This window comes from Patiria miniata, unplaced genomic scaffold, assembly GCF_015706575.1.
Source record: "Patiria miniata isolate m_02_andy unplaced genomic scaffold, ASM1570657v1 HiC_scaffold_22, whole genome shotgun sequence".
Lineage (NCBI taxonomy): Eukaryota > Metazoa > Echinodermata > Asteroidea > Valvatida > Asterinidae > Patiria > Patiria miniata.
Genome location: NW_024037061.1, coordinates 4,263,111 through 4,407,289, shown reverse-complemented (window position 1 = coordinate 4,407,289; position 144,179 = coordinate 4,263,111). Strand labels below are relative to the sequence as shown.

The following is a 144,179-nucleotide window of genomic DNA, read 5'->3' as shown; positions in this document are numbered from 1 at the left end:
GGCGTTATCAAAAAGCACTTACAGCAGTAGAAGGCACAGGCACTGAACCATATACCAGTCAACCTAATGGGACGTAAGCGATCACGTGACCTGCATACAGGCTCCAGTGGAGGACGTGGCTAATCTTGTAAGGTCAAGAGCAAGATCCACCAGGGCCAAGTGGCTTTTTACCGCACCATCGGATTTCCGCAGGCGAGGACAATCGGGGGGGGGGGGGGAGAGGTGGGCATAGAGGGGTTGTTTGTAATTCCTTCCAGGCTGTTTGAAATTCACGGCTGGGAGGCCAGGGGTGGATGGATGTTCCATTTAAAGGGTGCATCATGAAGAGCAATCTAGAGGGAGGCAAAAGTGTACCCAAAAAACAATTCCCGGAGCGAACGTATAGTGGTCGTTGACTCGGCTTAAATCATCTTAGAGGGAAGAAAATGTTGGTGTTGTCGGTATGATAGAAATAATAAAATAATAATAATAATAACAGGTTCTTATATAGCGCTTTTAACTAAGATCAAAGCGCTTTACATTATTATTACCCCTAATCATTGGGCCAATTAAACATTCCATATACCATCTCAGCTCCCTGGGGAGTATACAGCTCGATGCTGCCTGTTAGGCGCAAGGAAGCTAATTCAATCACAATAACCATCACTGCCCTCATAGGTACCCATTTACTCCTGGGTGGGGAGAAGCAATGAGTGACAAAGTGCCTTGCTCAAGGGCACACGCACCATGACCCCGCCAGGACTCGAACCCACGACCTGCAGCTTTACCCACAGACCACGAATCAGTGCCCTCCACATTGCAATCACCTTATCAAATGCAATCACCTTATCAATTCCTTTTTTAATTTTAAAGGGAATGTACAACATTTGTTTTTGCTGCAATTTTCAGAAATAAATGGATTTGGAGGATTGGTTTGTTATAGAAAATATTGTTAGACTGACTTAATTCACGTTCTGGGCTTGTAGATGCTGGAAAAACCAAGAAAATCCATCATATTCTTGTAGTCTGGTTACCTGACCCCACTTAAGATGAAACGGAGCAATTAATACACTTTGGGGAATATTGTAAGGTCAGAGAATAAGTCTAGCAGGCTTGTACCCCTTCACAGGTGTGTAATCAATTGCAAAGAAAAGTCAATATAACTAAATATGCAAAAATAGGAACAGTTTTTGAAAAAAAACCAGTTTTCTCCAACGCTGGTCGGCCGACTAGCGTTGGAAAAATACAGTTTTTCTTGAAAATGTCGGCACACCAGGAGCCACGATTTTAAAGGATGCTTTAGACTGTCATTCCCTAACAATTCAGTAAGGTATTACGTGATAATTTGATCATTTCGTTCTTTGATGTTTGCAAATGTTGTATCTTCCCTTTAAGCACACAATAAAATCACCAAACTTAAATACGCCCTCTTTCCATAAGGGCGTTTCAGTCCGTTTCCTTTTAACAATTCAACATTTAAGATGAAAAAAATAAATCTTGGAGTGCCGGTACATTGCCAAATATATTGTTTTTTTTTACCAAGCTGAATAAACACGCACTAAAACAAAAATGAAACAAAGTAAGGCAGGACACCTCATTCACACCCGATACATCACAAGAAATCGATTTTTTTTTTAAATTTTAAATTTCTTTTTGTTCTGGAACTGAAGTCAGCGTACATGACCGGACCTGCCAATTGTCAATTTCAAATCAGTACGATGAGCGCATTTCCTTTTTAAATGGATTCCCGAGTGTCCTCCCATTGTAATTCCGAGTTAAAAATCAATGAAAGTTTCCCTGAACGGCAGTTTTCTTGAAGAAAAAAGTCTAACAAGGGGAGACATCATCCGTTTCCCCGGAGCCAAACCACTCTTCTCATTTACAACGCATTTCCTAAAGCTCCGAGTCAAATGTTCTCCCGTGAGATGAATTGTCCGTCGCCACGAGTTTCCACGGTGCATTGGGGATCGCTTAGGCGCCATTGCCGCCTTTGCCATTTGGACCCCTCGTGTAGCCGATGAACAGTCGGTCTTCAGTCACCTTTTGCACTCTTAGAGAGACAGAGGCATTCTCTGAATTCGTGAGTCTCGTACACTTGTTCGCTTCGTCTCTTTGTTTTATGGCAGACTTTGATAATGCGTTCAATAAGAAAATTCTGAATGCGTTAAGCAGTGAGTCCGCAAAGACACATCGACCATCGTAACGATTCAAAAACGATATTTGCTAATAACTATTGCAGCTTACAATTGTAACCGTCAGTTTCTTTATATTAAAGGGACGCTGGGTCCTTGAACAGCCCAATTGGGCTACAAAACGCGCTTTGAACAAGATGATGTTAATCTGAAAGAACATTTAAAAGTAGGATATAAATAAACATCGATCCACACAACTATCCTTTCAATTAGAGTCCACTTTTGCGACTCCAAAAATTCGAGCTGTTTGGATGCTGGTTGTGATTCCATCCGTAAAGTGTTCGCCTTTTGCGGACCGTGTAGGAAACCATATTTTGTGCGTTGGTGATTGGTCACCGCGCCCTGTTCGCGAGCACGGTGCTGTGTGAAAACGACAGGAAAAGCGTATTCGTACCTGTCGTGTCCGATGTAAACAACTGACGTTTTTTTCGTCTTTTCTCGGGAACGGTAAGACAATCCCTGGTTTCCTTTGAACCAGATGTTTGAAATAGGACAAGTAAACGATCCAAAAAAAGGAAATTTTCGGGGATTTCAGTACCTAGTGCCCCTTTAAGGTATCGATGATTTTAAAACAAAAAAACACCATTCTCAAATGTTGCTTTTAAGTTCGGTTACACTTTGTCTCAGCCCTGTCAGTATTCATAGCAAGATTGCACGGGATTTTGAGTTCAAAACTCAAAACTAGAATATATACCCGGCACGCTAAAGTACCTTTTTATGTAGCATTAAAACACTGGCTGAATTCTTCTAAATTTCCCAAGTGTATCTGATATGGTTTTATTTTTGCAAGCTCTGAGCATGCATATTTCATCGGGAAATGAACTCGACTCGAGCGGTCCCAAAACGAGAAGCCCCAGCAAACACTACAGTTGATGGCGTTATACTGAACTGTATTCTGCGAAAGGAACACCCACGGACGTAGGAAATAACGCAATATAAACACTTCGTAGCATTATGACAACACTTGTGTTGTGCTAAACACCTCGGTGTGTAGAGTTGGAGGGCTCTCTGGTAATTATGTTTTCATTCACTCTGATATACCGTCATAGAAAACAACTTTTTTGTTGAAAAATATCGCTTAAAAATACCAAACATCTCAATACGCACTTGGCATCATTTAAAGGGAATATACATCATTTGCTTTTGCTGTAATTTTCATAAATGGATGGAATTGGGGGGTTGGAAATATATAGCAAATATAGTTACACTGACTTTTTTGAGGTTTTGTGTTTGAAAATGCTATAAAAACCAAGAAAAACGATCATTTTCCTGTAGTCTGGTTCCCTGACTCCACATAAGAAGAAACAGAGCCTTTAACATACATTGGGGAATTGTAAGGTCAGGGAACCAGTCTAGCTGGCTCGTACCCGTTCATAGGTTTGTAATCGATTGCAAACAAGTGTGATGGTCAATTGGGGCCAGTATTTGAAAAAAAGCCAGTTGTTTCCAACGCTGATCGGCCGATCAGCGTTGGAAATTGATACAAAAATACCACTTTTCTTGAAAATGACAGTATACCAGGTGCCATGATTTTACAGGATGCTTTACACTGTCATTCACTAACAGTCCAGCAAGGTATTTCAAAATGATTTGGTAGTTTTATTTTTTGATGTTTGCAAATGTTGTATTTTCCCTTTAATTTAGCCATCTATATACGAATGCAACTGCAATTTGTTTTTTCTTCAGTTTTTTGCGACCAACCGACCAACCGACTTTCGAGAACCATCGAAATAAAAAGGGACGCTCGACTCGTGAATTTGATGAGGCGAAGTTAACATTTTGAGCCGCAACAGAAATCACCTTCTCGGTATACAGACATCAACGGCGTCAACGCAATACGAGCTGAAGCTGGCAACTATACACCAAAAAAGAATGGTGATAAACAATTCCAAATTAATAAGTCCCAAATTGGCTTCTTCAGTCCGCTGATTTCTGCTAGCGGTTAATATTAGAATGCAAACCCCAAGTGACCCATGCGGGATATCGTCCATGCGCTCGCGCTCGTAGCCTGCAGACTTAATAATAACCAGTCCAAATTACAGTCATTACATGCAGTACTTCGACTAGTACAACCCCAGACTTGCAATTTGAGCCTCAGGTAAAAGAGACCATTCATTCACACGATACTCAAGTTTTAATTGCGTTGATAATGACCATCTCCTTCACCGTACTGACCTGCAGAGTAGCTGCAACTCTTGAGAGTGGCCACAGTCAGGGATCCACACTAGAATTGAGTGGAGAATTAGATAGAGGAAGATCTCAGATTCGCTCAGTGTAATCGAGAAGGGTGAATGGGGATTAGTATAGGCCATTGATTGAGTAGATATTCGGTTCAATGCACTGGGCAGTAGGTGTGGATCGCTTTATTAGATATAGACTGGGCGATATTTCAAAAAAGGGCTCATTTAGGGCAAGGAGAGGCATTTTCGAGTAGAAGTAGGTAGCATAGCTATTTCACCTAATTTCGGGGTGCTGAATCCGAAAATGATGGTTACCAAGCTGGATTTTTAGGGGAAATATGCCTAATTTGCATAAATCTTTAATACCTGTCGTGTAATATATTTGTTCCTATATTTGGGTATATTTTTTATTATTAAATTTTTTGAAAAGTTTGTTTTGGTGATTCTACTTACACTTCCTGACTTAAATAACATTTTCTTCAAGTAGTCTTGCCAAACCTCAGTATTGATGAGCTTCAAATTCACAAAGTTACTTACAAGCACAGTAACCCTAACGTTTTGTATCATAATGTTATCTCTGTTCACATGATTTTCCCATTAGGATTTTATTATGGTAAATGTACCAGGAAGCAACATGGTGAATTTGAAGCTCATCGATACTAAGGTTTGGCAAGACTACTTGATGATATCTGGAGACAAGGTAAATGTGCGCAACTTTAGGGTGTAATAGTAGCCATTTTGGATTGTTACTATGTCCTCATAATCATTCAGTCACTTATTTGCTTAAGAAAATGTTATTGAAGTCAGAGGGTGTAAGTTGAATCACCAAAATAAACTTTTCAAAAAATGAAATAATAAAAAATATACCATAATATGGAAACAAATATATTACACGACAGGTATTAAAGATTTATGCAAATTAGGCATATTTCCACTAAAGATCAAGCTTGGTAATAGGCCATCAGCCTCGGTCCAAAATTTTGGCCACCGGCATCAAATGAGGGGAATAATCGTCATAGCGATTTTTGGCAAGGTAAACAATTCCAGAGTTGGAAAATATGTGATAGCATTGCATCGGTGGCAGCTTTTTGGGTGTTATCGCCTTTTTTTCAAAATGTCCATCAAAATGCTTGTTACCACTCTAGGGGCGGTATACCTTGCGCATGCGCACTATAATCATTTATGCCCTGATTTGATACTGGCCAAACCCCCAGGCTGATGGCCTATAACCATCATTTTCGGATTCAGCACCCAGAAGTAGGTAAAATAGCTACGTTACCAACTTCTACTCGAAAATCCCTCTTCATGTAATGATTTTTGAAATATCGCCTAATAGGTTAATCACGTCATTGGTAGGTGCAGATTAAAAGTTGTCTGGCGGTGGTTCCACTCCCACCTCTGCCGTGTTCAGTCGGAACATCCGATTTGCTGTCTATAAATTGTCCCAAAACACAGTTTCATTCACGGGGGTGCCTTTTGTGGCTAGGAGGTCAGTTGATTTACCATTTTCGCGTGGAGAGGACACATAATTGGCTAATTTGTTCGGATAATGTGGGGAAAATACACACATTAAATACAATTTTGTTTTTAAAGAAAATTCACGAAAAATAGTTAAAAATACAAATATCATTCATCAAACCGAAGCCTCGGCGAGGGTGCAGTATGAGTGATACACAAAATATTATTTCAAGTGAGAGAACGCGGAAATAAATCTCCGAATCCGGAAAGCTGAAAACCATCAAACCCGACCGTGAACATTTTCTATCTCATAGACCTTGAATGAAATGGCACTCCAAAACCATCTCAATTGAGTGGATTTTTTGGTTAAGAAAAATATGATCGGTAAAAAAGTATCGAAGTTTACCTTGTGCAGGGATTAGGTTTTCATGCATCTGAAAGGATTTCCTATTTGCGGAAGGTCAAGCGAAATCTTAAGAAGGTTTTATGGAATGGACATTTTGCCGCCACTTGAACCGCCGCATGTTACTTGCCATTTATTGCAGGGCAGTCTCAAGACTATTGTAAACAGTCTGCTATTGATGCTAATGCAAAATTTGATGTCTACAGCACACGTGTGATGAATCTTTTGTATAAGTGTTGTTCGACTACAAAGTTGAAGATATCTGTTTTTTGCTGAACAGTGGTGGTGGCCAGTCAAATAGCAAAATTTGAAGACAGTCGATAATCATTTTAATTTTAGCTAATTAATTACACATGTTATTAATGAGATAAAATGTTTCATTATATAATAACGAGGATCTTACAGGTTATACTGCAAAAGTGGTGTTATTCCTTTGACTGAAATATTTGTTTGACAACACAGTAGAGATTGGGTTGCCCCACTCTGATATGTTACTTTCGTTCTACATTTTACGAAGAGTCTTCGATTTTCTCTTTAATCAGCAGACCTTGCTAGCTGCAGAGCCATCAGCACTCGTAAATCTCGTCTAAGGAACTACAGTTAGGAACTACAGAAAAGCGGGGCCGGATAAATCAGCGGCTACATCTAAACAAATACATGTATTCACGTGAGACTACATTTTGTGTGTGTGTTTTTGTCATGCTGTTGAGGGTGTTTATTTACATGTAAATGTGTTATGAAATTTACATTTATTTTTTTTGTACCTATTTCGTGTTATTTTACCAGGATAGCCGCATCAATTGTCAATGAACTGTTTTCCCTGGGGGCCTAGGAACATAAATGTGATATGAAATGTACACGTAAATGTGTTATGAAATAAAGACATAGTCTCTTCTTGTTTGTATGTTAAATGTGTTCGAGTGTGATATTGGTTCGTGGACTCCTTCCTTCCACTAATTTACCAGCACATGAAAGCTAATGCCGCAAAAAGTTCAAATTTCGATTTTCAATCAAGTCAGTTTATTTTTTCCACAGGCAATAAACAACATCAACAGCATGAAAACACACAAACAAAATGAAGTCTCACACGAATATTTGTTTAGATATGGCCGCCGATTTGTCCGGGCCCACTTACTTAGACACACTGTATGTAGAATAGAATTTCAATCTCTGGATGCTTGTGATCACATTTTGATTCAGATTCGAGAGATATGATCCTAAGGGACTTTCCCCCTAAAGCTATACTTCGATGAAATGAACTTCATCATTTTTATACATGTGTCCCACAGCGACAATAGCGATCGTGAAGAATGACACTCCAAAGCAAAACTTCGAGAAAAACAACAAAAAAAACGAGCGCGATAACTATTTAAACAAAGCTGTTTTTCCCATTTCGAAATTCAAATCAATTTTCTTCGTTCAATTCATCGAGCAGACGCCCGTGAAAATCGTCGGGATTCCACGGGAATTCAACTCGTCTCTCAATCAACGCGACTCAAGTTTCATAAGCTTTTTGTCCAAGGAGATTCCACGCGGAGATAATGAAGGATTTGGAGAATATTATTCCAGTTATTTAAGGTGTGTCTTATCAGAATAAATGCCGCTAGGAATATATACATAAAGCCATTTTGTCACTATTATGTGTTTACATGGTATTTGCATTAAATAATGGAGGAGCTTACTATAACATTAATGGAACGTATCAAAAGATTACGACAAGGAATGTTTTCGCAAGATGATTGCGCCTTAGACAGAACCCCGTAGCGCCGAACCTCAAAAGGAATAAATTGATGACAGTTAATCTCCTGAAGCCGTTGGAACGTTTTCATAAGATTGTCATTAGAGCGGAACGCGCTAGAGGGGTTGTCGGGGGTTTTGTCAAACATGCTTCGTTCTGTTCGCCGGCTTTGCGAGATCTTTTGAACACTTTTGAAAAGAAAGAAACTTGAAAGTGTACTGTTTATTTTTCTAACTCTGTTTTCATGAAAGTGATTGTCATTTTGCCGCCAGCCAAAAACAGAAAAGAAAAAAAAAACCAAATGCATTGAAATTCACAGTTAAAAAAAAAAAATTCTAGCAGACTGAAATAGAAATGACTGAACATAATTAGTTCTTACAGCCTTAACCAAAACGAACCAAGATAACTAAAACCATAAGGTCAATAAATAAACATGTAGGCCTATGCACTGTCGAGTCTGCAACAAATCCAATGACGAGTATTTTGTTCAATATATCACTTACCAAGAGCATCACTTGCTGCATGTGTAGAATGCTCGTCCTACTTGACATTAAATTATCAATCTGCAACGACCCGCCTCGCTTCTCGTTAAGATATGAAAACAAATGCATCACGTGACTGGCGTGAATGACCGCGGAGATCGTAATCCAGACTTACGGTCGTATATCCAGGCGTCTCCCCTGGCTATTTGGTTAGGTCGGATTTCCAATTAGCACCAGCTTCTTCCATCGATAATGTTCGCGCTGTTCGCTTGGATTACGTCTGATGGGCCGAAGCCATTACATATACACGGCACTATAGACACTGTAGTACCCTTTTTTTGCCCGAGCACACTCGAGTATTTTTGTTCCTGACGGATTTTTTGTTATTTTTGTTTTTGTTTTTGAAGTCTTTGCGAAGTAGGAAATAGCACGGAAAGATAAACGGATGGCCTTTGGGAAAACGTAAAACGTGAAACGAAGCACCGACTTCGACACCGACAAAAGCGCGAACGATTTTGGAATTGTATACTATATACGGGTGATTAGTTCACAATAAAAAGATCCAATATTTTAGATCCGAAGGGCAAAAGGGTGGATGCAAGAGAGCTTGATATAATCCACCTGCCAATACTTGACGCTCGTTCCCAGCGCCCTATCCAAGGGCGATAGCGAACTCTATTTCTTTCTGCTCCAACCTCGTCCCCAGGGCTTACTTTAGTTTCAGCCTTGTTTCCAATAAGCCCTGGATAGGAACCTTTCTTCCTGTATCCTTATTCGATACAGAAATTGGCAAGAAATGGATTTATATCGTGTACTTGGTGTTGTTATTTCCAACGAGCATTGCGTGCTTTCACGTTCATTGTAATTATTTCATCCACACGTTCTTAAAAATATCCCTCTCCTTTCCAATGTACTCATATTTATATGGAATGTGATACTGCATTACTGGCTGGATAAGATTGTATGATTTTAAGTTTGAAAAAAAAATCGTGTTTTCGTTACTCACGCTGCGACAAATTGATTCTGTTTTTTACACCAGACACCGCATGTAAAACAAACCAGCTAACGTAAAGCACGAGCAGGCACCAGACTATTCCACATTTTGCATACGTATCCAAACTTTTTGGATACGCAAGATCCAATACCAGGGTGAGAGAGCAGGTAGTGGTGGGAGCTTACTGCTCGACACCCTGGGAACGAGGTTGTTTGAGCTCTTATTGGATGGATTCTGTATACACACGTTGGTGCCGGTGTCACATGAAAATCCGACTCCTATGAAAATCAGACCCCTTTTCCCCATTATTGGTTAATCCCTCGCACGTGACAGGTCACTCTCCCGAAACGATCCTAAAAATAGCATAGTATCGTACTCACGCGTGCGCAGTACTACCAATGAGTCCACATTTCATGGAGTCGGATATTCACGCTACACCTACCGGGTCAAAACACGTGTGCGTACGGAATGTAAATGCAAAATTGATTTACAGTTAGCTACCAATATAGTGCTTTTCGATGTTTACGTTTCCTTTACAAAATGTTGTCAAAAGAATCGGCGGTCCTCAGCATCCAATGATGTACAGGGTGAGTCAAAAAAGAAGCGGAACCCAAACCCCCAAAATTATATTTCATACTTAAAAAAATATGTAGCTCCAAAAATAATAATGACTGGAAAAGCCCATTTCATAAGCAACGTTTAGTTGAAAAAAATACTGAAATTGCTCCATCCGTTCAAAGAATATCACCATATAAACGCAATGACCCTAGGCCTAATCCTGTTTCGTCCACACAAAAAAGCAATTTATTAGGTATTCTGACTGTTTGGAACACCAAAAAAAATAACACGGAACACTTGTTTCAACAACTGTAGTACACAATATCTTTATTAACAACCCTGGTTAGGTAAACAATATGATTCATAAAATCCACTTTTTTTTAAAAGACGGGCTTTCAAAAGGACTTTGTTGAATATTTTTTTTTACTTTTAAACTGATGTTTTATCGCTTGTACTGTTTGAAGACAATTGTGACGACGATTCTTGAAATCGCACTTTTGGACGAAGGAGGTTTTAGGGTCATTGTGTTTAAATGATGATATTTTCTGAAAGGATTGAGCAATTTCAGTATTTTTTCATCTAGAAATTGGCTTTCCAGTCATTATTATTTTGGGGGTTTGGGTTCCACATGTTTGGACTCACCCTGTAGTTTAATAAACACGAGCAAGAATCGTCAATATAACGAATCCAATCACGTGATCTCTAATACTTGTGTCAGTTTTGCGTTTTAAAAGCCTCCAAGGCTAGAACGCTTTTCAAACTGGGGGCATCACCAAAAAGCGGCACTTGCTCAGTAAAAGGCATCTTCCATCGGTGCAGCAGTGTATCCAGCATTTTTCTTTTTTTGGGGGGGGGGGGCGGTTGAAGGGGTACCCGTGCTGAAATGTCGACACGTTTTTTTTCCATCGGACTCCTGGCCTCCGTAAAATCACTATGTGCCCATTTTCAGGGCGCATTGCAAGGGTTTTAGTGAGGCTTGGTTTTCATATTCCTCGTTCATATCAGAACTCTCTTTACCATTTTGGGAAATGGTTACTGAAAACAAATTATCCGAAGTTTTAGGCCCAGTTTTGTTTTCATCTCAAGGGGGCACATTTATGTCCGCAAGAGGGGCACTTGGGTAAATATGGGGGGCAGGTTCCCACGTCCCCCCCCCCCCTTCACCACCCCCGGTTCCGCCGCCCCTGGCTCAGGGTTCCCTTTTTAATAAACAATATTGCGATTATTTTCAAACAAAAATAGCAGGCTAAATCCCCCTGCTTTCATTGAGACCGTAAGGTCTGGTTCACGACTTTATTCGCCACCCGAGGAAACACGTATCTCAATTCCAAATATTTAGGTCACATTCAATTTATATCACCGACATTACCACGATACACAAAACAATTGCGCGGTGCCCTGCACTTCAGATCCTCGCAAATCCTCCAGCTTGCATCCAATCTTCTGAAATTGCCTGCAGTGGACAGAAAGATTCTCTCCTAGCTATTATCGTTTGGTTATCGTTTACTTTATATACTGTGTTTTATGGAGTGCTTGATAGCAAAGAACCTGGGAGAAGTCAAGTGGGCACGAGGTCTCAGTTTCTCTTGTAGAATTCTATTTTTAGGAAGCGCTGTAGTCCAGTAGGAGCCACCGGTTTACCCATATGCTTTCAATTTTGCATAAAACTTATAATCCTTTCAGTGCTATCTTATTGTTACGCGCGTTACAGATGATCACTGCTGATTTTGTATTCTGTATGCCATATGTCAACATGTTTTTCATTACGTGTATTCAGCGAACAAATTAGGAGGCAGTGGTCGGTTTCAGAATCCACATACGCAAATAAAACCTGGAATCTATCCGAGAATCGCTATTGAAAAAGTGAGTGTATTTTTTAGGAAAGAGAAATTCAAAGGTCGTATTAAGTAAAAGAGGTTTATAAACTTGTAGTGCACGTGCCATTTGCCTCCGCCAGGGGGTTCTGCATGCTTGGCCAATTTGAAACCTAGCTTTCGTCAATTGGCCATGAATTATTCGCAATGAACCTTCAGGAAAAATCCAGGGTTTCATCGTCTCGTTCGATATCGTCACTTTGTAAAACCTACAAGTAACTGACCTTTCAGTAACTCATCATGAGCCATAGGGCAGTGCACCCGATGCTAAGGCCGGGATCTTCAGGATGTAGCTCACGAACTTAGCTCTAAGACACCGCTTATATCCTCGACTCCTGGTAAATCGAAACTCTGCAGATGATATCCGGCATCGTCATATCAAAACACGACCCGGCGCCCGAGGAACTCAATTCTTTTTTCCCACTACCATGGGATCAGAGCATCCTTTTAATAATTCGGTTCCTTCGGGGTAGCGTCAAGGTACCAGCTGCTCACAAAACCAGATTCCAAGAATCTTTGTTTGTACTCTTAATCTTCAGGAGGAGTATGTTTACAGTTTCTTCTCGCTACCAAGTTATGGTAGAACAGTCTATCAAAGACTGTTGTGTTGTATGTGATGTATACGCGGGAACTGCGTATAATGGAATGTAACTTTAACCAATTATATAATGAAAATCTAATGAACGGACGTTAATTTAATATAGGTTTTCCCGGCCAATTTCCTAAAATGTTCATTTACTTCTGAAAATCGGTCATTTCTTTTCATCTGAAATTGTGAGTCGCTCTGAACACGCGTTTCATTTCCGCTACCAGAGCATTCGATTCCATTTCAGTTCAATCAATTAAGTGATTGTTGTGGGCAGCACCTTTCGGTTCATGTCCATTCAGATTCGTTTACAAGACTTCTTTTTCACTTTTAGAGGGCGATTTAAAACATTCACCATTCTATTTCACTTTTAGTTTAATGCCATCGGCACCAAATACAATTAGGGGTTTCTTTTTCATGAACCGTCAATCAAATTAGCTGTACCTGAATTCAATTTAGAAAAGGTGTTTGCGTAAATGAATGCACAGGTAACGTAATTGGCCGTCTGTTTCTCAAAACAGAATGCACGGACAATGAAAACGATTGAACCTTCGTTGCATTGAAATGGGATTAAAGACGTGCATTCAAATTCAGACGAAAATGAATGACCGAGTTTCAGAAGTGAATGAACATGTCAGGAAATTGGCCGGGAAAAGCTATAATAATTTCCGTTCAGTTTATATATTTTTCCACTTATTCAATTTCAAATTAATTAATGACATGAGATACCAAAATAAGTGTTGGAGGCCTCCGAAGGATAACATGTAAACCGGAGGTCCCATAAATAGTCTTGTGCAGGTGCACGCATTGAAATTACATTTGCAGAAATAAAGACGATCAATCGTCCACACAGTTGATAAACATATATTAAGCGTTACACAAAAAGAGACATCAGACGAACAAGGGCGGATCCAGAACACAAATTTGTGGGGGCCCAAAGAAAAGTTTCCCCCAAAAAAAGTGGGTCGAAAATTTTCCTGTATGGGGTTTGATCTGAGGCAATTTCTGACCACTTTGACCATTTTTGGGGGGCAAAAGATGGTGGTGTACGTCACCTTAAACCAAAATTGAGCTAATTTTTCTGGGGGGGGGGGCATGGCCCCCGTTGCCCCCCCCCCCCGCCCCCTTGCATCCGCCCTTTGAACACAACAATACACTATGAAGAGGTTGGCAGTACAAATCGACAATTAAAAGTATGAATAAATATAAAAAGTGATTACAAAAGTAAAAAAAAAAAAAAATTATTTAAATGCATAAACTAGTCTTGACAGTATTTTCCCAGAAGTTTAATTTCTTTTCTTGAAAACCAGGAGGCTATAAGCCTTTAAAAATTATTAATTACAGAATTCCCGAACTTGGGACCCCCCCCAAAAAAAAAATGGTTTAGAATAGAAAGAAGATTTACAAAGGTGTACGAAGGAATATGAAATTCATCAAGAGATCTGGTATATGATTAGAAAATGGGCAAAAATGAACTAGTAAAGTGCCTTCACTGTGGTTACTGCAGTAAAACCAAATGACGTCATTTTACATGTCGGCCAACCAATATTCCCGCAAAATTTTGGAAAATCGGCATATGAAAATTATGGGCGAGAATGTGCCCCCTCCCCCGGTCCCAAGAAGACCCGAAATACCCCGGTACTGATAGACGGTTCAAGAAACAAGACATAATTATTGTAAATATGGCCCCGGGGTAATCCTATTTTAAACTTTTGTGCCAAGGTGAGACTTAATTAGCAGGTGTAATACCCAGGTGACAGGGAGTATGGGGTATAAAGCGGACTGTCCGCAGGCCCCCTGGGACCAACGACACAACCTTTAACATTTCGCCAAGAAGAGGGTTCTTTTTGTGTCAGAGCCGCCCCGACTACCGATTCGTCTCAGTGTAGATGTTTATGCGCACGGGGAATTCTGGAACGACGTTCCAGTCTAAGGGCAAGTCAACACGCCTCTGAAAGGTCGTTGTCGGATACCTAATGCTATTTCCACGAGCTGTTTCAACAACTGAACAAGCCGACAACCATACAGGTGCATACACTGCACAGGATTTCATCGCAATATGACACTCCCTTGATGTGATTATACGCCAAGCCAAAATTCTCCAGCCGCTAATAGTAACCGTGGCGTATAGTGAGTCTATCGCGCCAAGTGAGTACTGACAACAATATTCATCCGCTCACGTCACCTTTGTCAACTGCAGAATTGTAATTTCGACCGCTCCCTATGAATGCGTAATTACCACGTTCCGCGAGCAGGTGCCTGGCCTTAACAACGTCACAGTGACGTCAGCAACCGATAGCCATGGTTTCATGCGTTCCTCCTTTGATGTACCGACTTCAATCACGCTGGCTCACCAAATCTATCCCTGTGGATTGACTGTTCTTTTATATTGTTGATCCACTCGGGAGTGCTTGAGAGCAAAGCTATGCCGTCGCTCGACAGAGGAGTTACAGTAATCTCTGGCGATTGTGTGGTATAAAGACGCTTCCTTAACGGAAGGCTGCTCAGGAGAGATGGAGGAACCGCAAACACTCTCGGTAGCAAGCCGCAACCAGCCTCCCACTCCTCTGCCAAACATGACTTTTGACATTCACCTTAGATTTAAGTAAGGGTTTTCGAAATATGTGCTCTGTGCGCTAACTGGGAGGGCGCTCAATTACCACATCCGAGAGCCCACAGACATGGACGGGACACACTGCGCGCTACTGGTTCGCGCGCGTCACTTACGCAAAGTAATGTGCCGAAAGCATTCATCTCCATTATGACAGAAAGCCATAGAGAAAGCGTGATGCCATCTGTCTTTGTTCTGGTTCTCACGCTGGTCAGCGCGTTGATGTTAACACACACTTAAAGAGGTTGTGGAATGCTGAAAGTCGTTTTGTTTATTATATCTTTTTTATTGAAGAGTAGACCCATATATATCATAATGACAAAGTCCCATTCTTTTGTAATGTGCGTTTATATGTTTATAAAACTGAAATTCATCGAGTAATTTGTTGGTCGGTGAGCGCATAATTGAAATCAACAGTCGTCGGGTTCTTCGTAAAATGAGAAAAATCGTGACGTAATAAACAGGACTCGTTTATACTACGCTGCATCGGGAGTCCTGTTTATTACGTCACGATTTACTATGTTTTGCTTGCTGCCCCCAACGACGACCTTTACACAAATTGCACGTTCGGGTCGAAACAGGACCTGAAAAACAGCTCTCAAAAGTACCTTTTGTACTCATTTCATGACAGACACAATAGTCGTTTTTATTTCATCACACCTTAGGCTGCATATACCCAAAAAATGATGACAATGTCTTCGAGCATTCCACAACCTCTTTAACCGCGGAAGGCCTACTCTATCCATAGATATAGAATAAAACGACTAGATCGGCAGTGCGTACAGACGCGTTCTGCCGTGGAGGGCGCCATTTTTCAGCTTATGGGGCACTGATGATTTATGATTACCATACGTTTGTAGGCAAAGGTGTATTTTATGCCCGTAAAAGTAATATTTTTGGGCCTGTATTAGTTATGCCCCTAATAAAATTCAAAATGGATTATCAAACTAAATATTGATTTCGAAGTTTGATCCATTTTTTTCTGGTATAATGATTATTCGTTTCAAAAAGCTGGTGCGCGTTGCTAAAAAAAACACTTGCATCCAAGCTATTTGCCTTGCAAATTAACAGTGTGCATGTATAGGCCCTTTAGCCCTCATCAAATTTCAAAATTTTCAATGCAAACCTTGAAAATACATCTTTGTGTCACATTTAACCTTATTTTCAAGTTTTATTTTTCCATTTTGAAGGGTGTTTTGGTACCTTCTCCGTTTTATGCTAATGTAAGTTCCATATCCATGAGCAAAACTTGGATGTCATTCCGGGCAATGTAATGTTTTCTTTGGTGATTCTTTGTTGTGTCAGAACATGTCAGTAAGCCAATGAGCAACCCTTTCTCACAAATGTTTCAATTAGCAAATTCTGGGTGAATAATTTGAAAGAAAACCCCTAAACTAAACACTGTGTCTTCCTGAAATGCCATCACAGCAACAGCGCGCTCAGTATCCGGAAAGCATGGAAACTTTTAAATGTTTAAAGAAGTGCACTGCAATACGATTAACAAAAAAAGGATGTCAAAATAATGTTTAGTTTTCATAATTTCAGAGTAGTAGAAGGTTGCACAAAATGTATTCCTGAGAAAAATTCATTGCACGGACCCATCAATTAAGAAAGAGAGGTGAGCATTTACGGATTGAAGACATCAGATATGATTTACGCCGAGATAATTCAGAATTTTACATGCAGGAAGTCTTAAAACATGCTTGACAAAATGTGAAATATGTTTGCCCATCAATGAAAAGGAATGCCCGATAACCTTTTACTAAATACTACTGGTTCAGACGAAATTGAATGAACAACGCGATATTTTCAATGTGAAGCTAAAAGGCGATAGATTGCTCGGATAGTGAAATTGAATGATTGTTTTTGATTGTCGAACGACGATCTGCGTGATCTTTCAATTTCAATCTGAATTGAATGAGCCAGGCGTTAAATTTAATGAAAACTTGGTGAAATTGGCCGGGAAAACCAATATTAATGTGAAACGTACTCCAAGTAAATTATTCTTAATCTACATATTGCATAATTTTAATATCAAATTATTGAAAAGGGAATTTAAAGTCGTTTACTACATTCCATGTTTTCTTATTATTGTTAAAGCATGTTTATTTTGAAATTTTAGCAACGCGCACCGGCATTTGAAACGTTAACGTTTGTTGTATGGCTAAGGTGGAGAAAAGAGATTGAATTTAATTGTATTTTTTTTTATGTCATACTCGAAAATATAGCACGAAAAATGTATCTTTAACAAATGTTTTCATATTCAATTTAATGTGAATATGCATGGAAACCATTTTGGAAATGTTAGCGCGTCGCCCCACGCACTACTGCGCGTAGAGCGTCGATGACGGAATTTTGTGCACACTGGCGCGTCTGCACGCGCTGCCGATCTATTCATCTTTAAAATGTTAAAAGTTGTGATTTTGAAGAATCAATTCTTTCAAACACAACGTTTGGACGTTGTGTTAATTAACAAAGATTTTTATTAAATGTACGTACCCCTTTCGTGCCTTTACAACCACAGATACAGGGGTTTTTTTAGCGAAAAACGCGGCTGACATAATCCATATCGTACAGGCATCGCGACTTTTGAATCCAATTTTTTTTTTCGTACGTGACGTTACGTGCAAAGCACGCGAGCGCATTATGGGCGCGCCCGGCGTGCAATCTTCGAAATGCGCGCGCAGTTCGCTGTGAGTAGCCATTCAGCGTCATTTACGTCATCATCACAGCAAGGGGTTATTGTAAGGAACGAGCACGCGCCCCTGGAGTCGAGGCTGGTTCATAAGTGACTTCGTCATACACGCGCACGGCACCACTGATGTGACAAGCGCCCATTGGATAAACACTCAAGTTGCGTTATTTTCCGGTTCCATTGGTGTAATGCTACACCGTGTATAGCATGGTTAAGTTGAGATGACGTCACACTTACAAACCGGATAACGTATTATGTCACTTCAAGTGGTCTCCCCAGCTCTCCATTTAAGCTTACCGTTGAGGGGGCTACTTGTGCACGGAGCTCATAGGCTTCGTCTCTGACTTCTGATTCATCTCTGACGTCAAATCATTTAGAAGAAATCAATTGAAAAAGCCTCAACTTAGGTGTCATATAATAGGCACTGACGTGCCTTAGCATAACATGGACTTTACCCGGAGTCCCTGGGCCTAAAGTCTCTTGAAGCCATAAGCCAGAGACAATTGAAACCGATCTTTCGAAAATACCCATAATCAAATTACAACAGCGATCATATCACAGTCCCGTGACCAAAACAGTCACGTAGAAGGTAAGGCTCATTCAAGCATGATTTCTTCATCCATTCTCTTACCTAATTATAACCGCATCAATGACGTTGACAACGTATCAGCAGTGAGCGCGACATTTCTGGTCATGCTGTATGAATCAGGGTATTCAATATAGATAGGAATTTAGAGCAAACAGCTTAGTATGGTGGCCTTGATGGGTCGTAATCCTCGTGAAGTGATTCCACAATTTCTAGAGAAAAAAAACTAAACTTTTACACATTGTAACCAATTGAAAAAGTAAGAAATCAGCGAAAGTTCCAAGCTAATGAAAACATCCAAAATAAGTTCACTCTACACGTCTGCCTGGTTGCAGTTAGACAGATTGAATTCGTCACTGTTTGGAGATAAACAAGTGAAATTCCTCCATGATCAGCCTACTATCTGAGTGTTTGTGAACATAATTTCATGATGTGTAGCACCAAGGACGTAGTATTCACAAGTGACTGCTATCCCAAGCCGGTCGTACTTGTTTTCAGCTCTCCGCTCATAACTTTTCCTTTTTAGGTCAGTACCCTCCAAGACGACAATTTCATTTAGTAAGCACGTGGGGATACTTCACCAAGAGCAATTCACATCTTTGCAATCTCCCTCAGCCGAGTCATTTCCACTTTTGATCAAGGAGAAAGCTCTGATATTCAGCCATCCTCTAACCCAACCCCTCAGTTCCCACGAGACATCATCTGCCGATGGCAGCCAACAGGAAATGGTAACTAGAAAAATATTTTCCCGTTTCCATTTTCCCCCCACTGTGTGTGTAGTCTAGGGATCTCTTAGCTGGACCTCGAGATACGGAGCAATTGGACAGAGTGATAAGATAGACTCTCCCTGGAGAACCTCCCTGATGTTTTGAAGAAGTACGTGAACTGCATTAAACAAGATGTACTCTGACTCGAACTTGGCTTGATACGTAATTTGCTTTTATTTCAACACACCTATGACACGAAATGACATTTCCCAGTAATGTTTGTGTCAAGAGAGTTTGCAACATGACCTCTAGCTGTTTTGAATGACATCACCAGGGATAATAGCTACCATGACATCGCGTCTGAACTTCAACAGAGAAACTTCAACAGAGAATAGAGAGGAACATAATGTTCAGGGGAAGGGATCGACATGGAGGCAGGGCGCGCCGGGCGCCGTCATATTTATAGGGTGCTACTTTACTGAGAGTATGATGTGTAAGCCAGGTGAAGCAGGGCGTGCAATGGAAAGAATCCAGGACCCGAATTGGCCAAAAAGATCAGGTATATAGAGCTTGGAAGGGCGTGGCCGGTGGAAGGGGCGGGGTATCGATAATCCAGGCAACTTTTGGTTGGGCAACTGGCAGGATAAAGACTTATCAAATGACCAATAACAAGCCTTTGCTTAGGTGGCACCACGCAGGTGTACGCGCGCACTCAGTGCTTCCTCGACCAATGGGGCTTTCATTTTTCACGCGCGCATCGAAAACAGGTGAGATGCGCGCATGAGCATGGAGCCATCTCAGTAATGGCACGGACCTTTCTTTCGTTTGTAAACATTGAGCGCAAGTTTATATGGGCTGACACAAGGGCTTACATTAAAGCCGTGGTTGGCAACAGATTTTGCCCAAAATGTTCATTAACACCCACATTGTGTATTAAAGAAAGAGGAATTTGTATCAAGTCTCTGGCAGCATTTGTTGGTTATTTTGTATATGCACCAATCCAATCATAGTATAGAAACAATCTTTATTCTTTCAACGTTAGACCTTCCGTAGTTTGCCATCTCATGGTTGGAAAAAAACTGCCAACCACGGGTTGGTAAATTAAGGTCAATGGCATAAGGTATTGGTCATCAGTGAACTTGTATATTACGGGAGATCAGCCTCCCCCCCCCCCCCATCCCGTTCCCTAAGGCCACTCCCTCCCGTCACACCCGCCAAAGTTTGCCTGTTCATGACATGGAAGATAAGAGAGAAAAAGAAAAAGTCACTTTCATAACAGAATCTGAAGAAATAGGGCAGCTTCATTCAAGACCCCAGTGTCCGCGTCTTGGGACAAATAATGAAGATGATGAAGACACATATACAACAAAAGTGAAGTATACTCTCGGTCAGTGCTCTTTAGTAGTCTGGTGAACGGCTGCTCTTTTCAAGTGGCACTGACTGCAAAATATACTGCTCTTTGAGAGGACAATGCAAGCGTGTAATTATACACTCTGTTATTCGTTGCCATGCTCATTGTGCGTGACACAAAGATAGGAATCCATGGCGACACTACTTGATTGTATGAAGTGCTAAATTGAATGGGCCATCATTGGCGTCTCGTCCAAGAGTTTTTGCCCGAGAGCATTGGTTGCTGTTTTTTTGTTTTTTGTTTTAACAAGAATGCCCTGGGCTGAGTTGACGTCATTCGACATAGACAGAATAGACAAATTTGTGATTGGAGCCTGTAGATAAAGAATTTGAAATCAACTTAGACTTGGGCAACGCGAATGGCACCTAAATTAAATAACGCGACAACAAACCATTCCAAAGTCCTTTAACATGCGAATCCCTTCAATTCAGCATGCGAACTGTGTTTGTTTGTTTGTCGGGTTGCTTGGTGAGCCGGTTAATTGTTGGGTTGTATGTTTGTTTCTTCACGTATTTTTTTTTTGTCAGTGAACCTAATTATGATAAAGAAGGGTTCTAATTAATTTACTTTGCCAAACATACAGCAACAATCCCAGCCAAAACGGTTGGGACACAACCTCGTCCCCAGTGCTTACTTTATTTCCAACCGCGTTTCCAATAGTGAACCCTGGATAGGAAACTTTCTTCCTGTATCCTGATTGGATACCGCAATTGGCTAATTATGGATTTTTATCGTGTACTTGGTGCTATTATATTCACAACGTGCAGTACGTGTTTTCGCGATCATTCGTCCACGCCTTCTCGAAAATACTAATTTCCTTTCCAATTTGCTCATATTAATATGAAATATGATACTGCATGTTGTCTCGATAAGATCGTAACCGTTTGATTTCAAAAATCGTGTTTTCGTAACTCACGCCGTGCTCTCGCTGCTACGAATTGACCGTGTTTTTACCCCAGACACCGCATACAAAAACAAACGCTAATGTGTAACGCATATCCAGGCACCAGACTGTTCCTCATTTGCATACGTGTGCAAAAATCTTGCACATGCAAATGATCCAATACCAGGGTGAGAGAGCAGGTAGTAGTGGGCGCGTACTGCTCGACACCCTGGGGACGAGGTTGGTTGGGACACTTCCTGAGCCTGCCACGGTCACCCACTCCCCCGCTCCACCGGTCAATGTTGTTCTCTCCAGCTGATGGAGCACACACCGCGCAATGAGAGACAACATTGAGTGGGGGCCGGGGGGTTGGGGACAGAGAGTACCGTTTAGTTATTTCTTGTAGTGCAAATCCGCAATTCCAGCTATAATTGAAACAGGCACCGAACTGGGAACTATTTTAGCACAAGAGGGCGCTGGCATATTGTAATGGTTTCCCCCAACCTCGTCCCTAGGGTGTCGAGCAGTACGCGCGCCCACCACTACCTGTTATTGGATCAATTGCATGTGCAAGATTTTTGAACACGTATGTACGCAGGGACATTATTACCATGAATGTCCAGTTCATGAATGCTGAGCAGTTCGATAGCTCAACTGGTACGGGTTGTGATTTTGTACCGCGAGGGATCCTCGCGGGGTAGGTTCGACATAATCATCCTTGAGCCAAAAAAAAATATATTTGGTCTTTGGTCAGACCAAAGTTCCCGAATGGACGCGGCCACGCGGCTGGTTTTTTTTTTTTTTTTTTGCTTTTTTCCCCCTTTTTCTTCAAGCTTGGATTGTACAGACAAGGTGGGGTACTATTTTGCTTTTTTGGTTTCCTCATGTACATTGGTGTCCTCCATAATTTGCCTTGGTGCTTTCGATCATTTGCCTTGGTGCAATTTCCCATTCCTTGGTGCTCTTCGGTAAAAACATTGAGGAGGTGCGGAAATAGAGGGCGCTGTTGGAGCTACCGCGGAACATTTTGGAAAAAAAAAGATCGACGCGCATGATTAAAATCGACGCGCGCGCTGACCAGAGACCGACTTATTTTTTTTTTGGCTTTACCCAATTTTTTTTTTCTTTCTAATCTCAGGCTTTGGAGGAAGTTTTTTAAAAGGGAAATAAAGTCTGAATTTTATCACGTTCACATTTTTTTCTTTTAATTTTATATTTTTTCTCACGTTTTAAGAGAGGTTTAAGTCAAAAACGTCATAGCGTACACAACATGCGGATGTCGTTTAGGGGAAAATATCCCGGCAATGCAATCAATAAGGACTCTAGCAGCGATTACTTCAAAAGGTTACTTTAAAAAGTATAAACTTTCCTGAAGTTGCTTAAATTTGGAAACCACCTTTAAGTTTTTTTGCATGGAAAAAAATTGCATTTTAATTTATTATTAATAATGAATAAATTATTTGATAACCCGGATTGCTCATACCATGAACAGAATATATGATCCTCTTCAATTTTTCGCTGTACACTTAAAAAAAAACCATACATTCTTAAAAAGAGAACAATAAAGTCATTAATAATTCATTTAGCAATTAAGTAGAAAAATGTTTACTTAAAATTACATTGTTAACATTACCACCCTTGTCTTTGAATCCTGTATTGACATGTTTAGTTCCTGAACAGTAAGTTCATTCGCATAATTGATGGCACAGTAATCACTCCTTCAGAATTTGCTAGGGACCTTGGAGTTACAGTAGACAACACCCTGAATGTGAAACGTCACATTCGCAACTCCTGTCGAGCAGCTGCCTTTGGAATCCACAAAATTGGGAAACTCAGAAAGTGCCTCAACCAAAGTTCCACCGAGCGTCTAGTGAATGCTTTTGTTACGTCCCACCTGGATTACTGTAATAGTTTGTTAATAAATTCACCCATTTCCCATTTGTCGGCACTTCAACATATCCAGAACACAGCAGCTCGTCTCATCACGCGCACAAGGAAAAATGAACACATAACCCCAATCCTTCGTGCCCTACACTGGCTCCCCATTTCACAACGCATCCAGTTCAAGATCCTCCTCCTCACTTACAAGGCTCGGAACGGACTAGCACCCTCATACATCAAGGAACTCATCACACCCAAACTGCAAACCTCTTCCATCCATCTCCGCTCATCATCCACAGCACACTTGCAACTTGCTCCTGGTCCCTGTACCCATACTCGATACGGTGATCGAGCCTTCTCCGTCTGTGCTCCCAAACTTTGGAACAATCTCCCCATCGTCATACGGGATTCCCAAACTCTGGACATTTTCAAAACCAGATTGAAAACACACCTATTTAACTCCGAGTCAACGTAGACACACTTGACACTTCTTTAGTTGTTACTACATTGTATTACATGTTTTGTTAATACCTGTATATTTTGGTACTATATACTTACGTATGTTTACTTTTTGTAAAGCGCTTAGAAACACTGCGTATTAAGCGCTATATAAATGTAAATATTATTATTATTATTATTATTATAAAACTGTCAAAACAGTTTTAGGCACTTTTAGGCATTCCCCACGAAGCACGTGAGTGGTGCTATTAATCAGAGAATAAACTACTTTTAAAATGTGTTGTTACATAATCTCCATGATTTTACTGGCCGAAGAAAAAAATAATTTAGCGGCTTTACACAACTAAGTTTAAGTGCATGAAGCTCTACCATGAACTCTGAGCAAGTACTTCCTGTTTCACTTTTTCAGCGGACTGTCCTATCTTCCCCAATGATCTCAATGTATCTTCCCTGATGCGATCCTTGACACTACCGACATCATGTACACCGGATATGCCCAGGCGCGGTTCACCGGGGAGGGGGGTGGTTGGAGTTGAAGGGCTGAGGGGGGGGGGGGCTTTAGTTTACCTCCCTTAACTTTTGTTTAGCCCCCCCCAAAAAAAAAATCCCATTAATTTGAAAACAAAAATGAAATGGCAGTAACAAATGTTAGAAGGTGACGTCACATGCGAACGGTTTCTCCCCGCCCCAAAAAGATATAGTCTTGAGAAGGGTCATTTGTAGGATTTTATCAGCGCTCCCTATTGAAAATATGCTACAAGCCCCCCCTCCCCCCCCCCCCCCCCCCCCGCCCTATTGATTTTCGGAGGCCTAAGTGTCCGGAAAACTTAAAACCGGTCCGCGTATCAGCACGCCTCCGGCTCTCTGCAAACTTTTTTGGATCCACCCCTGTTAGCCGCCTAAAATAAAGGCTCTAGAACCGCGCCTGGATTATGCCTGTGCTATGCTAGTTTAGAGGCTAGACGTTGTTACTGTTTGCACGCGATAGCCCGCCGCGCCGCCGCGATAACCGGCCGCCCCACGAGGGCGCTATCACGACCAACCAATACCGCCCACGATCGACGAACCGTACCCGTCAGAACAACGTCTAGATCGCTTGCTAAAATCTCCCCCTAAAAAATGGGGGAAATTAGTGCGCATGCGCGACTTCTGCAGGCAATTATGGTCCATTTTCAGTCCTACACATACTACACACAACAAAAGAGCTGACCAGTGAAATTGCACAAAAGTCTTGCTGCAGCTTTTGACCTAAATTGAAGGAATTTGAGAATTTGCTTCGGAACTACTATACTATATATGATTTTTTGTTTTAATTGCGCGCTGCATATAATTATTAGGCCAAATTATACAACTAATAGCAAGTGATCTAGACGTCATGTTCTGACTAAAGGGTGCACGCCTGTAAATAAGCCAAAAATCCGTCCGCCGAGCTCATGAATAAAAGTTATACCCTCAAAGTATTCTATATTAGAGAGTTTTGAGAGCAAAATTGGAGAATTGAAGAGATATGGTAATGAACCTCTGGCCCGGACTTGGGGCTTCCAATTCGGAGCATTTTGGATGCTATTGTGCTCGCAAGTGGCGCTATTTTGCCATGTTGTGGAGGGATCGTTTTTCAAGATGGCTACTTTTCCGCTTTGGGGAAAATAGGGTTCGTCTTCTTTGGGTGCGAATATCTCGAAAAGTCAATGGTCAACCCACCCAAAAAATGAGAAGAAAATGAAAGATAACACATTGATCATCATTTTTCTGTGCAGCTTGAATACCTGTGAGAGTTCTGAGTATTTTTAAAAGAATTTTGAAGTATGCGCATTTAGCACAAGTGTCTATGGGATTTGTTTTGCAGGGTTGCACCCTGACGGGTTCGTGGGCGATATTGGTTGGTCGTGATAGCGCCCTCGCGCGGCGGCCGGTTTATTGCCGCGCGGCGGGCTATACGCTATCGCGTACAAACAATAACAACGTATAGCCTCTAGACTAGTGCTATGCCCGTTGCCGTCTTTTCGGCTTCAAAATGGGAAAAAGTCCAAGAACCTGTCTGGCAACCTCGTTCCAACTTTCCAAGGGTGTCCAGCCGTACGCGCCCAGCACTGCCCGCTCTCTCATTTGCCTATCCCACATTTTTGGACATAAAAATAAGGAATAGTTTAGTGTCTGCCTGTGCTTTACACCAGCGTTTGGTTTTGTATGTGGTATCTGGGGTAAAAACAGAATCAATAGACGATTATCATGTTGCAACCATCTTGATTTTTTCCCATTCAAATCAACGTAAACAAAGCGAGGCTGGAAGGAAAAATAGTCCGGTTCCTCTTTGCACAAAAAACGTTATCATTCAATACTGTTATTGGATACAGGGAACATGACTCTAAGGCAGCATTATAAAGGTCTATTCGGATCGTCGCGGCGTGAGTTACGAAAACACGATTTTTTTTTCAAAGCTAATATGTTACAATCTTATCCAGCCAATATGCAGTATCACATTTCATATCAATTATGAGCAAATTGGAAAGGAAAGGAATATTTTAAGAAGATGTGGATGGATGGAATAATTATAATTAACGTGAAAACAATGCACGTTGGAAATAACTGCCAAATTCAACACCCACATGCACCATTTACATGACAATATAAATCCATTATTAGCAATTGCGGTATCGAATCAGGATACAGGAAGAACATTTCCTATCCAGGGCACTATTGGAAACGAGGTTAAAAATAAAGTAAGCCCTGGGGACGAGGTTGCCTGTCTGGAAACCCCCACAGTAAGGTTAGTCTGGTTCCCAGACCAAAAGATTCTGACTATTTCTGATGAATCTGAGGTCAGATAACCGCTATAGTATATATACAATATATATATACGTCACGTGACTAAAACGGGAGGAATGCCATCTTTTGCCGAAGTTTGCCGAATTCATTTCGTAGACAATCGGATTGCATCCGGGTAATTTGACGACTGCTACGCCTACAGGGCTTTTCCAAAACTTGGTGTTGTCTTAATCGGCTCCGCTATGTGCTTTTTTGGGTGCCTAACTTTGTAGAAAGTGCTATGGGTGCCTAACTTTTGTAAAAAATCACGAAAACAAGCAGCAGTCAACACAGCAATTAATCACGGCAACTCACATGCATGTCGCGTGCTCGAAACAGCTGATAGTCTGCAAGTTCGCTGCGTTTTACGTTTGAAACGCGTATACCGCACGCACAAAGTCATAGCACCCTCCCTGTGGGATATCATGTTACAGGGAGTGTGCTATGACTGTTTATAAACTAAACACGTGATCGCTCTAGGCCAATGAAAATACAGTATTCAAGACAGAGGTATAACAACACTGTTTGTTTAGTCTGGTTCCCAGACCAAAAGATTCCGCCTATTCCTGATGAATCTTAGGTCAGGTAGCCACCGGTAATACATTGTATTACAATTTACATCACGTGACTAAACTGGGAGGAATTCCTCCTTTTTCCGAAAATTTTCGAAGATTGCCGAATTCGTTTCGTCGACAATGGGATAGTATTTCCGAGTATGATATAGGTTTAATTAACTGCTAATTGCTTATTAAAATGTTTGTAAATGAGTTGATAATTAATATTCATTGCTTTCATTTAGAAAACTTGAAATCCAACGACGATTTTGTGCATCAAAATATACTCGGATCGAATGGGCGAACTCTTTGCTGCGTCATGTACAATTTTGAATTTGACGACCGTTACCGAGATTTTCCAAAACTCGGTCTTCATTCGGCTCCACCTGCTAACAGTGCTATTTGGGTGCCTAAATTTGGAGATTCCAGATCAACATTAGTCAATGTTATCTTACAGAAACATCAAACTGTATTTGATAAAGCGAAATCGGAAACGAAGCCGAGCTTTGAAAAGGGCCGTCAATGTCGTCATGTTTACTGATTTTTAGTTTATGTTTATGTTTATTTTTAGTTTATTTTAAAATCCTAAAAATTTCAGACGCTTGGGATCTATTACCATAAAACAATTGTTGCCTGCCGTGATTGGGGTCCATGGGTTTTGTACACCCTCGGGTGCAAATGGCACCTTCGGCTTCGCCTCGAGTGCTTGCACCCTCGGGTGTTCAAAACACCATGGACCCCATCACAACAGGCCCCATTACAAAGATTTGAGGCTTTGCATGGTGGAGATACTAAATAATGAAAGGTTTGCGGAAACACCATGTGCGAATAATTGCTCAACAAAGAGAATGGTTCTGAAAAGAACCAGAGGTATAAACTCGACGTTCCGGTCAGTATGCTCTGACCGTTGAGTTTATACCTCTGGTTCTTTTCAGAACCATTCTTTTTGTTGAGAAATTATTCGCACGTGGTGTTTCCGCAAACCTTTCATTATCTAATGTATGAAGCAAGTGATTTTATTTTAAAATGTGGTCGGAACATTGAAAACTATAGTGATAAAGCGAATTCGGAAACGAAGCCGAGCTTTGAAAAAAGGCCGTCAATTTCGTCATGTTTATTTTTAGCCGCGGTTACTGCCTGACCTACTAGTACTAGACGTGAGCGTCGGGAATAATTGTTAAGTCTGGGAACCAGACTATTTAACAGCAAGGTGTAGGGTAAAGAAATGACACAATAGAGGCCGCGCCCACGCGACCCCGCACATTGGACCTCTTGATTTACGTGTACGTATACATACTATGTACATGTACATTGTACAACGTAACACAATGGTGTAGGCTATAAAAAGCTATTACTCCGTTAGGCCAAAAAAAAAAGTCTCCGGTTTCTGGTATGCGCGCGCGTCGCCGTAGCCATGCGCGTCGGCAAAATGAATTTTTTTTTTTTTTAATGAAAGATGATGTCCCAAAACCGCCAAACTCACTGGTTTGACTGGAATACTGCTGCTGCACAATTTTAACGTGTTTTTAGATTGGGTTATGGTCGAGAATAAGCTTTATGTGGCCTCTCTGGACTCCCATATATTTGGCACTAAGCTTAGTCGGACACCATTTGCAGTCATCAGCACACATTTGAAGCAAAAAAGTCAGGTAAAAAAAAAAAAAGCCGCGTCGCCGCATCACTTTTTGGGCAAGCTCCATACCAGAAACCGGAGAATTTTTTTTTTTGGCCTTAAAAATAGTTTTTGGATTTCCCAGGAATGATGAAGCGCATGCAATGCAATGCATTATGACAACAATAATGGTTGGGGACGGGTCGGCAGTGGGATCACCGTCGTCTTGTATTCATTTTCAAATTTATAAAGAGACTGCTTCGTGCAATATTGTCAATTACTTCGGAGGTAAGTAAAGACAATTATTTTAAGACAGGGTCGTAGCCAGCCTAGAGGAAGGGAAGGGTCGTTTTAACCATAAAGGGGACATTTTCAATTTTAAATAATAAACGGTTGTTGATTACGCACAAATGTCAATCGCGATGAAAAAGTGGACCTATGTGTTTTTCGGGGGTTGTTGTAGAAGGGGTGGTAAAGTCCAATGTCAAAATTTGAAGACGCCCATCTGGGAAGTGGTTAACACCATCAATACAAGACTTTTGACACCAAAACTAATGCTGTATCTCTTACATAAATGACGATGTGGTATGATCAAAATAAACTTGGGATGTGTTGGCTGACTTTCAGCAAAACTGTGTGTTAAATTTGCGGGATGCATAAATATAATGGAGGTGATGCGCAGGCGCGGTTCTACGGGGGGGGGGGGGGGGGGGGGGGGGACGCCTAGGGGGCTTTACCTCCCCCCCCCCAATTTTGTTTTGTCTCGCCCCCCCCCCCAAATAAAATCCATAAAAAAATGCACTAGCAAAGTGTAAGAATTTGACGTACATGGGAACGGTCTCCCCCTAAATCAGAAGGGTGCATTTCAGGGTGACCGTAACGTCATGGACAAATTCTGCTAAATGCAATTCAAAAATCTGTCAGATTCATCAAAAATCTGCCAAATTCCCCAGAATTACTGGAAATATACTACAAACACCTATAATCACATGAAGATGTTGTAGTATTGCCTTAATTAAGGTTCAAATTACTTTATAAACAATCTGTAGTAACATAAAGATGTTAAAAAAATTGCGTGAATTTCAGGCTAAACGCGGTTGCGTCAAGACCAAGGCCGGTTCCCAGTGAACCTCAGTACCTAGACCAGGCAACCTGTCCCATTATGCAAGGGTTTGTTTGAAAAGATTGAAGCGTTTTTAAACAAATATCAAATTTGTTGTTTTTCTGTCAAATATCCATGTTTGTAGAATTCTGCCAGAAATCTGCCAAAAAATCCATTCTGTCAAATTTTCTGTCGAACTCGTTTTTTTTTACAAAAAAAAATCTGTAAAAGTTAGCCGAAAATCGGCTAAAACGGTCACCCTGGTGCATTTGTACACTTTTAGTTGTACGATTGTAGGGTTTTATCAGCGTTCCCCATTCGCTCGTACCCCCGCCCTGCAACTAAACAGGGCGCTGGGAAGGGCAGATGAGCTTCACAGAATCTTGTGAAGGAAGTGGGTATGGCATTCTGGGTAATTTATCATGACCTATGTATAAAGCATCTGGCTGCAGCTGTAGACTGCTGTTAGCCAATGCGTGCAAATTCTATCCGAAAAGTTTGCCATAGAAATGCATACACACCATACCGGATGTGATTTCTTTTTCATTGCGGACCATGTGGACACATTTTGAGCGTCGAATGATATACATTTCGACCCTACGTGAAATCGAAACGGAGCCTGAGCAACTGGCTGGAGTTGAAAATTTACAAAACAGATAAGTTTTACAGACTTGCCTACATTATTGTGCTTTTTCAACCAAAAAACAGGGCGCCGCATTTATGAATGACAATAAAAGAGTGACGAATGAATCAGTCTTAACGGCCGTTTCAAACCTTGCAGGGTCGCGGCCGTGACGCCCTGCCAGTCACAGGTCACGCAAAATCTATCCGATCAGAGCGTTGATTCGTCAGCCCTTCCCAGCGTCCTGTTTGCAGGGCGGGGGTACGGGCGAACGCTCCTATGTATGACACGAACCGCCCCCCCCCCCCCCCCCCCCCCCCCCCACCACGTATTGATTTTCAGAGGCCTAAGTGTCCGGAGAAAATAACCAGTCTACATTTCAGCACGCTTCCCTGGAAAAAATCTGGATTCACCTTGCTAGCCCCCCTCCCCACCCCCCCACCCCAATATATTGGCTCTAGAACCGCGCCTGGTGATGCGTACTACGGTACTCTCTACCCATACCGCCCGGCAGATCCGTCCCTATTAATCAACGGCTATTATTTCCGTAATGCACGGATGTCACAAATGACTATACACTGCGTTTATAAATTTATTTGATGTCCCACCTTATTACAAAATTCCGACATTGTAAAAAACACGATCCGTTATAAAAAATTAAAAAAACTCTGAAGCCTTATTGTGTTGTCCACGTAGTGTAACAATAAATGGTACAATAATATTATATCTCCCCTCCCCAGATACATCTAAACCATGGCAGAGGCTGCAACCAGAAACACGCTGGGTCAAATCAGCCGGGACCATCTGGAGTGCCCGATTTGCTGTTGTCGATTCGCCAATCCTAAAATACTGGACTGCTTGCATAGCTTCTGCCTTGGCTGCCTTGACGAGCTTCTCAACAGACAAAAAACAAAGACTGACGGGATATCTTGCCCGGTTTGCAGGCAGGTGACGGCCATTCCAGACACAGGTCTGCAAGGTCTGATGAATAGCTTCGTTTTGAGCTCCCTTGTAGATGAATTCAATAAGCAAGAGCTGTTACTTGGAGGCACATCAGCGCCCACTTCAAGGTGCGAAGATTGTGAGGAAGGCCTGGAAGCATTCGCACGATGTCAAGATTGTGATGAAAATATCTGCAAGATTTGCCATGACGCTCATCGCCGATCCAAGCGCACCAAATATCACCGGATCGTCACAGTCGAAGATCTGAACCGAAAAGGAATCATCAGGCCCACGGAAAGTGATGGTATCGTACCCAATTGCCGGATCCATGTTAGTTATGAATTGTGTTTTTACTGTAAAACTTGCGAGATGATGATCTGTGCAAGATGCGCTGCGATTGATCACCGAACAGCTGAACATGAATACACGGACATTTCTTGCGTCGTACGTTCATTTCGTCACGATGTCGAGGAGGGTTTGAAGGTTGTTGAACGAGACATCAAGGAACTCAAAGCCAAGGAGAAGTCGCTTGAGAACTCAAAATGTCGATTAAGTATCATGGTGGCTCAGACTTGCCAGGACGTTTCTGACAAAGAAGAACAAGAAGTTGCCAAAATCAGACTCAAGTCCCGTCATCTTAGAGAAAAAGTGGCAAACATCGGTCAAGAGCGAAATCAAAAGTTTGAGGAAGAACTCAAAAGCAACCGTGACAAGATGAACAGGGCAGAACGTGTCGTTGCGTCTATCAACAATCTAATGTATCAAGCTGACGACTTCGAGATGTTGGAACTAAAGCCAAAGGTGATGCACAACTTAGATTACTGGAAACTCCGGAATGAAGATGCATACAGTGTTGATCGTGGCATGTCATTCATTGGGGTCAAATGTCATGACATCGTAGGGGAAACAGATCTCGGCGAGATACTTCTTGAAGAGAAATGGCAGTCGACAAAAGAAATCATGTGTAACTTTACAATGGCAACTGATGTAGCTTGCATGGGCGATGGGAAATTTGCAGTTACAGATTTAGACAAAAAAGAGGTAACAATGTTGACCTCAGCTGGAGAACAAATAGTAACCTCACCGGTCAAAGTTGGAGATAAACGACTGGAAAAACCATTCGGAGTTACAGTGACCTGTGATGACCTACTTTGGGTTACAGATACAAACCAAGTGAAGGTGTTAAGCGGTGACCTACAAATGATTCGTCAGTTCACACCGTCGCAGGAAGACACCGAGGGGCGATTGGCAAGTCAACTTGTTGGCATCTGTGCTGACAAGAACAAGGTAGCCGTAGTAGACAGGGGAGAAAGGCAATATCTCTCCACAAGTTAGATGGCTCTCTGATTACAACCATTTTCAATGAAATGGTGGATGCATTTGTCGCGATGAGCAAAGACAAAATCATCTTCACAAACAACACGCACAGTAAACTGCTGTGCGTAGATTTCGAGGGCAATGAAGTATTCAGTACCGATACTGTCAATGGCAATAGCGTACGATTGCACCCCTGTGGTGTATGCTGTGATGAGGCTGGCGAAATCTACGTTTCTACTCAAAGTGACAAAACAGCAAGCTCTGAGGTGCACCATTACGATTCCTACGGGGTGTACCAGGGGTGTGTGGTTCGTGGACTGGACCACCCCTTCGGCATTGTGTTTACCCCGGGGGGTTGTCTCGCTGTAGCAGATGTGTTCTGTGTTAAGATCCTTCGGAAGTTTTAAAATACGTGAAAACTGACTAGATAAAACCAAACTGAACACGGACTCTTCGGATTGGTAGTACTCTTGATAAAAGGGGACATCCCCGAGTCCTAGATGCCAAGGGTACTTTTGATACGTGATAATGGTGGATCTGTTTTATTCTGGACGTCTGACCTCTTATCCGTTGCTGAAAACGGTTGGGTCAGGATATGGGTCATTTAAACTAGGTCCGGCAGCTATGGCACAGCTCATCATATGATATTTTGTGTTTGTGCGATTAAAAGAGTGTTAACCCATGGTCATTGCCACGTCACAAGAACATTTGTCATCATTAACATAATGTTGTAGAAGGTTCCCCAAATATTTTCATTCTCTTTGTAATGCTGCATGTGTAAAGTCAAACTAAAAGTGATAATATTGGTGTTTCTTAAATGGTTTCATAATTGAATATCAATTGGATCTTGAGAGGAGAAATATAGTAATCTAAGGGAGAAAAATAAAATAACTTTTATGGTCTGTACCATCCATTTTCTCGCTGGATCAAATTGAAACAGTCTCATGAAAATATTTCCAAAAATTTAAAATTTCTTGGGGGGGGGGGGGGGGCTGGGCTGGTACCATCTGTCGATGGGGGCGCTGTTCAAAACCGACAATTAAGCACACAAAGGGCCAATACATGTACATGTATGGTGCTTTTTCAGGGTGATACATGTGCGAAATTATGAAAAGGCAGAGGCCACAAAAAAGGGCACCACTTCTTTTTGGAAAAGGGCACTTGTTCAGAAAATAATATTTACAAATTACCCGTTACAAATTATTGGGGGTAAGCCCGTTGAAAAAAGGGCATTTGAATGGAAAAAGGCAGTCTTTACAAAATATTGGGGGGGGGGGGTGGTAAATACCCCCCTCCCCCCGCAGGCTACGCTTATGCATTTGTACAAAACGTGATAAAAATCTGTGAAAGAAACTGTGGTATGCCAACATTACATTTTGGGATCAGTTTTCCCTTTACATGTATATATGTCAAATTACAGAATCCCTGTGGTTGGTGGAATGTAAGCTTTTAATTGCAGTGTATATTTGGGGTTCCACCTCTCCCAGATTGGATTTCTATAAGGTGTGTTTCGGGGTGGGTTTTTGTTTTGCAATGCATGTAATTAAATAGAACTAAAGATGTGACTTAGTGTTAATTTTGTAAAAGTTTTAGCTTATATTTTGAGATCCATTTCAGCGTTCAGCCATTTAGCACATGCCCATTATGTCTACAGACGGGCGGGCATCATTGACATGAAAATCAACAATTTTCGTTGGTCGTTTGGGAAAATTTGTAAATGGATTTAGCTTTTGTTTAGATGTGTAAACGTCACATCCTTTTATATAACATTCAACTTAAAGGGAATATACATCATTTGCTTTTGCTGTAATTTTTAGAAATGGATGGAATTGGGGGGTTGGAAATATATAGCAAATATAGTTACACTGACTTTTTTGAGGTTTGGGGTTCGAAAATGCTATAAAAACCAAGAAAAACGATCATTTTCCTGTAGTCTGGTTCCCTGACTCATACATTGGGGAATTGTAAGGTCAGGGAACCAGTCTAGCTGGCTCGTACCCGTTCATAGGTTTGTAATCGATTGCAAACAAGTGCAATGGTCAATTGGGGCCAGTATTTGAAAAAAAGCCATATACATGTATATAATTATTTTAGTGGGGATGATCAGCTAATGTAGTCTTGGTAAAGACTTTTTACTCCCTGCTGCGGGTTTAAAGTTGCGGCGGCGGTGGAGGTCTCTACCAGATGGATCAAATCCAGTCTTGGCAATATTGGCAGTGCTACCCAGGAAATTCCCAGCATGCCTCACACGCATGCATCAGCTTGAATACAGCGCGCGTGAAGTACGCTCAGAATTTTCCTGGGTAGCGCTGCCAATCTTGCCAAAAATGGATTTGATTAATTTTGTTGAGAAACCTGGCTTGTCATCGACCAGCTGTAAAGGGAATACAAAAAAATAAGTCTTGGACCGAGACTACGATTAAAATTTGTTGCATAAAAGCTTGAACATTTTAGACCATATTTCTCCTATATTAAATTACCATGTGTAAATTAAAATTGTGCAAAATTGAATCATGCAATGAATCCTGTGAGTTTTCTTTTAGTCCCTTGAGTTTTGATGGTTTTTGAACATTCAGCATGGCTTATGGAAGAAGTCTACACAATGCACTGTGAATTTATTTCAACCCAGGTGAATTTGTCCATGGATGTACATGATTTCGACTATTTCACTTCATCTCTGCATACACTCAAGACTGAACCATTCTTTACTCGGTTTGATACACCACCAAAATAAATACCCGTCATCTGTTTGGTTGGTCATTGATCATGTATCATCAACTTACAAAACTGTATTCGTCCCAACCTATGGCCCCGCAAAAACAAAGTTCCATTGTGGTCACGCTAATTACCAATCAGATGACCAGAATTAATTCAGACATTGCATAAAACAAAATAATGAATCCTCAAATTCATGCAATGGAAAATAATAAACTTGGTGACAGATGGAATATTCCATTTCACTCCGCAAAGAATGGACCATTCCATCTGTCACCTCATGATATTCTTACCATTGCACTCATAAACATTCATTACTTGTATAATACATACCACACAGTTAATTTATCCAGACACAACAAATAAAACAAAACAACGACGTATTACATTTTTCTTCCGATATCTTTAATGTATTATCAGCTTTTTCGAAAACCAAAAAACAATTGAGAATCCTGATGACTGCCTTATGCAACTTTCAAACACAAGATTTAATCTTGGGAGTAATTTTTGACTTAAGACGACTTCCACTAATAGTGTAGGGACGTGGGTTGAATATGTCGACTTGTTGGTTGTTTATCTGTAGCCATACTGACGGATGATCTTCTGGTAGGGGGCCACCTTGGTCTTCACATTCCGGGCTGCTTTGCGACGAAGTGACTGCAGAGAAGACAAAACAGGTTTTGTTAATATAATGTGATTTGGGGAATTAATCGGAAATCTCCATATTTTTTTGAACATTAAATGTTTGCCCATTATAAACAAATTCAAATCTTGACAGCTTTTAGGTTACATCGGAGGTCAATCCTGTCAATTCAGGCGATTCACAATGCCGTGCGCCACCAAGAGTTTGCCACGGAGAGTTCATTTTCCCAGTGCATTGTGGGAGATGGTCGACAAATTCACAGCACGGGACATTTGAAATTGTTCGTTTTTCCGGTCAGTCGTTTCGTAAGCGTATGATTCGAGTATCTGTTTGCCCTTTTCTTTGCTCTTTATCAATACCTTGTTTTTTGTAAGGTGTCAGAGAACGCTATGCCCCAATCTACCACAAATTAGCTCAAGTTGTCCACTGACACTCATTCAAATGGGCCATGTTTTGTCGACAGTAAACTTGAAAAAATGGACTATCCATGGCAAACTCTTGGTGGCGCACTGCATTGCGAATCGCCCGAATTAATCTTTGCAATAAATGTTCAGACTCCTGAATCTGCCCGCAGTTGGACCTGCGATTCGCTTTCCCCTGCGACAGAACAATCGGCATTTTCGTGCTCAGGTCACAAGCAGCATCTGAGCACAGAATAAGCATAACCAGGCTTGCGTCACTCAACAACGTGACAATGAATCACAATACAACTAGATGATCCAGACGTGCACACTACATCGTAACTTAACATAGGTGGACTGTTTGGGTTAAGCGTTCCGTCGCATCACATAAGTTCAAATTATTTTACCCCACAAAATAGACATTTGGAACCTGTGTGCAAAGGTGGTGCCTCAGAATTGACTAGTCTTCTCACTGAACATCAAACAATGTAGGTTAAGTGAATCGTCAACATCATTGGCAGCACAAATGCACACTTCTTAGAAAGAAAACAGTTGGCACTGTTGCCTAAGAACTCTCCATGTACGTGTTGAGTGTAGAAATTCAGAAATCATGCTCTGTTCACAAAACTGAAACACTGTCCAGACTCGAATAACTGTGATTGAGCCTTCCGTCTACCGGTCAAGATTCATGCCTACTACTAGTCCCTCAGAAGTTGTTCTGTGCACAAGTGTAAAAATACACATTTCTATGATTTGAGTCCCAACTCTCTGGCTCTGACCGGGGAAACTAAATGCAGATTTCTCAGAGAATTTAATTAAAAGTGGAACAAAAGAACCAAGTCAATGAACTTTTTTAAAAATCAACTTTACATTCAGAGAGAACATCTCATTTAGAGGTCATCTCATCTATTGGTATTCACAGTTTTAAAGTTGCGCTCTCTGTGTTCTTCAACAACCACTTCTTTTTCCATTTTGGATGTCTGCAACCCTCTGAAAAAAAAACCCCAGATCTGCTTTGTGAGCAGACTGGCTCCCGGTCCGTACATTATCGATACTGATTTTAGGGCAGGAACCAGCCTACCCCGCGAGAACGGAAATATTGTCTGTCAGCAAATAATTCGAAATAATTGTAAAGTAATGATTCAATAACTTAACACTGGCCAATTTGTTTCAGTCGATGTCTCAACAACAAAAAAATGATTAACTTTTGTAGTGCAAGAAAAATTAACAATTTAGAAAGGGAATTGATTTTTCGGGATGAAACTCAAAAATAGCATGGAGAATGCAACTTTATTTCCAGATGAGATTTGAAGGTTTGCATGGTGGAAAGATACTAAGACAAGAAAAGTTTGCGGCAGCACCATGTGAATAAATCTCTCTTGTGAGTGTGTGTGGTTCTGAGTTTTCTATAATTGTGATTCCAAATTCTGCATTTGTTGTCTTACCAGCGCACTTCTCTTGACCTTCCAACGTTCCCAGGAGCGAGCCTTGCGTTTCTCTTCCAGACTCTCAATGATGTCCTTGTACTTCCAGCCCACCTCATGAGCCAGGCGACCCAGATTGCAGAACTGTCAACGACACAGAAAAAAGAGACATTTTGCTCTGCTTATTTCGCCTTCAAATCAGTTCCAAAATATGCCTTTTGTTTAAATAGTTGGCTTTTCTAATTACAAACTTAAAAGGTATATTAGTCTCACTAACTGGGGTGCTAGAACTCCTTTTTTGACAATTAGGGTGTTGGTCTGTCGTACTAGCGTCCCACTAAGGAAGTATTGTCAATGTTACAATTTCAAAGTTCACCACAAAAAACACGCAAATTACTTGACAAAAATACCATTTAGAGCGGTACAAGAGTACAGTCGTAGGTGCATCCCCTGATCTACATGCGGAGTTTGTTTTTTGACACAGGTCACGGTCGTGTCCCGGCCCCTGCTTCACGTACGTGTTTGTATGTACATGGTGTACGTCCATACTACCATAGACATGCGTTAGTAGATCACAGCCATAACGTTATTGAATGATCGCTGTATGATGTCTGTGCTATAGTGGTTGAATTTCACGGATTTGCAACCCCAAAAATAATCCTGAGTATCACTGAAGCCCCATTACTTTGTCTTTGACATGCGGAGATGCCAGTAGGTGCTTTCAAAGGTATTTTTGTCAAGTATTTTGCGTGATTTTTGTGGTGAACTTTGAAATTGTAACATTGACAACACTTCCTAAGTGGGACGCTAGTACGACAGACCAACATCCCAAATGTCAAAAAAGGAGTTCTAGCGCCCCGGTTCGTGGGACTAAAGATATATATACATTTGTTTTTGCCGTTTTGTGTCTCAGATGGTGGTACATGTGAGGTTTGATCTCACGGCTAAGCAGCTCAAAGAACTGTGGGATCACTGCATCATCACAGACAATTGACAAAAACGCAGATAAATAATTAACCCCAACTGCTTAGGCCCCTTTTGCTAGGATCCATCCTCAATCCTACAAAAAAAATCCTCCAACTGCCTCAATGTTAAAAAGGTGCCATGATTTCACAGGACGATTGAGACTATTGTTTACTTAAAGTCAAGTAAGGTATTTCATAATAATTTGGTAGGTTTGTTCATGGACATTTGAAAATGTTGTATATAACCATTTAAGTTGCAAGCACCATATGTTCTACTGCTTTTAATAGTGAGCAAAAAACACCACACGTTAAAGATATAGTCCATCATTTGTAATTTGTGCATTTTGTTCGTTTGAAGCAACAAAAGTGTTCAAAATCTAATGAAGGATACTGAACAACCTGATGAAGTTTTAGCTCAGCTTCAGCTGAATATTCCGAGAAAAACAGCATTCTAGGATCTCAATTTCAAATCAAAAGTTGCTGAATCATGTTTTGAATTGTTTTGAATTGCAGCTATACGCGATGTCGCGCACTGATCCGACGAATTATAGCAAACGCGCGCGCATGTGCGTCATGCCAATGCTTTCGCGCGCTTCGCCGAATAACAAACCGAACTACTAATTTAAATTTCCTACGGTTCGTCTTAAGACGCACTGTTGGAAAGGCCTTCTTTCGTTGATTACTTCAAAATGACAGCTTGCCAGAAAGAATAATTTCACAGGGAGTTTAGTCCACTTACTATCTTTCAACCAAGTATGTTTTTCAACAATAATTACGCCAGTTACTTTTCGGATAGCTGCAAATGATGGACTATAGCTTTAACACTGATGGGATTCGAACCCACAACCTCTTCTTTAATTGTGAAGACCTCTTAACCACTCTTCCACTGAGTTTGTCGGTTTTAGCTGGCTGGTTCAAATGATTACAGGATCATATTGAGCATGGGGTTGTGGGTTCCAATCCTTAAAAAGTAAATCTAAACATTTTCCACCAAGTTTTTGGAAAAATTTTGATTGAATCAAGAACTTGACCTTCAAATCTAAAAATTAAAGTGAAGATATGACTTGAGATTCAATCTAGACGGTTTAGAAGGAACAATGACAAGTCAGTCGGTAACTTACATCTCTGTTCTGCTTGAGACGCACAGATCGCAGGGCAGGGGGAGCAACAAAGCGCTTCTTCTGCAAGAGGAACAACGACGAGTGTTATCACTCAAGTAAATCCACTGTAAAATTGCATTTTTCTTGATGAAGCATATTTCTGAAAGTGACTTTACCCTAACCCCAATCGGGTATTCTTGGGGCAACTGTGGGCTGTGTTGTAATTGCCTTTGGCACTATGAGCAGTAACCATGCTAAATGCAACAAGATGCAACAAAGCACGGGAAGTCGAGTTGACTGCTAAATGCAACAGTATGCAACAACTTTTCACCTGTGTTGCTTTCTGTTGCATTCAGCATGGTTAGGGAAACCAGTGCATACCAGCCTTGGCACCCAGCAGTTACCCTGCTAAATGCAACCAAATGGAACAGTGGATTCTGAATATATCAGCCTTGGCACTATGAGCAGTTACCTTGCTAAATGCAACAAGATGCAACAAAGCACAGGAAGTCGAGTTGGCTGCTAAAATGCAACAGTATGCAACAACTTTTCACCTTTGTTGCTTTCTGTTGAATTTAGTAGGGTTACTGCTGCTAAATGCAACAGTGTGCAACAACTTTTCACCTTTGTTGCTTTCTGTTGAATTTAGTAGGGTTACTGCTGCTAAATGCAACAGTATGCGACAACTTTTCACCTTTGTTGCTTTCTGTTGCATTTAGTAGGGTTAGGGTTGAGGATACCCAGCTCCACCTAAAATTGGTTAGAGAAATGATTCTTGTCCGTTTCCAACAGATCCCTCTCATAGACAGCCATCTTGGTAGGCTAATTACAACTGCGTATTCAACGCCATCAGGTACGTGTACGCACAGTAGGCAAATTATTGTTCCATACACACAACCGTGTTGCTTGAAATTCCTTCGAAATACGGCACAGCCGATGCAAGTCATGACAATGGGACACCCAAAATGCCAATGCACGTGACAATCTGTAGGCAGTGACATCATTTGAGACGGGTCTAGTGTCTATTTCGTCACCGTTTTCACGAAGAGGCGAATTTAGTATTTCACTGTCTGAACGAACATTCGAGATAATCACATTTTAAGTTGGTCCTTTTTTCATTTGACAATTTGAAACTTAAGGATGCATAACTTTAAGAAAAATAGGCGATTAGTTTTGCAGAATTAATCAATTAAGAGAAGTGGCTGTACGTGAAAACGCAAAAAAAAGACCAATTAAAAAATTCACCCCTAGTGAAAACGCTAAAGTGACTACGCGCAGATTTCGCCCTTCTGCGGTCTGAGTCAATGCATTTTTTGTACAGTACATGCAGATTCTGCCCCACTGCGCATGCGCCTTAAAATTCGCCCCTTCGTGAAAACGTTTATTTCACGCGCATGAAATTCGCCCTTTCGTGATATACACGCCAATGTATTTATTTACTGAAAATGTATTGATACATAGAGTGCGGAAATTCGCCCCTTCGTGAAAACGCAAAACGGCACTTTTGGCAAATTCGCCCATTCGTTAATTAGGTTAATGAAGATTTTAATCAATTTTTCGAAAATGTAGCCTTACCAGGTGGTAGACATTGATACATTTATTCATTTTCACCAAAAAAACACCAAATTTCGAAAAACAGACGATTGTCTTCTTCAACTGAACCCCCACAAAATAGAAATATGGATCATATGTCAGGTTTGATATGGAACATGTGCATAGGTGGTGCCTCAGAATTGGTTATTCTTCTCACCGAACATCAAACAATGTAGGTTAAGTGTATATAGTCAACATCATCGGCAGCACAAATGCACACTTCTTTGGCAGTAAACAGTTTGAATGCAATTCATCATTTAGCATGTTTAGAAGTTCACCACTGATTCATGTATGTGTATTAGTGAAAACATTTCCAACCCATTTAACTTTGGCCCAATTTCAAGGGCGGTGTTGACCACCACATTCTGGGCTTTTGATCACCATTCTGTGCCGACAGTGCCAGCAAAGCATACCTTGTCGTAAGGAGGGGGCACGCCTTCAAACACCTTCAGTCTGTTCAGGGCCCCCTTGCCTCGGGCACGCTTGTGGGGCAACATACCTAAGGGATTAACGGGTACGTCAAGTGGATTAACAGGTGTATGGGTCTTGTAGAAATAATTGGTTCCACTTTTACAATCTGTGACTTTGTACAATAAGACGATCGGTTTTTTTGTGTGCTAAATATTAGGCAGCTTAAAAGTGTCCAGGAACTTAAGAGGACGGCAAATTTTCTGTCTCAGATGGTGGTACATGTGAGGTTTGATCTCACGGCTAAGCAGCTCAAAGAACTGTGGGATCACTGTATCATCATAGACAGATTGCAAACAGCAGATAAATACTTAACCCCATCCCCCTAGGCCCCTTTTGCTAGGATCCATCCTCAATCCTACAAAAATCCTCCAACTGCCTCCATGTGAAAATTGCATACAGCCTCTATCCTCAAAAATCATACATTAACTTCTTGAATTTGTTCAGTGGAGGGAGGACCATAGCCTCAATCCTTCAAATTCCTCCAACAATCACTGTAATATACTGAGGCAGTGGGGACGATATTCAGTAAAATGTAGGTCTCAATTCTGCATAGCTGAAAATAAACAATGCAGGGTACAGCTTAAGACCTCAACACAATGCATCTGTCAAAATTAACGGCACTAGTGAGACAAACAGTCCCGATCTTCCAAAATCCTAAAAAAAACCAGCCTTGTTGATTTTGGATGTTGGAGGATGGATAGGATTAAGTCATTGCTATCTTGCTGCTAAATATGTGCAGGGCTTATGAACAAATCCAGAAGAGAGGACGAAGAGGACAAACAAGGAGTCAAATTGTTGCTGCAGTTCTTACCTCGGATGACTCTCCAGAAGATACGGCTGGGTGATCTGAGATGGTAAGGACCTCGGCTAGGCTTGGTGTTGGTCCTCTTGCGCAAGAACTGCAAGTACTTCACTGCAAAAACAAAATCAATCAATTTTGTTACTTAGAATTACGTGTGCCATGCAGATACTTGAATCTATAAATTAAAGGACTGTATACAGTATACTCCAGCTAAACCGGCACTCGCAGGACCCCAGAATTGGTGACGACTTAAGCGAATGCCGATATCTTTTTGTAAGTTGTCTTTTTGCCAACTTACATGAATGGTCTTTTGCACACATGATTCATTGCACTAATTGGCTTCGATTTACCCTGGATTATCTCCTTAATGCTAGAGTTGAATCCAGCAAATTAATCCTCGAATTGTATCATCACGATTGGGGTACTGATAGTGGAGACCACGATGTACATGCACAGTAACGAATTAAATGCGTGCGTGGTCCGCTATATACCACGCACGCATTGACTGCAGCAGTAGTCATTCAATAAGACGACCCCCAAAATGGACAGAGCGCATGCGCACAGCCTAGAGGGGGTACTGGTATTGATATGCTCACGATGCATATGCGATGTGTGCAGTATCTAGTAGGACACTCTTTTTCGACACCAATGCATGCAGCGATCACGGGCCGTGCGAAACCACTTTTCACTGGACACTTTGCCAACCGCAGTACAGGAAGTCGATGCCAATCCGTGATTTGTTGAATGCCGACTTACACAAAGGATTTTGTAATGCTTTTTATGGAAAGGGGACCGAGAGTAACACGACGACTTGAGCGAAATGGCGACTTATAAAAGCCGACTTAGAAATAAAAAAATTTAATGGAAATGCATTACGGACAATCGGGACTTTAATCAGACGGCCGACTTGAGCGATTTGACGAGTTGTACGATATCAATTTAGCCGGAGTTTACTGTCCTTGAATCTATAAATTAAGGGACTGTATATTTTCTGTCTCAGATGGTGGTACATGTGAGGTATGATCTCACAGCTGAGTTGCTCGAAGAAATGTGGGATCACTGTATCATCATAGACAGATTACAAGATTACTGTTTAAGTTTCTTGAACAGTGCAACTTCATGCAGAAAACCACACAATTCAACAGCTTTTAAATGTCATTGGATGAACTTACGCTTGTTTCGGTAGAAACTGCCAGAGATGTTGATGTCTTCACATCGCACCACCACAATCTTTTGACCTGGTTGGGGGTAAACATTAAAAACCTTTGCTCAACAAGGAACACAACATCGCATTTGACAAGCCCTGTCCACACTTTCAATTTTATCCGCATAATTGTAAAGATTTTTGTAATACAGAAAATAGCTGGAATGTCATCACAAAAATGAACTGGCAACACTCCAAAGGGTGGATTCGCAATACAGCAACAATTCTGAACAGTACTTGGTACTTGGTTGGTTCTTCTCCTAAAGACTTCCACGAGGGAGTATAACTAGGAGGCCAGAAACACCGGGGCAAACCCCTTCTCTTAGCGATAAGTGTTACTGGGTTCTTTTACGTGCGTTAGGCCTTTACACACGGGACCTCCGGCTTAACGTCCCATCCGAAGGACGAAGCAATAATGGTTAAGTGCCTTGCTTAAGGGCACAAGTGTCCGGGCCCGGGCTCGAACCCACACCACTGTTGCCTCTGAAACACCAGAGCATAAGTCCAATGCTCTTAACCGCTAGGCCATGACACTCCACTCCACAGTAGCAGATGAAGCAGCATAAAAAGTATTTTCCATGCAAATATTACTTATATGAATCAGCATACAAGTTTTCTGTCTCAGATAGTTTAGAATGTGGTATCGATCTCATTGTTGAGTAACTCGACAAAGCGTGGACACTTTATCATCACAGACAGATCAATCAGATATATTTCACAATCAATCCTACAGTAAAACTAGACACGGTGAACTACGTCGTCATTCTTTATTGCTTCAATTTACTGAACAACTTGACTACACTTTATCTATGAGCATGCTTAGTGCATACAATTTTTACCATCATCAAAAAATGCTTACTTAAAGAATATGAATTATGAGAGGGTGAAATCATGGCCAGCAACCAAACATACGCTGCAAATGCGTTGTTTTAATTCCATGTGAATTCTCCAAAATTGATACTCAATTGATTTTCCGTTGTGTCAAAGCAGGGATTGTGTCTAGTTTTACCCTACGGGCATTCGGAGTTTACCTTGGAGCAGGTTCTTGGCCACCAACGAGGCCAAGCGGCCCTGGAGGTGACCCCTCCCGTCGATAATCAAGGTCTGCAAAGACAACAATAAAGAACACCAAAATTTTATTTTCAAACAAATGGACGATATAACCTAATCTAATGATCAACATAGACGAATTCTTGAAAGAAGACCATCCGCGTGGCAGAGCTCGTTGGCTCTGTGCGTGCTCTGCTCCACTTTGTTGGCTCCGCTTCGTGTCCTGATTACCACATGTGCACCTAGTCCCATAAATGTGACGGTAATACTGGACTACCTCCGTATTAACCGTCACACGTCCCACCTGTGGTCTGAGCGCGGAAAGTCTGTTGCTAGGGGAGCCGAACAGCAATTTGAAATCGCAATTATTTTGTCACTTAATACTCACACAATGCCGTCTACAACTGCTTAATATCAACAAAACGTGAAATTCGGCACCTTCAGAGGTCTAGTTATCTTGTAATTTCGAGTTGAATTCAGACGACTTTTGCAGCCATTGTTCATGAAAGCGTCGTGTTGCATGACGTCATGGGTTGTGATAATCGCGCCCTCACTAGCTTGCATCAAATTTTGACAATGTGCATTGGTACGGCTGTTGCCTGTTCATTCAGTTTTGGTCAAAAGTGCATGTATGCGGGCGCACTTTTGACCAAAACCATGAAAACTGAATGACAGGCAACAATTTATGGGACCAATGTGCACCTTGACTCAAGTCTACGTGACTAACAGCAGACACGATCCAGCATGCGCTTGATCTTTTTCGATGTTGGAATTTAGATACGCAAACATGTGCAAACAAATCTGGAAATTACATGAAAAATAGACGACTGAAAAAGGCGGGGACTTCTTTTCATTAAGAGTGTGCAGTGTTCTCCAACTTTGAAAATTAAAGGTTGGCGCTGGGTCGGCGGGGACTCCTGCGAGCGCGGAGAAAATTTTGGATTCTAGATGCTCTGTGGTGCAATCTGAGGCGATTCCAGGCCAGTTCCCCCGATTTTTTTAGCATTCAAAAATTACCTTTTCAACCTAAAGCAGACTTCTTTCAGATCAAATGACACCTTTTTGTAATTTTGAAAAAAAAAAAATGGGATACAATTACGGTATTTGTACGCAATTTTATGGGTGGTGCCGGTGCCGTGCGATCGTCATCTTCATTTTCATGTTGCGTTTTGTCGTCGTCATCGTCATTTTCCCCAAAACAATTTCCTCTATTTATGACCTACCTGTATGTTCTTAATGTCGCCAACTAGTTTGGTAAGTCAAATAAATTAAAAGTGGATTTTGTTCTCTTAGGGAACCGGGCCCATACACGATCGCCAATTATAACTTTTGACAATCGGCATGCATGATTGGAACACCACCATGTGCACGCGTGTTTTGCCCTCGAGCTCATTTGCCTCGTACACGAAATGCGTATTATATTGTGTACCGCGCGTGCAAGCACTGAGAAAAAGAAAGTCGGTTGGCTGCACGTAAGATCTGCCGTACGTACTCCTGCTGGTGTGTGTGTGTACTAATACAGATATATATTTTTGCGGCGGGGTTGTCGCTACTTGAAGTATCGGCACACTCCGGAACTGGGGATTCGGTTGTCAGTGTGTGTACATCGTACCTAATAGTACGTACAGTGCATGGGGAATCGCTGGTGTTTGGCCACGGCCGGCCGCGTGTCATTGATTCAGCGAGATTTTAAGACAACCCCGATCGGGCTGGGATGACATCGAAATACATTGACAATGTGTGGAAAAACAACTGAAATCAAGGATTATAGTGGTTTTAATAGGCTGATGGATGTTTCTGCAAAAAGGGCACGACGGCCAAGGTAAAAATGGGGCAAGGCAAAACTGGCCGCCGAAGACAGGGATTTTTTGTGGGGCACCTCGGCCAGTGAGAAGGCAACGACGGCACTGGCCGTCGTGGCCGTCGTTTCAAGCCCTGCAATTTACTGGGAAGCAAACGAAACATTTTATTATATTATAAGGCTATCTACAACTGAAGTTCATGGAATACAACATCCAACAAAAGTAAGCCTTAACCCCGAAGTCTAGGGTTTAAAACATCCTTTAGTCAAAGACTATTAAAAAACGATGCCAATGCCCGCTGCAAATTCCGCAAACGTATTTAACAGTAACACGCACGTCGCCAGGCCTGCAGTCCAAGCAGTACACGTGTGTACGTATACGTACAAGTACATGTACGTCAGGCATGCAACTTGGAAGAAAGGAAAAACGAGGAAACTTCAATCTTTACAAGACTTTGTACAGTGATTTTCAATTTTGAATGGCATAAGTGTGAAGTGAAAAACGAGGAAATCAGCTGGTCCGAGGAAAAGTTGCATGCCTGGTACGTAGGTCGTGTAGAATTATTTTGCATGGAACAATGGTACATCTTGTTACCAGACGATCCCCGAATAATATGATGATAGAGGAGAACGGAATAGTCGATACCAGACTAAACTGCATCGATCATAGAGAATAGTGAAGTGAGTTATGATCCGCGCGCATCGCAAACTTAGACTAGGTTCAGCGGGAAGTCATTCAATTTTATTCGAAAATGAAGTGGTCATTCTTGTTTCTAAATTCTTTTAGTTGTAAATGTACACTGTAGAGTCAAAAAATTTAAAGCTGGCGGCAGGATTTTAAAGCTTGGCGGGGACTTCTTAAACATGGCGGGCGCCGCAGAAAGCATGGCGGGGCGCCAGGTTTGTTCTACATGTTGGAGAACACTGAGTGTGAGTGTGCTTCTAGCGTTAAACAAATGTTAAACAAAATAACTAGCCTACAATTTCTTAATTATAAAAATGTAAACTTTAAAATCAAAATTTGGCAAAGTTCTATTTCTAACAATATATAGTCGTGTTCCCTAACGTGGCGCACTTCGAAGCTTACCCAACTTTCCTTGTGTAGTGTTGCCAAACCTCTTTGTTGACAAACCTCAAATTCATGCATTGAAATACTAGTACCATGAGTACTTTTACCTTATTAATGCTTGCTATTTAACCTCTGTGAACAATTTCAGTTTCATAAAATTTAATCCGAAATTCAAAAACGGTGGCGTCCGGAAATTGGGCACAAATTGGTGGAGTGTTCCCTAACGTGGCGCACTTGAATAAATCTTGGAAAATTCCAAATTAACACTTAAGAATTCCTGTAAACTTGATAAATTCTGATAAATAATTATTATCTCTACTTACATACCCAGCCAGATGTTTGTCAGAAAATTATTTTCTTATTTTTCAGGGCATTATCAAAGGGTTCACTTTGCACTTGAAAATAAAATCCTTCTAACTTCATGAACTTTATTACGGGTAAATAAACTCACTATTTATGAACAGGACTGTTTAGAACTTGATGAAATTTCAGTTTTTTTCACTTTCTGTGAAATTTCAGTTAAAACTTTTGGAGCAACTATAGAATGCAGGGCCACGCCGAAGCAAGGTTTTTTATTTTGCCTGGAGGCGTGGATGGAATAGGAGTAATAGATATGCAAACCTGCAAAAAAGTGCTAAGTACAGCGAAGGAATGCACTGCACTTGTCTTCAAAGCTTCTCATGAAGGATCGGAAGGGAGGGCGTGCTTGTAAATGTGTTGGGGGCACTGTCTGGAGCGGCGGAGGCGCGGAGTCTTGGAGTCGCAGAATCGCGGAGACGCGGGGCACTGGAGTGGCGGAGGCGCGGAGTCGCGGAGTCGCAGAGACGCGTACCGATAGAGGGCGCAATTCTCGGCGGAATCTTTTTGAGAACGAAGCACCATATCCATTTTAAATGGGCGGGCCAATTAGGAAGGGGGGGGGAGGGCGACAGGGCACTGTCTGGAGTCGCGGAGGCGCGGAGTCGCAGAGTCACTTTAATTGGGCGGGCCAATTAGGAAGGGGGGAGGGCGACGGGGCACTGTCTGGAGTCGCGGAGGCGCGGAGTCGCGGAGTCGCAGAGTCGCTTTAATTGGGCGCGCAAATTAGGAAGGGGGGGGGGGAGGGCGACGGGGCACTGTCTCTCAGTGGTGGAGGCGCGGAGTCGCGGAGTCGCAGAGACGCGCACCGATAGAGGGCGCAATTTTCTGCGGCTCCACGACTCCACGATCGATTTTCAGAGGTAGGTCGACTGCGGTTCCACGCCTCCACGCAGCCGTACGGAGGCGCGGATGTAGAGTAAAGTGGCCCTGCATTCTATAGTTGTACCAAACTTTTGCTCTAGGTAGGCGCTACAGGCGAAAAATCAAAGTGCGCCACGTTAGGGGCCGCGCCACGTTAGGGTACATCAACAATATTATTACTGGAAAATGTTGCAATGAATGACTTTCAATTGAGATGAAAAAGGTGGCGTCAGCATGGTCAGGTTGCAACATTTTCCCCCGTCTTTTAAAGTTTCAATTAAAATTAAAATACTGGACTAGCAATTACCAAATTAGGCCTAGGCCCTACATGAAATAAAACCCCGCATGACCAAATACATTAATGTAGGGCGCCCTCACAGCCTCAGTCTAGGACAAAACTGTGCTGAAACTTGAAAGAGCGTTTTTTGGAAGCGTTTTTATTCGATTTGTTAACCATTTCAAACTACAAATAGACCAAATATATTCAGTATAAGTCCCTTCTTAAAATGAAAGCTTTAGAATTTTAAAATACATTTCTGAATTTTGTAGAAACATCACATTTTGGCGCAGTGACTCGACGTACCTTGTGAAAGCTTGACATGGCAGTCGAAAAGGCCGACAAACGGGTTTCCCTCTCTACAGTCAAGGGGCCCAACATTCACTTCCGGGTCGTGAGTTCCGCAATAGAATATTCAATGAAATAGGTTGAACTAAGAGAAACATTTGATGATAAGTCTAACATCCTTGATAATGATAGGACATTTATATAAAGAAAAGCAAGACAAAATAAAGAGAATTGATAAGAAAACAAAATTTATGCATTCTATTGTATATAAAGTTTAGAATCTCCTCGCTATCCAAGCCTGACTCAGTGGCGCAACGGTAGCGCGTCTGACTCCAGATCAGAAGGTTGCGTGTTCAAATCACGTCTGGGTCAAATGCCCAACTTTTTTCCTCATTTCGTAAAAAATTCCTTTTGTTTGTTGTTTTTGTTCAACCATTAATAGTTTACATATCTCCAAATCCTAGAAGCATTTGATACTTTGATTTTCATATTTATTTTTATACATTGGCATAATCACAATCACACCCGCACCCCGGCCCTGAAGAGATAAATTGAATAAAGGTCATGACCACCTGAGCTGGGGTGCGTTTTGGCGGTCATAACCAAGAATTGGTTGGATGGTTTCTCTTTGGTTAATTGTTTTGGGGATTTGAGTACTACATCGTGCGTAATTCTAACCTAATTAAAATTGCCGAAGAAATTCACACGTATACGTCTAAATTACCAGGTGTTAATAGGGTTATCCCGGCGTTCGCCGGGAGCTCACTCCAGCCAGACTAGGCTTACATTCAATTCAGGCGTACTAGGTTGACCCTACGGAGCAAGTGTTTTAAAATGTCAGCCGATGAAAGTGACGACGTCTCATGCAGGGTGACCGTAAGGCCAGAGCCAAATTCTGCTAAATGCACATCAAAAATCGGTCAGATTTATCAAAAATCTGCCAAATTCGGCCCCAGAATTACTCGAAATGCACTATATATAAACACTGAAAATCACATGCAGATTGGTACTTTTGCCTTAATTAAGGTTCAAATTACATTATAAACAATCCATAGTCTCATAAAGATGTTGAGAAATTATAATTTCCGGCAAAACACGGATCTGGCCACGACGAAGTCCGTTTCCCAGTGAACCTCAGCACCTAGACCAGCCAACCTGTCCCATTATGCAAGGGTTTGTTTGAAAGGATTGAAGCTTTCTTAAACAAATGTACCATTTTTTGTTCAAATTTGCTGTTTTTCTGTCAAATAACCATTTTTGCAGAATTCAGCCAGAAATCTGCCAAAAAAATCCATTCTGTCAAATTTTCTGTCAAACTCGTTTTTTAACAAAAATTCTGTCAAAGTTAGCCGAAAATCGGCTAAAACGGTCACCCTGGTCTTATTAGCAAAAGTAAAAAATAAGGCCGTTTTCAAGTTAAATTTCATTTCAATAAGCTGCAATTCCGGGGCCTCTAAAGTAAAGGTCAAGCGGTTTTGTACACGAAAAGCAAAACTGTTCAACCTCACAAAAATGAACACAATGATCAATCAGTTCAAGAGTTATAGTTCGAGGTATGTTGTCAAGTCTGGTCCAAAAATATTATGCTGTGATAATGACAACATTTCCACATCTATACGGACAATTGGGTAGGCCTACTTGTTCGTCCAAGTTTTATAAATATCCCTTAAACCGTTTGGAAGAAATGTGTTTGTTTTATTATAAAAATGTCTCGGTTCGGTAATTCGATTTTTCGAATTCATTAACTTCCGGTAAACGTAACCCCGGAGTCAATTAGGTGAAGCGGCTTCACTAAGACAAATACCAAGGAACTATCACAGCACAGAGTGTGAACATGATTCATTTGGTTACCATGTTATGAACGCCAAGATGACACTTTATGAACAGAAATCGCTCGTAATTTGAAATCTGATGACGTCATTATGACGATCAGAATCTGTACAAAACCAAAGGGTCGCAGGACAGCTAGCTCCCCATCACCTAAATGAATACCTAGTTGTATAAGGTAACCATAAAACCAATTTTCACCTTTTGGAAACCTTTTAATATATTGGTAAACACATTTTTCATTCAGTTAATTGCATATTGTTTGCAAATTATGAATAAACGATTGCACTTTATGCCATCGAATTAATAGTCTCTACAAAAGTCGTAAACATTATCAACACATTGTCGTCAAAGTTGGCATCTGAAAATTTCTATGCAAAACCCCCTTCACCGGGGGTTTGTGTAAAAAATATCAGACGGTTATTTATTACTCCCCCATCACGTTCAATTAACTTCGGCAGCGACCGCAAGCCCCATTTGAAAGAAAAAGTTAAGACCGGATCAAGGTACCAACTTTTACGACAACGTGCTAGTATAAACGTGGAATTATGAATAGTCTTTACAACAGTCGTAAATGTTAAAAATATTTTTTAAATAATGTAAAAATTCTGATCTAACGCCCCCAACAAAATTTACTCGGTGTCACAGTCTAGTCAAGCACGATTAAAGGGAATGTACAACATTTGCTTTTGATGCAATTTTCAGAAATAAATGGATTTGGAGGAATAGTATGTTATAGCAAATATTGTTAAACTGACTTGTTTCATGTTTTGTGCTTGTAGATGCTGGAAAAACCAAGAAAACCAATCATGGTTTTGTAGTCTGGTTCCCTGACCCCACTTAATTTTGATGAAACAGAGAAATGTATAGACTTTTGGGAATTGTAAGGTCAGAGAATCAGTCTGGCAGGCTTGTACCCTTTCACAGGTGTGTAATCAATTGCAAAGAGAATGCGGAACAACTTTTATGAAAAATTCGGAGCGGTTTTTGATAAAAACCAGTTTTCTCCAACGCTCGTCGGCCGACCAGCATTGGGAAAATACAATTTTTCTTGAAAATGTCAGCACACCAGGAGACACGATTTTACAGGATGCTTTAGGCTGTCATCCCCCAACAATCGCGTAAGGTTTTTCGTGATAATTTGATCATTTCGTTTTTTGATGTTTTTGCAAATGTTGTATCTTCCCTTTAAGTTATGCGCGCGTGCAGTTTGGAGACCACGGTAACGAGTATATTAAAGTCCAGACCAATTGTTTAAATAATATTGTATTGTCTTAAGTACTTCAGCTTGGCCAGCGCCAGTAGAAATTTCGTTAATAAATTTTGATTTAAGTTCTAAATTTAACAGTTCCTTGCAGTTTCCCAATCATTCGACTTTCTATGCATATAAATGACTTCATCCAAGTCCTTCAAGTGGTCATTTTCTCGACTAAACTCCCCAGGAAAATACTTGTGAATCACTAGCATCAGCGCAGACGCGTCGTAGCGGTGTCGCCCGTGCTTAGAACCAGGGGGAACGATACAGTTCTTGTCCATTGCGCAAGCGTACAGCGGTCGTAAGAAGTTCTGCTGAACGGTGGAACTGTTGATAACCAGTTGTCGGTTCGCCGCCACGTGAGGGGCGTAAGACGACTTGGCATATTTCTCCTTGTCGACTCCGAGCCACTTGTACATGAGCTCGTGTGTGTAGTAAAAGTTGTGCTTAATGGGACTTTTGGTGTCGGCCTTGTAGCTATGGATACGTGATAGGTAACCATGGTGATCCTGGGCGAAAGGAAGGAGTGCTTTTAGAGGTTGTCTGAATCTGACGGATGCATCGGCCCAGAAGACTACGCCAAACTCATTAACAGCTTCCTGAACGATGAAAAGAGAAAAGCATGAGTCCAATAAATTATTATAATCACATATCCAGTCTATTTTGAACGACTGTATCGATCAACTTCCCATCCTAATTCACCATATTGAGATTCTAAGTTCATTTCGCGTTCGTGTGAAAGTTTTATTTTGCTTAATCATGTAGTTGAGAAACATGACTAACCTTGATGATGATGATCTTCCAAGAAAAGGTAAGAACTTTCTTGACAAAGGCTGGGTACTTGTTGAACTGGAAAGGACGTAATTCCACATTGCATAACGCTCGGACCTGATGAAACACGACAAATATTAAATGATCGTGAATATCTACTTTTATCATCTTTCGTTCCCTTCCCCGAATTTTGTTCTAAAGAAAAAAATACGAACTAAGGACTTTGTGTTTAGCAAAGTTTTACCGCTATAACGAAACATCGATGCTTGTGAGTGGACGAAGTAATAAACCTGAATTATGAGACAAAACCCAAAAAGTGTTGTACAATAAATTTTAGGGTAACGTAGGACCGGACAATTTTCATATACCTTATCTTTGTAACTTTCTTGGATACCGAGATCGTATACCACTATACGTGTGTTGGGCATGGTCTGTTGGGCAGAACCTATCATACCCAAAGCCTCCTTGTAGTGGTTCTGTGAGAATGCAGTCACGACGACGAGTTGCCGGTAGAGGGCGTCAGTGGTTAATTTGGCTTGATCGATATCGATGAGGGCGGGCTTAATGCTGAAAGTGACGTTTTCTTCTTTTTGCGCATGAGCACGAGCATCATCATACGTGGACTTCCGGTTGCGATCATTACGAATGATGTCACTTCCGTTCATAGGTGCATTCTCGCTCCCGGCTTGGGCAAATCCCTCAACATGTCTGATCACGTGATTAGTATCCTGCTGTGAACGAGGCTGCAGACTTGAACCTAAGGCAATTAAACCATGGAGCTATTAAACCAAACAATTGAAGTTATCCGACATTATGGTGCATTAAAACAAAAGTGTAGCCTACATGGTAAACTTTCACAATAGTTTTGATGAACGTGCACGAATATATATAAGGTCTGTATGCACACTGGCACAACAGGGCAAAACGCAATATTGAATTTCAAACCGACGCAAATTCCATCTTATTATCTCCTTAAACAAAAAAAACCCTCCTATATAACCACCTTAGCTCCGTTATACAGTACAGCGTGTACTCACCATTCGTATGCGTCAATACGGTGTAGATTAATAGAATTCCGACATAACATGAAGCACCAGCCAGAGCAACGGTTGCCACTTTGATCAGCCGCTAAAGGAAGACAGCGAGTATTGAAACTAATCTTACTCATAATATTTATGAGAGTTTAAAGCACACATACTTCAGCAGAATTTTCAGTTATCATTGTTGTACTACTGAAGGCAATGGATTCTTTGTTTGACTTAAGTGAGTTGTTTCGAGAGAGTTTGAGTTATCGAGATTTCACTGTAATTGGTTGGTCGGTACTTAATTAATTATTCAAATTAAAACTTTGCTAACACCGCACTCACAGTTGTTTCTTCCTATCGCCCCCCCCCCCCCCAAGAATACCAACCTCCACCCCTACCCCACCCCCGAATTCCCCCTGCAAATTTGGACTACATGTATGTTGTTACGGTGTGGACGGAGATTCCCCCCCCCCCCCAAGATTCCCTGCCACAACGAACGGCAGCAGGACAAAGGCTTACAAGAATCACTATTGTCCAAATACATTGCACTAGCTGTCTCACCATAGACTAGAGGACTGAGTTCTCCAATAGAGCGAGGAACCTTTATGGTTCTCCTACGGTCAGTCGGTGGTGTATGTGTACGAATGTACATAGAGAGAGCAGGGGTGTACATGCACAGTATTGTACATGTTACGGAGGAATATTTGCAACAAGATCAGTATCATAATCAAGGATAACATTGATGAAATACAGTAGTCAAAAGGCTCATGGGTGAAAAAGTAGAACTTCCACTGACACAAAGTTTAATTTCAAACCACCTGTTTATTACTAATATTAGTACTCTGTAATACTGCTAGTGAAAATTACAGCAAAAACCAATGATGTACATTCCCTTTAATGTTGATTCAACATTAAGTATGCAGCAGCAGCATTACTAATAAACAGGTGGATAAAATATATGGTTGAATTTGCATTATGGATACTGTCCTTGTTATAATATCATGGAGAAATTTGTGTTCCGTATCCGATGCACGGACTTACCATTCTGCCGAAAGATGATGTTTGATAGGTTCGAGCAGCGAGGAGTGTACCGTGGTCGCACCCGGATGTTTGATCAGACTGAACGGTATGATTACGGCTGTTTTCATGCATTGACTCGCTCACGTCTCAATACAAATACGGCTCTGGAAGACAGCCGGCGACCTATATGGCCCTCAAACTATTGTCACACGAGACGTGTTTACGTTACCAGACGTCCTTCATCTCTGCTTCGTTTGTGAACGATATTAAATAGACAATTATCTCGCACCACGGGGGAATGCAATACTCCGACGTGGGAAGTGGAATGAATGGGGAGGAGCAGATATGGCACGGGATCAGAGTCTGGGGTGGAACTTATAGATCCCACATAATGTAATCGATAGTAAGATCGATAGATCGATCATAATTATCAGTATATATAGGTCAGGTAAGGATTGGGAAGGGCGTCACAAAGCGCTCGTCCACGTGCGCTAATTATGTTTGAAGCCTTCGTGTGAGGTTTGATCGGAATTTCTCAAAAAATCCCAAGACGCTTCATCATCTTGTTGATAGCGCCCTCTATGATGAGGGCGCTTGACAAAATCCAAATCCAGCCCGGCATATAGACGTGACCAAGACGACTGGTCAAGTACCGAACTAATTTGTGTTTTTGTTCCAAAATGTAATCATGCGTTCCATGCTGTTTTCGAGTTTCAACTCGAAAAAAATAGATCTGTTTTTAAATTTTTATATTTTCCAACATCGCAGGGTGGTTTATTTGTGCGCAAAATGAAAGCCTTTCTCAGGGAGGTGCAGGCGCCCAAACTCGGAATAAAAAAAGTTTTTTTTTCGTTAAAAACAAAACATACAAATTGAACATTCGTTAGGCGAAAGAAAATCCCTGTTTTGAAGAGCACGCGATGCATTTCTTTCTAAGTAACAGCTAATTTACATATGTCTTTTTATTCCAAAATTTAATTGTCCGGCAGCTTGGCTAAAAATGATCCGTTTGGCTAACTATACGTCAACGGGCAAACACACTTGCGCACAAAGCTGAAAAACAAACAGGCGGCACTGGCCACACCTCAGGCTGCCGGATTAGCATGCTTAAGCAACTTTAAATCGGTATAAAACCATTGCTTTGACGTCGCACTATTGTTAAAAGTGTGGATTCGGAACTACGAATCTGTTACGCTGGTCACAAAGTGTGGATTCGGAACGAAGAATCTTTAGTAAAATGTGGATTCGGAATTACGAGTCCACACTTTGAACACGTCGGACAATAATAATCTCCATAATGAGCATTAACAGGACCGAATGCGTGAAAACTTAAATTACCAGTGCATCTTCACTGTCAGATTCTCCGCCGTCACTGCAAAACCTACTTCCGAGTCAGAAAGGAATCATCGTCTGAAACTCTGAACTATCCATAATTATAACGACGGAAGGAGCCGGGAAAAATGTTGCAACCTGACGCCTATTTTTTCTTCATATATCATCTCCATGAAGGTCATTCTTTCCAAAATGACGATAAGACATGAATCTGGGACTGAGAAATATTTCCAATTTTGTTAGGAAATACTCTAAAAATTGTCTTAACTCTCCATAGACTTTGTACACAATCGCGGAAGTGGCGTCAGGTTGCAACATTTTTCTGAAGTCTTTTCATCTCCACTCACTGTTAATGCCAATACTTCTCTTGACGCAATGGTTTAAGCCGAAGAATACACTCGCAAGTGTGGATTCTTAATTTACGAATTCACTCGGCGCTTCGCACCTCGTGAATTCTTAAATTACGAATCCACACTTTCTCGTGTATTCTTCTTAACCTAAACAGGCAAACAACCAGTCAGTGGCTACCAATAGGCCTAGAAACACGAACCTTTGGTTGCATTTTTGAGACATGGGGACTTTCCAAATGCGGATCCCAAGTTTTACCACTAACAAAAATCAAATACACTGTCAATTTTCATCAAAAACCCCTGCATTCACCCGCCCGATGATTATCTCGTCTACTGCCCTCCAAATGCCTAAAGGTTTGGCGTAGACATCCGGGAAACTTCTGAAATCTCTTTATCTCGTTCCCAGCCATTTCCATAAATTTGAATGGTTGACTGGAGCGAGCGCTGACGTAGCAGCCGATTAAAACGCACGTGATAATTACGAAAAGATGCTTTCATCTGCTGATGTAAAATGCCGCGCGATATACAACAACAGCCGAGCCGGGACGTACTTTTTCCGGCAGCAGATATCGTCGATCCCTACAAATTGTAACCAACTTTCACCCTGTGTGAGAGGAATTAGGATCTCGGAGCCTTGCTTTCCCTTAAATTAAAATTATCCCAACGATACACTTGCCGAGAACCGAAACATTCGATGAAAAATGGGCACTGTAGTCTGGCGATCCATATCACTGTCCACTAGGCTACCGGGGCAGCTGGGCGAAAGCCGTTCTTTACAATAGCACATGTAAATAGTTGAGGTTTTTTTTCATGAATAAACACAACTTTCCCATCGAAACTACTGAATAAACATAATTGATGATGTCTGCTGCAGAAAAAAAACCGGGCAGTGAGTTGAAGTATTATGTTTTACCGGGATCATCAGAGGATAGACAAATAAATAAAGAAACTTGTGAAACAGAATCCGGATCCAAATAGTTTATCGACTAAACTAAACTCACATTTCGAATATTAAATATAAGGATGACGAAGTAACAGGATGGGCGCTGTCGACGGCTCCCCTTAGAGTTAGACCAACTGCGCCAAGCATCGCAACGTGACCCGTATATAAAGGCATTATTACGTAAGATAGAGGTTGATCCGCCACAAGATTAGGTAGGCTCACAGAGCTATCGGCTGAGTTTGGGAAATTCTATAAATGCTTCACAACAGAAGTCACTAGGGCAAAGAAGTAATAATTGGGGTTTTTATTGTCGAAGACTGAACTAATTAAAACTAGGTACATGTATTGTGAGGATCTGGATGCATTTGATGGGCTTCATTGCTCTAACCTGTCTTGTAAGAGACATGACAACGGTTAAGTTTTCTCCTTATTTCTTTGGCGGGTTGGGGGATGTTACTTTCTACCACAATCGTTTCAATTGATTACTTTACTATCGGCAGGTGAATAATGTTCCAGTTCCCTTTTCTTCATATGTATCCTGAATCTATCCATCCTTTCTAACTAGTGATTCCGGTGAAGATTGTTTGTGCACATGCATGGGCGTCGCGAGGAGGGGGGCAAGGGGGGCACTTGCCCCCCCCCCCCCCCCGGAAAAGCAAAAAAAAAAAAAGGAAGAAAAAAAAAGAAAAGAAAAGAAAAGAAAAAGAGGCGCGAAGACAAAGTGGTGTAAATTTAATGAGTTGGGGGGGGGGGGGCAAAATGTCCCTGCCCCCCTCTAAAACTGATAAATCGAGAATGTGTTGAGAAATACAAGCATTTTTTGGCAAAAAAATTTTTTGCCCCCCTCTAGAAAAAATCCTGGCGACGCCCATGTGCACATGGTTCCCAAAAACCATGAAAACTCAATGAAAATTTGTCCACAAGGATTGAAAGATTGTCCTATGAATAAACCAGTCTTTTTGGTTTTAATATTCCAAGACGATGTCTTCAGAAGAACATTTTCCAATGTTCACTTTGTGGCGTTTGAAACCTAGCGAAACTAACTCACGCACGTCTATGCAAAGGGTCATCGGTTGCCAAACAAGAAAGCTGCATTTAAAGGGTAATTAAAACATTTTCTGGAAATGAAATGCACATTTAAAGCATTATAGGATCATTTGCTTTTCATGCATTTCGTTCGTTTCCAAAAAAGAATGTTCAAAACCTAACCTGATGACGTTCAGCTCAGAGGATATAGCACTTTTTCGAGAAAACTGTACCAAAAAAACACATTCAAAAGGCTTTGATCGAGAAATATGATTTCATCTGTACAGGTAGTACTCTTTATTTCCCCCCCCCCAAAAAAAAAAATAGGTCACTTGACTGATTGTTGGAAATCACTTACATTTCTTGATATCTTTTAAATGACAGCAAGCCAGACGGAATAACTTCAAAGGTTGTTTGGTATCAGTACGACCTTCAATCCAAGTCAGCTTTTATTAATAATTTGGTAGATAACCGTTGGGATAAATGCAAATGATCCTAGATGCCTTTAAAGAGGTTGTGGAATGCTGAAAGTAGTTTTGTTTTTTTTATATTATTTTATTGTAGAGTAGACCCATATATATCATAATGACAAAGTCCCATTCTTTTGTAATGTGCGTTTATATGTTAATAAAACTGAAATTCATCCAGTAATTTGTTGGTCGGCGAGCGCATAATTGAAATCAAACAGTCGTCGGGTTCTTCGTAAAATGAGAAAAATAGTGACGTAATAAACAGGACTCGTTTATACTACGCTGCATCGGGAGTCCTGTTTATTACCAGGGGTGTGAGTGACCACTGATAGAAATAGCTGAAAAACAGCTGAAAAAGGTGTTAAAAAGCTGAATTTTGGAAATCTCCCATACTTTTGTACACAGCAAGAGAGGGAAAAAGCTGAAAAACAAGCTGAAGTCCAAAACAAAAAAAAGCTGAAATCAGCTTTAAAGCTGAGATTTCACACCCCTGTTATTACGTCACGATTTACACTGTTTTGTTTGCTGCCCCCAACGACGACTTTTACACAAATTGCACGTTCGGGTCAAAACAGGACCTGAAAAACAGCTCTCAAAAGTACCTTTTGTACTCATTTCATGACAGACACAATAGTCGTTTTATTTCATCACACCTTAGGCTACATATACCCGAAAAATGACGGGAATGTCTTCGAGCATTCCACAACCTCTTTCAGTTGGCACATAAATAAGGCTTAAAACATGGTTACTGATGTCATCTTTTTCTCTCTGGGTAGAATTTGTAGACTGCTGGTGATGACTTGGTCTCTGGTTGAATGAGGACCTTTCTTCTCTTGTCCTTCAGAAGAAAAAAACCCACAAAATTAAAATTATGACAATCCTTACAATACGATAAAACTTATAAAGTGCAACTATCCACAAATTATTAACATTATACCTTTCTAAATGTCAAATTGGGTTTTGCCGCGACGTTTAAACACTGTTTACTCGGTGTGTTACCTCCCGAGTGAAAGTTGGAAAAAATCACTCGGGTGGGACTCGAACCCATGACCTCCTGCTTTCTAGTGCAGACGTCTTGCCACTCGACCACCGAGCTAACGGGATCTGTTGGCCGGTTCGAATCTGATGTACATAGCACGGGGTACAGCATAAACTATTATAAGATGGATTTTATTTTCCTTTCTAAATGTGTGGGGCATTGTGGCAAAATGAGACAGAACTGAGCAGAGGTCGAACTGAGGGTTTGCCCGCATTAGGACGTTCCGTGGACAAGTTATGGCTGTTTAAAGTTCGCATTTATTGATACATCAAAAAAGTAAAACACTGACAAAAACACCTTTAAAGTGTCCACTGTTTTGAAGTCATGAAAATGAAAGATGTTAAGTGTTTTTCCTTAAAAACACTTTTATTCCAAATTTTTTTTCACTATTTCTTTAAAGGGGGAACAAGGTCCTGAAATCCTCGAAAATTTCATGTTTTGGATTGTTTACCAGCCTATTTCAAACATCTGGTTGAAAGGAAACCAACCTAATGTCTTACCGTTCCCGGGAAAAGAAAAAAAAAACTGCTTGTTTACATCGGACACGACGGAGCACGAATACATTTTTCGTGTCATTCTCAGTGTACGATATACACGTTGTGTGTCTCGGGAACAGTGGTGACCAATCACTAATGCAAAAAAAGTGGTTTCTTCAACGACCGCAAAAGACGAACACTTCATAAATGAAGTCACAACTAGCATCTAAACTGCTCAAATTTATGGGGTCGCAAAAGTGGACCCTGAAATTCGTTCTCGCAGGCATAATACAGGAATTACACAAAAACGCCCAGTTTTGAAAGGATAGTTGTGTGGATGTTTATATCCTACTTTTAAATGTTATTTCCGATTAAAATCATTTCGTTCAAAGTGCGTTTTGTAGCCCAATTGGGCTGTTCCAGGACCAAGTGTCCCTTTAAATATGTGTAGTGGACATATTTAATGATTACAAATAACAATCTGAAAATCGAAAAGAAAATCATCCCCCCTTTTTTTCTTCAATTTCTCCACTACTGCATGTGTCCAGTTCCATCTCATTTTGCTATAATTTTAAAATACACTTTCAGATAATGTACTGAAATGTGGGATGGTTAGCGAACAATTTGAAAAGCTCCCAAAGAATTTAGACAATGAAAAGACAGAAATACCTTTTTGATTTTCCTGGAGTCCATCTTGTCTGCGATAATCTTCAGCTGTTTCTGTCGGTCCTTTCGTTGGGATAACTCGCGGTACTTCTTGGTTTTCTCCATGGCAAGGATCTGAATAGAAGGGAAATATTTCTCTATAAGCTGCGTATTATTTCGACTGTAAAGTAAAAGGATGTCAGTGTCATCTATAAATACAGCATGATTCAAGGAAAGGAGTGGAAAAGTCATGCTACCAAGTTGACTGATTTTGACTGATAGATTTTTGAAACAATAAACAATCTACAGGGTGGTCCGAAAACTTCACACTTTTTCAGAGGCCGATTTCTCAAGATTGGGGACATATGTTCAACTTAGACAAGATAAGTTTGCGGTAGCACCATGTGAATAAATCTCTATTGTGAGTATGTGTGGTTCTGAAAAGAACTGGAGGGACTCAACATTTCGAACAGTATGCTCTGCCCGTCGTCAGGAGAATGAGGGATTCCAACAATGATGCGATGTTATAAGGATGGGTGCGGTGAGGCGTGAGAAGGATGCAAACTGGTGAAGCTCAAAATTGGTGAAGCTGAGAAGGATGCAAGTTGACTGAGGGATGCTGGATGATCACTGGAGCGTGTCAGTACACAGTGAGGGGGCAAAGGGGAAAGAGCTCAGGGGTATAGGTGACCCATAGGCGAGAACTGAACCTAAGTTGTCCTAGGGTATAGGAGACCTATCGGACTTGGACTTCAGGATGGGGCGCCAGATGTCGCTGATGTAGAAACCGATGTCTTGGGGAACAGTGTTATGCTTGATGATCTCGATGGCTTCTCTGATGCGTCGGGGGTAAAATGTTGAACTATTTTTTAAATTTCCATCATGGAATATGGACTTGTACATGTAGACCCACAACTAGGGGACTTTCCAACATGCAGTCCAAATCAACCACGAACTATAACAATACGTTAACAAGCTGGACAACATGAACTACAGGCTAGCAAATGTTTTAACTATCAATGGTACTGAACAAAGTGAACACAAAGTAATTGATCGAGCTGTAAATGCTACATATTGAATCCCGGGACATACCGTTATTTTGTTTTACCGTTTTGGATTTCCTCAAAAACAAAAACAGTAAACGAACCAATGACCGTTTTGTCGTTTTACAGTTTTGTAAAACGGCAAACGGTATTACGATAAATACAGTTATTCCGTTTTATCAGTTTCATAAATTTCATTACAGCATAACGATCAATGATTTTTGTTTTACAGTTTTACACAAATAACTTTGAAAAACAGCAAAACGGTCAGTATTCAATACAGACTGTTTTTTCTTTTACTTCAGTGTATTAGTTAACAGTCCGTTGTGCATTTTGTGGCGGTTCTTATGGTGGGCAAGGGGATGGAGGGGGACCATGACGGCCACGAAGAAGTGTCACCTCGGCATAATTCGTGCGTGTGTGATTCCTGGCTTGACCCTGACCCCCATCTACTGCGATTCAGTTGGTGGGGCTTGAAGAGTTGCAAGCAAAAAATGTCAAGGGGGGGGGGGCATTTCACAATGGATACAGGATGGTCCATGGTAAGATGTAATGTATGAAGAAGTTGCAGATGTGTTGGAGCATGGAGCAATTATTGCTCCATGGTTGGAGGAAATTGAAGTCCAGCGCGGCTCTTCAATAGCTAATATTCTCAAATTCTGTTGCGAGAACTAGAACGACATAAATGTAAGGAGGGCACAGGCAGTGACCGTCCCAAGGACACGGTCACATTAACATTCCAAGGTGCATTGCTATAATTGCCAACTTAAACCTGAATTTAAAAAAATGGTCGATAAGACTATTGACCGTTTTGACATTGTCATGTTTTTGTAAAGCAACACTCTAAAAATAAAGCAACTAACCGTTTATCGCTTTTTACAATTTACAAAAATAATAAAAAGATAAATTTTTTTTGTGACTTAAAACCGTTTGACCGTTTTACAAAACTGTAAAACGACAAAACGGTCAATGGTTCGTTTACCGTTTTTGTTTTTGAGGAAATCCAAAACGGTAAAACGAAATAACGGTATGTCCCGGGATTATATTGCCGGTCTCGACCCGAGACCAGCCAAAATATCGAGACCAAAGGGGACCGACACCAAGACCGAAAGCACAGCTCCCGAGACCGAGACCAGCAAAAAGTGGTCTCGAGACCGAGACCTACAACACTGGTATATGGTGAAAATAGTGTTGAAAATAAAGCTCAAGTTAAGAAATAGCGTCCATTTACAGAGAAGGGGTCAAAAACTAGTTTGCCCGAGTCTCTGTTTTTCAGAACACGTGCAACATGCACGCGAACGTGGTTCAACCACTTTTTTTTTTATAAATTAAACTTACAAGTTCACTGTTTTCATCCAGAGGGGTTGAGGTGTCTGACTGCAATGTCCTAAGGTGAGCTGCAACATCAAAACTTTCAACTGAAAAAAAATTGAGTTCATGATTATTGAACAGACAACCAAATCACTTTTCAAGTCCAAACAAATCATCCAACAAAAGTGTCTGCTAAAGTGAAAGAGCGCCCTCACTGGTGATACTCATGATAAGGAATTGGTTTTAAATACTGCCCTCTTTGCCCAATTCAATCTTTCTGAACACTGCGTGAATTGTGATTTAGTCTAAGAATATTTCAAAAAAGGGCTCATTTAGGGCAAGAAGAGGCATTTCTTAGTAGAAGTTGGTAAAATAGTTTTTTTTACCAAATTCGGGGTGCTGAATCCGAAAATGATGGTTACTAAGCTGGATTTTTAGTGGAAATATGCCTAATTTGCATAATTCTTTAATACCTGTCGTGTAATATATTTTTTCCCATATTTGGGTATATTTTTTGTGATTTTATTTTTTGAAAAGTTTATTTTGGTGATTATACTTACACTTCCTTACTTCAATAACATTTTCTAAAGTATATAAGTGACTGAATAATTATGAGGACATAGAAACAATCCAAAATGGCTACTATTATACCCTAAGGTTGCGCACAATTACTTTTCCTCAGATATCATCAAGTAGTTTCGACAAACGTCAGTATTTATCAGCTTTAAATTCACAAAGTTACTTACTAGCAAAGTTACCCTAACAAAAATAAATGGGACATTATGTGAAAAATGATAACATCTTGATATTTTAGGCCAAAAAGGAAAACAGGGGGAAAAATGAGGTGTCCGTAAATTGGGCTAAAAATAAGGCGAAGGGTTGCCTAACGTGGGGACTTAAACAACTTCAAGGAAATCCCCCAAAATAAAAGACTATTGTTGCTTACAATAATTATATCAACGTCAAAACGTTTTCTTACCACAAAGTCACAAACTTTTGGGAATTTCCTGGAACTTGTTCAAGTCTCCCAAGCTAGGCATGTTAGGCAACCCTTCAACTACTTTTTAGCCCAATTTACGGCCACCCTGTTTTTCCCCCGTTTTATAAATCACAATGTTATCTTTGTTCACATGACTTTCCCATAAGGTTTTTAATAGGGTAATTGTACCAGTACAGTAAGCAACATGGTGAATTTGAAGTTCATTGATACTAAGGTTTGGCAAGACTACTTGATGATATCTGGAGACTCGTGAGGTAAATGCGAGCAACTTTAGGGTGAAATAGTATCCATTTTGGATTGTTACTATATCCTCATAATCATTCAGTCACTTATTTGCTTTAAAAAATGTTATTGAAGTCAGGAAGTGTAAGTACAATCACGAAAATAAACTTTTCAAATAATAAAAAATATAGCGAAATATGGGAACAAATATATTACACGACGGGTATTAAAGATTTATGCAAATTAGGCATATTTCCACTAAAAATCCAGCTTGGTAACCATCATTTTCGGATTCAGCACCCCGAAATTAGGTAAAATAACTATGTTACCAACTTCTACTCGAAAATGCCTCTTCATGTAACAATTTTTTAAATATCGCTTAGTCTAATTGACTTGTGAATACTTGTATACAGAACTTAACTACAACTCTCTATAATTTACATATTTACATATATGCTCTAAAGAGTAAAACTCATTCCCAGTGATTACAAAAACTGTGGTAATGCAAAGAAAATAAGAAAACTGCAAAATTAACATATCACAAGTAGATACAGCAGTTAAAGCTGGAGTCCATCATTTGCAGCTATCCAAAAAGTAACTGGCGTAATTATTGTTGAAAACATACTTGGTTGAAAGATAGTAAGGGGACTAAACTCCCTGTGAAATTATTCTTTCTTGCAAGCTGTCATTTTGACGAAATCAACAAAGAAGGCCTTTCCAACGGTGCTTCTTAAGACTGTAGGTAATTAAAATTAGTAGTTCGTTTTGTTATTGGGGGAAGCGCGCGCAAGCATTGGCACGACGAACACGCACGCGCGGTTGCTATAATTCGTCGGATCAGTGCGCGACATCACGTAGCTGCAATCCGCTCAGTGAGAACGTGTCTCGGACGCTGAATTCAGGCCAATTCAAAACATGATTAAGCAACTTTTGATTTGAAATTGAGTTCCTAGAATGCTGTTTTTCTTGGAATATACAGCTGAAGCTGAGCTGAAACTTCATCAGGTTAGTTGTTCAGTACCCTTCTTTAGATTTTGAGCACTTTTGTTGCTTCAAACAAACAAACTGCACAAATTACAAATGATGGACTATATCTTTAAGTGAATAAATTTTATTTTGGAAAGAAGGGTCTCCCTATCGTAGTCATCGGGGTGGGACTCACCTTCTTCTTTTGTGTTGACAAAAAACGTGTGTTTATTCTTTGGCTTCTCTTGAACCTCGTCCACTAAGTGCAGGGTAGAACGTAACTTCTCAATTTTCTGAAATTGGTGAAATTTAAAAGAAAACTGAGTTAGCTGACTAGTGAAGTTTACTTCACCAGTGTTGTCGTCGAGTACTTTTTTCCGAGTACCGAGTACTGCCGAGTACTTAGGTTGCCAAGTACGAGTACGAGTATGAGTATTTGTACCTCAGAGTACAAGAACAGATCTCCGAGTACGAGTACTGTACTTCCGAGTACGAGTACAAGTACTTGTATTTCCGAATACGACCATACGGCAAATGGTTCATTGTGTGTAATTGGCCCAGGCCCAGTCAGACCGATATACAGACCCACTCACGGCTAGCTGTTAAATGTGTTTGTCCGGATGTGCACAGAGGAAAATCAGGAAACTTTGATTTCTCCACAAGTCAATCAACCATTTAAAACTGAAAGTATTGATAAAATAAGGCCATGGTGTATAAAGTCAAGCTATACCATTTTCCCTGAGTACTGATATTCAAGTACGAGTACCTTGATGATCGAGTACAATTTTGACATGTCGAGTATGAGTACTTTGCTGTCCGAGTACGAGTACCGTCATTTTGAGTATGAGTACTTTGACATTCGAGTGCGAGTACAAGTACGAGTACTCCAAAAAAAAGTACTTGAGTAGTACTCGAGTACGAGTACCGAGTGCGAGTACTACAACACTGCACTTCACCTCAAAAGCTTAACTGCCACGATACTTTTTCCCCCAAGCTAGGGGACCCCACTTTTTACAGTCCTCTCTTTAATGATCAGTCACGACACCAAGTCAGCGAAATGACTGTGTCTCAAAAAAAGGGGGCTAATTGTCCTTACTTGCAGCAGAAGCTGCATTGTGAAGGACGCAACTTCAACGAAGTCGAGCCGAAGGCATGTAAAGGTACCTTAGGCAGCCGCCATTCGACCCATGTCTTACCACGGAGTACTGCCAGAGATTGAAGGAGGGCTGTGAGGATTGGAAAGTGGTGTGGGATGAAGACAAACACCCCGTCATATTCCCGCCAGAGATAGTGACTACGTCAAAAAGACCAGACATCACCATCTACTCACCCTCTGAGAAGGTAGGAGTAGTCATTGAACTGACGGTACCAGCCGAAGAGAATATCGCACAAGCTAACCTCAGAAAGAAGTGCAAATAGGAAGACCTAATCAGCGATGGTCAAGAGGCAGGATGGGAGCTAAAATACTTCCCGGTGGAAGTTGGATCCAGAGGCTTCACCAACAAGACACTGAGAAACTGCTTCCAATTCCTTGGCCTGACAAATAAGGAAATGAAGAAGGCACTAGATTCTGTATCAAGAGCAGCTCTAAGAGGTCGACACACACTGTGGTTGGCAAGAAACAACAAAACATTTGGAAGTTGGAAACTAGTTCCAAGACCATATGTTCCCCCAGTGGATGTAGACCAGGAAGAAACGCCAGCAACACACATTCAGACATAAATGAAGGTATAGCACTCCAACTGATAGTAGGACTGGGTTCCTGTGACCAGCCATGCCACGAATGAATCTTGCACAACTACAACTGGTTCCAGCAGTGCAAGCTCTGCCTAGTAGGGCCTAGATGAAGGGCCTATTTGGTAACATAAAGGTCCTGTCACACTGTCTGCGATCTTATATGCGCTCTCACTGCGTCCTTGAAAAATAGCTGGGGCGCAACAACTACTAGATCGCAGCGACAACTACATAGGTCGCCAGATGGGCGCCAGAGGGTCTTAATGATCTTCGATGAGCGCAAAGGTCTTTGAACATGCTCAAAACAATCGCAACACCTCTGCGCTCTGGCCAGGGCACCGTAATGACGCAACTCGGGCGCTGTGCGAGCGTGAATCGTGCGACATTGAAATGGCATTGAGGCAGTCGACGTAGTCTTCATGAGAAAGTAACTCGACTGCGATGAACTTGTAGAAGAATTTTTTTTAAACTGGACTTTGTATTGACCGTTTTGTCGTGGTATTTATACAGTGCAAGTGACGTCACATGAGCGTATTTTGGTCGAATAGAGAGCGCGACGCATGCTACTAGGACGTATCAACAGCGAGCAGAGCGTAGTGTGGGCGCAGTGACAGCGCAGCGGCAGCGACTAGATCGAGTAATTGGGCTTAACAGGGGCGCATAGAGAGCGAGTTGAACGCATCGTAAGCGCGGGAAGAGCACAGTATGAGCGTAGCTTGAGCTTCTTTGAGACAGAAAGTTGTCATTTTATTGCGTCCTCGCTGCGATTGTTAAATTTATGAGAAAAAAATTGGTCGCCGTAAGGTCTCCTATGAGAGCGCATATAATGTGACAGGCCCTTTAGGGGTAATGGCTTGGCACGTTGGTGTACGTCACTCATACCAACAGTTCCCAGTCTGAATTATAAAAAAGGGAGTACTCTCTACTGACAATGACAATGACTCCTATATCATGACAGTCGCTGCATCTGGAGAGGGAGGGTTCCCGGGACCAAAGCGCTCAACCCACCACCGCCCTTCCCAAGTTGGGGCCAGTTGCAGCAGTCTGAAAGATCTGACAACAGGATGCAGATATAACCTGGGCCTGATAATTTTGTTAACAACTAACAACTGTGCACGTCGATAAAACGTTGATGCAAATCAAGCCAGGTAGCGGCCATAGCCTGGCCATGGTTTTCAATTTCCATGACCCAAGCCAGGAATGGAGTGCTATGCCACCTATTCAAATGGTAAACTCTACCTTGGTTTCCACTGCCAGTTTGTAGTTGACGTATCGTTTATCTTGAGTGTCCATCATTTTCTGCTGCTCTTCAGTCACAGGGTCTTCTTTCTTGAGACGTTTATGGACGCCATCCTGAGGATACGCCAAACATATCATTAATGTGATTCAGAAAATTGGGTAAATGAATTTCACCAAAGACAGCTTTGAAATATGAATGAACAATGACATAAACAAAGACAATACACACGGCCATTTCTGACGGACAGTCCACCATGATCACAAACTAAAACCAACCAATCATTGGTTATGTAAATCTAATTTGTTTTACTGGAAAAATTATTTCATTAGACAATGTTCTTGTTTAACCCTCCCGATGGCAAGCGAACATTCAGAAGCCCTTTTCACACTAGAGCTTCTCAACCCGGGTTGAACTCAACCCTGGGCAAACCCAGTGCCACCCCGGGTTGAGTTTTTGATTTTCAACACTGCGTTCAACCTTGCATTGTTTCACACTTGTTTCATGCAAATCAAGCTTATCACATACTCAGTTACTACTGTTTTGGACCCTGGCAAGAATTTCAACCCAGGTTGAACATCTCAACCCTGGTCTGGAGCAGTGCTGAGTTCAACCCGCGGCGAAATCAATCTCGGGGTTGACGCAGGGTTGAAATTCTTCAAGTGTGATACAATGCATGTTTTCAACCCTGCGTCAACCCCGCGATTTGTCTAGTGTGAAAAGGGCTACAGCGATATGTAAACCCTTTTAACCCAGCAGGCCAGTTTCAGGTGAAAAGATACGAAGTGTTAAAGTAACTGTGTCACACAGAGAGTCACTGCACAATCACTGAGAAAAGCAGCAAAAAACAAGTCAGGTGTAGTTACAAACACAAATGCCCCGCAACCGTGACTGTTTCCATGACATAACACCACTCTAACATCAACTTACATGTACCTTGGTCAAATGGAACGTTCATTGACAGCATTAGTGTCTTCTGTAGGTTTTATATGAATTAATCCCTAATCCCTATGATCTCAGAATAAATACAAGATTTCTATTGTTTTAGCCACTGTGACCTTGACCCTTGACCTTTCGACCCCCAATGCGATAGGCTCCTTAGGATTGCCAAGGACAATCCACAAACCAAATTTGAAGTTCATATGTAAAGTATATCTCAAGTTATCGCGCTGACAAAATTTCTTTTGTTTTTGCCACTGTGACCTTGACCCTTGACCTTTTGGCCCCAAATGCAAAAGGCTTCTTAGGATTGCCAAGGACAATCCACAAACCAAATTTGAAGTTCATATGTAAAGTATATCTCAAGTTATCGCGCTGACAAAATTTCTATTGTTTCAGCCACTGTGACCTTGACCCTTGACCTTTCGGCCCCAAATGCAATAGGCTTCTTAGGATTACCAAGAACAATATACAAACCAAATTTGAAATTCATATGTAAAGTATTTCTCAAGTTATCGCGCTGACAAAATTTCTTTTGTTTTAGTCACTGTGACCTTGACCCTTGACCCCAAATGCAAAAGGCTTCTTAGAATTGCCAAGGACAATCCACAAACCAAATTTGAAGTTCATATGTAAAGTATTTCTCAAGTTATCGCGCTGACAAAATTTCTATTGTTTCAGCCACTGTGACCTTGACCCTTGACCTTTCGGCCCCAAATGCAAAAGGCTTCTTAGGATTACCAAGGACAATCCACAAACCAAATTTGAAGTTCATATGTTAAGTATTTCTCAAGTTATCGCGCTGACAAGATTTGTTCGGACACACACACCCACACACCCACACACCCACGCATACTGGAATTTGTATTCCTGTGGAGACATTTCTTTGTTCTCGTGTAGTAAAGTTTTCGTGTTTGAAATTAAAGTTTCAAAATGCTCTTATTTTAACCAGAATTAATTTCCTGGGCTGAAATTTGGACTAAATATCCCTTTTCTAAAACTCTTCCATTTTCGACACATCAACCTACCTTGGAAATTCCTAGTTTTTGAGTAAAATCCATATATCTATTTCGTGAAATTCTTGTGGAGACGTATTCATCTATAGAAATGTTCTTGCGGAGACGTATACAATCTTTTGTTTCCTATTGTGTGCATGTCTCCTTAAGGTAGTAAATTCCAGCACACCCACACACCCACCCACCCACCCACCCACCCACCCACCCACGGAAGGACAAGGCGGAAACAGTATGCCCCTTCGGCTTTGCCGCGGGGCATAAAAATCCCCAAAGCGCTGTGGAGAGCAGTGAAGCGTGACTGAATCTGCCTGCTTGCCCTGAGCTTAACCACACAGAAGAACTATGCAGGGATTTCAAGGGTCGCTGTTCAATGTGATCGTTGGATCTACACGATCGTGCTGCGCTGTCGCTTAAGTTAAAGGGAATGTACATCATTGACTTTTGCTGTAAATTTCAGAAATGAACTGTTTGAGGGAATAGTATAATAGATCACATATTGTTACACTGACAAATTTAAAGATTTGTGTTCGAAAATGCTGGAAAAACCAAGAAAAGCAAAAAATGTTCAAGTAGTCTGGTTCCCTGACTCCACTAAAATGAAATGAATCAATTTATAGATGCCGGAAAATTGTAAGGTAAGGGAACCAGTCTAGCTAGCCTGCACCCGTTCATGAACATGTAACCAATGACAAACAAAATTTGGACTGAAAAAAAAATTGGTAAATTTGGAGCAGTAGTTGAAAAATATAGGTTTTTCCAACGGTGGTCGGCCTACCATGGTTGGAAATTTAAACAAAATACCACTTTTCTTAAAAATGACTTCACACCAGGTGCCATTATTTTACAGGATGCTTTAGACTTTCATTTACCAACATCCTAGTAAGGTATTTCGTAAAAATTTGGTAGTTTTGTTTTCCGATGTTTGCTGTTGTTGTATATTCCCTTTAATCGTGCCATCATCGTTCGATCACGCCGCCATCAGTCGATCATAATTTCTTTTAAATTCAATGCTCCTGGAGGATTGTTTTGAAAAAGGAAAGTCAAGTCTGAGATTTCTTACAGGATCGACCGATAGCGCAGATCCGCTAATTGCGCCTTACATCCATAATTCTCAGAAAAGGGTTGAAGGGTGGATATACTACCTCTATGGGCAAAAGTGGTTTTGCAAACTTGGAAAGATTTTGAAGTGCAGAAGACTAGGAGGGTTAAACTATATTAGCTTTAGTTATGTTAAACACCACAATAAAGAAAACTGAGGTTTGCTTTAAATGAGATTATGCTCAAAACCTACCTCAAGTCGAGAGCTGACCATTTTGAAATAGAACTCGTCCGGATTTCGGTTCAGGGCTTTCCTGCGCAACTTGCGCAACTTGTCCTCTTTGGCATGGTAGTCCCTAAAATGATCGTCGAGGAAAAGGTACAAACAAGCATTGGTAAGTCTTTGAAGAAAGGATTGGAACTGAACAGCAATGGTAATGGTTAATTCTGATCCTGATGAATATAGCATTGTCCAATAGAGTTAAATTTGATTCTGTGATTTTGAAAAAAAAACCAGAGAGAACAATATGCATTGACTGGTTTGTGCAACTGGATTTTAAAAATCAAACGCATCATGTTAAAGGTATAGTCCATCATTTGTGCTTAAGATCTAAAGAAGGGTGCTGAACAACTAAACTGATGAAGTTTCAGCTCAGCTTTAGCTGTATATTTCGAGAAAACAACATTCTAGGATCTCGATTTCAAATCAAATGTTGCTGAATCATGTTTTGAATTGGGCCTGAATTCAGCGTCCGAGACACGTTCTCACTGAGCCGATTGCAGCTACGCGATGTCGCGCACTGATCCGACGAATTATAGCAACCGCGCGCGCGTGTGCGTCGTGCCAATGCTTGCGCGTGCTTTGCTGAATTACAAAACGAACTACTAATTTGAATTTCCTACGGTGCTTCTTAAGAAGCACCGTTGGAAAGGCCTTCTTTTGTTGATTTCTTCAAAATGACAGCTTGCCAGAAAGAATAATTTTACAGGGAGTTTAGTTCCCTTACCATCTTTCAACCAAGTATGTTTTTCAACAATAATTACGCCAGTTACTTTTTGGATAGCTGCAAATGATGGACTCTGGCTTTAAAAAGTAGGGGCCTGATTATGCAAGCCATCTAGGGGCGTTCATCAGAACCAGGTACCCAGGTACCCGACCGTGGGTGTAAGTTAACTGGTTCCAGATTATGGGATCGGGTACCCCTAACCAACTTTACAAATGACGTACAGTCATGAGAAAGGTTTTGAATGCTACTTGTGGGGATTTCCAAAATCAAATTCAGGCGACATGTACATGTACATTGAAGATCACAACAGATTTCACGTTGATGTGCATTTTAACGAAAAACGGATGACGCTCGCGATAGTAGCAGTTTACACCATATACCTAAAAAGCAGACAACTTTCAGGATTTGAATTTTGGGGTTGCATTTCTTTTACGAGGGCCCATTTTTTACTTCACCATTCTACAAAGGGTTAAGAAATAAGAGTTATTTCATTTAAATAGTCACAGTGTTCTCCAACTTCGAAAATTAAAGGTCGGTGTGCTGTCAAAAAGCGGAGGGGGCACTATAATTATGTTAGGGGCGCTATTTGCAGTCATACATTTCTTTATGCTAGGGGGCGCTATTTGCAGATGAACATGCAATTTATGTACGGATAACAGCTTTTAGGCCATTTCTAACACAGTGACACTAACAATTAAGTACAATACTGGCTCAGCATCATCTTTTTTAGCGCATCAGTGACCAGGGACTCTGAGGCAGTTTGGCCTTGAGACTTTTGACCTGATTGATTGCTACAATGGGCAGGCTTGTCACTTTGACAAATGTTCCATGTTACTGCTTTTGGCAGAGTTTCTGGCCAAAATATACCCTGGAGGGTAAGGGTAGTCCCACTTGTTTGTCTTTTTTATTATTTTTTCCCTTTTTTTTAAGCATGGCGGGCAACTTTTTAAGCTTGGCGGCAGCTTTTGAAACTTGGCGGGTGCCTCAGAAAGCTTGGAGGGGAACCAGGTTATTTGTACAGGTTGGAGAACACTGAGTCAGGTGCAGACGACATACTTGGCTCGTAGTTTGTAATCTTTCTTCTTCTCAAGCAACCCCAGGTTGTTTCTGCTTGCAGGCTGCAATAAAAAATCAAAATACAAGTGAAAAACATTTTTAAAACCCCCAGAAATTAGGTACAGAAATATCTTGGTGATTTTGCATAAAGGCCTAAAAGTGTTTCAGGTCAATGGACTGTACTCATGGTACTGTGTATACAGAATGTACTACTGACCCAATGGCTGTTCTACGTGTATGTCCTACTTAGTCCGAAAATTTGGGACTCTCAATACTGTGTATGAGAGTCCCAAAACGTAAGGTATTGAAAACATGCAATACAAGAAAATAGACTGGCAACTAAAACAACCAGTCCAACACAGCTTCAGTACTGCATCAATCAACCGTGCCAATAGAATTTAAGAAACATGTGGCATGAAGTGGGAACTAGTCTCAATTTACTACACATTTCTCCATAGTCAAGCCACCAGACTATTGACACTGAATGAAGAGGTCAGTCTTTTCAAATAGTTGGACCATGGTTGGACATGTACCAGTCTAGTATTTAGCCCCATTTTGAAATCACTTGACTTCTCTCTCATGTGCAAAATATTGAAGAAAAGTCTCCTTTTAAAAACTGAATTGAGTCTGCAAACTTGGTTGGTGAAATACTGAGGACATTTTCTTTGCCCCAGTGGAATTTTTGGAGAAATTTGCTGGCTAAACTGTGAGTAAAGTCGGCCTGATTTAGTTTTGCACGTTTCAGAGCACTACTCAGCATAAATTGCGGGTTTTTTTATTGCCTGATCGGCACAAGAACACAATAACCACAACACAGTCACAACAGTACAGCGGCATTGGACTTTTTTTTTCTGAAGAAGGCACCGAAGCCATCAATTATTTTTTAAATTTTAGTAAACTGCTGTTGTTTCAAGTCGATTATTATTAGCTTCATGAATGACTGCTGCATGGTATGAGGTATGTTTAATGGAATCTGGGTTGGGATAATTAACAGAGGGGAAAAGAACCATTTTTGTTATGTTTGTGTAGTCCATTTTGACTACACAAAATGTACTACATGTACATGTCACTGACTACACGACACGTCAAGAACGTCCTCGTCTACAGATGAGTCAAATTGGCTGCCACAAAAGTTTCGTGCCCATAATTCGCGCACGAACGGAAAACGTCATTCTACGGAGTCTCCATTGTGTCCTACTTCTTAAAACAATGTAGATAGATGTTTGTTGAATAAAGGATAAGTTTATGTGCCCAACTTTGGTTTCTAGTTTGATAAACTAACTTTTATTTGCCATCTGACATTGTTACTAAATACACGTTTGTTTAAATATGAAATAAATGAATTTCTTTCGATTTTGGTAAAAACAACTGTATGCAAAATATTTAAAATCATATCATATTGAAAATTGGAGGTAAATAAAATAAATCCACAAATATTATAACATACTTTTGTCGAAAGTCTAAGAAGCTTAGTTAAATCCTATGCATGGAAAGAGTTCCGAGAATTTTTGTTTTGCTGAAAATCAACCATGTGCCAATTACATAACATTTTACAAATGTATTCTCCCAAAATAGAAACATTTGCAATAGGCCTATAACTTTAGTATGCCGTGGCTATATTTTTAAGTACATGGACAAATATATTTGAAATGACCCCTCAATCAAAAACTTAACAAAACCACCCTTCTGTAGCAATGTTCTCTGGCATTTATTGCTTATTCTAATTTACACCTGCGATCAATCAATCAATCAATTATACAGGTGCGCGCCTGCACGCAGTCGACCATACCATGGCCGATAGCGCCGCCTCGACACATGGTTGCATGATACACATCATTTCAATAAAAACAAAAAATAGATATTGGCCTACTTTTTGGGACCTTTAAACATTACGATTAGGTCTTATTCCGACTGAAATATATTTTAAGGCATATTCATTCCAACAAACAACTCGGTACCGAAATCTGCATCTCGGCGAAACAGATCCTAAAATAAAAACTCGATATAAGGCGCACGTCGTATTTCGTGCTCTGTAATTCTGACATGTCTGATTACACCCTCTGTTGGCTGTGTGTTGAGTGAAAATCGGAAAAGCTTTTGATTTTCGCATAACTGCATCGAGAAGAAAGGTGATGTGACAATGGATCAACGACGGTGATTTGACGTCGGTCCGTGTTGTGTGAAAAAAAGATACGAGCCGAGAAAGTTGGTTGCGCGAATATTGAGCAGCGCGAATTTGGGGCACCGGACGACACACACATGCCGTCATTATTACACGGAAAATAATACAACTTTAAATTACCTGTGATCTCTCCCTGTGCGTTTTCTGGGCAGACTTTGCAGCTTTTCTAAAAGATGACATGATGTGTCTTCAGAGTTCCTCAAAATGAGAAAATTAATGACAAAAACTGTCGTGATTAAACGCATGCACACCGCACGACGTGCACGTTTAGTTTGTTAAACAAGCAAGCGCGCCCTCAATTGTCACCTTTGCACAAAATTCACGATTACCGGCTTCAGTTTTGCCGGCTTCATAAGATTATTTTATGCGTTGATTTTGTTTCCGCTGTATATAAATTCATGCTATATAATAAGATCATTGAAATCACGCTACAGTTGAGATTTGTTTTCGTTTAGTTTGAAAAATGAAACGTTTCTCATAATTTGATTCGGGAGACAGAAATTAAGCCTGAACTGCAGACGAAGCCATGGTTTGAAAATATTTTCCCGCGGGGAAATAGTCAGGTGCCTGTTACGTTGTACATTCTTTAAACGCTTATGGAAGTAGGGGATAGAGACGTATGGTCTGACTTTTTATCTGACAATTTGACAAAATAAGAGGAACACGTGTTTTGGCGCGAATGCAAGAACGTTCGGAAATATTGGGATTCCAGACGACACAATTACTCCTGTCATTTTGGTTTCAGCCCAGGACATAGAACCACACGAGGTTCGTATATCGCTCACCCAGGATATAACCGCACGAGGTTCGTATACACAAAACACACAAAGATGAGTAATTAGACTCATTATCGTAAGAAATGAGTCATTTTGTCCATATGATATAGTGACACACTTTGGCTCAAAGTGTCTCACTTCAGTCGTGTTCCCTAACGTGGCGCACTTGGCGAAGCTTGGCCGACTTTCCTCGTGTAGTGTTGCCAACTCCTCTTTAGTGACAGACCTCAAATTCATGCAGTAAAATACTTTTACCTTATTAATGCTTGCTATTTAACCTCTGTAAACCATTTCGGTTTGAAAATCATAATCCGAAATTCAAAAACGGTGGCGTCCGGAAATTGGGCACAAATTGGCGAAGTGTTCCCTAACGTGGCGCACTTGAATAAATCTCGGAAAATTCCAAATTAACATTTAAGAATTTCCGTAAACTTGATAAATTCTGATTAATAATTATTATCTCTACTCACATACCCAGCCAAAATTTTCGGGGCATTTTCAAAGGGTTCACTAAAATCGGAAAATCACGCCAAAATATTTTTTCTTCTAACTTTGTTACGGGTAAATAAACTCGCGATTTATGAACAGGAGTGTTTAGAACTTGATGAAATTGCACTTTCTGTGAAATTTCAGTTAAAACGTTTGCTTATAGGTAGGCGCTGCAGGCGAAAATAATCAAAGTGCGCCACGTTGGGGGCCGCGCCACGTTAGGGTACATCAACAATACACGGATGAGTCAAATTACTCACTTTGTGTTTTCTGTGTAGGCCATAGAGCTGTATTATTATACAGCTCTATGGTGTAGGCTTTAAGGATGTCTATCTTGCAAAAGCTTTGTAGCAAAATGTGACAGTCAAAAGCCCAGGCAAGTACCAGCAAACTTGGCCAATGTGAAATGAGGTGACGCCAACAATTTTATTGATGGTTACAATTGAATTTAACCCCTTCAATGGGGGGGGGGGGGGGGGCAGATAATTATATAGAGTGTCTATGTATACTGAGCTATTCTGCCACCTATTGAATAACATGTGGACATCATAGGCGTAGACCCAGACTGGGTAGGCCAGTGTCATATGAAAATCGGACTCGCGGGACTCTTTTCCCCTTTTATTGGTTAAACCCTCTCACGTGAACGGTCCCTCTCCTAATTATCTATGCATGAGCATGCGCAATACCACCAATGAGTCCGTATTTCATAAAACCTAAAATCATGCTACACCGGGAGACTCGAGTGCCAGAAAAACAGGCAAAACAAAATCAGGCCAACTTTAATCACTCCGAGATTGACATACAAAATTCTCCAGCTAATTTGAGGTCTAACTTGAAGTTTTTAAATTAAAAGGATACTTTTCTTCAACATTTTGCCCCGCCGTGAGTCGAAGCAAATGATTTCAATTTGCAGCCTTATTTAAGACTAGACTGGTACATGTCCAGTCCCAAAACTTTAGACAGTAAAAATGTGTGCAGCATAAAATTAATACTGTATTGAGAGTCCCAAATGTTTGGAGAATAGCCTAGACCTACACTCAGGACCGTACCTGACTAATGTAGGCCTGGCCTAGTTTCAGTGTAATTTCAAAAGAAAAATCATTTTCGTGTTGATGAAAAAAAAATGCCTGTGGAAAAAAAAGGCCTGCAACTTTGCCTTCTCTTGTAGTGACATATTGTGAGCCGTACGCGTACTTCTGGTTTGGATGCATAGTCTTGCCTGGTTTAAACTTACATAAGGGATATTCCCGCAGATGTCTACCATGCCCAGATTTCCCCTATGTAAGTAGATACATGATGCATCCAAACAGGAAGCAAAGTTAACAGATATTTTGTAACTATAGTTAAAGGGAAGATACAACATTTGCAAACATAAAAAAATGAAATGATCAAATTATCACGAAATACCTTACTGGATTGTTAGGGAATGCAGTCTAAACCATCCTGTAAAATCGTGGTTCCCGGTGTGCTGACATTTCAAAAAAAAATAAAATTTTCCAACACTGGTCGGCCGACCAGCGTTGGAGAAAACTGACTTTTTTTCAGAAACTGCTCCTAATTTGTCATTATGTAGTTATTTTGCATTTTCTTAGCGATTGATTACACACCTGTGAAATGGTACAAGCCTACTAGACTGATTCTCTGACCTTACAATTCCCTCAAAATCTATAAATTGCTCCGTTTCATCTTAAGTGGGGTCAGGGAACCAGACCTCAAGAAGATGAATGGTTTTCTAGGTTTTTCCAGCATTTACAATCCCAAAACGTAAAAAAAGTCAGTGTAACAATATTTGCTATATCCTATTACCAACCCCCCGGCCCAAATCCATCCATTTCTGAAAATTACAGCATAAGCAAATGATGTATATTCCCTTTAACAGATATTTCGTAACTATAGTTAAAGCAAATGTTCAGGCATTTTTTTAATAGATGGCTCTGGGAATGGGAACTAGGATACCTCCACGAGGAAGTGAACAGGGCAGAAAAGTGGGGAAAAAAATAGAAAAATCAAATCTGTAAGCATCACAATCTCAAATGTGGTATCAAATACAAGGCGATGACACAAGAAGACCTTTCAATTTAAGTGGTGCACAAGTGAGATGGAATAAGGTCAAATGTCTTCTTTTTTTTCAAAAAGGAGTTTTTTTAGCTGGTCATTATTTTTAGGTAGTCATTTTGGCATCTTGTTTTCACATGCAAAATACAAGTGTTATTTTGAGGTTGTTTTTTTTAAGGCAGAGAGCAAGAACATTTTTTTTGGTTCGATTATAGACCTACTATTATGTTTTGACTTGTACCATTACCAAAGATGGGCGGACAACCTGTAACGTAACTAACCGTTATGAAACAAGATTTTTTTTGGCAATGTTTGAAACTGATGAGATAAATTGAGAAATGTTATACATGTATGTCAATACAGCTATACATCCCATTTGAAGAAACATTTTATGGAAAGACATGCGTTGTTTTATTTATCCATGTCATTTTTTTTATAACGTTACTTATGGATGTGTTTTAAGTCCTGGTAAGATGTATTGATGGTATCATCATGCTGATGTATAGTCGTGTTCCCCGGCGCACTTCGAAGCTTACCCAACTTTCCTCGTGTAGTGATGCCAAACCTCTTTGTTGACAAACCTCAAATGCATGTAGTAAAATACTAGTACTTTTACCTTAATAATGCTTGCTATTTAACCTCTGTGAACAATTTCGGTTTCATAAAATTTAATCCGAAATTCAGAAACGGTGGCGTCCGGAAATTGGGCACAAATTGGCGGAGTGTTCCCTAGCGTGGCGCACTTGAATAAATCTCGGGAAATTCCAAATTAACATTTAAGAATTTCTGTAAACTTGATAAATTCTAATAATTCGTTATTATCTCTACTTACCTACCCAACCAGATGTTTGTCAGAAAATTATTTTCTTATTTTTCGGGGCATTTTCAAAGGGTTCACTTTGCACTTGAAAATAAAATCGGAAAATCACGCCAAAATACATTTTTCTTCTAACTTTGTTACGGGTAAATAAACTCGCGATTTATAAACAGGAGTGTTTAGAACTTGATGAAATTTCACTTTCTGTGAAATTTCAGTTAAAACTTTTGCTCTAGGTAGGCGCTACAGGCGAAAAATCAAAGTGCGCCACGTTGGGGGCCGCGCCACGTTAGGGGTACATCAACAATATTGATGGTGCCATGCTGTAGATTTGGCAGCCACACATGTTGATTATGCACAGGAGCCCAGAGAGTTGTGCTACATTGCTTAGAATGTAACGAAACGAATTGCCCAGAGGCAGTGTGTAGTACCTGGGCCCTAATTATGGGTATACCGTGCCAACTGCATGTTTGACTTTGCCAGTTATCAAACAATTCCAAATGCTCATTTTGTTAGACTGGAGCTGATTTTAGTTCAATAACGGTGTAGGCCTACATGACGCTTGTGCGTGAATGCGGGGGAAAGGGCTGAACTTGTGGCTGTCATTTCATTTTGCTAAATAATAATAATAAGAAAAACCATTTTTATGTAGCGCATATCACCGTGAGGTCCCTATGCGCTCTCATGAAATCAACAATTATACATATTGAACAGATATGTTTTGACCCGGGTTTTGAATTGTTCTGATGTTTCGGCCTGTTTGACAATATCTGGTAAGTTGTTCCATAGCTGAACTGCAGCTGATTGGAAGGAGCGGGAACCATATGACTTAGTTTTAATGACTGGGGGTGACAACAGAGATTTCTGGGAAGAACGCAGATTTCTAGCTGGTTGGTACTCCTGAACCAAACTTTGAAGATAAACAGGGGCTATACCATGGATACATTGATATGTGAGAACCAAAACTTTAAAATCTATTCTTGCCCGTGTCGGCAACCAGTGCAAATCATGGAGAATAGGTGTGATGGATTCACATGTGCGAGTCCTGGTGGCAAGTCTAGCTGCAGAGTTTTGCATACCTTGCAATTTACTAATTTGAGTATCAAGCAGCCCATACAGTAAGCTGTTACATGTATCTATGCGACACATAACCAAAGAATGAATCAAATTTTCTGTAGATTTTTTTTATCCAAATATCGTCTAATGGTACCAATTTTATGAAGGGCAAATGAGGCAGCACCACACACATTACTGATAGGATTATTCATAGAAAGATGAGCATCAAATACAACTCCAAGGTTGCGAGCACTAGAAACTGGACATATTGAAGCGTTATCTAATGTAATACATGTGATAGGATTACAAGATCTATGGCGACTGGAAAAATGAATAATCTCAGTTTTATTATCGTTCATTTTCAGACAGTTTTGTGTTGACCATATCTTTATGTCTTTCTATACAAAGGTGGATTTATTGGTTAGAAATCTGCTCGTGAACACTCGTTTTTCTCTTTTATTGCCAATTGCCTTGAAAGTAATCCATATCTGTCACCAAAGTTCACCAAAAGTATCTATTGACGGGATGGACCGGGGAACAGCAACATTCCTTTCCAATTGAATCATTTATCCCGTGGAAAACTTTCATCAATTTGTTCAGGCACAAAAATACTTGAAATGTATTGAACGCACAAAATATTGATTGATTGGCTTCTCCGTTAATTGAAAATAAAGGATGAAGCTGTATAGATAATCAAGGCACATAACTGAATTCGAATATCGAATTTATCCCGTGATGGAAAATTAAAAAAACCTACATCTGACAAAATACACTGACGTTAACATCAGTCTAAACGATCACAGCTATCTTGAGACATTGTCACCAATGAATGTTTGACATGATTTGTATTTTTGTAAATCCCAAGACGGGCAGCCCACCTGCATAATAGCTAATGTTCAAGTCAACTCACGTGCATAGGCTTAGTATAAAGGACACTAGAATAGCAGCGCTAACCGCGTTGGTAAGTTAAAAAACATGGCTATGTGGTAAAAATGCATGCATTTCCGAGGACTCGCCAGACGGAATATTATGTGCACCAAAAACTGCCCTAATGTGAAATTCATTATCGGTCGCGTCTCGACTCCCTACCGTCCTTCACTATAGGGCTATGTATTTATGTATGAGCGAAGGGCTGTATATGCACAACAGATCTTCCATTGTGTATTTATTAAAATGCACGATATTCATTGAAAAAAAGACGGAATCCCCGAGTGTTTCTAGTTGACTGTCGTGCCACTGCATAAAACAAGAGTCCCGCTCGGGCAGCGAAAAGGGGAAAAGGGGGATCTATACGCGACGGTACATTGCATTACCATTACAAAGCTTGATGTTGGGCGAATAGCACTTAGTGCAATCGAATCAGGTTGCAGCCATTTTCAACTCAAGTTAGAAACAATTCTTAGCTAAATAAGTCATGGCGGCTAAGTAAGCTCTTTAATGGCTGAAAGGGTCTTTTGGGTTTATTAAACTAAATTGGTTGAGGAAGGGTTATGCTTCCTCTAGAAAAAAACCCCGCTGAGGTCCTTTTTTGTTAAACCGTCCTCAGGTTTGGAATATAACTGGACGTTTCTCCAGCCGTGAGTTTGATGGGAAATATGGATCGACAGTTTGGCGTCTGTTGTCTGGTCGCAAATAACAGCGGTTGCCAGTTGCCATTTCGCCGCTCCGAGAAACTCGGCCGCCATATTGTTTGGTACAGCTCGTCCGAGGTAAGAGGTTTTATTGCCTTCTCTATTGTGAACCGCGCGAAATCGGGTTGTGTCGTTCCTCATTTGGGGCTAAACTCGTCTTTTATTGCACCTTTCCGGTCGCTAATGATATCTTGGATTACTGCCAATATCGAGAAGACGTCAGCTCTTCCCATGTACGATGTAATTAATTAGAGACAGTGATAATTTTAAGCTCATTTGTGCCGTGCGAGCCATGCTCGTTTGCGTTCTAATGTGCCTTGAGTGTTATAGACGATGAGTGGCCAGGCCGATTTATCGGCACGGAGTACGGGTACAGAGCCAAAGCCGTATATAGCACGGTAAGAATGGAGCGCGGTACGCGCTGATGAAATCTCTCATCGATAAAAGGCGGACATTGGGAATTAACCAAGGTTTTCAGGACAGAAATGGCCGTTAAGTCGAGTAAATGGAGCCGGAGTGGTATGATGGTGCGTTTCCTGCCTGCCTCAAACCGGCTCTCTGTATTTGTCACGTACAGATGTTCTTTTTCGTTTAATTAGATGATAACTTTTACTACTTCAAATCCATTCGTGATGAAAACGAAGATAATGTCTTCTTTCTTGTGTCGAGGACTACTTTGTTCAAAAGTTCTCGTTACCGGCGTCTTGAAGAAAGAGTGACTTATGCCTATTGTCCTCCACGATAAACCAAGCTATATATCGTTTCGCCTGTGCATGTATGTTGCAAGTCACTGTGGCCTTGGGTTTTGTACTTACATCCGAAGTATCTTCCATTTTTCGGGGACTTTCGGTCAATTCATTTCAAATTCTGGTCCCTTCTATCAAAAGTATTTTTAAAACTCTTTAAAACTCTTTAATGAATTTTGTCGACACTTTTTATCTCTTCCCCTCGCCCTCGGCCCGCGTGCATTTCATTGACCTATGACCTCTCATTATTAAACGTTATAACAGCCATTTTATATCCAACGTCATGATGTGAAGTATAGAAGTAGGCCGTCTTCAGACAATGTTATATGCAAATTAGCTGATGACCGCAGTTCTTGTTGCGAAGTATTATGGCTAACACACTTCCGTAATCAATACACGTGCATGCTGTGCACATGCGTCATGACACTGTGTAAACGAAAGGTCGACCCCGGGTAACTGCTTAAACAAAATGTATTTTAGCGGAAGATCAATGAAATAAGAGTCCACCAGTTCCCTAGGCTAGCGATGGATACCAACGAATCAAGTTGAATTCCTCGATTACGTCATGAACAGCACCCTCCGGTTGTGTGGGTAACAGCATTCAAAAAGTGCGTTTTGAGTGCTGCAAATGGCACACTTAAACGCCATACCGCTTTTGGTTTATCTGTTTCAATTCACATTCAATTATTAACAAAATGAAAACGTTTCAGTCAATTTTGAAAATCATGTTTCTTAATTAGCGTGAGAGACTTATCATCTTTGGTATTGAGTCGGGTGTGCTGTGCTTCAAGCACGGTTTATCTGGTCAGCATGAACAATTAACGGCTTTACATTATAAACTCAATAAATTCTTGGTCGATGAAGCAGTTGGGGAGGTACAGCTTAAATACCCGAATGTGTGAAGTTCCTGATGAGTGGCCGCTCGTTCTTTCTTCGGTCTTTTCGCCAATACCCGCGCGACCCTCGCCGTTGCCGCCTCGGAGTCTACGGGAAGCGACGCGCTCTAACGCACGGTGCTCCACCGTCCCTGGGGGACTCTTGGCCGGCCAACATACCATTAACGCCCGCCACTATACCCGAGTCAAGACGGGCAAAAATCAAAAATAGTTGATAAGAACAACGCTCTAGATTTACCACATGGTGGATGAAAGCATGGAAGTCACGCGTTCGATTGAATTGGCTGTAGGCTTATATTATTGTATTGTCCGTTAAACTTGTGTTTTAAAGAAATATGAAGAAACAGTCTTGGTTGTGTCTTTGACTTTAAAGAAATCTAATAACTCATAAGACACGATTATAATGTCACATCAAAGCATCTTATGCTAGTTGGAGAAAAGAAAATGGTAGATGTTGGACCTTAACGTTAACGTTCACATTGGTGATGAGCAAACTACAACGCATACTAGGATAACGAGGTTGAAGGCGGAGCATTGTGTTGCGCTTTACCAAATTCTTTGAGAGCCGAAAGTATAGAAAAGAAAAGGTTGTGTTGTCTTCTGATTATGGTAATAACATTTGTATGGTTGGGACTGGTGGGTTTTTTTTTTTGGGGGGGGGGGGGGTTTTGGGGGAGGGTTTTTTTTGGGGGGGAGGGATGTCACATTGTAGGTTCGGGGAAATTTTAACTAAAAAGTTCCAGTGGTAAACAAAGGGGTAGTGTAATAGGAATAACAGTAATTCATTTCAAGAAATGCGTTGTTGCGTTGATGTTGACTTTGGTAAAGCGATTGCCGTGTCTTAAGATAAGAGATCCACCTCTGTGCCCATAGGAACTTTGTTGTCTTTGAATGAAGCGGACAGAATGGTAATTTAACTTTAGCTTGAGCAAAATCTGCTAGTGTAAGGCTTAAGTCTTCGCTGCTGGAAACATTGCTTCGTGTTCTAAGACGCCTGGACGCAGATGGTTCGAGGCTAATACCTAGTGACCACGGTTGCTCTGGCCAATTTACTTTGATGGATCGGCCGGGGCAGACGAGATAAGCGACCTGTATTCACTCGGAGTGAATTGCTTCTCTTTTTACGTGATTCATTATTTCTTTCTTTTTGAGGGGTCTTATTTCCTTTGTCGGGTGTGACAATTCTACCTCGTGCGCTCATCCATGCGTGAAAATAATAATTTGGGTTGTTTTGAAGGATGGTGGGCCTTGGTGGATGAATATTACACAACTGAAGAGGAAATCCATATAAGCAATTTTTTTGGTGTGTGTGACTGAATTCATGTCATCGAGTCAGTGACTTCGGTATGACATATCAGATCAAGTAAAACTTCATTTACTCAAACAAATCGGTCATGTAGCTTTCTAAACAGATTTAATTAACCTGATTATGAAATTAATATATCTTGATATTTTATGGAATTAGGGTCGAGGATATTTAGATTTAAATATCGGCATTTTTTACCCTTTACGTCTGCACCAACAGAAAGGTCTCGGGTTTTAGTCCGCTCGCGAATATTTTCTCATAAGCTTGCAAAAACATTTAGTAAAACAACAGAACTTGTATATTCATAATATCGATGTTCGATTATTCAATATTTGTAAACATTCAAAATGAATAAAATCAGCACAGTTTAAATATGTTAATATAAATATTTCACACCGTTTTACGTTGAGAAAATGAATGCAACAGATGAGAACACCAGCGAACCTTTTAATTTATAGGTATCAATATTTATGCGCACAACTAAATGTATCCAACTTATTTAAATATCAATTGTCTCGGACACCTCAAACGGTAGCTAAACAAATGTATTCCTTACTTTACATAATATTGACATTACTCTCAATGACCTCAAAACGCAGTCTGTTCTCTCTGCTGTGCTGTCCGAGGTCCTCATTATTCTAGTAGAGCGCCACCAAGCGGTCAGACCGTAATTAACCACACATAATCGCAGGTGGCCATTGTCTTCGTGTGTGCCGCAAACAGAAAAGACCCATCCCGACAAAATCAAATTTCAGCACCAACTTCCTAGGCCTAGCTATCCACGGACGGTATAATGGTGTATAAAGCTGCGACCACGGACCCGATTAAGGGTCTGAGCTAGAGCCGGGCACCGTAATTAATGGCTGAATCAACACGGGCTGCCAGCTAGAATGAAAATTAAATCTCAATTCTGAATTTATAGTCAATCGACACTAGCTGTGTGCGCCAGGCCTGGAACTTTAACATTAACTGCGTTGTGTTCTTATTGCCTGTGCATGGTTTTCTCTGTACTTTATGAAAAATAAAAACAGTTATTTAAGTCTTCCTTTACAATCACGTACTGAAGTATCTTACTGCAGCATTCAGGAATGCATTTTTTTTTTAATTTAGAACTGAGAAGTTGAACCCGGGAGAATCTTATTTAGTTTTGCAATTGAAGATCGGAATTTCGACTGATTTTTAAGAACATGGGCAATTTTTACTAAGTTCTTACCTCTGTGTCTTTTTTCCCATGGAAAATAAAATATTATTGTGTTTTGTCCTCCATTCACCTAGTTTTTTATAAGCACGTTGCTGGACGCGACTTTGCGAGAAAAATGCCCCAAATTTGTCAAAAACAACTACCAACACATTCTGATAATCCGTCCCTCAAAAGGTTCAAATTACCCAAATGAATGAACAGTTGTGCTCATTTCACAAGGATTGCGTTTTAGAATAACATTGAGATTTCTCAAAATCGGGCAGATGCATGTTGAAATTGTTCTATAATATTCCTAAACTACAAGATCTTGGTGATATATGGTGAAAACGGCTTTGAAAATAAAGGCTAAATTGAGAATTGACGGTTATTTACAGAACAATGTCAAAAACCAGTTTGCCCACACGTTTGTTATGATGAGATGATGGTCAAACAATATAGACTGCGTGCACCGTAGAACTGCAATAACACGCGTGTGGACTAACTGGTTTTGACCATTTTGCTGTAAATGGCCGCCATTTCTTAATTTAAGCTTTATTTTCAATGCCGTTTTACCATGTACCACCGAGATATTGTAGTTTAGGAATAACTTCAAAAAATATCTACATGTGTACCCAATTTTGAGAATTCTGCGTTTAAGAAAGTGTAAACTTGTTTCATCCGCCCTGTAATTTGTTCCTTCATTCTTACATTATTAGCATTTTGGAAAAAACTTTCTGGTTTGTTATCAAGGCATTGTTATAGCCAGAATAATTATATATCCCCTCCAGAATTTATGTAGATCGCTTTAAAAAAAAATCCACCTTGTCTTCTAGTGTGATTGACATGAAAACGCAGCGTGCCTTAAGAACAAACCAGAAAAGAAAACACTCAAAGAATGTGAAAAGGGTTTTTTTGCTGGCAGGTCGCGTGGGTTCCGGCCAGGGAGGCAGGAGACCCTAGGACCGGGGGGCAAATTAACACCGATGGAGAGCAGGTGCGCGTATGGCTGGGCGAGGGGTCCCGTCGATGTGTCATGAAGCTAGAAGTTGGCTTTGGATGTGTGAATCATGGTCGTGATGTCTTGAACTTTTCCCGGTGGTCTTATTATAGGCTTTATTTCGAACTTGGCTGAGATATTGGCTTGTAGGTGACTGAAGGTTTCAAGCGTTGGCAGAGGTGCAACAAAGGTGCGATCAGGAATTTCGGATGTGGGGTGGTGTTGGGGGTGGGGGTCCCATGATTGTGTTGCGTAAGACTATACTTGAAGAATAATTGAAACCAGTTTCCACCCACGACAAGTCTGCCGTGGTTTAGTTTACATCTCAAAATATGGGTCGTTTATTGCATGTACATGTATGATATAGCATTACATACCACCATAGTAGGCTATCCTGCCTTAATGATTGGCATTTGTTATTCAAGGTTTAAATAATTTTCTTGATAACAGTCTTCAAGGTCAACGCCGACTTTCTTTCCCTCCACACCGTTATTGATTTATGGACAATTAATGCATCATTTATTTTCGCGAAAGAAAAAACTCTTCTCCGTGAACTCCGACCCGTTTCAGCGGCAGTACAGCTTGAATAAAATCGGTGGGGAAATGTTTGGACCAAAATGGTGGCATGTGGACATTTTCAGGCGTGTAACAAAACATCGGCACCTCGGCAAAATGGCGGCCCGGTTGGATTCACACCTCGCCGCTTGCATTCACAGACGCTGTTGTATTTCACGCGCCACCGCCTGTAGCGGAGTCCCGCACCCGCACAGGACTCGGTTTAAAGGGCGATCTCGCCCGATTCGTCTGGTTAGAGACTTTCCCTTTGATCGGGCGATTCGTGTTCACGACTTATGATCAGATACCAGACTGCAAGTCTTTCACACCATGTTGTTAAAAACATACTTGAAATTGATATCTAGCTTCAGTTAAGGGAAGAAATGTTTTGATACTGAGCTGTTGATAGGCCTACGACAGTATCTTTCTTGTGCTTGTTCTTTCTCAGAGTTAGCATTTGCTCCTTGTTCATGTCCTAAGTAAATGGCTTATAGTAATTGTTAATCACTAGCTATATAAATTATGGAGCATTTTCATCCAGGCATTAAAGCTGTCTTGCACCAGTCCTGTACAAGCACCATTTGAGATCTTAGTGTTCGTCATCGCCCGGGAATGCCGGGATATTTGTGTTTAAAAGCCACGACGGCTTCCACATCTGGACTTTATCGGTCTTTATTGTATAATAGGCTTGCCAGTACAACATTGTGTAGTGACCCACTTTAAATTACCATATGTAATTTTCTCACAACGGTTTTTTTGGTTGTTTTGTCACATGTATTTTTCTCACTTATTAAAATGACACCAAGTTGGCAAATGACATAACTTAGCTTTGTCGAGTTCCGCCCATCTGTTGGGGTAGTATTTGACGATTGTGTATACATGGTTTCTTCTTAGTCTGGGTAATGAAAATCAGCACCTTGAGATAGGTGTTCAACCGCCAAACCCTCAACAACTGATCTTTAAAATCCCGGGCATAATTACTGAGCCCCATCGCCACGTCCCTGCTGATATCAAAGGGTCCGTCCCTCGGTATCTTGTCGCCAGCCGTAGTGGTGTCAGTCCGGGGCGAGACCGTCAAGCGACAAAGTCATTACCCCGGTGTTAGGCCGCCACTGTGCGACCTGGAAGGCCCCCTCCCTTCATCAGCTGGCCAGGCCAACTTGGACGTGACTGAGAGCGTTGCGTGACACAAACGCCAATGATTGGTCGGTCGGCTGGCTTTAAAGCGGCATTCATGCAAACGTGCAAACCTTCTTGATTTGTTTGGTGTTCCTTTCTGTTGTGGCTCTAAAATCACTTTTTTTTGACGGGACAACGAATTAAATCTGCATAATTTGAAGCGTTATATCTCCAAAACTACAGGTCCAGTTAAAGTGAAACTTTAGTGTAAGTGTACATAAGAACTGCCTGGAAACTGGGTCATTACATGGAGGACGGTATTGATCCAAGGAAGACACAACAGCAAAAACAGCTATGTTTGTCCACGTGACAAACATACTTCTAATTTATTCTCAAAACTGTGTTTTGGACATGGAATATTTCAGCAATGGGTGCATTAAGTTTTCAATGGGAAATCCGAAGTTTCCTGTCCGCTGTTAACATGATACTGATAATTGATCCGTCAACGATATGATGTTGGTACTGAGCCTTTGTTGTCAAGTACATGTAGGCCTAGTTGTGTTTGAGCCGCTTTGTGAGTTCTTCGAGGAGTCAGTGTGTGAACGGATCTCTAGACCTGCAAAATCGAATTCTTAGATTTTCGTTTAGTAAAGTTGGCACCACATTGTGGACTGTCATAAAAAAAATCTATTAATTATACCCGTCTTCTACTTAGAATTATAGATGTATCTTGTGTGACGAAACAGTACTTTAAAGAATCATTCGCGTGGTTTGAAGTATTTATGTGTATACGGTATACGCCTCGCGTAAATTGTTGATTTTTCTCATTAAGTATTCTCCTAGCATACGCCACTTGATTGTCTCGACCTTCAAACTCGAAATCTAGGATTTTTTTCAGTTGACGCAAAGATGAAGAAACCTCGGTCACCGTGTTGACAAGACGCCCAAGGGGAATTTTTGATGTCTTGGTCCAAGCTAATTAGCGAACAATCCTCCTGAGATTTCGCCCAATCTTCAAACCCATTTATTTTTTCCCCAGCGTTGTGATTTTTGTCGCAAAGTACTGAGGCCTCACTCTCTTTTGTAATTTAAAGGGAATGTACAACATTTGCTTTTGCTGCAATTTTCAGAAATAAATGGATTTGGAGGATTAGTATGTTATAGCAAATATTGTTACATTGACTTGTTTCACGTTTTGGGTTCGTAGATGCTGGAAAACCACGAAAACCAATCATGTTCTTGTAGTCTGGTTCCCTGACCCCATTTAAGATGAAACGGAGCAATTTATAGACTTTGGGGAATTGTAATATCAGAGAATCAGTCTAGCAGGCTTGTACCTCTTCACAGGTGTGTAATCAATTGCAAAGAAAATGCAGACGAACTAAATATGAAACATGAGGAGCACTTTTTGAAAAAAGCAAGTTTTCTCCAACACTGGTCGGCCGACCAGCGTTGGAAAAATACAGTTTTTCTTGAAAATGTCAGCACACCAGGAGCCACAACTTTACAGGATGCTTTAGACTGTCATTCCCTAACAATGCAGAATTTTTTTGTGGTAATTGATCGTTTCGTTTTTTGATGTTTGCAAATGTTGTATCTTCCCTTTAAACGCTAATTTGTCAGCAGTTGAAATCTTTGTAATGATTATAAAATTATGGAGTTAAATTGGTACAGCTCATTTGAAATGAAGTAATGTCAGATCATGTAAAGCAGATTTTATGGTCAAAACCATCTACTTGAGAAAAACAAATATCGGAAAAGCTACAGTAAAGGATGCGTCATGCAGACCTTTTTTTTTTTACGAAATGCCATTCAATGCGGCAACAGTTTAAACCAGACATTAAAAAATATCTCTGTATCAGCCTTTATAACATTAACCATCGTTTCCGCCCCAGGTCAATCAAAACACTGCACCGCTTCAAACCCATCTACTTTCTCTAATTCCCCGCTCGGGATGAAGTTGTTCTCTCTCCTTAGACTGGTTTCGTCAGTCCTCCTAGCAGTAGCTGCCTTCAGCAGATCCAGGGCTGTGGAAATCAAGGCTGTTGTGGCGCACTTAATTGCACGTCGGCCATATTAGTCTAGTACCCACAGGGAAGATGGTAGCTACCGACCACTAGGCATCCTAAGCACCAGTCTGTTTTGGATACGACCATTGATCTCCCTGTGTATATGGAGATCAATGGATACGACAGACTCCGTTTTTAGTATTTGCTAGAACCGAAAAAGAAAATACTGTTTGCGTGAAAGAGACGCACTGATAAACACGTGAAGGCTTGAACGGCAAGTCTAGGTCGTTTCACCGCCCAAGGATCTTGATGTATTGGATACGTGCCGCGTCTTGGATTGGTAAAATGACTCCCGAAAATTAACAAATCGACGTGTTTGGCCCAATGGCGGGAAATTAAAGCCGCTTCCTGGTCCGGCACGTGCGGACTTCGATCCGGCACTGGAACGCGCTGTGGTAAGGAAAAAATACTGTCTCGGTTGATGACACTAAAGTAAGCGTTGGAACTCTTTACATTGGTGATTTGCTACACTCCCCATTCCAGTCTGTGAACGTTGTTTAATGGATAAGGCATGGAACAAGGTCCCTTTTTTTTCTCTCAGTGAAGGTGGATTGTTTGAAGGTTGCTTGCTTTATTTCAGTTGATAACCAAGAAGAGATTTGGGTGTCAGTGAGATAACTCAGCTTGGTTTGAATTGAGCTAAGGGTGACTGCTCTATGTTCCGACACCCCTATGTTCCGACAACCTAGATTGTGTTACTCCCGGTTTGGGTTAGGGTTAGGGTTAGGGTTAGGAATAGGAATATGTGCAGTCGGAACATAGGGGTGTCGGAACATAAAGGTGTAACCGAGCTTAGTATGATTTGAGGCTCGGCATGGTGGAGTGAATTTCCCTACAGAAGAAATGAATAATCCCAGTGAATTTGCAAATCTCTAGTTGGTGTGATGTCGTTTTATACCGTTTTGTTTTGCCCACATCAGTCTGGTTTTTCCTAGTTTTGCTTAATTTTTTTTTCACGAGTGTGTGTCACCTACAACTTCCACATGATCAGCAAACTATCTATCTCCTGACGATACATGAGACAGTATTTATAGCCCAGGTAGTGAAATCAAATAAAATTCACATGGATGTGTGCTATACATTTTGAAAGGCTCTATAAATGAAAGTTTTTTTTCGGATGAGTTGCAAATGGTTTCACCTTGTAAAAGGTTTCAGTGTAATCTCATGGGTGCTTAGGATACAACGTTTCGGAGATTAGTTGTTGATCATCTTTTTGTAGTTGCTTTGCTGTGTTTCTGTCCCTTGCGCTTTACATCAGATGGGTACGAGTGACTACACAATTGTGTATGATAGATTCAAGCAAGCAACCGGATACTTGTTGCCAGAACTGTTACTTATACACCGATGTCAATATCTCAGCCATAAGCAAACGATCGTTTACCCATGCCACACTAAAAACACACCTAGAAACACCCCTTTGGCAGTGGACGGATTCTGTGTTCCTTCCTTTTTTGACCTTTGACACCACAGCCTGGGGTGGATTGTCACCAGATAGATGTAATTTGTTCAATGACCGATACCCTAGAATGCTCGGCCCTCCAGCCCCGAGAGTTTCTTGTGGGCTTGCGAGCTGATATTATTGAAATGAATAACGGTTGATTGGCGTTAACCAAAAACTGGATGGACCGGAGCGAGTAACAGGTATCCCCGCGGAAGGCAGGAAGGTAGGCATCGGGATTGGGGGGGAGAAATCGCTACCATGGCCGGGGTATTGACGATGTGAAGGTAGTTGAAACCATACAAGCATTGTAGACACTGGTTAAAGTTTTTCATTCTACAGTTGCATAGTCATTAAATTCGCATCGAACCGTTTTTGAATGTTTACGTCTCGGGTTCTGAATTGATTCTAGCTAATTATTGCTTGTTTTGTCCACCGAGGTTTGGTTACCATAGCAGATTTTATTTTTAATGATTGTGGAAAAAAATTGCCAAAGGTCTAACCCCAGTAAACCATGCATATCGCCGGGCCCCACACGAAAGTTTGTCCAATTTTGCTGGATCCATAGTTGTTAGTAATACTATATTGTTTCCACGAAAACTGTTCTCATAAAAATCCTTCAATAAGAATGTGAGCTCATGATGGATACTTGAAAGAAGAAAGGGAAATTTATAAGAGAGAAAAGAGTTTTGCTGTCTAATGACGATAGCATCGTGACTTTTTGGCATCCAACAAGTACTGGTGCGTGTCATACGTCTATACGTGGTATTCCATCAACGATCTGGATAATGCGATTAGCCAACGGATTGTGATTGTTTCTAATTCCCATTAATTGGCGGACTGGGCCCCAAATCTTGACACCCTGCGACCAGACATTAGGCCCGTTTCCGAGTGGGGGCCCCGCTGTCCTATTGAAGGGGCCCGCTGCCCCGCCGCACTTCCCCCACCCCGTATCGATTCTGGGCCACAATGGCGCAATTATGCAAATGGTCTACCTAATAAAGACGCTAACATCATATCTCATCGCTACAAATTGTGATTCCTTGGCCTGCGCGTCTTGCATGGCCGACGACTCTTTCGTGAAGTGTGCATCCTTGTTGTATAGCTGTGTGCAAAAATCGTTATCTTACAGAATCAAAAATTGCACTTGCAAAACAAACAAATCTTGCAATTTTCAACTCAACCTAGCAAAGCATGCAAAAGGGCGCATTTCTGTTTCGCATGGTTTATGGTGCTATGCCAAGTATAATCTTCTGATATTTGACACTTTTGTAAATTAGATTTTGTCAATGATTCTGATGCGCTTTTCATAAATCCTTTTTTTTTAATTTTCGTAATCGTGAACTAATGCAAACGATTTCATTGAATACCACAATCCTCTTTCGTTTATCTTCAGTGTAGTTAAATGTACAAATTTCCTCCGGCCGCTCAGAGAAAAAAAAGTCACATTTCTGAAAATCTCATTGAATGTCTGCGCTGACTTTTAATTGATACATGAAACGCTAGTAGGCTGCAGCGTTTCCGCGTCGTCCGCGTTCGATATCGCCTTCACCATGTCGGTTACATTAAAGACACAGCGCTGCAGTGTGATAATTAGTTACTGGAGGACGGGACGGACAAATGGGGCGGGCTCTATCTCTTTATCTCCCGAAATTGAGGTTGGGGGAAATCACAGAGAGTAAATTAGGCGGAAACAATGGGTGAGGGAGAGATCTCAAGTGGGAGACTGTTCAGCGAAGAGGGGGCGGGGATATAGGCCAGACGTGGGGTGTCAAAGCGGAAACTATCTAGTCTGTTGTACTGAACAGCGAGCGCGCGTGTCTAATATTTGAGCCGTACAGAAAGTGGCCTGGAGTTATGATGTTTTTCTTAGAAAGTGATACAATTTTATACACCTGATGAAGTATGTCTTAAAGGAGCTTGTTCTTCCACTCATCTGAAAATAAAAATATTGGAATTAATCCATGTTATCAGAAGTTATGCATGTTTTACTAAACGATTCTTTTTTTATTGTAAAGGCCTAGCTGTCCATGGAATGCCATTGGAAGCTATTGAGCTGGGTGAGAATTACAGATTACACACAGACATTCAAATACAAATGAGATCTGAGTCAAGACTCAACTATTTTTTTTAACTGTCAGATTTTGTGTTTTGAAAATGAGGAACAAGTCCATTCTGTTGTTTTTCCTGTTTGTTTTGTTTGTTTTCCTATCCAAGTATAGGTTCATTCATATAGAGGTGGGAAAACGTCCATGTTTCATTGTTCTAAATGGGTATTCATTAGTTCGTAGAACGGTAAATGATCAGTAGTGGACAGCGGAGTATTCGACCTTTTTATTAAAATAGACATAACTTGGATAAAGAGTATGCAAATTACGTGAAATTTTCACAGTTACTAGTCAATAACATTTTCTTTATCCGTATTATATTTTTATGAAATGTAACGACCACAATGTTTTTTTCCTAATTCGGTCACTTTCTTTTTGACTTGCCCTGTACTGGCAGCGAGCGCACGCATCTAACCTTTGAACCGTAGTTTAACAGTTAATTTGTTACGTGGTTTCTGATGAGCTTTCCACGGCTTACCGTTCGTCATTTCCTCAATTATCTCCGATTAGACGAAAGACAATGAATTGCTAATTCGATTGGAGAGATGCAAAGGTGCCGTTGAGCGGGCATTACGCCCTTTGTGCCAGGCACGAGATGGCTTGTTTCGCCGGCCAAATAAGATTATAATTAGTCTGAGTAATGCACTTATTTTGGGACAGATCTCGTGAACAGTTGGATAGGACATGCAACAGAAGACGAGACAATCAATTTTCATATGCTTGAGAATCTTTTGTAACATTCGTTCCCGTTAAATTTGCAGCTAATAAGCAAGAATCATAAAAATGGGGTGCAATTTACAATTATTATCCCTGGTCATCAGGAATGAGACTTTTTTTTCTGCAGCAGCTCGAGATCAGCGCAATCTGGTCTCTACCTTTACTTGTACCCATTTATACTCCTGGGTGGAGAGAGGCAATCGTAGTAAAGTGTCTTGCCTAAGAACACAAGCAGCTTGTTCCCCGTCAGGGTTCGAACCCACGTGCCGAGGCACAGTCATGAGTCGAACGCCGTAACCAGTGGACCGCAGCGCCCCACATAAGTCATCGTAAAAATATTTTCACGTTATTAAATTTGAATTGAATCGCCCAAAGTCTATGCCACTTGTTCGTTGCTGTATTACGAACGTTACAACTTGAATTTGTATTTAAGTTTAGTTCTAAGTTTCAGGAATGTTAAACATTCCCCTTTGTTAATCTTCGTTGCACATTTTTATTTTGATAAATAAAACATCCACAAAACTAAACATGGAAAGTCCTTTGTACGCGTTTCGAATTTCTGTATGTTCTCAGCCTCAAAATTGACTTCTCTTCAAAGGCTTTCGCTGAGACATCAGCTGCTTGCAACATTAATTTGGCTAAAAATCTTGCGCTTAAATGGGTCCATATATTTATTTTTTTTACTGAAACCCTTGTGATTAGACTAAGTGCATTTGTGACCATTGATGATTGCAAAACGACAATGTGGATCAACGGACAATGGCCCCGGAACGAGCATGGCAGGGCCGATGCATCACAAGGACCGGGCCGAATTAAAGTGCCGTCCATATAGTGAGTGGCGCCATTTCCGTATACCTATATACACACTACAATAGCCGTAGGGTGTTGGTTCAGATTTACCACATGTAACTGTTAAAACAGTAATCAATTTTCGGACTCCGTAAAGTGAAATTAAAGTTAACACTCAGAGGAATGAAGCTGATAAGTAACTATTGCACGCTATTTTTGAACAACAATTTTAAGTTTGAGTTGTTATTTCAAACAAGACAATGTGATGCTTGTGCGTTGCAAATGATGCAGTCTTTTGTGAAAGTAGCAGGATGCCGTGCTTCGCGCGGCACCCGCTAGCTGGGTGGAGTCGAAAAGTTTATATACTAATGCATTACTTTGAACTCAATTTGCATGTTGACCCCAAGTGGGCGTGGCCAACCCTGGTGAAGAAATGTTGGCACTTTTTTTTTCATCATGAACGCTATGTTTTGCGTATATAGCGATACGTTTTGGACTGTTTTTTTTCATAGAGATACTGTTGTATTGTTTAACTGTTCAAAGTCTGAGAGAAACAAATTTGCCAAAAAAGCACAATAAAACAAATAAATCATTATTTATTAACGATCGTGTTTTAAAATCATTCTATTTGGCAACGCAAATGGGCAGTTTATGTAATTAACCATATCAGTGAATTAAAGCGATTAACGATATTGCTTGAAATAATAGTGGGTATTGTATGGGGAGTTCTGAGTCTAAATGTTCGGAGGACTGTGCTGTACAATGTATGTGCGTTTGACGTGTTGATTGAGTAGACATGCCCCTGGATCTGAATAGAGAGTACGATAACTATAACCCCCGGACGTTCTTGAAACTTCACTGTGGCGTGTTGGGAGATCACTTTGGTAGGTAGGGATTTTCAGTGGTTGGGCCTTTAGACACTAACGGATGTTTGCTGTGAACAACAGGGATACCTTAGTAGAAATTGTCTTAAAACTATGTCAGATTTGCAATGTTTAACTGCATCTGTGGATTCATACCGACGTTGACAGTAATAATTATGTTAATCGCAGCAGGCTTTTACCTCGGGACCGCAATTTAACACTGCAGTTGCTGGCTCCCTAGGTACCCCAGCAGTCAATTCAACCCACTCTATACCAAACAATTCCTTCCCCGTCATGCACGGGGCTCGCGAGGGACCCGTTTCGGCACGATCCCACCCTCCCTCCGGACCCTGGGGCTCTTAAGGAGCACCCCCAAATATCGCTGCAGATGGGCAGTAGTGCCGCTACGCTGCGAATTGACAGCAACATCAATCAATGAGAACTCCCAAATAATCCTTCAACGTGGACCGTATACCGGTCGTTGGCATGCGCCCCGACGGCTGTTTCGTATTAAACAATAACCGCATTTCCCCCGACAAGTTTGATTTATTTAATCACGGCTGAATATTTCATTGGCAAATTGGATTAAACATTTACTCGTAAGAGTTGTAGGCCTGAGTAGACCATTTCAATTCGAATTTCAATCATTCACATTTGCTATCCCTAATTTTTCAATTACTAAAATTAATATTGCTCATAACGTTTAAAATGCACACCTAATTTACATGCATTTAAAAAGCATTTATCGCATTTGCAAACATCCAAATAACAAAACTACTAAAATACAATATTATGATATATCTTAATAACATGATATATCTTTACTGCGAGTGATTAACGGTCTGAAGCATCCTGTGAAATCATGGCACCTGCTGTGCTGTAATTTTCAAGAAAAGTGGAAAATTTGTATCAATTTCCATCGATGGTCGGCCGACCATATTTGAAAAAAAACTTTGGTTTTTTTAAACACTGCCCCCAATTTTCCAAACACAGTCTACATTTTTGAAATCGGTAACCCATCCGTGAACGGGTGCAAGCCAGCTAGTCTGGTTCCCTAAACTGACCATTCCCTGAGGTCTATAAATTGCTGTGTTTCGTCCGAAGTATAGGGTCAGGGAACCAGGATACAAGAACAGCATTTGTTTCTTGGTTTTTCAAGCATCTATGAACACAACACTTTTAAACAGGTCAGTGTATGTAACAATATTTGCTGTACAATACTTACCCCCAAATCCATCCATTATAGTGAACATTACAGCAAAAGCAGAAAAAAATATTTACATGTTTATGACCTTTAAGGACATAATTAAATTGCCAGAAAAACAGGGAATTCAGGTCATAGTTCATTAGTAATGTTTATATAGTTTTTACCAATGCGGCTGTTTAATCTTGGAGATTTTTCCGGTCTTCCCCTTTTGAGCAGCCCAGCACGGAGCGCTGATTCCGGCTAATTCCGGTCGGCTCCTATCCTCGCGCTCGTTCTTTCCCCCCGATGCACTCCACTTTGTTTGCCTTGTCACCGGCCCCAGCCTTCTCTCCACAAGGTGGAATTTATTTTCATTTTTACGGGTTCGCAGGCAGATTTGCAAGGCGATAAGAGAGCCGCCTGCACGGCCATTGTAATATAGGCGCAGTCTGGTGTGTGTATGGGGGGGGGGGTACAAACAGGGTGGGGAACTAGAGATCACAAGAACCCATGGGTGTCCACCGACCTTGTCTTGATCAATTTACAAGGTGATTAGTATCGTTATTAGTTGATTATTAATCCAGGAGAAATACATCGGGAGACGATACCATAAAGGTGCATTGTCACCGTGGAACCACCTTGTCACTGCTAAAACCATGAACTCACGTTGCGCATCACAGCTCAATATTTGTAATTGTAATACTTAACTGTATGTGTTCTACTGCAAAAAAGAAATCATTGCAAGATTGCAATACCATTGATGTGGTTTTGGATCGAAACTTCGATTCAGCTACCTAAAGAGATAGTAAGAAGGAAAATATTTGTTTGTATCGGTTGAATGATTACACATACTGTCTCACATTTTAAAGCGTTGTAATTAATTTATTTTTTGTTTAGATGGACCTTATGCGTAGCATCTTAGAGGGCAATGTCTTTGTTTTGCTGGGATTTGCATGAATGAATCTTTTGTGCATTAATTGTTACTGAATTAAAAATAACAAAAGATGGCCTCTAAGATGGCCGCTACGGTAAGGTCTATAGCAGTCATCTACCTATCTTCGGATGACAATTGTAAATGTTGATGTCCCGGTGCAGACCAAATTATGTCTCATTTCTTAGGCTTCGAGACATAAAACAGCCGTCAAATCTGATGTGATTTTGACAAAGGCGTGTAATCATGACCAATGTGAACATTCATTGCACTACGCCGTGTGTGCATGTCGAATCGCACCAAGGCATGGTTTTACCCTATGCAGTGCAGCCCTTGAGTTAAGCACACCTGTTAAAAAATCGACTACTTTTTTTTTTCATTTTCAGAGAAATTTAAATGAAAGACACACTCATGACCGATTGGAGCATTCATTGCGCACATAACACCAATGTGCACTTTTACCTCAAATTAACCTTAACACAATTAACCCCTGAGTTAATTACACGTGTCAAAAACCTATGTATCGCCCTTCAGTAACAGAAAAAAAATACGCTTTAGAAAAAGAAGCAGGTGTAATATGACTGGTAAAGAAAATGCAATAGAGAATTCGAAAGGGCTGTTGGCATTGTAATATGGCTTTAAGGTTTAATGACAAATATTTTGCGTTGTTTTGTGGTAAGATTTACTACGTCAGTCCGGTAATATCACGCAGTTTCCTCCTTCAAATCTTTTTAGCGTTGTTTCATCAGATTGTTGCATCCTTGCCCACTTTAATTGACTTTAATTGAATACAAGAAACACAAAAATTATTCCAATCTTATTGTTTACATGATATATTTATCTGCTAGAACCTTCTTTTTTAGCTCATATACCTATAATTTCATCTCTGGTTTTTCTACCGGTGTAGGGCTTGACTGGAATGGTCCTGGGGTTGGTCTTATCGCTGTATAGTATTGTTGTTTGTAATTTTTATATCTAATAATATCTATTTTAAGGTTTTTTTTAATTAACGTTAGTGAGATAACTTCTTAACTTTCAATGAATTGTACATTGAACCGCAATTCGGCCTTGTGGACGTGAGAGTTTGATAAATTATGATGATAAAAAAGTAGATTAAATGAAAAGAAATAATCCTTATTTTCAAAGGAATGGTAAAACAAAATAGCAGCAGATGACTCGGAAATAGTCGTAACCCTCAACGAGAAGATGCTCATTCTAATCACGTCCATGGACGTAGTATTTGCTGCCTACATATGGGAAGCTCTCGTCTTATCTTGTCCAGTACCGAATATAGCGTCAACTCATCGGGTCACTGACTCTGCGAGCCCGGCCTACGTCACCGCCGCTGCTGCTTCTTCGCTGCAGTCTCACCGTGCTCTGGCGTCTTTGTTTACTTTTCTTCGATTGATATAACTGGGCCATGTCAAGAGGCGAGATGCAGGAATTGCAGGCAATGCATGTCAGAAGATGAAAGACTAAGTTTTTCGCCCCATTTTTTTATGGAGGTGTTGTTCCACATCTGCTTATTCCCTTGAGAGCGAGAAAACTTGCATCTGTGTCTCGTGCCATTGACTCAGTGTGATTTAAGATTACCAAATACAAAGTATAGTAATGACAACTGAATATAATTAGGTAATCTCTGTTTTGTTTCTTTCAGTTTCGATTCTTGTGACAACCTCGAAAAATATTTCTGCTGTAACCCTTGTTCATTACTCCAGTTTTTAAAAAAGTTAAACACCTTTACTTTTAACAATTTTGCTTTGTGGGGGAACTTAACGTCCGTAAAGGTAATATTCAACCTTTGCTTTTGATGTATTTTTCAAAAATGGATGGATTTAGGGGTTAGCGAATATTGTTACACTGATCGGTAAAAAGTGGTCACAGATGCTAAAAAAACAAAACAAGAAATAACATGCTGTTCTTGTTGTCTGGTTCCCTAACCCTACTTCAGACGAAACGGAGCAATAATTAGACGTTGGGGAATTTTCAGGTCAGGGAACCAGACTAGCTGGCTTGCACCCGTTCACGGATGTGTAACCATTGCAAACCGTAATGTGGACTAACTAAATTAGGTAAATTGGGGCAGTGTTTGAAAATTCAGTTTTTCCAACAATGTTCGGCCGACCATCGTTGGAAATTGTTACAAAAAGGTATTTCATAATAATTTGGTAGTTATGTTTGCAACTGTTTGCAAATGTATTTACATTCAAATACATATGTGAGTCATGTGTAATTATTTGTGTGTTCCTTAAAGGGAATATACAACATTTGCAAACATCGGAAAACAAAACTACCAAATTTTTGCGAAATACCTTACTATGATGTTGGTAACTGAAAGTCTAAAGCATGATTCTGTAAAATTATGGCACCTGGTGTGAAGTCAATTTCAAGAAAAGTGGTATTTTGTATAAATTTCCAACGGTGGTCGGCCGACCACCGTTGGAAAAACCTGACTATTTTTCAACTACTGGTCCAAATTTACTCTTTTTTTCAGTCCAAATGTTGTTTGCTATTGGTTACATTTTCATGAACGGGTGCAGGCCAGCTTGACTGGTTTCCTTACCTTACAATTTTCCGGCATCTATAAATTGATTCATTTAATTTTAATGGAGTCAGGGAACCAGACTACTTGAACATTTTTGTTTCTCTTGATTTTCCAGCATTTTCGAACACAAACCTTCAAACTTGTCAGTGTAACAATATTTAATCTATTATACTAACCCATCAAATACTTCATTTCTGAAATTTACAGCAAAAACCAATCATGTACATTCCCTTTAAATGTCCGTTTTCAACCATAATTTAGTATCGTCTATTGTTGATAAATTAGGACAACGGTAGTCACAATCGAAGTCTCTAGTATTGCTGGATGCTGTGCTCCACTTCAGTCAGATCTTATAAAATCCATTCCGAAAGTCTGATTTGAATACTGTTAAGCTGATTATCACTGGAATGCGCATGCGAAACACTCGATTGAAAGAAAAATATCAAAATTGACTCAGACACCATGGCCACGAAAGAAAAACTCATTCTATTTCTTATATTTCTCAGTTTAAAACCAAACCATTTTGCCGGGAGCAGTTTTTTTTATTAAAAGAAAATTCACGCACTTCAGATCGCACTTTACCTGTTGATGAGTGTAGCGTAGCGCGAAACAAAATCGTTTTGTCTTCTGTCATGATCGGGTTAAAGAGAGAGCGCGAATTGAAGCCAGAGCGCCCGAGTCCATGCCGGCGTTAATCACAGAATGCCTCGTATTAAACTTGACTTGTTGGAGATGAAACCACACATAAAATAACACACACACGCAAAAAAAGATACACAGTGTTATTCTGTTGATTTTAGAGGCCCTGGCGCGTGGAAACACAAGTCGAGGAGTAGAGAGGGTTTTTTTCTTCACTGGGTTGAGGGAAAATTGTTGAGCGCGGTCGGTGCGTGTTATTGCCCCTTTTGCCTGTCCCCAATAGTCATATTCATACAATAACAGCCTAGTGCTCCCCCGGCTATGTACTCCATGTGGTTCTGATGGGAGTTTTAGTGGCTACGTCCCCTCGCTGCAGAAAGCGACCGGTTTATTGCCGGGTGACTCGGGCGCAAGTGGAAGGATGACACATCGCTAGAAAATACAGTCGGATCGGGGCAAAAGACTGGGCTCTCTGGAAATTGACAGCCATAATTATATCTGTACATTAAAATATCTGCATTTTCCCTTTAATTGCTTTGAAAAACCAATCAGCATTATGATTTTGACGAAGAATTTAGTTTTAGATAAAAGCATAATCGTATTCATCGAAATGGCAACCTTTTGTAACTGAGCAGTGTTTTAATAAAATGTGAACTGATTATTTAAATCGAAAGTTGATCACGCCTGATCACTATGTAACTCCGTTCAACATTATCAGTATTTGATGTGGAAAGTCCTTGTAAAGGTATGCGTTATGTGTACATGATTCTGATGTTGGTCTGCAGTTGGCATATCGTTGTTTATGTATCTAAAGCTTTTGGGATTTTTTGTGTTGTAACTTTAGTCATTTGTTTACATGTATTTGTTGATTTATTCCCGAGAAATAAAATAGTAAATAGTAAATAGTAAATATCGTCCTAGTTCTGTCCGTTCGTTGTGTTTTCTTTTTTACTGTTGTATATTGTGTATTTGGCATTGGTAAACATCTGTCGTTTCCTCATTCCAAAAAGGTAGGCCTATTTGTAATAGGTTGAACAGAAGCCATATTTATTATTAGTATAAAGACATTTTTTTAGGACTGTTGTGTTTGTTGTTCTGACTTTGCAATGATTTGTTGTACATCTTTTGTAGATCTGATGTGTCGGCGCATCAGCGTAATTTTGCTACTGTCCCCATTGCCCTCCAATATTCTAGTTTTACTTTGTTGGTTTATTGTGTCAAATTATTTTCTATTCCATTTGTCTCTCAAGTATTCTCGAGTGATTTCCTCATGTCCTCACACTCAGATTCCCTCCTCTATTTCCGTTGTGGGTTCTCTAAACCTATCCATATCCAGACTCATTTTCCGTCCGTCCCCCCCTCCAGTTTGCCATTTTACGAGCAATGATCGTTTAAAAAAAGAAGGGGGAAAAGAGACCTAGCGGAGACATATTGCCGGCAGCAAAAACGCACGCAGTGGCGCGGAAATATCGTATTTATTCGAGCAATCATGACTCTAATTTACCGGAATTAATGATTTTTCGCTACCTTGGCCAAAAGAGAAACGGCCGAGAATTAGCCCAGGGTATGAAAACAGTGTTAGGGGAATTAGGCGGGCGACGTCCGTTGAGGATAGGCCGGGAATCGGCGCGCAGTGTCGGCAGTGAGCGTTTTGCTTTTGCCCCGTGGTCGAGTCCCGATCGGTTTTTTTTTATAATCTTTCTTTGTCGATCTTTTTCGAGTGGAATTGTGTTTGGAAGGAATTAGTCTGAGTATTTCGCAGGACGAGTTGCTTCAAGTAAAACCAGACGAGCTATCCACAGACGTGTATCATTGCTGTTTTATCTATAGCGTTTAATCATCAAGTGGTTTGTGTGTGTGTGTTGTTGTTTTTTCTTCGGTAAGGTGATTACCATGATTACACCCTAAGAACAATTATTGTTCCGACCCCCCCCCCCCACTACTTCTCTCCCTTTAGCAAATAATATTTGGTTGTATTATTACCGAAGAGGAATACAATTTACAAGTAATAGAAAAACTGGAGAAGAGTGGTTCTTGAAATGGTGTGAAAAAGATGAACTTGTATCAATTCTACCATATAGCTCATGAAAGTCCTAAAGATATTATGACTAAAACTGGGGCTGACTTTTGAATACTGTCGTTTCTTTCAAAAGGGCGTCAAGAACCGCCAATTATGGTATTTGTGTTCAATCCATGAAAAACCCATCTTGTCTATTGGACATAATTATTTTGATGTTTAGCTTAGCTTATTATATTGTATTGATTCTTTCATTTGTTCCTTATCCATGACAACTATTGGTATATCACTTTTGAAATTATTGTCTGCATGTGACATGTATCAACAATAGGTTTACGTGGTATTTATTTTTGTATCCTTATCAATGACGCTATAACTTCCAATTGGAGGTAGGCAAACGACAAGCTTGCTTGTTGTAAAAAAAAAACGGAACTAAACTGATAGATGTTCTTATAACGTGCTCCATCGCTCCAATAAACTACAATCAATGCCCCTCTCGATCCTGAGTATTATTCCGGGTGCCAAATACTCTCGAAGCTTTTTATGAGTATCCGTTGTCGGAACCTAAGCCCATTTCCCCTGTTGCCGAGGAGTCTTCAATCCCTAGTTTGTGCATTTTGTCAGTTCCGTATACCTCCCGCTCGGATTCCTTGACTCGGAGACAGAAACAGAGAAAGACAGAACGTGAGGAGATGAGAGTGGAGCACTGTCAGACTGCCACTGCCTTCATAGATCGCATTTCGTATTTGCCAATAAGAGCGATGAAACCCAAGCTGTGCCGCATTTCTTTCCTCGTTCGAGGACTAGCTTCCCCCGGAGCTACCCAATTTGAGAAAAATTAGCCCCTAGTCCCCTTCGGTGGCTGGGCCAGTCCCCGGGGGGTACCAAGTCGGCGACAGGAAACGTTCAGTGTTGCTTACAGGTTCGAAGGAAAGCCTAATTGGCAGTGACATCACTCGTAAACGTCCCCGTTTACCGTACCTATCAGCTCCCCCTGGGCAAACACTGCATGCGTGGTGCGATTTTGTCCTCTTCTTTTCAGATTTGGTTTTTTGGGAAAAGGCCTTTCCATCAGCGATCGTTGACCTTTGACATTGCAGTAGGTATTGCGGTTGACAGCCTCTCTGTGGTGTGGGACGTGTCTGTACATAAACCAGTCCACAGGAAAAAAATGTAATGCTTAAATATGGGAGGTGGAAGACTTTTACTGTCCTTACATCCCTTAGAACTGTTTATCCGACTGTTTATCAATTTCGTATCTCATTTACTATCTGCATCAACCGCCATATTGGAAACCAAAGCGAGGCTGCATAAACAACAACATAGAATCTGTGGCGTCTTTACAGTGCAGGTTGCCACAATACGTAAGAATCCAATGAATTAGTTGAGCTTGCCAGTAAGCTTCCCTTTTGACCGACCGAGCAGGGGATTTTGTCGTTGTTACCATTTTTATTATTTTGTCATTGAAAGTTTACCATTAAACGAGGACTGTGACGATACTCTTTCAATGCAAAATTATATACCTCCCAATCACCCCCAGTTTCAAGTTACCGCGTTTCGGCGCCACTGTCGAGCGCCATAGCGCCCTCCGTCGTTCCTTTGCATGCAGATCGCGCAAAGATGGCGCTGACTCACGAGTACTCGCAGAGCAACGTATTTTACTTTGCATTGTAACAGTCACTTACAAGCCGCACGTCCAAACCCCTCCCATTACCGCGAACATTTAGAATATAAATGTTTAACTTTCCTATTTAAACTACAATTTGTTGTGAAAGGCAAGGTTCTTGAGTAGTCATGATATTATTCATGTGTAGGTATTGCATGTTGTTTTCAGTAGGTCTTTCAGACGGGATCATACTGAACCTACACGGTCCAGAACTCGGTCACAGCTGCAATACCGAACTCAAATGACCCCCATTTCTGGCTTTAAGTAGAGACGGTCTGTAGCCGGCCGCATAGGGACATAATGACGACATGGGCCATTAGCTGCTAGTGTCGGTGCATAGGTACATGGGCTGAAATATGGAGGTTGGGGGGGGGGGGGGGCGGCATGTGGCTAAGTATGTGCTCGGTCACCGACCAGGCGTACATCTGCTTTTAGTATGCTACAGCCTAGTCTTTGAGAGAAATTGCTGTGCGAAGGGGTACTCCAAACCTCGGCATCGGCTTCTCGGCTTCGTCTCCTCGGCTTCGGCTCCGAATTTGGCATCAGAAGATTTTGATTGACATGAAATCCCTGGTGTTTCTTCACGATCATCAAATCCGATGCTTTAGGGTACGGCCAAACTTGAAGGGATCGTGACATGAATTCTTCTTTAATAAGAACATATTTTGTACAACTTTCTACTCCTGTTTAATGTATGAAAACTATTAGACATCGCTTTTTTGGTTAATTTTATTTGAAAGTGCGTTTCTTTAAACATTTTTTTTAATGCCATGCTTTTTCCGGACAACGGAGGGCGCTGTTGCTGTGATGTCATTTTAGGCAGACACTGTTCAGTTTAGGGGTTTTCTGTTCAAATTGTGTATATCCGAATAATTGCTCATTGAAAACATTTGTGAGAAAAGTTTGCGCTTGGCTTACTGCCATTTACTGAAACAACGAATTACCAAATAAAAGAAAATGTACGACAGCAAAACGTCCAAAATTCCGGCAACTTTTGGTGCTGAAATAGCTGTAAGATAAAGGTTTCCGTCTAAAATGACATCACACTTTTGCTCATGAATATCGATATTTGCATTTTAGCATAAAAGCAACAAAGGCACCAAAAACCCCTTGCAAATGGCTCAACAAAAATTGCAGATAAGGTTAAAAGGGACACAAAGATATATTTTCAAGGATTGCATTAATAAAATACATTAAATGAGCCCTTTAAGAGTATTTCAATTTGGATTAAGAATCATTCTTGAGCCAGGGATGAATCCGAAGGTGGAGACTGGGCCGATGTTAGAAAAAAACCTTTATTGCTCTATAATCGCTGAAAACAAAACGCTTAATTATGAGGTGTTCAGAGTTCAACTTATGTGTGATTAGGTTTTCGGCATCATTTTGTGAATTTAGGATATAGGGTATGAGCATGGTCAATATCGTTGTCAAACTTTGTAGTTATTGTTCTTATAATGTCTTTAATGTCTGTATATTCTTAATTTTCATTGATGGCGCCCTCATGTAACTGTCAATGTCGTAACCATTATCACCACTCACTACCAACACCCTCATCAACCCCACCTCTGAACCCACATTGCCACCATCATCACAATGACCAACCCTACCATCACTTAATGTCCTCCCCCTAAAACAGCCTAATTAAAGACAAACATGACAACGGCTGTACAAATGCTCAACCAGAACTCCTCTAAAATCGCATCTCCGGCTGATTGAAACCAAACAGTCTCCTGGCAATCTCCAGTCCCCCCCCCCTTCCCAGGAGCAACTGTCACAGAATAGGCAAGCCCCTATCGCTTAGCACAGACCCCTGCCATGTTGGAAGGGGGAAAGAAGATGGTTTAGATCAGTAAAAGCCTGTTGGGTAGAGCCGAGATAATTATCTGGTGTAGGGGGGTCAGGATTAGTAGGCAGAGGTTTTAGCTAGGCAGACGGGAAGAATCAATCGCGATCCCCCTGTGGAGTAGATTAGGATGAGAGCGATCAGTAAGGAGAGGTCCTAGGTAGGTAGGATAGTCTATCGTGTGTAGCAGCCAAGTAAGCAACATCAAAGGTGGATTGCAGCAGTGATATGTCAGCCAATTTTGATAGCTATACTTAGTATTTATTGTTTCACATCTTTTATTTTTTTTAATGTATCTTTCGGAAAAGTTAATCACTCATTGATTCAGTTAGAAAATAACATTCGATTGGATTAACAGAATACTACACGTGATCTGTATGAAGTACCATTACCCGTAGCGTGTTTTATGGTACAGCCTTGAAACAACTATCCTGCTATGGGAGTCATGAACTTGAATCTGCAGTCGTCAGGGAACCAGACGGCATTGCTCCGGTTCTTCTCAGTGTATTTCACATTTCAAATTGTGTTTGTTGCTGCGGTAATGGTCTAAATTATGTTTGCAGTTGACCACGTAAGGCCAAGATTTGATGTTGCAGATTGTACCAAGATGTACCATAGAACAATGATTTTCTGAACCAGTGCATCTTGTGCGGTTTATGCGCGTCATTAGATCGTACAACTCTGTCATGTGAATAAACTCGGTCATGATGAACATGACAACCAAGTTATTCTCAGCAAGAAGATTGTCATCCTCTATCCATCCACTACGGGTCATGCCTAGCTGCCCCCCCCCCATTCCCCCCCCCCCCCGCACTGGCCCCCTTGAACTGCCATGATGGTTTGCCGTGCACCTCTCTACACCCCCTTGGGCCCAAATCAATGCGGATTGACGTGAGTTTGCCCCTCCACGGTCCATAGACCCGTCTAGCTTCCGTACTGCCCCCTAGCAAGGTCCGGCCTGCCAACTCGCATGACACCGCGTGCTTCCAGTCCGGCAGTACTTGACGAACTCTCCCCCGCTCAAAAATGAAAACATGAGAAAACAGAAAGAGACAAAAAAATGAGCAAGATGAGTGAGGGTTTTTGTCGTGTTTACAAATGCCACTTTACTCGACTAAGATTTGTGTCTTGCTTTTTTTCTGTCGTCTCTTCTGTATCTTTATTGCCGATGGGGTTTTGCTGGCATGTAGTGGCTAGCTGTCTATCTCATTGGTTGTCCATCCGTCGGGATGTCTGTATGTCTGTCTGTCTGTCGTGTTGATTTGATCTCCCCTGTGTGCTTATTAGTCACAATCTTGTGATCCAAATTGACTGGAGAACAGACAAATTTGACTAGGCATGTGTAGGGTCAACTGAGTGCAACTGCAAAAACTAGCCCGGATAATGACTGGAGAAAAAAAATAACGGTGAGTTTGGATCTCTTCTAGGACTATCGAGATGTGTTTGCCTTAGCGACTAAATGTGGCTCGGGCGATTCTTTTGTACCAGAGAGTACTCTACAATAAGACCCGTTGATTCGTGCAGTAGAAACAACACATACAGAGATATCATCTTGAAGAAACGAAGAGTATTTAGTGAGAACTTCTCTTCCTACCAACAGAAGCCTTTGAGAAGAGGTGGGGTGATAGATACTTAACGTTTGATTGGCAGCTATCAGGGCAGTGGCCCTTCGAGTTCAGTTTTGGAGTTGTCTGTATTTCTATCTCGCTCTTTTGCTGTCTGGCTTTGTGTTTATACATGTATGTCTGGTGTCTTCCGCCCTTCCTCTCATCATCTCTGAATCATTTCTTCAGGGGAGATTAATTTTTTCTCCTCTTCCTTCTCTAGTGAAAAAAATCATCATTTGAGCTCGACCGTGCAGGATTTGGTGAAGGCTGTGTAGTAGACAGCATCGCTAAGCCGTGATATGAATGGTACATCTTGATGGTAGATGATAACTGGAGATAATGTGTGGGGAAGGATGGGTGCATCCAAGCGGGCTCAGATGCATGGCGTACAGCTAGCAATCAAGTAAGAAAGCTATGAATGCAAAGCAGGTGAAATGAGCCTTTGTATTCATGTAAATCTCATCATAGTTACTCAAGCGTCGTAGACACTCGCAGATAGAGGGGGCGCCAATAGTGCCTTCGACATCTCTCAACGAACGGTATAAATCTACACCTTCCACCGGTGGTAGCTTTTCTTTTAGCATTGGGTTCTGTACCTCTTTTTTTTTAACACCAGAGGTTCAAAAGTGCATCCGCGGAGGAGTTCAGGGAATTTCAGCAAATTCGGTATTCATACTGCGCATGTGCACAGCAAGAGCAAATTCGGTATTCCAATTGCGCATGTGCACATAGTTGACGATGACCAATTCGGGGTAGAAAAAGCAGATGTACGCGAGTCTATGGGGGCAGGCAAAAGGAAAATCAAAATGCACATTGGAGATACATTGGAGTATAAAGCATACTGTAACACTTAGTGAGGCTCGAGCGAGACCTTCCATCAATTGTCTTAGTAACGCCTACGAGTTTCATATAATGCGCACGCGCAGTTGGAGAACCGAACTTTCTGATTGTCAGGTGGTTGGCTCAAATTGTGACCATAAGTACACGCTGATCTAAAATATGTCTTCTTCAAGATACCTTGCATTGCTTTTAGAGCCAAAGCGATGGAATTGCTGTACATTTCAGGGTATACACTTCATGTTTACTTATAATTAGCAATTTTATGTGGGCCTAAATCAGGCTGTTTTAGCACTTCATACAGAGTTCGTTAATACTGATGTATACATTTTATAATATTTTACAGTTTCAGTATAATATAATAGTATCTTGTATAGCTGTTTGAATATTTACACTATGTGACTGCTAAGGGTGAACGTGCTCGCTTACTATCGTCACACAGTCACAAAATACCTCTCAGCCCACTGCTCCGCGAAACATGTTTCCCAAATCTGACATCTTGGAAAAACACTTGTCACTGTAAGCTGTAGCCTGCATGAGAGAATGACGCGAGTTGCGCGCATGGACAAGACGTGCCAGCATTTGGTTTTCCAAGCTCAAGCGCCAACAGCCCGGGCCAACCCAGGCAGAACAAAGCCTGGAAGGACACGGGCAAGATGTTGGAGATATCAGGGTGGGCGAGGGGTAGGAGAGGCCTTCACGGCAAATTTGTCAATTTCGTCTCTTCACGTGTCAGCAGTTCCCGGGCTTGAACTGAGACAATATGAACGGAGGATTCTGCCACGACAGGCCCTATAACACGGATGAGGCGCAACAGAATTCCCCCCTCACATACCAAATGCGTGCACTTGATACAAATCTTGGAATATCAGACTTGTACTATTATTTTGTGTTTGGCAGTGCATTATAGAAGCACAGACGTACATTGAAAATGTGTAGTCAACTATGTTCAGCTCTAGGCTAGTATCGTGACAAACTCCATGGTTCATACTCTTTTTTTCATGCATGTCGATGTAAAAAACAAAAAATCCAGTGATTGGATACGCAAACTGTCTGCAATATGCCTAACTTATTTTGCAATTACAGTCAGGTTGAATGAAAACGAGACATTTTGCGGAGACATTTATGTAGTCAAACTTCCATTTATTGATTTCTGAAAAACATATTGTATTACAAATGTTTATCATGCACACACGTTATCGAGTCATTGTAAAATCCTTATGGCTAGTCTCTGAGAATTCACTTGCAGTTCATATACATTGCAGTCCTGTCTACCTCCAGAAATAGTACTTTTCAGAGAAGTGGAATGTCACATTGGTGATGAATTATGTATTGTATCCTTATCATCTTAAAATCTGAATTATGTGAAAGTTTTGTACGAAGATGACAATGATGACCTAATTTCAATATATTATAATTTGCATGATACCCGACGTCATTAAGACATTAAGCTATGCGAATAATTAATGACGTCAACTAAATTTAAGTTAAACTCAAAATTTGAGGTTGAAAGCGAAGAAAACACAGGCCTACCTGTAATTGCTGCCATGCCAGTTTCGTTGAAAGTAATATATTATAATTTAAAGGATACATGACGTCATTAGGCTATGCATATAATTGATGACGTCAACAAAATTTTAATAGTATTATCTGGTTTTAAGTTAAACTCAAAATTTGAGGTTGAAAACGAAGAAAACACAGACCTACCTGTAATTGTTGCCATGCCAATTTCGTTGCTGCTTAAAAAGAATCATTCTTGGCTGTGTTTTTCGGGGGGGGGGCAGGGAGGGGGAAAACTGGACTATTGGGCATCACATTACTGGAGGCAGGTGTTTGTTCGTGCATTGGCCGGCCGGGTCGGGTGTAGCATTACCACCCATTGGGAGCGCCGGCTTTACGTGCCAAAGCCTCCCGCTCTGCTCCAGCCAGGACGATGCTCGCTTTTGCCGTGCACCAGAATTATTATGAACGAGCACTTGGCACTTCGATCACATGTCAATGAGGTATGTCCTGGCAAGTAGGGAATCTGAGGTATCAATATTCTTGCAATAGAGAACTGGATTTGTGATACTTAACGGACGATTTACGATGTACCGCTAGCCCAGTTTTTCCCGCCTCTTAATTTACACACATGGACAGAATATATGAGTCTAATGTGTTTCTTTCATGTATGTTATAAATTATATACGACCGAAATGTTTGTTACTTTTGGTAATCGTCATAATTTCTTGTTATCAAGGTCATAAGTTTTTTTTGTAAATTAACTTCTTAGTTTACACAACCTCTGTATGCCAATAATTGAACGTAACTCCCTGAAAACAATGAACAAGTATAACTGAATTTCTTACATACACGACGTTGGTCATAATAGCAACTTCCTAAACTTTAATTGCAATTTCTTCTCAAAAAGTGGTTGAAGTTTACTCGAATCAACAAACAGCTCAGGCAATTTTATACTAATTGTTTAGTAAAATAACATTGTCCAACTTTTTTTTTTATTTTTTTTTTTTTACAGTTAACACTTCTGGGGACATTTCTTTATTGCACTGTTACTGAGAAAGCGGTTTCAAAATAAACCTCACAATACCTCAACTGCGCATGTATTCGGATGAGACAAACGATACACAGTTCAATTGAAGACGTTCCCTTGTTCGCTTACATACCCCAGCAGCAATTCTCAAACATTTGTTAAGGTTACAATAATACGAACTCAGCGTACTGTGACTTTCCACGCATCCAACGAGTTGTTCCCTGAACATTCAAGTGTGACAATGGTGTAATATCAACACCATTTGTTGACTCTGTGTTGCGTATGCATTACACCAGCGGTGTTAAGAAAATACTGCAGGAGTGAAAATTGTTTTTGCGACCTGGTAGATCAGTAACACGTTGACGTGTATGGTGATAGCTACATAATCATATGACCTTACGTGTAAGCGTAACATTCCAATATTGGTGTAAATACAATCACAAAGTTATTTAAAGGTGTATCAAAGTATTTAAAGAAGCCGTTTTCAAACTCTTCTAAATGACTGCAGCAGTTTAAAAACTGGTGTATTGAACATTACATGATGCGGTGGCCTATACAGTTGTCCTGTGCTGGGTTTGCACAGAGCCGAGCCGAGCATGCGCACACATGCGCGGTTGAGAAGGATAGTCTCGGGAAGTGGTATGTGCAAATTATGCTTTAAGTCAAGCTCGGCACGGGGAATAACTGTGCACATGTCACCGCGACAGTTTGATCCCACTCGTGGATGCATACTCAGCTTTCCTGTGCCAGTTTACTCTCTGCTAGATGCTGCTCGCTCCGACACCATCCAGAGCAGCACAGACAGACACCTATTAATCCCATGTTGACCGCGCTCTTCGCTAGCTCCCAGCAGCAAACCTCCACAAATTCTCATCCAACGGTGCACCGTCGTCGCGCGCGTCGCGTCCCGGTCTAGCCCCAAGCACCGGTAACCCGAAGCTCAGCATTGAACCAAGGCATTTAGGCTGGTAACCGGACCTGGGCCTACCATGGATGTGGGTCGCCAACATCTCTGTAGGGCACAAAAAATGGTTGAAAGGAACAATTATTACGGTGTCTGGCACATATAATTAATCATAATATCACGATGGTGGAGATATGTTTGTTGCATGCTCGACGAGACGACGTTGCATGTTGCTTTGCATCGTTCGTGCTTACGCACGAAAAAAAAACACTTTGAAAAACAATTGATACTCAAATTTCAGTTTCAATGATTGAAATTTTAACTGATTTTCTAATTCATTGGAAAAATCAAACTGAAAAATATTGAAAATGTAAAGTCCGTTTTGAACAAGTCGACAACAAAAATGTTGTTGTTATAATACCCCAGAAGTATATACCATACAACTAACTATCAAATAATATCAAACAAGGCTTTCTATATAGCGCACTTCTAAGTTCTATATCAGCTTTATCTCTTTTCCCTTTTCTTTCCATTTAGAGGCCAATAACCCTTTCTTGAGCTTCTTCCTTTCTCCCTTGTCACAACACCATCACAAACTTCTGATGTTAACGAGAGAATCCCCTATCATTAACCTCGTTCACCCATCGAGCGATTAGACCAGAACAGATCCAGTTTCAATCAACTCGGACGAGGATGACATCGCTTCTGGGGGGTCACGCGCAAACCGACCAATCCCCGGCCGCCATCTCAGGTCGCCAGGGTCCCATTGCTGTGGGATCAGTGCAACCGATACACCACTCTTAATAATCAGATCTTGGGTGGATCCGTGTCACTTGAAGGCAATCATCGTAATTGAAAGACCACTGGCTTCGCTTATACATACATCGTACCAGCTTCACCAAAGTGGTATTAAAACAAATGTCGTGTGTGGAATTTGATACAACTTAATTGGCCAATCAGACGGTAAGATAAATGGAGCCGTCTAGGTATGATTAGTCAACACCTGAGAGGTAAAACAATATCATCATCAATTTCAAACAAGGAAACCCCAAAGAGTTTTATTACATTTGGCAAACAAACTGTTTTGAAACTTTTCTGGTCGCAAAGTCTCTAATAATAAATCACGTTCTCATATGACGTGTATCCTCGTTGCACCTTTATGACGTTTTAAAACTTGTTTGGTCGATTCAACTTATGATTTAATTTCTTACAGGTGGATAGTCAAATTTGCACATAGATGTTTTGTCATCTGAACTTAGTATGTGTCTAAAAATGTCATAGAACATCAACTTATTATGATAAGGGCTGAAAGGAGTAATTATTTAAAGATAGGATTTCACAAGGGCAGCAACATGTCACTGGAAGCATCACTACGCCATTCTAAGGCAGCCTAATACCTTTCAAAGGTAAAAGAAGCCTTTAATTTAAAGGAAGCGGCTTATTTGCGCATCGCGATCCATAATGAAGAATCCTCAAATGGAGCGTTTATAAAATGCTGTCTCAGATCACCTTCTCTGGGATAATGTACTTTTAATCCTGGTTTAGCTTGATGTCGTCAGCTCACATGATAGTTGATGTTGTCCCCCTTGGTAGGTTTTGTGCGTCTCGGAGGTGTGGGAGCAATCGATGGCATCTTCTTGTCGTCATGTATTGATGGCCCAACCGTAATGCTATCCCACTCCTATGAGCTGTGCAAGTGCAGCTGATCAATATCAGGGATAGGGGATCTCTAACAAGAAAAACCGGGTACACACGGTCCTCATGTTCAGGCTTTAGACTGATGAAGAAAAAAAGATGGTGAGGGACGCACCAGGGACAAAGTCAAGGGCACGGATCCATCTCAACCAATATCCGACAGGGGAGGGAGCCCCTTCTAAAGAGAGAGAGAGAGAGAGAGACTTCTCTAGTCCTTGAACCATCCAAGATGTCACATCTTTGTCCTGTTATCGCGTCTCAATCTGCCTCATCTTAAGCCCTTGCTGGGGTTAAGGAACGGGGCATGCGCAGTGGAGAGCCAGGCGTCTTAAGAATGGCTTACAAAGGGAGATGTATATTGTGGGGACCGCTAAGAAGCTTTGCGCCGTGAAGTTGCCAGCGTACAAAGTGCCTTCTCCGGATCAAAAACGTAGTAAAGAGAAAAAAGTACAAGTACATCCAACGGAACCTATTGAGGTCTACAAAGTAATGCATCTGGAATAGACCTTGTGCGCATAGCGGCCATCTGAGAGAACATCTTTTGTTATTTGAATCCAGTGAAAATGAATGCACGAAATGTTCGCTCATGCATATCCCAGCAAAACAAAGGCATTGCCCTCTAAGATGGCTGCCACGCCTAGGGGTGCACACCGGTAAATAGGCCAAAAATCCGTCCACCGAGCTCATGAATAAAAGTTATACCCTCAAAATATTCTATAATAGAGAGTTTTGAGAGCCATAAAATTGGGGAATTGAAGAGATATGGTAATGAACCTCTGGCCCGGACTTGGGGCTTCCAATTCTGAGCATTTTGGATGTTATTGGGCTCGAAAGTGGCGCTATTTTGCCATGTTGTGGAGGGATCGTTTTTCAAGATGGCTACTTTTCCGCTTTGGGGAAAATAGGGGTCGTCTTCTTTGGGTGAGAATATCTCGAAAAGTCAATGGTCAACCCACCCAAAAATGAAAAGAAAATGAAAGATGACACATTGATCATCATTTTTCTGTGCAGCTTGAATACCTGTGAGAGTTCTGAGTATTTTTAAAAGAATTTTGAAGTATGCGCATTTAGCACTAGTGTCTATGGGATTTTTTTTTTTTGCAGGGTTGCACCCCTAGGGTCCATAAAAAAAGGTAATCTGTATTGTTATCGGGGCTTTGTTCCGAACAATAATTATTACAAGTGGTTCTAATTACGGTCGAACACTACCTTTGTTATCTACTGAGTAAAGACTTATCTTTCTTGTTTCCAAATAACAAAGACAACATACAACTTGCACACACACAAATCCATTACTTGTCATCGTTCTATCTTTCATCGAGTGAATTTTTATCGAAGAAATCTAGGCTACGTATTCTCTTAATTGTACTGTCCAAAGTTGTAACGGTAACATCTTCAGTTGCTGCAATTTTAAAAAATATTCTGTATGTTTTTCCCTCTGTTTTTGTGCCGTACATGGTTAAAACATTGATTTGCAAATCATTGCAAAGTTGATATTCGTCAAAACATTCTCCAAGGAGTTTTGGTGCTCTCACCAACCAGACCAAGTTGAAAAAGCTACCTGTATCAAGACCATCGAGATATGGACAAGGATTTGAAAAAGTTTTGGCGGCACCTCAAAGCGACAGTTTGTATTCAGTGCTCAGTTTTATTTGACCCAAATGAATTCATTAGACCTTTAACACCTCCCCAGTGACTCATCTATACAAAAACCTCCATTTGAAATCTCTCCCCCAATCTACAAAAATGTCCCCGGGATTGAAGGCAAACTTTATAGTTTGTCATCAATCTAATGGACTGTCTAATGAATGGACCACCCTCAATCCCCACGGAGCACCATTCACTCCCCCTGCCCATCTCGCCAAACATCGCACAATCTCGTTTTGTCGAGACCGTCGCTAAGGGAGCACGAGAGAACAAAAGCCTTGTCATTTTTTTTCCTTTTCCCGCCCAAAAATACCGCGCCTCTCTCGCGCACCGTGTCGTCTGATTATATCACGCTACTGTTACTACTTTGCCGCGCCATTATTATTATTCATCCTGTCCCCTGCGATCAGACAAAAATGCACTGACGTTTGCGTTCTGTAAAGGTCTCTTTTTTGGTTCAGAGCTTGTTAATTTTGTCAGCATTTGGGTCAACGTGCATTTAGCGATAAGGCCGGGCCGGGAGGATCAGGCAGGTACAAGAAAAAAACTTCACGTCAGTGGGAAGTCCTTTGACGAGAGATACTCATTGTATAAACGAACTAGAAAAGTGTCCATTCAGGAGGTAGAGAAAGTTGGGATCTTTTCATCTCGGGAAGGCGCGGCAGCAAGACGCTCATGTTGAGCTTGTTGTGTTGTTTTGTGCAGGCTAATGCATTTTTTAATACTATATGAAATGACCAAGATCCAAACAACTGTTGATACATCCGTCTAATGATCGTCTCTTACAGGTGGCTGTACTATACAGAATCGTGGGGGAGTGTGGCCTAGTGGTTAGGGCTTGTGACTCATGATCAGAAGGCCAGGGGTTCGAATCCAGCTGCTTGGCCATCGTGTCCTTGGGCAAGCCACTTCATCCCAACTTGGCTCTCTCTATAACCCAGCAGTATAACATGTGGTACCAGCATTAGCTGAGGAGTAACCTGCGATGGACTAGCATCCCATCAAGGGGAATAGAAATATCCTCAGTCGTTTCATGCTACTGAAACAGGAGATAAACGCCGGCCTGATGGGCCACATTTTCTCGTGACAAACTTTACTTAGTTACTTACAAAATATGTAAAACTCAACAAGGAGCTATCCAGGAAAATGTAGATTTTGTAATTACAATAAAATTGTATATGACGAGGGTGTAAGGTTGATTGTTAAAACAATGTCCCTTTTTTCGTGTTACGAGGTTATCTGACCTTTTGCTATTGACGTTTCTTCGGCATTACTTATTACAAACAGGTTGAGTGTATGAGTAAGATATTTCAGTGTCTCACTCGTATGCAACCTACTAGTTGAATGCGTGCCTTGATGGAGTGAGGCAGGCAAGCCGAAGGGATGGCACAGCTCACACGTGCGTCAATCCCCGCTAGCCCCATCACACTGTAACTGTCTTCTTCACATTCTGGCCAAGATAAGAATCGACGAGGGAGAAAAGCTAAGCCTAGCCAGCTTTTTATGCTTAGGACACAAGGATACTCTCCCCTTCTGCCCCCGTCTGTCTTACTTTCCCTAGTCTACCTTTCGGGTTTGCAAGCGCTATACAGCCCCCGTGTGCGTGATAGCGCAAGCGTTATAAGTCCGACGACCGGCCTCGCACAGCGGGCCGCGTCAGCTAGCGGCTACCGTGAAACGCTTCGATGAGCCCGGCTAAGCCGTGTAATCAACCCGCCTAAGGGGGAGGACCCCCGCAGGCAACAATAACACAACGGCTTACGCGCTATACGGTGTACAACTCGCCTCTGCATGTTCTGTACCATACTTGGGTAGAAAATTAAGTACAGCCACGCAAGCAACTATCGACGAATTTCATAATCAGTCATGAAATTAATATTTTCTCAAGGACAACTGAAGTGTAAAATCGAAACAACATGGGTGGCTCCGTGACGTAATTACCTTTGGAATGAAAAAGAAGAATTTGTTCATGAAAAACAACTAGATTTTTCCATTTTTGGGGTTGTTTTGACGGTATCGTGTTTCATTATACTACATTGTATTATAATTCAGTGATTGATGTTTTTTTAAAGAATGGATATTAAAAACCAAGTTAATAGCACAGATGGAATAATTTCCCATTTGTTGTGTTGAGCTTTAAACTTCGCGAATTGCTTCGTTCGTGATTTATGAAATTACATTATCTCTCACATTTGGAAGTTACGCATTATACATGTACATTACCACTCCCATACATTACAATAGATTGTTTAATTTTGTGTTTTAGCATGAAAATTTTGGGGTGGTTGTTTTTGGTAAAGTGTCATCAGTAAAAGAAGACACGTTAAACATTTTAGTGAACTTAAATTTGATATTGATCCATATTCGTGTGTGTGAATGACATGCTGTTCAAAATGGCAATTTTTTTTTTATCAATAATCAATATTTGGTATCACCAACACTCGATTCCATCACTCAGCCTCTTTCGTATCGAAGCCCCCCCCCCCCTCGGATCTTCCCCCACTAGCTAAGCCTCATCCCCCGCCACACACCCAGACACACACCGGTCTGGGTTAGGCAACGCGTGCTGACGAGGAGGGTTTGATTATAATTTACCGAGCGGTATTTTTTTTCTCTCTCCCTCTCAAGAAAAACGCTGGAAAAACTGTATCTTGCCTCCTGCTATAATTAATACCTGGAATATACGAAGATTGTTGGCAATTGGTTGCAGGGGATCCAGTAGCGCTAATAACATCGGCCAACACGACCACAGAGCTGGGTAGATACACGTTTCAGACCGTTTTACCGAAATCACTGTATTTCTGCTGCTTCAGTTTTTACCATTTTGTGTAAAGTAGGTGTGTAAATTTAAAATAATTAATAAGACACAAATTAGTAGCAACAAACTAAGTTCGAACTAACTGGCTTGTTTTTGTCTTTTTTTTGGGGGGGGGGGGTCCGTACGTCTTTGAAAACTCTATTTACACCTTGTTTTTTTAGTTAAATTACCAAAACATATCTTAATAACGGACCGTGAGTAACTTGACATTTAAAGGTGGAAAAACGAAGATCATCAAAAAGCAAGTTATGCACCGCCCTGTCCTACCAATCCGTCTTATCAACACAACTTGCACTATACAATGAGTTCACCTACCAATTTACATATTAGCGCCATTAATCATTAAGGTACTTAAAAATGGGTTGACATTTTCCCCAAAACACCATTCAGGCCATTGCCCACTATTCTGTGCAACAGCGCCCTCTATCGGTCAATCTCGTCGCGCGCGAAAGCGCCTGTTTGGTTGGTTTGGCAAAGCATGTATTCGTACGGCAGTACTGTAGTTTGGGTTTCATAATTTTGTTGCAGACATTGTTTTCAATCGTTTGTATTTTTAGTTCCGAAATCAAACTCTGGTGTGCTCTTTATTTTCTTGAAAGTACAATAGTACCGACGTAAAATAATTTCCCCTGTTTTGCTTAAAGGCAACACCAAGATTGCCACATGCTAAAAACGTATTTTTTTTTTCTTTGCGATTCTGATTCTGTTGCCTTTCTAATCGCCACACACGTCAGTCATACTCCAACCAAGCCTCTCGATCGGAACAAAAAAATCCCCAAACTAAAGGAAATACAAGAATTGATACTTGGAGTTATCTCAAGTACATCAATACCAGACTGATTTATGAATATGAGTGCGTGTGTGAAGGGTTTGCATGGGGGTGCTAGGCGCGTGTCAACAGTGTTGACTAAAAAAAAAAAACAGAGCCCGGCTGTTGTTGTTGTTTAGTGTTTGTAAAAAACGGCGACTGGAACCCACGGGTGCAGGGTTCGCCGTGCGCAGAATGATAAATCGGCGGCTGTCACTATCACCTGCAGTTTTGGGCTTTGAGCGCCGAAAATACGTACAGCTAACGTGTGTATCGATGTGTCTGCACTGCAGTCTGTCAAAATCATCCAGTTGTGGGGTTTTTTTTTTTTGGTTTGGGGATGAAAAGAAACGAGGCGAATTGTTACTTACTGCTGCCGGGCTGATTTTGATAAATTAACGACGAGATTGAGAAATATTGATCAAAAGAACGCGTGTGTTATGTGGTCAGTTGCAGTGCGACGGAGGGACTACAATTGAGACGAATATAAATGATGGTCAGAAAATGTGTTCATTACGGATAAATTACAGCAATTATTGTGCATCTTCTGTCTGTTTGCGCTTTGCGTTTGCATTGCGGGAAGTTGTTTTATGATTTGAAAAAGTAAACCCCGAGGAATCGGCCTGAATGTTCCAAATTATGGTTTGTTGTCCGTGAAATCGGAGGAAAAACAAATACAGACTGTGAGTTTATAGATAAAGCGTACACAGTGTAACGTAATCTACACAATCTATATCAAAATAAGCCTGAACTTTAGGTGTGTTTTTTTTTAGTGGGAACTGTCGTATTGTGATTTATCAATCTTAAGATCATATTGGTTGCACGATATAAGCCGCTTGTTTTTTAGCGTTCAGATTTTACGCTGCTGCAAAAACAGAACGCCATTGCAACCACCTGTATCCCAGCCTCGTAAACACGCCGGTAATTCTCTCTCCCCTATCCCTCGTTCTCTGTATCTCTCGTTCTATGTCTATCAATTTTATTTAACGTTGGCAAGCACACGGAGCCCGGACGCTGTGTGTTTTTTAATCCCCACCGCACAAGGAAACATATGCATTGTGATTTCCGTGGGCAAATTTACAAGGGGAGAAATAATCATATTTGTCCGCCCCATGGGCCGGCCGCCGGGCCCCGTAGGGCCGTCGGCCGGAGCTCCGAGCCTAATCCTCCCCCTTTCCTCAGGTCTACGATTCCGATCAGGATGCGCTAGGTTCCCCCCACGAGACGCCCCATGCTATACGGGGGAAAATGATTGACTCTAGCGAGACCGCCGACCGGCAAAGTTTTATTTCACCCTTGCCAAGGTTGTGCGAAGATCATATTTACACATAATGATGAGAATGGGGGGAAACGGAAGAAGGCTCGGGACATGAGATGATTAAACGACTTGCGTTGGGACTGTAGCGTGCCGCGGAGTTCAAGGTACGCCAGGGTTTATCCAAGGTTGACGGCCAAAGGTGACTGCCTTTTTACGCTTACACCAAAACAGAAATAGAACAAAATGTCAAGGATGCTACGTAATCCCACCTTAATATTCTTTTCAGTTCGTTGCGTTTAAGCCATGATGCATATAATTTTACTTGAACTCACATCTTTTTTTAAAATTCGGATAAATACATGGTCTCCTTACTACTTTAATCAACGAGTTCTCCGAACGACAGGTGTCGTATTTACACAAAAAAAACTATTGCCACAAACATGCTATCACCTGAAATCTCCATTTTTAATTATAAAACGTGCATGTTTTTGTAAAATTTAATGTTCTTACTATGCAAGCCATTTGTACAGTTTGGTATAGACCTTATGCAAAGCGGCCATCTTGAGAGCGTCTTTTGTTATTTGAATTCAGTAGCAATAAATGCACAAAGGTTCACGCATGTACATCCCAGCATTGCTCTCTAAGATGGCTGCTAAACGTATAAGGTATATTGCGCGATTTGTAATTGCACTAAAACTCACGCACGCTACATCAGGCAAGAAGAATCGCGGTCGCTAGACAGAAATCTTTTATTGCATACATTTAATTGCCCATCACTTTTTATGTCGAAGTGTGTGAGCTGCTATTTGAACTACTGGTATCGTGTAGTTCTCATAATATTTGTGGCAATAGTAAGGAGGCAGGGATACGACACAGATGTATTGGTAAATTGTTTGGTACAACCCAATATGTTTGTATCGTAGTAATAGGATTGCACCATAGCAGTATCGTGTAATATATTTACTGGTGATCATTTATGACATGGCCAATTAAGTATGTTGACGTTTTACTAGATGAAAGACTGGCCATGTGTTACGTTGTATTGTTCAGTTGCATGTTTGCTAAAATATGTAATGTCGAAAACCAATACTTACCTTGTCAAAGGTTGTTTGGCCAAATTCTGAAAACAATAATATGTTTCATGCATGACTTTCGCCTTTTCTCCCAGAACAAAAAAAAACAAGCTTTACATTTATTTGTGAGAGATATTCTACGTATGTTGAAAGAATGTTGGATACTGCTTGTTTTAGTGTGATATTTGGGTTTTTCCTAGCACGTTCATCGTACCTACTGTTTAAGTGACGCCGTCATTTCATTGATATGTTTTGGTTGTTTGTTTTTACCTCACTATTTGCGCGCATCGCTTTGAACCCTCTATACTCTCTGAGATAATACCCTTGTGGCTTTTATTCGTGGTTGGACTACAGACGCGAATTAAGCATGATGTATTATGGTGCAAAGACCACGGGGTCAGAGATAGCAGTCTATTTCACCACATACAGTTTGATGATGTGGTTAAGCAGTGAAGTCATCCCAAAATTTTTATTATCGGGGTCCGAATTAAGCAAATGCCTCATCCTAGTATAATTTTGTTTTAAACCTTTAATTGCTTTAAAATGCCCTCAAGGAGAAATGTTTTTCGTCATGAGTTGTGCATACCTTTTAGGGAGACATGGTAGATAAATGTCTCCCTCAATGTCTCCCTAATGTCACAAAAGAGGCACAATTTAGTGAGTGTCGCAAAAAGGCAAGATCGATTGCTCGTGGTCCAAAACAAATGTACCAGCATTAGCATATTAGGGGTTAGGGGTCATGAAAAGTTTGAAAATGCTTGTGCACAACCCTATAAGAAACCTTTCCTACATATTAGTACCATTTTCGGTAGTTATAATACCCCGACATTTTGTTATCATGTCAGATATCAATACACGTCATGTTAAATAATGTATGTCAGCTCAAACAATAACAAATCTATCGATTTGGTACCATAATTTTCACCTTAACATTTCGCAACCACAATTGTGAAACTCTTTTGAAAACAATCAAAATAGTGCCACACATAATCATGTTACGGTGAGAAAAAAACAACTAGAAAATAGAATCACTGAGAGTCATCGTGATTATAATAAATCAAAAACATAGCCTACAGTATAAACAACTCAATTGTATTTACAGAGGAATGAAATAGGCTTGTGACATCAAGAGGAAAAAATAATAATAAATGAACCTCCGTGTCTGCTTTGATTTCCATTGCGTTTTGCCGTGCCATATGTTGGGAATATAACAATTGATGTCCTATCATCTGTTATAGCTATATTGTTTTGTTGCTCTTTTTTGTACTGATACCGATCCTAAAACGCAGGCAAGCGCACAGCAGGTGTAAAAACGCGGCGTGCGTACACCGCAGGATAGGCTCATTATACCGCACATGCAGGTTACGGACAGTAAATTTAGTTTCAATTGGACGATTGCTGTGGCATTACACTGTGCTATTGCGGGTCGGTGTGGGCTTAAGAACAATAACAACTTCATTTCCACCGACACACAGTTTTCATGACACTCAATCGTTAATATGAACTAGATCAACACACACCCTATTTAGCTTTTTGGTTTCGGGTTGATTACAAGTACGAAGATAGACTAGCCGAGCGAGCTAACCAGACAGACGGATGGACCAACAAACAGTTTATGACAGAGAGGCCAGCCCAACGTCTGTGCAATTTTATCCGTAGGTAGACTTTTAGGCACCGTATTGGGTCAGCCGCTATAAGCGATAAAGCGACACACGCACAGCCTGGGTAAAAAAAAGAGAAAGAACTCGCGGAAAATGGTGCAGAGCTAAGACTCTCTCAGGCCGTACATGATGAGGTAGTTTGGATCGCTAGCACGTACACGGGGCTTCACAACCTGGCGAGAGAGCCAACTGCTTCGGGTGGTCATTTATCACAAGACTCGCTAGTAATCATCTTCCATTCGCTCGATGCCTCGGGGGTTCCTAATTCCCCCGGCCTCGGCGCTCTCAACTCCCGGTTCCATGTTCCCCCCGTCTGCCGGTCCGTGAACAAACAGACGTGCCATTTGTCTCACCAAATTACGATATTTATGTGTTCCGATCCCGAGGAGTTAAAAGAAGAAGAGGATATGTAGATGCTGAGGAGAATGAGCGCGTACTGGTCTGAGAGATAACTAGAAGGCAGAGGATGATACTGTCGTCGTGTATGAGAGTAACTGGGTAACGCCTGGATGGCTCTGGAATGAGTTTGGTGTGGTGGTTATTTTTTTTTCCTTCCCCTAATTTCTGTCTTGAGACCGAGGGGGGACGAGGAGCGTCTAGTCCCCGAGTCACGGCCGGTGATGGATGGAGGGCCGCAGCGGTGTTAAACCCGGGTGCACAGACCGCAAGCCGCGCTCCAGTTCCTGCTTCATGACTTTCCTGACACTTGCTGAACACCCAAGTTGTTAGCTGCCCAAAATTAGCAAACGGCTTGTGCTCAGTGATCGGTCATCTGACACACGGCGCGCGGGGGAGATCCCGGTCTCATGTTAACTAAGTCCCGAGGTTTCTGACCTGCAGATCCTTGGTGCAAAGGGGCACGTGATCAGAAATCGTGAGCGGCTAGAGCACGTGGACAAAACACAAAGCCTACATTCACAAAGCCAATGCACATTATGGGTACCTATGACATTGCACCAACGATGAGATATAACAAGTGCTTTCAAACCAAAGAAATGACAGCAGTGCCCAAACAGTTGCTTTCATTCCGAACAGAGAGAAGTTATGCATCGCATTGGTGATGATTCGTGTATGAAACTATAACTAACACATCAGGTTCAACGTATTGTTATACTGTAATGTATTTTTATCAAGCCTAAACAGGGGTCTTTAGAACCGCATTCGTGACAAACTTTTGGATTGAATTGTTTGTCTGTGTAAGACCGCTAATGGCCTTAAAACAATGCCCCCGCGCCATGGGACCATCGACGCCTAACGACCCATGCTGTCCATTCAAGGGAAAGGACCTCATCATCCCGCACCATTTATCACGACACTAACATCATCATCCATTCCAACAAGATGGCGTTATTCAGTCCGGCACCTAATCATTCCAGGGGGCCCTGCTCACATTAAAGGTTCAGCAGCCGTGTCAATAATAGATGAAGGCAGGAATCTAGACGAGAGTTGTCCACGTGGTATGAGGCTGTGAAGTGAAGACTGCTCGGAGGTGTCGGAAGAAATGACTGTCGACGCGTTAGATGAATACCAATCAGCGCTTAACTTCTTTTTCTGCGTCTAATGTGATGAGAGCTGTAGAAGCTGTGGCAAGGACCGTGTGTTTGTGGTCAGATGGCGTACCTATAGTTTGAGTTTACTTTGATTTGAGAACATTCCTTGTCGTCATGGTTGTCATTCTGGATGTCATGGTTGTCATTCTGGATGTCACCGTCGCTTTGGTCGTCGTCAGTACCAGCACCATTGTCGCCGTTAACCCTCCTTTTGATTGATCAGTCACAACAAGTCAAATACCATCAACAAACAAAAGTAAGTGACTGGTATAGCACAGCTGGCTTATCAATATCCTACAGCCGAAGCATTAGCTGCATCAAGTTTCCTAACAATCACAACCAGTCAATCCTGCTTTACGAAGGTAGGGAGCACGCAACTGTTAAAAACAGTCACTTGATTTATTTCGACTGCTGGGCTGGCCTTGTTTGAAATGGCTAGTCACAAAGGATTAATGTTCAAGTTGTCATCAACAATCTAACATACCTTTAACCCTGCACATTAGTACTGACATAAACAAAGAATATAATAGTAGGAGCTATATCGTGTCCTCACCATGACATAATGTCATTGTCGTCGTCATTTTATCGTCACTGTCGTCACTGCCATGGCCCATCAATGTAATCCGTATATTATTATCAATATTAAGGCATGACACAGTTGTCCTTACCACACTATTTTTAGTATCATAACTAAGAGTAATCATCAGAAAATTACTGGAAACTAGCAACAAGTAACTTCGACATATCGAACTTTGAACGGAGCTGCTTCACTCAATCACACAATGATCACCGCATGACAAAACCCTAGAAATCAGCACCAGAATATGACACCACTTATACAATCGCCTGACAAAGCAGTTGTACACACAAACACGGCTCACCGTGACGGGCCAAGTTACAAAAATGACCTTCGCGATCGCGCACGCTCCGTGATTAATGTGCTCACAGAGACATTAAAATTACAGTCCAAAATTCCGAGTTATCGATGACCACACTGCCTGAATAAATTGGAAGGAAAGGAGGGGGTTGGGGACTAAGCACCAATCATTATGACACTTCTCAGTTTCATAATTTATCTCGAAGTATAGCAAAGCATTTATAAATGAGTTTGGGTTAGCCACGAGGTTTTTTGACAGTCTGGTTGCTTGCGCGTCGTGTGTGGACATAACTTATCACTAGTGAGCTGTCACGAAGGTGTTCACGTCAAGGTGGGGCTCACTGCAAACACCAGATGAAAAAAAAGAATACTTTCAAGTGATTAAGGAGAACTCTAGCAATAATTAAGCGTAAATTGGATCTGGTTGACTGCGTAAATGCATTCATTTGTCAAAGTTTGTATTGCAATTATCTTTGTTCCATTAAATCTGCAACCTGACACTTATGTTCCATTTTTTTTACATCAATTCATGATTCTGTCGCATTTGTCCTGCCTGTATTCATAAAATGTATGTTCAGTTTCGTGTTTATTAATTTCCATTGTGCCTAACTATAATTACATTGGGTATAAGTGCTGTATCAATCATGTGTCAATTGGCGTTACAAACATAGTCGGCTAATATTAACATTGTGTTCACATACATTCGGTATAATATGACAAAAAGCATAAGCTAGTTTCTTGAACACACAAAATTTAAAGCCCATATACTCGACTTTTAACACTTAAGGGTTTTCTTATTTACATGTACCCCGTACACTTTTGGGTTGATTCAGGATCCACGGCTGTCTAAACTTGGTCAAATTGTTTGCTTGACATTCGGTGGTCGAGTGGTAAGACATCTGCACTAGAAAGCAGGAGGTCGTGGGTTCGAGTCCCATCCGAGTGATTTTTTCACTCTTTCACTCGGGAGGTAACACACTGAGTATACGGTGTATGTACGTCGGTGAACGGCAAAACCTGATTTGATTTGCTTGACCTTATTACATGATTATTTTCCTATTTGGGCTAACTAGTATTACACCGCGCTTATGCCCTTGAAGTGGGCCTCAACGGGCCCGTACGAATGGCGTCCATGTTGGTCACTTGCAACGGAACTCTAACTTGGCGGAAACGCGCCCCAGCTCCGTCCCCTGGACCATCTTGAACAAAGCCACCCACAACACAAAATTATTCCGGAATTTCCTTTAACTTGAAGAGAAAGAGCCAGAAAGAGGAGAGAAGAAGAAAAAAAATGATGTGTGCAGATAATCATAGGAGCCGCTCATATCGAAGGGGGAACAAAATCCCCTTTGGACATTTTCGGGTCCGCTCGGAGTAAAAAGCTCGAGTTGTCCATTTAAGACATCTCAGATTACTGTCAAATTTGGGGCTTGCCTTAGAGCGCTCTTGAAGTAAACGTGCGCATGGTCGGACTTGTCTCAGCGCGGTACTGTCGAGTGGCTTTGGTTAAGGCTGATTAGCCCTGGCCGTACAACCGAAGTGGCATGTTGGTCGGTAAATAGATTCACGCCGAGGCTTCAAAGCGCGCTAAGACTTTAAAAAAAGGAGAGAGAAAATATGGAGAGTATGTGGGATTGAGGGGTTTTGTAAGGGGAAAAATACCCTGAAGTTCTTTTTTGGGTGCGAAAGCCAGTGCACCAGTGGCGTTTATGTTAACGTAGGTCGATTTAAGGTCAAAGTTTACTTGAAATAATGCGATTAGAGAGTTTAGTAGGCCGTCAATTTCTACATTTGTTTTTGAGTGCTTTCCCAGTAGCATGGGGACTCGTTTTGTTCATTTACCTGTCTCGTGTATTCTAGTTTTCGTCAAATAACTCTATTTTACACAATTAAGTTCTTGAAGAGTTGGGTTTCGATGTTAATATTTTTCCCTTGCTTTTCATTATTGTGCGTCTTTTGAGACTTCTTAAGACGACTATTCAACCCAATAGATTCCTTTGAGATTAACTTTGGCGCCCTCTGTCGACAGAATGTTTGTGTGACCATTGGATGCGTGCCAGGGTCGCTGTACTCCGTATAAAATGTTTCACGTGGTTTAGTTTCCTGCAAATGATGGAAAGTCGTTCCCTTTTCAAATCAGGGATATTTTTAAGTACTATTACGACCTTAAACAACCTTCCAAAAAAACTAGTAATAGACATAATTTTACCTATTGGTACAACCATATCCCAAAGTTAATATGTACCAAATTAAATTTTGTTGGAAAGGAATGGTTTTTTATCAGTATTCAGATATTCTCAAAACACTAATCTTAAACGATAAATGTTTCCACGCTTAGAATAGAAACATCCAAATTAATACGTTTAATCTTTGTAATTAATGAGGCTGATTGCAATACTATGGTAAGTTGAAAGGACACTGCATTCTCGATGATCAGGTTATATGGTTCTCTACTACAGTAGATAACCATAGAACTATATGGTTATATGATGTATACTATACAGAATGCAGCCATAGAACTACATGGCTCTATATGGTTTTCTAATACAATAAATAAGCATAGAACTACTTCACTCTATGGTTATGTAATACAATAGAACTACTTCGCTCTTTGGTCATTTATTTATTTATTTATTTATTTATTTATTATTTTAAATCTTTGGACAACAAAGAAGTAAAAAATATCTCATTAGCAGGGGCTACTCTATTATCTAATGGGATAGATAACCATAGAACTACCTGCCTCTATGGTTATGCTACTACAGTAGATAACCAGAGCACTATTTGGCTCTATGATTATCTGATACAGTAGAAAACCATAGAACTGCATGGCCCTATGGTATGCACTACAGTAGATAACTATAGAACTACATGACTCCACGGCTATCTAATACAGTAGATAACCAGAGAACTACTTGGCCCTATGGTTTTCTAAGACAGTAGAAAACCATGAAACTAAAGGGCACTATGGTATCTACTACAGTAAATAACCATAGAACTACATGACTCTATGGATATCTAATACAGTAGATGGCCAGGGAACTAATGCAGTAGATAACCATAGAACTACTTGGCTCTATGGTTATCCAATACAGTAGATAACCATAAAACTATGGTTCCTATAGTTCTTTGCTTATCTAGTACAGTATCGATAACCCTATACTAACTATATGGTTCTATGTTGTATAATACATGGTTATCTACAGTCCACCATAGAACTACATGGCACTATGGTTATCAAATACAGCAGATAACCATATACTTATGGTACTATGCTAGTATTGTGATTATCTAATGCAGTGTATAACCCTAGAACTATAGTTCTACGGTAGTTCTAATGGTTATCTAATACAGTAGATAACCATAGACCTACATGGTCATTTGCTTATCTCCTACGGTAGATATCCATAAAAAACTAAAGCATGACTAAGAGTCCGTGTTATCATCGGCTCTTGACCCCGACAAGGCACGTACGTCCGTCCTCCTTAATATACCCTCCCCGTCCCCCTTGGTTCCCCCTCCATCAGCCATCCATCGCCCTCACCTCCCCCCCCCCCCCTCCCGCGGGCCTCATCCCTACTTCCCGCCGAAATGAAATTTGTGACAGAGCAAACAGCATTGTTTCTAGGGTTTCGTGTTCTTAAAATCCTTGGCCAAATACGCTCCGGATCGCGGAGGCCCTGAACAAACATGGCGGCGGTAGGGCCGTGTATCTGTTACCGTTTCTCGGGCTGACATCTCAGGGAGTGAAGGGAGGGTATAGCACGGGCCATCTCTCGCCTCGTCCCAGCAGAACGACCTCTCGGACCGTACCGATTATTTATTTGCCTGGGCCCATCGTCTGCGTTTGTTCTCAAATACAATGCTAAAATGATGGAGGGGGGGGGGGGGGCTGACAACGGGTTCGCTTGGGGAGTGATTTCTCCCCTCACGTTTGCTCTCTGGAAATCACGGACCTTTCTTCTTGTGTGGTCAGACCGTCATACTTCGCCTCATGCAGCGGTATATCGCAACCCAGCCGTGTCACAAGAATACATGTACATTCCGAATTACACAGAAAATCTACACCGAGATTGGTTTGAAAGAGCACATGATGAAGGTCTGTCATTAAATATATATATAATTGTTTAGCTAGACCATTATCTTATTGCGATGTTAAAATCTTACAGAGTTCAGTTCGTGTTCACAAGAAGCAGACTGAATGCCATGAAAAGATCACAACCAATAGAAAACATAAATTTACGAACCACTTCGTACAAAAATACGTTCTGAGACTTGAACATTTGAACCAGATATGACTAAAGTAAGACTCCCCTGTTGAGATATAACCACGTTTTATACTGTGGCTAATATTAAAATTGAACGTTACCTGCAATGTGTGATTTGTCAGTGTAGACGATTACAGAATTATCTTCGATCTTCCTGAACCTCGACTGGTTCTTTTTTTTTTTTGCTTTTTTTTTTTAGACATGTACCATTTCCCCACATCTTGTTAAACACGTGCAACCATATCAACACGCCTTTTATACTCCTAACACGAAATTCTTCGTTTTTTGGAACTTTATTGGAAGTGCTTTTTTATCCCCTATGAACGGTTTCGTGCACAGTGCGTCCCACTTTTCATTAAGTCACCCCTGCCTACATCTGATGCACTTCTCTGGTTTAATATGCTCTTGGTATCGTTCCACTGCCGCGCGTCTTTCGAGAGGAAAATAATTATCCGCTGCCCGTGGAATGCAGTGCGTGGAAACAAAAAGTCGGCCAAGGGAAAATAATCCGTTTGGTTAAACGGAACTCCGGGTCGCAACCTGCTTCCTTAGCATTCTAAGGGTGGATTTGTAGATATAGTGTGATTTAAGAGTTTAGTTTGATATAGTTGCTGTCAACGTAACAGTGCATCTAAATTGGTGTTTGCACAAGAACACAAATGTGCATTATGTTTACAGGGCGAGTCAAAAAGAAAGTTGCCTGGGATTAATGAATTGTTTTTCTTAAAACGCAATCAAATTTGATACATGAATGCAGTATTTCTTTAAATAGAGAATGTTCTTCTACTCATCTGCAAAAAAACCCAAAAGAATTACTAAAATATATCCATTAATCATGTTCACACAAAAAATCCTATTTTTAAAGCTGTCCTGGGAATGCCATTGGAAGCTATTAAGCTGAATAAGACTCGCATTTAACACACGGGCATTCAAATACAATGAGGTTTTAATCATTTGAATCAAGACTGAAACATTATTTTCACTGTCAGATTTATGCTTTGAATATGTCGAACAAGTAAACTTTTTTCTGAAATATTGTCGGCGATATTTGTCTGTTTTCCTTTGCAAGTTTTCGTTCATTCATGGAGGCGGGAAAACGTTTATGTTTTATTGTATTTACTGGATATTCATTAGTTCATAGAACTGTAAATGATCAGTGGTTAATAGGTGATTTTGTGATATTGTTATTAAAATAGACATAACTTGGGAATAGAGTATGCAAATTACGTGAACTTTTTTTACAGGACTAGTCAATAATATGTACTTTATCTTAACATTATTTTTATGAAATGGAGCGAGCCACATTTTTTTTTTATATTTCTTTTTCTAATTGGGTCACTTTCTTTTCGACTCACCCAGTATTGCAAGGAAATTAATTAATATAAAAAATTTGTGTACAACCTTGTTCTCATCTATGCATGTTCATCTCCCCATGTTTAATGACAAGACGAGGGAATGTTTCAAAGGAGCGTGAATAAATATTGTGGACATTTTGGTCAGGTTCCCTGACCTACATTTCGATAAACTTCATTCGCGTTACTACGCAATGCCATTATGAAATTACTTACAGGGCATCAGACTTTATTTGTATCTACATTTCGGTTCCCTGACGCTACTAAGCAATATCCTTACCAAATTATTTACAAAGGACCCGACTATTTTTACCTTACACGCCTTAAAAGCACATAGACTTGAACCAAATGTGATTTAAGATGTCTGTTGCGTGACAGAGGGTCATTGTCAATATTTCTCGACTCTCCCGAGTGGAATTTGCGTGGAGTAACAGTGTGTATTTGGGTCTCGATTTTGGATGTATGGAGTGAGCAGCGCGTTGGGGCGCACTGTCAGCGCTCCGCATAATGCAGCGTTCTCCCCGGCCCGGCTAACACGATAAGCAAACAAATTTCATGGATTGAAACCGGGTTTTAATCAGGGGTTCTCAAACCCTGATGAGAAGCGCAAACCCTTGGCCAAAAAAAAATTAAGTCTGGCTTGCTGTTTAGCCGATCCGATGAGGCAATGTCGGATGCATGCCCATCTAATCCGCCGCTCTAAGCGCATCGTAAACATTTTGAACGCGCCGACGGAGAATTACATGGTAGTTTAACCAAAAACCCGAAGATTGACATAATATCGGTGTGACTTGACACAAAGTGCAACACGCATAACATCAGTAAATGAAATATATTTTCCAAGACAGATTCAGGAAACCGATCTTTTTGTGTGTTTTTTTAACGAACTCATAAACTAGGGGAATATTGTCACCATTGTTACCCGTGGTTGAAGAATGCCCAATGGTTGCATTTGCCATTCAGTCACGCAGTGTAATACAATTATAATTTGTTTTATCATTTCTAAACTCTTTACATTTTTCAATGTCAATACATATCGTTTTTGTTATAAATGTGCACCTTTGTCGATTATATTTATTTCTGTTGATTCACACAATTGTAATGACCTGCATTTTGCACTGTAACTTCGGCAACACGTTGGATGCTGTGAGCCCTATTCAGATGAAACAAGTCATTGTCAAAATTTCGACGTTTCCGGATAATAGATTAGGCGTAATGTTTTGGAACATAAACAAGTGTAGAAATTTACACCTGTTATGTTTTGGTGATGCAAGAGATCAGAAAATTCTGAGGAGGTTTTAGCCAAGAAGCCGTAAAATACAACAAAAGGAAGCCGTAGTGTTTAACAAAAACAATAATTTTAACTAAAATCTTTGTCATTGTTTAATCATCATAATATTTAGGTCTAAATATCATCTGAAAGTGAATGCATGATTGTAGGTCTTATGTCTTAATAAAACATTATTACCTTATTTTTACTCGAATCGCTCTCATCCCAAGATCCACATTTTTAAACATTCTTCATTGATTGCCTAATCGGCCGGCCATACTTTCACCCTATGGTGTTCATCAACCCGGTCGTGGCATCCCGTTTAGTAAGATGGATGAATATGGAGCACGCCCGGGGCATATATGTAATTACCTCTGTAGCTGCAAACCGGGATATGTAATTTGATTAAGGATTTTACGCTTTAATAAGACTTACAATTTTTTGCTCGCTCCACTGCAAAGGTTTGGCAGATCCTAAAATGGGACCACTTATGGATATGGGTGATAAGTCATAAAAATTATGTACATATATTTGGTGAAAAAAGTGGATGAAGCTAAATCATTTGGTTCACCGTATAGTGTTAATTTCTACCAAACAATTAAAATAGTTTGAAATATTGAATGTAATTTTGATTATTTATTTATTGGAACGAATGTAACAGTCTCATTAAACAGTAAATACTTGATGTTTTACAGATGTGAGCGTTCGTATATTCTATGCGTGTACATTGTCCTCATAATACTCCAATATTTTTAACCAATATATATTCGATTGATTTACAGTCAAAATATGTATACTCTTGAGGTGAATTGTGCTAGTTCTTGGCTATTTGTCGTCCAAAAAACACATTTTTGCATAACCTATCTGCGTATGCGCACCTGCTTAATAAGGACTATATGGTTTTCGATCGGGTCCCCTGAATCTATTTTATAAATTGTAAACTCTGGAATTGGATGGTGCCAGACTATTTTAAGATTGGAATGCGTGCCGAGCCTCACTTTTCCTGTTTTTTTTTATTTAGCTGAAAACATAAGGGCACGCGTGTAATCACAAGTTTTAAATTATTCATCAGGGCAGACTGGTATTAATTTGTCATGAACTTTTATTTCATTGCTTTCATTTGTACTCGCAAGTTCCAATAATGAAGAGTTGATCTCACTTTCAATTTAATATGGCCGACTTGTGAATAAAGTGTTTGGGTCAAATTCGAAACGTTTGCGTTACCAGCGGGGCACCAACGAAATAGCAAAACTATATAGACGGGACCCCTACGCTCTTCCAAAGATCAGTGTCACACACTAAAGACGTCAGGCAACTAGAGTGAATAACTGTGAATCCACGACCCAAATACATAGTTCTAGCATTCTACAACCGCGTTGATAACTCGTTTTCATCAATACCATTTGTACAGAATAGTCGTCTATTTTTTCAAAGCGCATCAAAGTACTTGTTAGTTTTTTTAGGGACCAAGGGACCTTTGAGAGCTTGCTTTCGAGGCATGAATGTACAAGCACTTTGCGACTTGTCTTCATCTCAGAATCGAACACGTTTAGAGCAAAGTATTACAGGGGAGTTTATGAAAATTTAATAATAATTCGGACGTGAAAAAGCGGGAGATTGGCGGTATCTTTGACTAGTAATAAATGACTATAAACCCAGGTAGTGAAAATGAAGTTCGTCCACGGCTATTTCTTGTATGAACAATTGTAAATTAATACATTGAAGTTACGTACTTGTAAAACAAAAACTTTTTGGTCCAAAGTGCCAAGTTCCACACATGAAATGTTTGTATGCCGCTATAAAAATATTCTTGCGAAGACGTCACTGCAATCACTGAATGTAGAGAATAACTAGGATGGGCGTCTTAAAATCGTTCATGAATCGGTCGTCGTCTTGTTCCCCAGCCACGTTTTAAAGATGTTTTCAATGTCAGCGTACTTTGCCGGTTTACACATTTTTGGGCCCGGTTCAGTTAGCCGTGAAACAAGCGGTTAAAATGCAAGGTCCCCGCCGCTACTGTCGCAACAGAGGCTGCCGTATGGTCGGACCCTGCTCCGGAAACAATCCGCAACGCCGCAAATCAGATTTCATATCCTATCAGAGCCCAGCCGCGAAAAATTTCGATAGCTATAACACCAGACTGGCTGATATTAACTCAGGGAAAATCAATTATACAGAGAGGAGAGCCGAGGAGGCAGGGAGATCTGTGTATGGGGGAGAACAGAGAGAGAAAGAGACACTGAGAGGCGATATATAGTGAACCTGCTGAGTAGAATGTTTTTGCAACTACCACCCGCCCGGTCTGGGGCAGTTGCTATACACCACCGACACAATCCCTCATTAATTGCTGTCTTTGGTTCGCTTATTCCAGCACTGTAAACCCCGCTGAAGACACACAATTTCCAAATTCAATTTGATATCAAAGAACATTCGTTGGCCGTGCGAAGGCGAAACAATTCAATTAAATTTGGCTTAGCTTTCAACACAACATTCTTTTAATATTTTCATTGTTTTTAATTATAATTGTTCATTCGAACTGAAAAAATGACCTAATTTTTGGAAGAGTTCAACGCCTTTTATTGTAAGAACAGCTGAGACAACAATTATATTCACTCAAGTAGATAATTTGGATATTTTTATGTAACTTTTGTGTTGATCGTGTTGGTCAAAATATTATGAATGAGTAAATTATTATTTTAATATTATATAAAATAATAATCATGATTTTAATAATAGCAGTCGTAGTCTTTTTCCTATCCTTCCAATCATAATATAAAACACCATTTCCAATATATCCATACATTTCTTACAAGATAGCTTTGTTATTAGTTTAAATCATTATGTCCCCTTGCGCTCTTACACTGCTATTGCAGTGTTGTGAAACAATAAACCTTTTATGAACGTATTAAGTTAGACAGCCTATGATGTTTGCACGTAGATTATCGCCGTCGTTGAGACAAAATCTTTTTCCGTACGCATCTGATCTTAAAGGCAATCCCCGCCTCATAATCGCTTGTTTGCGGTCGTTTTTTGCCCGCCGGCGCGTTCCATACTTAATGTCCGTTGTCCACCTTCTTGGCCGCGGCTTTGATTTAATGCTATCATTTCCTTCTGTTCTCAATGCCGCTCCTCCATCTCATGTTGATGACACTAATCTTTCACGCAGCCACCTCGAAATGATAAAACCTTTAAAGAATTGAGCGTCGCTAATTATCCGGCGATGTGGTATAGGCAAGTGTGCGCTTCTAAATTGGCTTCACAGCAATAGTCTTGAGAATTCAATTATAGCCATTGTGCGATCCCAGTGTTTCCTGAAGTATCTAGCCCTCCTACGTGTTACTGTTCATCGGCCGCCTCCCGCCAGAAACAATTTATCCTCTTCCGAAGAGGATACCATTATTTCTCACAGCGGATAATTACGGCGTTTTTACGCCACTCGCCGAGATAGATCCACACGTCTGGCCGGTAAATTGCAACCCAGCGCGGCGCGTTTCAGAAACCAATCATTTTTCTACCCGGGCCGCTTCATGAGATATATATATATATATTTTTGGTCCCGCTTAAATATGGTCGGCTATAATATTGCGAGGCTTTGTGTTGCCTGATTAGGCGCTATCTCTCGCGAATCTCTCTCTACAGCAAATTCGTGTCTATTGTATCTTCTGTAATACGTTGAGAAGGAAATGAGGGATATCTCTTCGTGGGGTGATGAACTTACAACATCTTTAAGCGAATTCCGAATGGAACCTGACAAGTATGGCTGGGTTAATTAAATATGGAGTCCATATTGGGAGGTTTTTTTGGAAGTAGGATAAAGTGATTAATCGAGGAAGAGTCCATGCGATAGGACGAGGCGGTGTCTTTGATGTCGGCCGGCTCTGGGAGACCCAGGCCGCAGCTAGCCGCGCGCGCACGGCACAACGCGCTTGTAACTTTCCCGCCAAATCGCAATCTATTCCCCGCGCTTTCCTGTTATATACCCGCTCACGATGAAATGATACAAAAATAATGTTACAATATGATTATGATCTCGATAAGATATATAACAGCGATTGGTTTTTATTAACCCTATTGGCTTGAAATCGGTGTCATTTTCTCCAGGCGCTCTAAAGAGGGAGGCAAAATATATGAAAGAAAAGAGAAAAGGGGATCTTTGAGAAAGGTATGGAGATAAGGTGGTCTGAGTGGCTTCATGGTTCCCTGTGGCTTTGAGTTACTCCGTTTTCCTGTTTTTCAGGAGATTTGTCCGCGATGTTATCTTGTCTCCCAAAACGCGCGGTGTGAAGGAAGGCAAAGGAAGCCGCTGGTTTGCAGGGAGTCAACTGCTGGTAAGACCCCAAGCCTCAGTCCATTGTGACAGGATCTAATGAACTCTGCTGGGGGATCAAGGATTTCTGCAAAGGGGAAGAAGAGTATGACCCCTTTCTGGAAAAAAAACACCCAGCGTATAGAGAATTGATGACTGTCGCACTGTGTTACCTAAAAATAAAATTCTAGATCATAGGAGAGTTTGGGCAAAAATGGGGTTTGTGGGTTACAACTGTTGTGATTTTGGTTTTCGGTTAAGTCTTAGCACTGACATCAAATTTGCAAATGTCGCTTTCAGAATAAAAATCCTAGTATACTATGTGAATGCCTTAAACAACGAGAAAATAGTGGTTCAGTAAGAGTTGTCATCTTGGTGAGTTGGTACTTTTGAGTTTGTACTTTTACCAAGCTGTAAATATGGATTTTTTTACAAAATGTTGGCCATGTTCTTATTAAAACGTAATGCCGGTGTTGTAGTACTCGTACTCGTACTCAAGTACACTTATTTGTACTCGAACTCGTACTCATGAAAATGTACACGTACTCGTAGAAGTACTAGTCTAAGAGTCGCAAGAAAAAAATACCCGTACTCGTACTCAAGACAGAGTAATCGTACTCGTACTCTTGCAAATGTTCCCTGCAATAACTGTAAAATAATGTAAGAGCTACATGCAGGAAAAGAAACAGTTTTCTACTGTTTGGGAGGCTTCTGCATTTGTTCAATGCCTAGTTTGACAACAAAAAGCTGTTGGAAGCACACGACACATTGAAATTTGCTTCTGCTGGTGGTAAGTAATGGTACTCGTACTCCAGTACATTGTTTAGCACTTGCACTCGTGCTCGTACATGAACTCAAGTACATGTTTTTTTTTGGTACTCGTACTCGAGTACATTGTTTGGTACTTGTACTCGTGCTCGTATACTCGTACTCGAGTACATTGTTTGGTACTTGTACTCGTTCTCGTACTTGTAGTCGAGTGCATTTTTTGGTACTTGTAATCGTGATTGTACTCGTAGTCGAGTACATTTGTGGTACTTGTATTCGTGCTCGTACTCGAGTACATTGGTTGGTACTAGTACTCGTTCTCGTACTGGTAGTCAAGTGCATTTTTTGGTACTTGTACTCGTAGTCGAGTACATTTTTTGGTACTTGTACTCGTGCTATATTTGGTACTTGTACTCGTACTCGAGTACATTTTATTTGTACTTGTACTCATGCTCGTACTCGAGTACATTTTTTGTACTATACTCATTGCAAAGTTTTCTTACTCGTACTATTTATGGATATCTACAGTGTCGTGGATTAAATGGGATTCACTCAAAATAAACGCGCGCATAAACAGAAATGGTTATCATAGCTCGTCTAGGCAGTAATGCGTTAGCGAGTAATAACTGACGTATATTGTTGCATTGGTTGAATCATCCGCAGTCAACTTAGATTGGGATATTTTTCAGGGGCCACAATTTTTTTGATGTATTTTTGGCAAACAAAAATACATTATTGTCGTCAAATGGCACAGTTGTGATTGAGGGAAATGTCCACAGTTATTTGAGGTATCCGTAGGCCTATAACATGGCCAATGTCATACTGGCCCTTCTCAAACACACACACAAAGCGAGGAAGAGAAAATGTTAGTCTTGTCTTCTCTCCAACATCTAAGAGGAAAAGACCGCGTTTGTAAGTGCACTAGCGGAGCGCGTGTTTACCATTGAATTTGAGGCCTTTTGCTGGCCTTTATTGATAGAGCGAAGCTTGGCGCGAGTAATTACCGAGCCGACTGAGAAACCGCCGGCGCACGTGCTTCGTGCGCGCGCGCTGTTATTATACGGACCGGTGTGCGGTCGCCGTGTGTATTAAAAATCGATCAGACTATTACAGTGACGCTCCATTTTCTCACTCAGTCTGAGAAGAGAGGGGAGGAAAAAATAGAGAGAGAGAAAAGACAAATCTCGGGGTAGAAAGAGGGAAGAAAACGGGGTGAGATTTGTTCCCCTTCCGTAGACGAGGCTTTTGTGCACGGTGCTGGGGTTAAGATTGAACAAGAAGTGGGGTTTTCCTTTTTTAGCGCGGCAGGTGGTTTGGTCTGGAGTGTGGTGTGAAAGGCAGAGACAGGAAAAAGGCGGGAAACCGTCTGAAGTGACGGAAAACAAGGCGTCCGTCTGAATACACGCACTTTGGCAAAATACAAATTATCGATTCAACTGCTATTTTATGTGTGGATAAAAACAACTGCCGCAAATGTATGTGCCAGGTGTACCGGATGGCCATTTTAAGACGTTTTGATAGTTATATGTGTGGGCAGTTTTCATTTTGCAAAGTACATGGTTCCCTTGTGCGTTTGCTAACTGATGCATTGTTTTGATTTCAATAAGTTAAACGCAATTTTTGAATCGCAAAGCCTCCGTTTGCAAGTCTGATTACAAAAGTGCTGTTAGTGCTCATGCACAAAATGGCCACAGACTATCTGCTATTTACGAGACTTTATAGAGGTCGTAAAGGTTCACGCAAGCTCCACATGTGACGTCACATTGATAAGCGCCCTCAGGTGATCGGCTGTAACTGGTGCAACCGCTTCGCTCGTACTCGTACTGGGAAGGGCTGATGCCGCTTCACATAATCTTGTGAAGGAAGTACGGATGGCATTATGGGTAACTTATCATGACCTTCGCATGCAGCTAGCGCGCTACGTATGATAAACAGCTGCTGCAGCGAGTTTGTGTGCTGCATGCTACGTCACTAGGTCACGCAAAATCTATCCAATGAGAGCTCAAATAAATCAGCACTTCCCAACGTCATGTTTGCAGGACAGGGGTACGAGCGAAGTGCAACCTCAAATATCGGGCAGTATAACCACGAATACATTTTTTGTTAAACCTTATTTTAACTTGGTAGCCAATTCAGTGGAATTGCACTGTTCTCCCACGGGGCCCAGTAAAGAGAAGACAATGTGAAGATGAAGACAATGTGACGATTTTAGAGGTGGGAGGAAAAACATGCAGAAGATTTGAGGAAAACACACGGAATCAGGCAGGGACTGAAAACCCAATCCACATATTTGCCCGGCCCAGGCAGGAATCGAACCCGGGTCACAGCGGTTGAAGGCGAGGAAAATACCGCTACGCCAGCCCGACTCCCATAAAATGGCATCATTGTTTACATTGTTACCGGTGACTGTTTTACGTTTTCCCGTATTATTAACTTAATACAGCAGAGAAACAAACGTGTAGAGGTAGCAGTGATCACGTGACAATTAACTTCAACAAAGGGGATGCCATAAATGGCAAAGACCTATACCTATATACCAAAGACCTGTACCTATACACCAAAGACCTATACCTATATACCAAAGACCTATACCTATATACCAAAGACCTATACCTATATACCAAAGACCTATACCTATATACCAAAGACCTATACCTATATACCAAAGACCTATACCTATATACCAGAGACCTATACCTATATACCAGAGACCTATACCTATATACCAGAGACCTATACCTATATACAAAGACCTATACCTATATTACAGCGACTTTTCAGTTCACTATCAACCATTAAAAGCAACCTACTTTAATTGATTGCCACTGTACCAACCATTGTGACAAAATAGCTAAGATGTCCACTTGTGGCACCGCCGACTGAAAATCACAGCTCTTCTATACCGAAAGACTTGAGAAGGTGTAGTATTCAGAGGTCTTTGTTATTCTGAGATGTTGGCATCCACTCATATCAACAGGTATAAGGACAGTCTTTTCCCCCAAAAAAAACCCGAGCATGGAACCCAGACATGATATTGCGGTGTGTGCGCAGCCACCCTGGCCTAGATTCTGAAGGGTAGAATTTCCTTCTGCATTGCCAGTCAATATGCGGCTTCAGATTTCATTTTTGCCTGGAGAGCCCCAACACAGCCCGGCATTACCCGGCCATTACAACGCCATCCGCAATTAACTTATTCAAGTTTATCTTGGCCCGTTCATTAAAGTGCTCGTCTTTCTCTCTCTCTCGCTGGCCGCCTGGGACTGGGCATAATTCATGACATTCTGGATAGGTAATGTGCAACTTTCATAAATAATTTATCAATCAGATTGTTGTGGTATACACGGAAGTCACTGGTAATGTTTGAGGGCAGTCACCGTGATTTGTGCGTTATTCTCACCAAGTCTTTTCAAGCAACCTACATGAAAATTAACAACTCCAAAGCATGTTTTAGGGATTATGTATCAAACACATTATCAGAATCCTGGTCACACTTATCAGTATTTATTGATAACAAATCAATAAATAAATTGCATTCCGCAAATACATTGTCTTATAAAGAGTCTTGATTTAGTTTTAGTGCCCATCTTTGTCGGATGGGCAACCCGCGAAGAGAACATACCGAATGTGTTATTATTCTCCTACCGTTTGTCTGCCAAAAGAGGTGTTTCTTAGTGTCCGAAGACAACCCGTGTTATGGGTATAAAAATTCGGCTGTTGTGGGTTAACTACAGACACGCTAATGCGGCAATTTGGAAAATAATTATTGTGCAAGATCTTTGATTGGATGTATCAGTTCCGCACTACGTCGTTGTGTGCATTTTCTACGGTATAAACCCTGGACAACTTAGAATCCAATCAATTTAGATGAATATAAGTTTTGAAACCGGCATTTTGCTGAAAGTACAGGGAAGGGTCGTGGCCAATTTGCGAT

General features: G+C 40.9%; 3 protein-coding genes, 7 non-coding genes and 1 pseudogene across 10 annotated transcripts; 2 read left to right on the top strand and 9 right to left on the bottom strand.

Annotated features, from left to right (window-relative positions):
* Nucleotides 1-31,123: 31,123 nt before the first annotated feature.
* LOC119730466 lies at nt 31,124-33,188 on the top strand (annotated as a pseudogene).
* Nucleotides 33,189-35,729: 2,541 nt separating this feature from the next.
* Nucleotides 35,730-49,804, bottom strand: LOC119730465 (60S ribosomal protein L13a-like). Its single transcript, XM_038203381.1, has 8 exons — nt 49,674-49,804; nt 44,981-45,053; nt 43,918-43,983; nt 42,755-42,856; nt 41,886-41,971; nt 39,901-39,960; nt 37,836-37,958; nt 35,730-36,003 (listed from the first exon to the last, which is right to left on the bottom strand). The coding sequence occupies exons 1-8, from the start codon at nt 49,746-49,748 to the stop codon at nt 35,920-35,922; spliced, it is 669 nt and encodes a 222-aa protein (XP_038059309.1). The 5' UTR covers nt 49,749-49,804; the 3' UTR covers nt 35,730-35,919.
* LOC119730994 lies at nt 36,834-36,913 on the bottom strand. Its single transcript, XR_005271417.1, has one exon. It is a non-coding gene; the product is annotated as a small nucleolar RNA SNORD34 (small nucleolar RNA).
* LOC119730992 lies at nt 38,718-38,805 on the bottom strand. The gene has a single exon (XR_005271415.1). It is a non-coding gene; the product is annotated as a small nucleolar RNA Z195/SNORD33/SNORD32 family (small nucleolar RNA).
* Nucleotides 41,600-41,681, bottom strand: LOC119730995. The gene has a single exon (XR_005271418.1). It is a non-coding gene; the product is annotated as a small nucleolar RNA SNORD34 (small nucleolar RNA).
* On the bottom strand, nt 42,143-42,230 carry LOC119730990. The gene has a single exon (XR_005271413.1). It is a non-coding gene; the product is annotated as a small nucleolar RNA Z195/SNORD33/SNORD32 family (small nucleolar RNA).
* Nucleotides 43,736-43,823, bottom strand: LOC119730991. Its single transcript, XR_005271414.1, has one exon. It is a non-coding gene; the product is annotated as a small nucleolar RNA Z195/SNORD33/SNORD32 family (small nucleolar RNA).
* Nucleotides 44,565-44,649, bottom strand: LOC119730993. Its single transcript, XR_005271416.1, has one exon. It is a non-coding gene; the product is annotated as a small nucleolar RNA Z195/SNORD33/SNORD32 family (small nucleolar RNA).
* Nucleotides 49,805-49,955: 151 nt separating the features above from the next.
* Nucleotides 49,956-50,027, top strand: Trnaw-cca. The gene has a single exon. It is a non-coding gene; the product is annotated as a tRNA-Trp (tRNA).
* A 2,331-nt stretch (nt 50,028-52,358) lies between these two features.
* On the bottom strand, nt 52,359-56,139 carry LOC119730871. Its single transcript, XM_038203934.1, has 5 exons — nt 55,575-56,139; nt 54,546-54,636; nt 53,877-54,265; nt 53,521-53,625; nt 52,359-53,336 (listed from the first exon to the last, which is right to left on the bottom strand). The coding sequence occupies exons 1-5, from the start codon at nt 55,683-55,685 to the stop codon at nt 52,824-52,826; spliced, it is 1,209 nt and encodes a 402-aa protein (XP_038059862.1). The 5' UTR covers nt 55,686-56,139; the 3' UTR covers nt 52,359-52,823.
* A 3,496-nt stretch (nt 56,140-59,635) lies between these two features.
* Nucleotides 59,636-76,881, bottom strand: LOC119730830 (probable U3 small nucleolar RNA-associated protein 11). Its single transcript, XM_038203882.1, has 9 exons — nt 76,706-76,881; nt 74,404-74,465; nt 72,594-72,696; nt 69,350-69,463; nt 66,573-66,669; nt 64,216-64,295; nt 61,859-61,969; nt 60,390-60,512; nt 59,636-59,713 (listed from the first exon to the last, which is right to left on the bottom strand). Exons 1-8 carry the CDS (start codon nt 76,763-76,765, stop codon nt 60,429-60,431), a joined length of 711 nt encoding a protein of 236 aa, XP_038059810.1. The 5' UTR covers nt 76,766-76,881; the 3' UTR covers nt 59,636-59,713; nt 60,390-60,428.
* Nucleotides 76,882-144,179: the final 67,298 nt, after the last annotated feature.

What these genes read in the sequence shown, in the direction of transcription:
- LOC119730465 (XM_038203381.1), bottom strand. Translation starts at nt 49,748, where the DNA reads ATGTTGGGCCCCTTGACTGTAGAGAGGGAAACCCGTTTGTCGGCCTTT. An exon ending in GGCCAAGAACCTGCTCCAAG is followed by an intron (nt 43,984 to 44,980) that starts GTAAACTCCGAA and finishes ACCCCCAACCAG; the next exon opens with GTCAAAAGATTGTGGTGGTG. An exon ending in TGCCCCCTCCTTACGACAAG is followed by an intron (nt 39,961 to 41,885) that starts GTATGCTTTGCT and finishes TTCCTCTTGCAG; the next exon opens with AAGAAGCGCTTTGTTGCTCC.
- LOC119730871 (XM_038203934.1), bottom strand. Translation starts at nt 55,685, where the DNA reads ATGCATGAAAACAGCCGTAATCATACCGTTCAGTCTGATCAAACATCC. An exon ending in AAGAAAGTTACAAAGATAAG is followed by an intron (nt 53,626 to 53,876) that starts GTATATGAAAAT and finishes GTGTTTCATCAG; the next exon opens with GTCCGAGCGTTATGCAATGT. An exon ending in GGAAGATCATCATCATCAAG is followed by an intron (nt 53,337 to 53,520) that starts GTTAGTCATGTT and finishes TTCATCGTTCAG; the next exon opens with GAAGCTGTTAATGAGTTTGG.
- LOC119730830 (XM_038203882.1), bottom strand. Translation starts at nt 76,765, where the DNA reads ATGTCATCTTTTAGAAAAGCTGCAAAGTCTGCCCAGAAAACGCACAGG. An exon ending in AACTGGCAGTGGAAACCAAG is followed by an intron (nt 66,670 to 69,349) that starts GTAGAGTTTACC and finishes CACCAATTTCAG; the next exon opens with AAAATTGAGAAGTTACGTTC. An exon ending in TGTCAACACAAAAGAAGAAG is followed by an intron (nt 64,296 to 66,572) that starts GTGAGTCCCACC and finishes ATTTTTTTTCAG; the next exon opens with TTGAAAGTTTTGATGTTGCA.